The following is a 144,179-nucleotide window of genomic DNA, read 5'->3' on the forward strand; positions in this document are numbered from 1 at the left end:
ATTCAGTCCAGTCAGAAAAGCAGAAAAGGATAGACCGATAATTCCCAAGGTACTTTAGAATATATCTTGTGCAGCTAGGGGTTATAATCTTGGAAAAGAAAGTTTAGCCAGAAGGAAAAGAATATGTAGACTTCTTCATAAAGACAATCCTGCTGCAAATCTCACCTTGTCAGCCTACAGTTTCTAGGCTCATCTGCACTACTTTCAGCCCAGTTCTTACTAGTATTTAGGAGGATTTAGTATTACAGATGATATACTCTGTACTGATTTGGGGTGTTCTTTTTTTCTGACAGACTTGGCCCTTTATGGTGGCTGGAAAGCCTGAAAATGACCTTAAGGAGGTGGTGGGTACAAGTCGGCTGTGTGGCCCCACGGCATCCTGACCCTACTGATAGGCCCTGAGGATGGATGGACACCATGCACAAAGGGACATCTCATTTAACACGAATTTAAGGAGACCAAATGTACATAATCCTTTCATAAGAAAATACCCATTTATATTTAACTTGATGACCTTGTACATTTCTTGTTGTTGCCCTGAGCCTTGCTGGTCCGAGAGCTCTCAGAACATTATGGTTGTGTGTCATTTTGTACGATATGTTTATATATATATATGTAAGGAACCTTTAGAAGGGACTTTGGAAGACTTGCCTGGGGTTATCTTCAGTTTTATATAGATTTATATTACAAATTTATATATATATATATTTTTGTTGTTTTTTCGAAAAAGATAAGAAATGTCTGCAAATAAATTCTTTATATAAGAAACTCATGTTGTGATGATTTGAGTGATGTCAGATAGTAAGAAAGATAAATAAATAGTAAGATACATAAATGGATAAGAGATAGAAAGATAAATGATAGATAGATAGATAGAAGATAGATAGATAGAAAATAGGAGATAGATAATAGATAGATAGATAGATAGATAGATAGATAGATAGATAGATAGATAGATAGATAATAGATAGATAATACATAGAAAAATAGATAGATAAGAGATAGATAGATAGATAGGATATAGATAGATAGATAGATAGATAGATAGATAGATAGATAGATAGATAGATAGATAGGAAATAGAAGATAGATAATAGATAGATAGATAGATAGATAGATAGATAGATAGATAGATAGATAATAGATAGATAAAAGATAGAAAAATAGATAGATAAGAGATAGATAGGTAGATAGATAGACAGACAGATGGCAAGATAGATAAAAAGATGGATAAGAGATGATAGATAGATAGATAGATAGATAGATAGATAGATAGATAGATAGATAGATAGATCGATAGGAAATAGGCAATTTTTAGAGTTAGAATGATTCTCAATTATTATAAATAAATACTGAGAAGACCAGTAATATAAATAATAAAATACTATTATAGCTGAGAAATCATTCGCTATTCATATCGTAGCATATCCTGCACAATAACACTGCTGCTGCTGCATAGGCTAATTGTGGTTACTAATTATCTTAAGCATAATAATACTAATACTACTTATGATAATCATCATCATCATACTACTAATAATAATACTACTAGTACTACTAATACTAATCATAATCATACTACTACTAATAATAATAATCATCATCATCATACTAATAATAATAATCATACTACTACTAATAATAATAATATTTAAACGATTGCTATTAATATTGCTTTTATTAAGAAGTGTAATTAATTATTAGTAATAATTACCGCCAGGACTAATAATATTGCTAATTGTAAGTAATAGATTTCTATTAATCTGCTACTTCAACTACTACTAACCTTATTATTATTATTATTATTATTATTATTATTGAACACGTGTACTACTATTAGCAGAATACTACAAACTACTACTTTGGCCATTATTATAGTTATTACAGATCAGATTCTACCATGAATCATTCTATAAGTGACAGATGGATGAGCCATTGTATTATACTCTCTGTCGCGATATAGCCGGCAGTGCATGGCCCTCCTGTGTGCTGGAGGAGGAGGAGAGGCCACCTACAGCCGGGCCCTGGCTTATCTCTCACTATTTATTATTAGAAGGGCTCCCTGGGCTCTGGACTCTATCAGCCTAATCCGCCCTGTACAGATACTGATCTGCTGCCCTGCCCCTGGCTGCGGAGCCGAGAGGGTTAACTGGTGTGATATAAGGGGATTATTAGCGCACAGGATCAAGTGTCATGGGATGGGATCCGCTACTGGGGGGGATTCCCTTCACATGATATATATATATATATATATATATATATATATATATATATATATATATATATACAGACTTATGCTCCTCACAACCAGACCCACGGAAGCCTGGAGCTGTATGCTATATTATGGCTATTACTACACTGAAAAAAAGACGATGGTGTGCGCCATTCTAATCTGAAACTAGCGCCATTTATCAAAAAGAAGTGTGGGGAAACAACCCAGAATGGTTGCGCCAAATGTTTGCCATTGTTTGCAAAATACCTGGAAAAAGTAGAAGTGAGTCTAGTGTGTCCATGCAGGGTGCACCATGGGGATACATTAGGTGCAAACTGTGCAAATAATTTGGGTAGTCACCCTTGTAGAGTGATACTATGGAATAAATGTGTCATATTTGAATGAATATGATGTATACTTACAGAACTGTGCAGTTTTCTTCTCCTCTTTGTTGGATATGAGGTATGCCTGTTCTCCAGCCTCCTAAAGAGATTCGATTTATTGTCTACCCATTTCCTAATCCCAGACCCTGAGCACAAGAGTTGGAGCTCACATTGAAGAAGAATTGATGAGCTGTGCCTAGATAGTATTTAAAGGGGCCTACTGCATAGGGATCAGTATGGGTGTTGTTGAAAAAATGGTTAGCGATAAGAAAAAAAAATCTCTCTTTGTAACGGAACAGGCACACACAGTTTATGTGAATATATGAAAATATTAGATGATGTTCACACACAGTAAAATAGGTATAAAACTGCAGTATCTCCAGTCTTCTAGTACTTATCAGCTGCTGTTTGTCCTGCAGAAAGTAGTGTATTATTTCCAGTCTGGAGAGCAGGAGAGGTTTTCTTTGGGGATTTGCTACTGCTCTGGACAGTTGCTGACATGGACAGAGGTGGCAGCAGAGAACACTGTGTCAAATTGGAAAGAATACACCACTTCCTGCAGAGCATACAGCAACTGATAAGTACTGAAAGAGTGAAGATTTTAAATAGAAGCAAATAGCAAATCTCTGGCACTTTCTGGTACCATTTGATTTGATTTGATCATTTTTGTATATATATATATATATATATATATATATATATATATATATATATATATATATACATATATGTTTGTTTGTTTTTTTGCTGGAGTACCCCTTTAATGTAGCACATGGCACATTATTAGAGTCATAATACAGCACAGTTTATACCTATTTTACTGTCATATTTTGCTTTTATTTTACTGTGAAATGAAGTAGCTCCTATTATTCCCAGCACAGCTTCCCAGAAATCCCAGTGGCATGCAGTGTAATGCCATGAGTTCTCACAGTGTGCAGAGCTATATAGTATATATTGGAGGGGGGGGGGGGGGGTACATACCTGCTGCTTTAGCCTTCTCAGCACATCCTGTCCTTCTTCCAACACACTGGAAATGGCCACTCAGCAAACCCCTGGCTGCAGCAGTGACCCATGTCCGTGTCTACTCTGGGGTCTGTATTAGGAAGGGGCTGGAATTAGTTTTTTTAGGAATTCTACAATTATTCATAATTTCTTTTGGGGGTTTTAGGTTGTTCTCTTTCTGTTTATGGGATCTGGGAGAATGTAATAATTTATAGGTCTGCAGTTGTTTATGTGATTATATGTTTAGGGTCCTGATCCATGATTATGGGTCCAATTTATTTTCTTTAAACTCAACTGGAATCAGAAAATTACATAGATTTCTAATTTACTTCTATTTCAACTTCCAGTACTAATCGAATGCTGTATGTCCTGCAGGAGGTGGACATTATAGCACCATGTTTCCCTCATGTAACAATTGACATGTCCATTCTTCCGCGTGGAGAGAGGAGGCACACAAGCCACCTATAGACTGCCAGGATGACACGGAGGCTGGCGGGATTCCGCAGCAGAGAATTCTGTCATAGAATTCCGCCAATTTTACTCTGTGTGAACTGGCCCATAAGGACAGAAAAAAACTGGTGTGTGGATGAGGCCTTTTACTGTGTCAATGTGACAATTTGTTATGTGGAGTTAAGGTTCTGAACTAGTGGGATTGACAGGCGAAGTGCTCAGCTACATTGCCACTCCTTGCCATGATGGAAAGTGTTCAAGGGGTACTCCAGCAAACACTATTTTCTTTCAAAGCTGCTGTGTCAGAAAGTTTTATAGATTTGTATTTTACTTCTATTAAAAAAAACCTCCAGTCTTCCAGCACTTATCAGCTGCTGTATGTCCTGCACAAAGTGGTGTATTCTTTCCAGTCTGACACAGTGCTCTCTGCTGCCACCTCTGTCCATGCCAGGAACTGTCCAGAGCAGGAGAGGTTTTCTATGGGGATTTAATACTGCTCTGAACAGTTCCTGACATGGACGGAGGTGGCAGCAGAGAGCACTGTGTTAGACTGGAAAGAACATACCACTTCCTGCAGGACAGACAGCAGCTGATAGGTACTGGAAGAAGTAAATTACATATATATATGACACCAGGTGTATAGTGCAGTCATTCTGGGACAAGTAGACCTGCACTTGACCTGTGATGGCTGTTGGGCAGTGTTGGGTCTGAAGTTTAGAGATACAGAAAAAGTTTGTGGTGATGCTAGACTCATATGTGGGGGAGGCTAAAACTGTATTAGGAAAGGGATGTTTGGGATAATAGTTGGGAATTGTCTGGTGAGTACTGTGTAGTAAAAGGTTGGTTTCCCATTGATCTGTAGTGTGGCCTGGTTGGTTCAGTCCTGCAGTGTAGTGGATTGGACAGAGCATGGTGGGAGGAGTTGGTTTGGAAGGGCTCTTGGGAATGGAGCTAAGGATAGTGGTCGCCCTTCTTTTTGTGTACAGCTAGTTGTAATGTGGTATTAAAGGAGAAGTCCCACGATAATAAGAAATCACAGGAGGGGGAGTGTGGGAATATAATAAAGTATACTTACCCATCTCTGTGCCTCCACAGCTCTGCCTTACAGATCTCTGACAGCTGCAGGTCCTGCTGCTGCAAAGTCACGTACCCGACTGATCTATTGCCCGCTCAACCACCAATGACCGGGGCGGGACACCACTTTAGTTACTGACTGGCTGAGCGGATAATTGATCAGCCAGGAACGTGACGTTGCACAGAAGCAGTCAGACTGTGACGCTCCTGGATGCTGGCCGAAAATGACTTCCTGTGGCTGTCGGAGAGCGGTGAGAGCAGAACTTCAGGGGCACAGGGACAGGTAAGTATACTTTCTTTATTATATTCCAGCACCCCCCTGCCTGTGATTTTTTATTTTGTCTCCTCTAAAGGGATTATCCAGCTGTATGCCTGGGGGTGTTGCGGATTTTCTCAGCATAGATAATTAATCTCTGGGATCATCTCAAACAAATTGTGTATGCTGAGGCAATCTGCAACAAACACATCCTTCATCTCCGCATCGTGGAGGCTTGTGAGATCACTTCTCCAGAGATTCTCCTTACAATTCATAACAGTTGAATCCAGCGCCTTTGGCTCTCTGTTCAGAACCAGAGACAAGACATTAAACACACAACAAGTCTTTAGCCGCATGGAGTGAATAAAGGTTCATCGTTTGGATTACTTTGTGCTGCCTTGGAATCTCATTGAACACTGTTTAATTGTTGCTGCAGATTTCCATGTTGATAACTTTTGAACCACAAGAAATATTGCAAATCTGATTGCAGAAATTGATTTCTGAGGCAATTAGTTTTTTATGGTAGTCACGGATCTGTGGCGTCCGTTAAAAAATATGGATTCCATAGACTTCTATGGGTAATCTGTACCACAATCATAATCCGCACTAGGACATGTCCTTTTAATTTTTATGAACGGATTATGGATCAAAATTAAGACGGACTGTGTGATATAAATCAGTGCACTCTAAATTGAACCAGGATTACGGATCCGCAATTATGAACAACTTTACGCGACATGTGAATAGGGCCTAATCCTCATATTAATCAAGTTGGATCTTAACTAAATGGAGGGCTATAGCCCCACCTGCTGTAACAAAGGAGCAACATGTTGTTTTACTATTGTAAATTCCACTTTAAATATTTAAAGGACAAGTAAATATTGTAGTTTGGCAATAATTCACAGCTAGTCATTCAAGATCTGTAGTTTGTGTGCAAACAATGAGGGAAAACAATCCTACAATGGTTTCATAAATGACTATGGAGAAAAAATTCAGAGGGTAGTTCTATAATAATTATATACAGCTTATGGCTATGTTCACACTAAGTAAAAAAAGAGAGAAAAGGTGTCCGCTCAATAAAAAAAAATTACAAACATCTGTTATTACCAAATTATAATTGAAGTCGAATGAATGCATTGAAGTCAATGGAATGACGGCCGCGTGAATGTCAAATTAATGTTCATGACAGTTATTCAGACGTTATTTTTGCAAGCAATGGATGTTTCTTTTCGTTGTTCACAATAAGGTTTTTTGTTTCATCATCCTTTCACTGTTTGTGCTTCTAAATTCAATGGACCTTCACAAAAGAACCACACCCAAAAGGGCCTGAACTAGAATAATGTATCAACAGCCGTCATTGTAATGACAGGCGCTCACACTCAAAATGACGCACACTATTTGGGTAATTTTTACATATGAGGGTATAGACACTCAGTAGAATAGGTATACAAGCCACCATATTCAAATCTAATACATGTGCTACATTAAAGTCTATGGAAAAACATCTATCTGTGCACCCAATGTTAAAAAAAAAAAAATTACTTCAATTTAAAAATCTCAAGTCTTCCAGTATTTATCATCTGCTGTATGCCCTGCAGAAGTGGTGTATTCACTCCAGTCTGACACACTGCTCCTTCCTGCCCCCTCTGTGTCACAAACTGTTCAGAGCAGTAGCAAATCCCCATAGAAAGCTGCTCTGAACAGTTTCTGATATGGACAGTGGTGCCAGCAGAGAGCATTGTGTCAGACTGGAAAGAATACATCACTTCCTGCAGGACAAACAGCAGTAAGTAGAAGTAAATTACAAAACTTTCTGACACCAGTTGATTTGAAAAAAAAAAAAACATTTTCACCAGCGTTTCCCTTTATTGTAGCACATTAATAGAGTAAAAATATGGCGCTTTTATACCTATTTTACTGTTATATTTTGCTTTTAGTTTACTGTGTGTGAACATAGCCTAATTGTGGGCGTGTGAATGCCCCCTCACGCCTAAAATCCACAGCGAGAATGCAGGGCTATAGACTCCAATGGTAAGGGGTATTGTAGCATATTTGCTATCATATGCGCAGCTTGAAATCCGCTGTGAATGCTTTACGTGTGACCCTAAAGGTCATATAGTGGTCCCGACAGGGAACACCAAGATACATTAGTTAATACATAAAAGGATATAACTGTAAATGTATAAAGCTTGGGAACGTGGTTACATACTGTAGCTGCTTCTGTATAGGTGTCTCTGTGTGACTATATTATGTATAATTTATTCTGTTATCAGGTGTTTCAGGCACCAAAAGGTTCCCTGGGGTAGTCGTCACTAGATATACAGATAACTGCACCTAGATAAAGGCTCTCACATGCAGATTGCTCTGATGTACTGTCCAGCTGAGCTCATGTATCAAGCTAAGTACGATTAACCTCTTCATGACCAAATGTCATTGATGCAAAGATATCCTGGTCACACCGAAGCAGTGTTCCTCCTCATACCGCTTTTATTTTTCCACCTACACGGCTGGTTGGGGGCTCTTTTTTTTGCGCCATGATCTATGGTTTTCATTGGTGTAAATAGAAAATTTTGATCGCCTTTTTTTCCCCCTCTTTTCATTTACGTTTTATATTTCCATTTCTATAATGGGAAAGGGGGTGATTTAAATTTATAGGATGAAAAGACAACGAAACTCTCATTAAAATTATTCAATGCTTTATTTTCATGCTTTAAAAGGCTGCCACACTTCGGGCTGTTAGAAATATGTTAGAAATGGTAATATTTGTAACAGAACTGTTTCACTATGTTTGTCTATTGTCACTAACTTTGGTCGACCGATATCACATTGTCTATTGTCTTATGTTGTTGTTTAGAGCCATGATTAAGGGCTAGTCAGCCCGAAACACGTTGGAATTTTAAAGGATGAAAATAGAGCATTGAATAATTTTAATGAGAGTTTCGCTGTCTTTTCATAATACCCCTGGGTCTATGGAATAGTCGTACACGCTCTAAGAGTGGCATGCAGCCTGGGAGACACAAACACATATTATTCATAAACATGTAACATAAGTTTACGACTACACTTGATGGCGTAGTGGTCAGTCCGGGGTGGTGAGGGCAATCAAAAGTTTGCTATAGGGCCCAGCCATTTCAAGTTACACCCCAGTGGTGTCCCACTATTAAGTGCCTTATGCACCTGTTGCAAAGTTCTCACTCCAGGTTAAGTGGTGATGAAGTAGCCTGAAGTTTTACCACTAGGTGTAAGTATTTTGTATGTCTATGTGTTGTACAGCTGAGGAAGTCATGGGTTAATGTTTGATGTGTACCATGTGTAATTATTGACCAATAGGAGGTGCTGTCCACTTCTGACCAATCTTTTCTCTTCTTTCTTATGCACACACTTATCCCCACCACTCACAGGAGAGCTCACTTTAGGCCCCTGTTGGAGGAGACAATGGTGGAGGAAGTACAAAGTCAGCCTTATCCAGATTCTCAGAGAGGGAAGATGCAAAAACAACTGTTCCTGCAATAGTTGAGCCACGGCTTGGCTTATGCAAGGACCTTTGTCAGGGAAAAGCAAGAGCAGTCTAGTCTCGATACTCACATGTATAGATGCAGCTAGAGACAACCAGTTCTTTGTTTACTACTACTACTACTATGTTCAGTATGCAGTGCTAAGCACTTTAAAAGGAAAGGAGTCCAGAAACACCCTAACCCCTGCTGAGAACACATCTAAAAAGCGCAGGGCAGTATCCTGAACACAAGAGAAACTAGCCTGGATAAGACAAAGCTACTGTAAAGAAGGTCTACGTATCCTATCTCGCAGTGCAGGTAACTAGGACTTCCCTGGACACTTAGCTGAGCCCAGATAACCACGGCTGGGGCTTGTAGTACCCTGACAGGACGGGTAGCTCGCCACTGTAGGGCACAAGGTGGTCAGACACAGTCTAAACACAACTACAAGTAAACTTCTCACTATAAAGTATATATTTTCAAGTTCCGGCAGAGTACACAGCTACACTGGGTCAGCTCCTTCGACAAACTCCTCTACTCTACTCTCTAAGCACCGCTACAACTATCTCTCTTCTACTGTACTCCTCCAGACCCTTCCTTAAGCACAACAAGTTGAAGCATTAAGAGTCTATGTCAAAGGTTTATTTATTCTACAAAAGTGTATTGTTACCCTAAAGAACTTGACAGTAAAGCTGTTCTATTTTTTACATCACTGGGACTGGGTACGCACCAGCACCCATACACACAAACCGTATACCTTGGGTTATTTTTCCCCCTTCTGTGGGTGGTGGTACCGATAGTCCGAGTGGGTCAGTTGCCACTCAGGACTACCGTTACATGAGGCCAAGTGACCCACTACAACTCGGCAGGTCACTGACCATTTTGGGGACACAAACCAGCAATTTACAAAACAGGTACCAACATCATTCCTGTGTGCTGACGGTTAGCTCAACTACTGGCCGAGTACCACACCTGCTTCCCCAAGCAATGAACCTTGACTGTGGCTCTGTCTTTGGAGATAGTGTACAAAATATGATCATTTTTACATTTTGGGTGGAAATTGCCTTTAAAGTGATCCTGCAGTTTATCCAAGGGGATCATTTGGCCAGGAAGACTATAAAAGTGTTGTTTTATTGTGTAACTGATAATACATCCTATTTCACTATGTATAACCAATAATACATCCAAATTTCACTATGTGGTAAGAGTTTATAGAGAGCCGCCCTATTAAGTCATCTTATAATATTCATAGCATTCACTTCAGAACACACAACCCATTTCAGCCGTGCAGTAAGTTTTGTTTCCCAATAAATCATTGTAATCAGTATGGATTTAGCGTGTTCTGCTTACAATGTCTGTGATCGGATTGTATATATAATGTGCTACAGAAGATTAATTCATCGACATTCAACACACATATGGGTCGTGTTGACTCAAGTCTTATTAATATTGTTAAGCAAAAAGGCGATCATTGAAATGCCTAGATAATGTGAATTATTAGCTGTTGTTAGAGGATTGGTGGACAAATACCATTGAAGCCTATACATGGCACCCTTACACTATATTTATAGAAAGCGCATCACATAGCTGTCTCTTTATGTATCAGTGCAAGGGTTCTAATATAATTGGTGTAAAATCAAATAAAACCAATGTTTTTATATGGCTTTAGGACGCTACCATCCGTATTAACATCTGTGTAGTGAGTTACTGCCCAACACCTATGCTGCACTACACACAGAAGGAGTAGAAGAGTACAGGAAAAGGCTGCCAACTCCATCTCCTATATTGATGCCGTAGCTGCTGTGACCTGAGCATATTTAATAGCATTCTCAGCACACAGCATTCCTGGACTGGGCAGGAGCAGGTGCAAATACTGGGGAGCCCAAAAGTTGCTGCTGCAAGTCATGTGATGACTGGCCCAGATTTACTAATGTGCTTGGGATTCGACTGTTTTATGGTGCAGAGTGGCGTATATTTGTCTAAAACATATTTATTATGTGTCTTAGACACTGTGATCCAATGGGGCATGGCTTCATGAAGAAGTGGATACCCCACTGCACCAAAACGAGGCTCTGTTTTTTTAGGACAACATCAGTCATAAAAGTTGCATGGCTCCTATAAAGACAAGACCAAGAATCTCAAACACACAGCCTGCAGGTCACATGATGCCTCTGAGGCTGCCACCTGCTGGGGCGACTGCCTCTCTTCACTGGATCTGCATCTTCTAGACGCAAATGCAATGAAGAAGAATGGCGGCATGGCACTTTACCCTGACGTACATTGATGAGTCCCAACTCCACCTTTCTATAAATTGTGGCTGGTCAATTCCAGATTATAAAAGAGATTTATGAGTCAAGTTGGAGTGTAATAACACACATGGGGGAGATTTATCAAACTGAAGTAAAACAAAATTCTCTTAGTTGTCCCTAGCAACCAGATTCCACTTTTCATTCCTCACAGATTCTTTGAAAAATTAAAAGTGGAATCTGATTGGTTGCTAGGGGTAACTAAGACAATTCTACTTTAGACCAGTTTGATAAATCTCCCCCTAAAAGTAATAAAATGAATCACATGAGAATATGAATAGACAGATAGGGGGACATTTATCAATACTGGTGTTCAAGTACACCAGTCTAAAATAAAACCCTGCCCCCTTTTTCCCTGGCCAGATTTACGCCTCTTGGCACAGCCGGCCAGCCCTGTACCTGGCGCACACATTGCACAAGAATAAGGTGTAGATTTTTGCCCGGTTTTCACCTGTTTCCAGGCATAAACCTTCATAAATCAGGTGCAGGGGAGGCCACGTCTCTTTCCTCCCTTGTCTCGTAAAAAGGAAAAATCTTCCCCTTTTTGTGCTGTAGACCAGGGGTGCACAATGATACATCCCCCCATGGAAAAGTCTAACTAAAGAATGGCAAACAAGCTATCTCTCTTTGTAAATCTCCTTTACCAAATTAGTGGCGGGATTGTTGTGCTACTATATATGTGTGAATATAGCAGTTGTATAAATGACTTTACTGCATGTGTTAAGTATATCACAGCATCATTGAAGGCAATATAAGAACACAGATTTTTTTTATTTCTTTTCATTTGCTTCCAAAATGTAAATCTTAGCATGTATTAAATAAGTATTAAAAACTTCCTACCATTTTGCTGTTGTAGAGTCTGTGTAACCCACATAGCTGGCTGTGCTGCTGTTTCTGATCCATGGGGCCCAATTACCCAATGGAGGCCAAAACAGTATTCTTTAATTTGTGCATGGAATAGTGCAAAAGACAATCCGAACAATCCGCTCAGCAATAGCGCCTCTATGTGTGGCATCCATCGGTGATAACCATTGGATGTACAGTATATGTCAGGGACATATGCATACTGTGAGAAAACCTTAGAAGGAATGGTGCTTTATTTCCCTAGCAGCTTCTCTTATGTGCTGCAGAGTCTTAAGTCCCTATTACAAGGGGCGACTGTGAGGAGCCATCAAGCGCTCATAGCGCTTGTTTGCTCCTCTTCCTCGCTTACTGCCGCCATTACACACGGTGGCAGAGAGCGGGTGAGACCCAGAGGGGCAGCGGAGAGGTGCGGGGGGGGGGGGGGGGGGGGGGGGGGGGGGGGGGGGGCTGTCTGGGTGATCGCTAGATTGTCCAGGCAGCCCATAGCATATAGTAGCAGTCTGCTAGTCTGCTATTCTATGGAGCAAAGGCAGCAGATCGCTGCTATATGATTCGTTTGTCTTTCAAAATAGCGGATGTAACGGCCGATAATGGCTCCGTGTAATAGGGCTTTAGAGGGAACATACTCTCTATACAGTATGAACCCCTTATACTCATTTAACGTTGCAGTTTTTTTTTTTTTCTTTTTGCTCACTCTGTAACTTACAGTACAGATATATAAAATAGAAGCCATGAAAAGATTCCAAAAGAACACTGTCACCTCCGCATCAGATGTTTACAACATACAAGGACTTGCAACTATTTCATGAGAATAGACAAGCTGGTAGCCTTTGTTCCTATGTCCTCAGCAGTTGCAGTTTGTTGTTGACAGATAAGATAGGTGGAATAACATATTAGGCCATAAACTTGAAGAGTGTTTGTGAATATTGTGGAAGTTTTGAAGTGACTGCTATGTTGAACCTCAGTCTGGGAAAAGCTGGACCTATAAGAGAACATTCATTTTAGGAGGTGGGAGTATGTACAATTTTTATATCCGAATTCCTGACATCAAGGCTTTATTTTCCATTCCAACTTTCAAAGTAGCAAGAAGACATATGTAATGCCAGGAAGTAATAGAGGTCAATGTAACCCAGAAGATCTCCAGTGGGAAGTTGTCTGTACTTTTACTAACTCATTGAACAAGAAACTGCAGCCAAACTGAAGGAATTTTATATCTATTAGTATTGTTTTAATAATGTTTAATTTAAAAGAACATGTCACAAAAGAGTAAGATGTAGTGATTATGATTGAGTAGTGAGTATGATTCTTCTGAATATAAGGTCCTTGCCAAATAATATTTTCTGCTGAGACATTACCCCCCCCCCCCTTTTATATTTTATAAATTTATTGCACAACGCAGTCTGCAAGTAACTTATCCCCAGTTTGCATGCACTGTATTGCATTTTGCATGTTATGGTCTTTTTGTTTTGTATAGAGATGAGTGCAACTAGAGCAAGCATTTGATTGCTGCTGGCTGAAGAAGTTGGATGCAGCCCTAGGGAGTCATGTGAAACATGATACATGGATAAATAGGTGGAGATGGCTCTGGATTGGTAGATGGCAGTAGCAGGTGGAGACATGCTGCCTCTATAAATCCAGAGCAGTTGGCCACCTGTGCAACCTAGTGGCCAGAGGCACCATTGCAGCAGAGACCAGAAGGGGGAAGAAGGTGCTGGAAGACAAGAGGACAAGCAGTCCCAGGACCAGCCTGGCACACAGCAGAGGAGTGGACAGGAGCACAGCAGCAAGGAACAAGACTGGCTCTCGAACGGCACCACAGTAACAGTCACATGTAAGATTTGTTAGATGGGCCTTGGACATCTAAGGCATAAAGCAGCATGGTCTTGAAAGAGGTAATATGATAATAATCAGGCCATTTTCATTCAAATTATTAAAATATGAAGCTGGCCATACACATAAAATTGCTGTCAGCCACTTGTTTGGCCAACTGCTATCTCTACATGAACTCTCATACCCATGTGTGCTCTGCCTAAGTGTGAATGTGTTTGCAATGGAAAGAAGGAGAAATGCTGCTGCCAGAGAAAACCTATGTCCCTATGAACAAAATTTGAAATCCAACATGCCTGAACCTTCTATCCCCTGCCATCTGCCATCAAGGGTGAGTCAGAAGGTCCTCATACACATAAGTGGTCACCAAAATTGCCAGGCTTAGTCGACACATGTCTTATGTTTATGGTCAGCTTAAGACGTGTTCCCATGCCACTATTTCATCGTCCTGTGAGATTTTATGTTCACCTTATAAATGCTATTAGTTATAACTGGAGATGAGCGAACTGGGTTCGGGTTCGAGTCAATCCGAACCCGAACGATCGGCATTTGATTAGCGGGGGCTGCTGAACTTGGATAAAGCTCTAAGGTTGTCTGGAAAACATGGATACAGCCAATGACTATATCCATATCAATGACTTTATCCAATTTCAGCAGCCACCGCTAATCAAATGCCAAACATTCGGATCGACTCAAGCATGCTCGAGGTTCGCTCATCTCTAGTTATAACGCTAATAATAATTATAATGATAACTAATAATAATGCTCTTAGAGTAGGGGCCCTTTTACACAGAAAGGTTATCTGACAGATTATCTTCCAAAGATTTGAAGCCAAAACCAGGAACAGACTATAAATAGAGATCAGGTCATAAAGGAAAGCCTGAGATTTCTCCTCTTTTCAAATCCACTCCTGGCTTTGGCTTCAAATCTTTGGCAGATAATCTGTCAGATAATCTTTCTGTGTAAAAGGGCCCTTAGTATGTAAGTGAATGATTAGTTGTTACCTCAAAGACCAAGGTGTGAACTGAATTTAGGGAAGATATTCTCTTGTAACTGATCTCTTCCAAAATATGCTATAATGGAATTAGAAAAGGGATTACCTGAAACAGACAATGCATTTCAAGTATAAATCAAAGCAAAAATGTGATTCTAACCAGGAAATAGTTCACTCTCTCCTATATTTTACCCATTTCATATAGCACTGACATATTCCACAGAGACATTCCTCTAGTCAATTGCTGTCCCCACTGGGGTTCCGTGCAGACATTACTCTTAGTCACAGAAAAAAGACAAATCTGATCAGGTCTCATAGAACACCATTCACACTAGGTAGGGGCATGTTGCTATGGCTGAAATTGCAAACACACAAAAACACAGAAAAATGCAACAGCTCACCGCAATGGCAAGATGCAGATCCAATACAGGCATGAAAATCACTAAAAGCAGCCCCCCAACTGCTAAGAAAAAATCTCCTTAAAAATAATGAGATTTTGGCAGATAATTTGTCAGATAATCTTGGTTACCGTGTGCAAATAGTGTAAACCGCCCTACCAAAGATAAGGTGGCCTCATGCTCAGGGCAGACCTACCTGTACATTGGCCTCTCCATGAGGCCAAAGTCCGATCAGCGTTTAGACAGAACGATATATTGTTTGAAGAAATCGCTATTGCGATCGTTTTAACATCGCTTAAGCCTCACACATAGGTTGAATCGTAGAAAGACTGTTTACCCTAAGCAATCTGCACATTTTCAGTGAACGACCAACGATGATTTAAGAACTTGTTGAAAGATCAGGATGAACGATTTATTGTTTGCTGCTTGATTGTTCGCTGTGTTTACACGAGCGATTATCACTCAAATGCGATCGTTTCTGCTAAAATTCAGACGATAATCGCTCCATGTGAAACGACCATTAGGGAGGGTATGTTCACACACATTGGAGCTTCATTGTGTTAATGCAAGAAAGGATGGTTGGATGGCAATTAAACGAGTGACAAGCCCCATTGAAATCAGTAGGTGATTCAAGTATTTAACCAGGTGACCCCCACCCCCGCTTGGCAAAGCGGAGGGTACCTGGTTAATGTGAAAGTCTGGCCCCCAGAAGATTAAGTTAACCCTCTGGGAGTCAGACTGTGACTGTTGGTAGGGAGTGGGGAAAATATACTCACCGGAGCTGCCATCCATTTGTCACTATTGCCACTATTACCAATAAGTGGCAGCGACGGATCACCACTTCAGCCGCTGATTGGCTGGGCTGCGTTAGTGAAGACAGCAGGAAGATAGGTCCGGTGAGTATATTTTCCCAGCTCCACCCTACATGTGGTTTAAAGTCAGGGCCGGCGTCAGCACCTGGCATACTCGGGCAAGTGCCGGGGCCCACGGCCGCCCAAGGGGCCCCCGACACTTGCCCAAGCAGTGAGACAGACGCCCGCCGCATCACCGACCCCCAGGGGAGCGGGTGCTGCCGACCCCAAGTCCGGGGGAGGGCTGGAGGGGCTGGGGAAGGACCTGCCGTGTTTGCTGCATTGGGGAACGACCTGTGGTGACGTCATAAGGGGGCGGGGCTGAGAACGGGAGAGGCTGCATATGGATGAAGGACCTGTGATCATTGTCATGTGACATGAGGAGGCGGGGCTCACTAATACCTTCCCTCTGTATGCTGTGAGTTTTAGTCCTTCTCTTATATCTCCTTCTGTAATGGCCTCTGATCTCCCATAATAACAGGCTGTCCATGCTGGGAGTTGTAGTTCTCCTCATATCTCCTTCTGTAATGGCCTCTGATCTCCCATAATAACAGGCTGTCCATGCTGGGAGTTGTAGTTCTCCTCATATCTCCTCCTGTAATGGCCTCTGATCTCCCATAATAACAGGCTGTCCATGCTGGGAGTTGTAGTCCTCTTATATCTCCTTCTGTAATGTCCTCTAATCTCCCATAATAACAGGCTGTCCATGCTGGGAGTTGTAGTACTCCTCTTAAATCTCCTCCTGTAATGTCCTTTGATCACCCAAAATAACAGGCTGGACACGCTGGGAGTTGTAGTCCTATTATATCTCCTCCTGTAATGTCCTCTGATATCGCATAATAACAGGCTGGACATGCTGGGAGTTGTAGTCCTATTATATCTCCTCCTGTAATGTCCTCTGATATCCCATAATAACAGGCTGGACATGCTGGGAGTTGTAGTTCCCCCTGGTATACCTATGTAATGTATGTATGTAATGTCTCTTATTGTAACTCCATTCTAGCCTGCTCTATAGTGAAGGAGCTAGAATACTGACTCCAGGGGGACGACCTCTAGCATGGATGCGCTCTCACCAACAGGCACAGAGCGATGGCGTCATCACGCCTGCTGGTGGATCCACAAGGTGCACACAAGGGAGAAGAGGACCCGACCCCCGCCCGGATTAGTGAGTATGATTTATTTTTTTATTTTCTTGAGCTGAGGGAGATCAGGGGGCATTTCTATGGGGCAGAGCAGGGGGCATTTCTATGGGGCAGAGCAGGGGGCATTTCTATGGGGCAGAGAAGGGGGCATTACTATGGGGACAGAGGGCATTATTACTATATGGAAGGCACAGCATGGGGACATTATTACTATATGGGGGGCACAGCACAGGACCCACAAACCTCCTTACTTTACTGCACATGACACCAAACAGTGGAGTTACTACTGTATGGGAGTCTATGGGTGGGGAAAAGGGAAGGAAGTTGCTGGAAATGTGCGGAGCCTAAGATGTTTGTCTGACAGGTCCCGAAGAGATGAATTGTAGCTGGAAGAAATCATCATGGAGGTCTGGGCAAGATGGAGAGGAAACGGAGAGCGATCGCCTCAGATCAAAGAAGAAGACGTCACCTGTGAGTTACTGAATGTTTTTTTTCGTATTTTGTCAAACTTTATTTGGTAGGTGTGGCCCGAGGTGTGCTAGGTGTGCCCCGAGGTGTGCTATACAAAGGGGCCCGCTGAGGCTCTCTCGCCCAAGGGCCCACAAAAACCTGGAGCCGGCCCTGTTTAAAGTGTATCTGTCATAATTGTCTGATTGTATCTCCATATCCATGGACATCTGACCTTCTGGATTAGCAGCGGATCTCTCTGCTGATCCAGAAGGTCCGTTTGTGACAGGTACACTTAATTAGGGCTGTGGAAATGCATTATGCTCAGCAGCCTTTCAACAAGCTTTTGTACATGAGCACCCAAGCAGCACTCAGTACTCCCTCCAGTGTATAGTACTTTTGAGTAGCCCAATAAGCGAATACTTCCCTTGATATAGCACGCTAACTCATCTTAATTGTCAATCTTACACAGTGACCCATATCTTGCTTTCACATTCTGTACCGAATGTTCGAAACGCACTGTGTCGCAGTGGATTTCACGTTGCGAGTTTTGCACTTCATTCTCAGAGAATTTTCATTCCGCTGTGAAAATATATAGTGCCATAGCTGCTGTAGCATTAAAAATAATAGAGACCATGAGCACTTTCACTTGCTGCTGCGGGTTGCCTGCTCAGTGACTGCCCGCTCAGCCAATCAGAGGCAGAGGTCGGACAGCGCAGTGATTTGTGCTTACACATCTGTGCTTTATTATTGTTGTTTTCTGTCTGAACCCAATTTTCTTCCAGATCCTGCAGAAAAGCAGATTCCACTAAAGGGTCAGTGACTGCATCTCTTGCTGAACTGTGGTAAGAATCTTAGCATGGTAATGAACAGTGTGAAATACATCCACCCTTCCAAGCTGTAAGCAAAGAAGGAAAGGAAGCAGGATTGCAAAATTCAAGGACGCTTCTGATGGAGTCCTACAGTGATGTAATACCAGCTGCAAACCTTCTCCAAACTGGAAACAAAGTATCTGTCAGTATAATGTGTTTAGTGTCTATCAGCTGAGCTTACACTGTGACTCTGCTCTTTGCTGCCACCATCAGGACTGGACTGGAGATGCTTGGAGTTGAAACTTAATTTTTTTATTCCAAAAAAGCAAATTGTAAGCTTTTGAGAGTACCCAAATCTCTTCATCAGAGTCAAGATCCAAGGCACAACAAATAAATACTCAATCTATGTGAAATTTATTTCCCCTCTCAAGGTACGCTCTTAAAGCTTTTTTTCACCATTTTTTTCTTTCAAATCAACTGGTCCCAGAAAGTACCAGAGATTTGTAATTTACTTGTATTACAAATCTCAAGTCTTCTAGTACTTAGTAGCTTCTGTATGTCCTGCAGGAACTGGTATTCTTACCAGTCTGGACAGCAGGAGATGTTTTCTATGGGGATTCGCTACTGCTCTGGACAGTCCCTGACATGGATAAAGGTGGCTGCAGAGAGCACTGTGTCAGACTGGAGATAAAATACCACTTCCTGCAGGACATAAAGCAGCTGAGAAGTACTGGAAGACTGGAGATTTATTTTTTTTTCTTAATAAAAGTAAATTACAAATCTGGCACTTTCTGGCACCAGTTGATTTGAAAGAAAAATGTTTTTGATAAGCAACACCTTTAATCATTGCAGCCTGCACCTGGGGTTACAGAAATAAAGAGGTTATCTAGGATTAGAAAAAGCACAGAAAGTTTTTTAAAAAAACAGCACCAACCCTATCCCATTCATCTCAACAGGAACAAAAACCTTTGGACAAAAGTGGTGGAGTTTCTGGAAGCAAGTGGCCATGTTTGTCTAAGCCTGAATAACTGCGTTGAATAGACACTGCCCTTTTAATAAACTTACATACAGTGCTGGCCAAAAGTATTGGCACCCCTGCAATTCGGTCAGATAATACTTAATTTCTTCCAGAAAATGATTGCAATCACAAATGCTTTGGTAATAATATATGGAAAAACACAATAAGAATTGTCAAAAAGCCAAATTGGATATAATTCCACACCATTCACAAAAAGGGGGTGGACAAAAGTATTTTCACCCTTAGAAAAATCATGTGATGCTTCTCTAATTTGTGTAATTAACAGCACCTCTTACTTATGGTGCGTTTACACAGGCAGATTTATCTGACAGATTTTGGAAGCCAAAACCAGGAATGGATTTGAAAAAAGGAGAAATCTCAGGCTTTCCTTTATGACCCATTCCCTGTTTATGGTCTGTTCCTGGCTTTGGCTTAAAAAATCTGTCAGATAAATCTGCCTGTGTAAACGCACCATTACCCGTGCCACATAACAGGTGGTGGTAATAACTAAATCACACTTGCAGCCAGTTGAAATGGATTAAAGTTGACTCAACCTGTGTCCTTGTGTGTACCACATTGAGCATGGAGAAAAGAAAGAAGACCAAAGAACTGTCAAATTGTGAGGAAGCATGAGGAATCTCAAGGCTACAAGTCCATCTCCAAAGACCTGAATGTTCCTGTGTCTACCGTGCGGAGTGTTATCAAGAAGTTTAAAGCCCATGACACTGTGGCTAACCTCCCTAGATGTGGATGGAAAAGAAAAATTGACGAGAGATTTCAACAAAAGATTGTGCGGATGGTGGCTAAAGAACCTCGACTAACATCCAAGCAAGTTCTAGCTGCCCTGCAGTCCGAGGGTGCAACAGTGTCAACCCGTACTATCTGTCGGCGTCTGAATGATAAGGGGCTGAATGATATGGTAGGAGACCCAGGAAGACCCCAGTTCTGACCCAGAAACATAAAAAAGCCAGGCTGGAGTTTGCCAAAACTTACCTGAGAAAGACAAAAACTTTTTGGAAGAATGTTCTCTGGTCAGATGAGACAAAAGTAGAGCTTTTTGGGAAAAGCCATCAACATAGAGTTCACAGGGGAAAAAAAGAGGCCTTCAAAGAAAAGAACACAGTCCCTACAGTCAAACATGGCGGAGGTTCCCTGATGTTCTGGGGTTGCTTTGCTGCCTCTGTCACTGGACTGCTTGACCGTGTGCATGGCATTAGGAAGTCTGAAGACTACCAACAGATTTAGCAGCATAATGTAGGGCCCAGTGTGAGAAAGCTGGGTCTGCCTCAGAGGTCAGGGGTCTTCCAGCAGGACAATGACCCAAAACACACTTTAAAAAGCACTAGAAAATGCTTGAATCCAGACCTGAATCCCATAGAACACCTGTGGAGAGATCTTGAAATGGCAGTTTGGAGAAGACACCCTTCAAATCTCAGGGACCGCAAGCAATTTGCCAAAGAATGGTCTAAAATTCCAGCAGAGCATTGTAAGAAACTCATTGATGGTTACCGGAAGTGGTTGTTCGCAGTTATTTTGTCTAAAGGTTGTGCTACCAAGTATTAGGCTGAGGGTGCCAATACTTTTGTCCGGCCCATTTTTGGAGTTTTGCGTAAAATGATCAATGATTTGATTTTTTTTTTCCCATTCTCTTTTGTGTTTTTTCATTGCAAGCAAAATAAATGAAGATATTATTACCAAAGCATTTGTGATTGCAATCATTTTCTGGAAGAAATTGAGTATTATCTGACAGAATTGCAGGGGTGCCAATACTTTTGGCCAGCACTGTAGCTCAATAGTACAAGTGAATGTAAGAAACTATTAGGCTGGCTTCACTCCGCGGTTTTGCAGTCTGTTTAACGTATCCGTCTTTAACCCTTTGAGGACCAGGCCCAAAATCACACAGTGGACCGCGCAAATTTTGATCTTTGCGTTTTCGTTTTTCCCTCCTCCCCTTCTAAGAGCTCTAGCACTTTCAGTTTTCTATCTACAAGGCCATGTAATGGCTTATTTGTTACAGGAATAGTTGTACTTTGTAATGGCGTCTTTCATTTTACCATAACATGTATGATGGAATTCCAAATATACTATTTATGAAGATATAAATAGGTGAAATCGTAAAAAAGAATGCAATATGGTAACGTTTGGGGGCTTCCTGTGTCTACGTAATGTACTATATGGTAACAGCGACATGATACCACTATTCTATAGGTCAGCCTGAACACAACCATATGCAGGTTACACAGATTCTCTAATGTTATATATATTTTTTTAATGAAATCCTTTTTTTTGGCAATTATTAATAAAATGGGCCTATTGTGACGCTTATAACGGTTTTATTTTTTCACCTACGGGGCTGTATGGGGTGTCATTTTTTCCGCCATGATCTCTAGTTTTTATTAATACCATATTTGTGAAGATCGGACATTTTGATCACTTTTTATTTTTATTTTTTTATATATAATGTAACATAAAATCGGTAATCTGCGCAATTTTTCGCTCTTTTCGTGTACGCCGTTCACAATGACGCTTTTTATATTTTAATAGATCGGACAATTACGCACGCTACGGTATATTATATGTTTATTTTTATATGTTTTATTTATATAATGGGAAATGGGGTGATTTCAACTTTTATTGGGGGAGGGGTTTTGGGGTAGTGTGTAAGTGATTTCTAACTTTTTTTTTACACATTTTAAGTCCCCTTGGGGGACTTTTACATTCGTTACTTTGATTTCATACACTGATCATTGCTATGCAATAGGCATAGCATTGATCAGTGTTATTGGCGCTCTGCTCATTGAGCCTGCCTGTGCAGGCTCACTGTAGCAGATCGCCGATCGGACAGCGCAGAGGCAGGTGAGAGACCTCCGGCGGTCCGTTTTAACGATCGGGACCCCCTCAGTCGCACTTCACGCACTTCATAGCTCAGGACATACCGGTACGTCCTAGGTCGTCTAGGGGTTAAATGGTTACTTTTAATGTACACAGAAACATGGTCAGCTATTTTTTTGTTTATGCTAAAAAACATAAAAAAAACTTTTCGATCCTTTTTTTTATATTGGAAGGCAATGGAAAAACGGATTCAAATGGATTGTAAGCCCTCGTGGGCAGGGTCTTTTTTCCCCATGTACCAGTCTACCATTTACCTTCATATAATGGGGGAGATATATGAAAGGGAGTAAATATACACCTGGTGTAAACTGCCCACAGCAACCAATCACAGCTCGTCTTATATTTTACCAGAGCTGAAAGCTGAGCTGTGATTGGTTGCTGTGGGCAGTTTACACCAGGTGTATATTTACACCCTTTTATAAATCTCCCTAAATGTGTTTTGATCTTGTACCTCTATTACCTGTATAGCGCTCTGAAATCAAGGGCGCTTTATAAATAAATAATAATAATAATTGCACACAATTGCATCCTTTTTTTATTCATCCTCTTTTTTTTCCCCATAAAACGTATACGTTAACCAGCCGGGTTAACCTAGCCTTATTAAACATATTAGACATGTCAAAACTAAAAGTGGTATTACACAGCCCCATACTCATTGTAAGTTTGCGCTCATCTGCTGAATTGCCCATGCGGCAAGGACTGTATATATATATATATATATATATATATATATATATATATATATATATATATGTTAGTGATGTCCGTGCAGCCCTTGCTTTATATAGAAAATAATAAATATTATACTTGCCTCTCCAGGCTCCCCCAGTGTCCTCCTGCCTTTTCCCTGCTCACTGCAGCCACTACTGAAACATCTGAAGCTGTCTGAAGTGACAGGCCGCTCATCCAGTTACTGGCCGAGACAGGACAGCGACAGTGATTGGCTCAGCAGCCTGTCACTTCAAAGATGGCTTCATTAGCTTCAGTCACAGCTGTGGTGAGCAGGGAAAAGGCAGGAGGACACTGGGGGAGGCTGGATAGGTAAGCATAATATTTATTATTTTCCTTACACTGTCATCAGCCATCGGTCGCGCATCCCTATTACAAGCAGCTATGTGTGGTCAAGGGCTGATGATCAGCTCCTTGGCGGATCATTGTTCTGGCCGAATTTGGCATATAATCACTCCGTGTAATAGTGCCCTAACTGATTTCACCAGATTTCATTCCTGCAAACCAGAGATACAGCTAGGTGTAGTGCGTGGCACTGCAATCCCTCTCAAAATGGCAGACTATCTGACTCATTCGCTTCATAAACTACTGTATAATGAAGCCAATGAGTTGGATCTCATTGAAAGCCAGGGAGAGACGCAAGCAGCTGACATGAATTTAAAGGGGTATTCCCATCTCCACTAATATAGTTATACTTGTAGGCAGTGATGTAATTGCCCAAGGGGGATCCATGGCAGTCATCGCCACAATGATACTGATCTCGGCTCAGCGCTTGATTACTATGGGCTCCAGCAGCCCATAGTCTACTAGACCACTCCTCGCTGAACTCCCCTAAGGACGCCATAATGTACAGGCACCCATTACGGGTCCTTAAAGGGGTATTCCCCCCAAAATTATTTTTGCATTGATAGGTTGCCCACCCGTAGCTTTCCATCTTTCCAAAATAAAGTTATTAAGGATTCTGCACAGTTTTGCTGTTATCTAGGTGCCCCCACCCCCACGGATTGCATAGAATCATCAGCTCTCAGTCCACTCCGACACGCTCCCTGCTCCTGGCCCGCACCCTCCGAGACGGCATCACGTGTCCTCCTTCTCTTCAATGGACCGGGTTAGCGCTTCTAACCCGGCCAATCTGAAGTGAAGGAGGACGGCGGTGGCTGCTGTTAGAGAGGGAGACAGTGATCAATCAGGGCAGCTGTCACTGACTCCTTCTCTAACAGCACTCACCCCAGTCACCGGTACCGTGTGCCTCCCCTCCCTCGCAGCCCCAGAGCTCACCCCCTGACTGTGACCCGTCACTCGCGGCACCCGTCACCCCCCATCTCCATGTACACCATCTCACCACCCCCGTCACCCACTCACCCGCATGACCCGCGGCACCCCTCCCTCTCCCCCGTCCGTCAATTGCTCTGAGCCGCTCGCCCGCGGCGCTTCCCAGCAGCACCCCCCCCCCTCCCCCTGTCCTTCAATTGCTGAGAGCCGCGGGGCTCACTGTCCCCAGTCACTTGTGGCTGCTGGGTGCTCGCCCGCGGCGCTTACCGGCGGCACCCCCCCCGGTCCATCAATTGTTCAGAGCCGCTCACCCACGGAGCTTCCCGGCAGCCCCCCCCCCGTCCTTCAATTGCTGAGAGCCGCGGGGCTCGCACCCCCCCCCTGGTTCATCAACTGCTCAGAGCTGCTCTGTCTCACCATCTCAGCTCTGCTATGCCATCACCATCTCAGCTCTGCTACACCGTCTCATCATCTCAGCTCTGCTACACCATCTCACCATCTCAGCTCTGCTAGACCGTCTCACCATCTCAACTCTGCTACACTGTCTCACCATCTCAGCTCTGCTATGCCATCACCATCTCAGCTCTGCTATGCCATCTCACCATCTCAGCTCTGCTACACCGTCTCACCATCTCAGCTCTGCTGCACAATCTCACCATCTCAGCTCTGCTACAGTCTCACCATCTCAGCTCTGCTATGCCATCACCATCTCAGCTCCGCTACGCCGCCATCATCATCTCAGTTCCGCTACGCCATCACCATCTCAGCTCTGCTACGCCGCCATCATCATTTCAGTTCTGCTACGCCATCACCATCTCAGTTCTGCTACTTCATCATCAGACATAAGCATTGCATGATGGGAAATGTAGTTTCCTATCTTGATTATAGACCATGTTTTAGAAAAACTTATAACTCAGGAACGGCAGCAGCTAGAAAGATGGGAGACGGCTCAAAATACTCGGGGGGACTTGGTGAGTAAGAATAGCTAGGTTTGGGGGCATTACATTTTTTTTTTGCTTTTGGGGGAATACCCCTTTAAGGGTGTAGTATTGATTCAGCTGCAGGCCGTACTACACTGTGAAAGAGCTGCCTTAGGCCATGTTGTCACAGTGCAGTCCCCACATGCAGAAACCATGCCCTCTTGCATTCTCCAATGGCCACAAGGTGTTGCCAGAGGTCCTGGAAAACACACAAGGGTTTAGGGCCCTTTTACACAGAAAGATTATCTGCCAAAGATTTAAAGCCAAAGCCAGGAGTGGATTTGAAAAGAGGAGAAATCTCAGGCTTTCATGTATGACCTGATCTCTGTTTATAGTCTGTTCCTGGTTTTGGCTTCAAATCTTTGGCAGATAATCTGTCAGATAATCTTTCTGTGTAAAAGGGCCCTTAGTTCAAATGGATACTTTTGTGTGCATGTTGGAACACAGCCTTTTTTCACACACATATTCATCCAATTATCTAATGAAGAACAGAAGTGAGACCTTCACTGGTACCCCCAAAATGAATAAAGGTGTACTGGAACATTACACTAACTCTGATAACACAGAAATTAAGAAAAAGGTTATTTTTTTAAAATAATTTGCTAAAAAGAGATTGTTGAGAGGTATCATTTAATTTCGGAGGCATATTAAACATGTTCATGACACCCCTAATTTTCAACACAGTGCTCCCTGTTGCCACCTATATCTATGTTAGGAAACCCCCAGTGCAAACGTCTCCTGCTCTGGACATTTCCTGAGATGGACAAAGGTGGCAGCAGAGAGCACTGTGTAAGGGCCAGTTCACATGGAGCAAAAGTAGGGGAATTTTGTGGTGGAACTCTCTGTCACTAAAACTAGTTTCTCTATGGGAGGGCTTGCACGATGGAAGCCGAGGGAAGGTGGAATTTCGTGGCAGAGAGTGCCGCCGCAGAATTACGCCTCTTTTGCTCCGTGTGAACTGGCCCTCAGATTGTAAAGAACTACACCACTTCCTGCAGGACACACAGCAGCTGATAAGTTTATCCACTGGGAAATATTTTTCTCTACAATACCCCTTTCAGAGTGTGTCTTGCTCACTCCCAGACCCAGGAAACATTTGTCCAGGTCTGTCATAGAACAGGTCTAGCCGGAGATACAGACATGCCACACACTGCATAAAGAACAGGTATATCAAGGTGATACATATCTCAAATGTGCAAAAGTTACGAAGCACAAAGGAGAATGTTGCTGTTGTCAGTTTTTAGTTATGCTTGTGAATAAGGTGGCCATAAACCTTCAATAATTGTCAGCTATTGTTTCTGTCTTCCCCATACTCAGGAACAGTTCTCTATGGACAGGGGTAAGCCATTGCCAGACAGCTCTGGTCCTAGCTTATGTCTCTGAGAACAAAGGGGTCAGGCAGTAAATTTCCATCACACCCGACCCCTATTTCCACATATTAGTTATATATCTTGGAATAATAGGTTCTCTTTAAGTAAATCTATCACCTAACTTTAAATGTCCCTATTCCTATTAATGAAGATACACACTGCCTTTGTAGTTTGTATCTAATACTTTACCTAATGCTGTGCTGTAACATTACGCACCACCGTCTTGGCAATGTCACTACGCTCCAGCGCTGGAATGCAGTGACATCACCAAGCTGGCGGTGCTCTGCACAGTGACACAGGATTAGGTAAAGTATTAGATACAGGCTGCAAAGTCAGTGTGTATCTTTATAAATACACTAAGGACAGTACAGGAACACTTAGAACTATATAGCGGTCTTGTGCAAAATCACTGTGTATTGACAGAGCGGTGGGCAAAGGATCATGGAAGCCCTTCCTGATGCTCCACATGCCGGGAAGCTCCAGGCCCGCGCCGACCGTTTTGAAAAGATCTGAAGCAAGCCCATAAATAAAAATGGCTACAGAACGTAAATGTGGGCGCATAAAAAGTTATTAAAGGACAACTCCGGTGTTTTTCATTTTTAGCTTATTTTACACACATATATATATTTACATAACTTTGTAATGTGACAAAATAAAAGGTCTGGCCCTGATTCCCCCCCCCCCCCTTTCCGACAAAGGCCAGTCCTCCCCGAAAGTTAAAGTATACATACCCGATTACAGTCGACCCTGTCTTCTTCTCCCTGGCGCCATTTTGTGACGATGTCGTCACAGCAGGGGGCAGGCCAGGTCTTCTTCCTCCTCGGCGTCTTCTGCTAAAGTGAATGGGACATGAAAAGGCTGCTGGTGCACTTGCGCACCAGCAGCGCTTTCTTTGGCTGGACCGCATCACATGGCTGAGCTTGCTGGAAGCCATGTGATGCGCTCTAGCCAATGAAAAGGCTGCCGGCGCTTCTCACGGACCCGGAAGTTAGGGAGTTCCGAAGACACCGGCCGGAGTCACGGGCAGCGGGAGATTCAAGTACCGATCGTCAATGGCGGTATGGTGAGTATGAAGTGTGTTGCGTTTTAATATTTAGAAAAAATAAAATTATATAATTACCAATAATAAAAAAAATAAAATAAAATAAAAACCAATTGGTTCTCTTTAAAGGAGAATTCCGGCCATGTGAAAAAAAATTTCAAACTGTAGGGGCAGGGAGGAACATAACGTATGCCAACTCACCTTCTCCAGTACTGGATTGCTGCTTCAGTACTCCCGCCAAACTCCAGGTTCTCCTGCAGAGCTGATTTCACGACTTGGTTAAAGGACTGCCTGCTCAGCTAGTCAGTGACTGGAGCCGGATGCCGCTGCAGTCACTGATTGGCTGAATGTGCAATCCTTCAGCTGGGACAGGCACCCCCCCACCCCCCAACCCACCCCCCGCCTAAGTCATGATGTCATTGGAACTTGGGGGAAAACTCCTTTAGGCGGGGGTCCCAGAGCCTGTTATGCAGCACATCATTCTCCCCTGGCAGCTGTGAGATGTTATAAATGGCCAGACTTCTTTAAAGGGAATCAACACAAATGTTGGTAAGGTTCCCAGCTGCAGCTGCACAGTATAGATCTACTGTGCAGCTCCCGGAGGCTACCAGCTGCCTCTGCAGCAGTTGCTTTATATTGAGGAAAAAGAAGTTTTATTTCGGTGCACATGAGGGGTGGCAACTAATTATCTAGGGGGGAGCGTGTCAGTGTGTATTGCAGGAATGATTGACAGGTAGACAGACCCATTAGTGCCCTCTCTGTCTGTCATCCTCGCACGGGTTTCTATTACATGAATTGGTCCATATGTCTGCAGCACATCCTGAAGCTGCTGAAAATTCTCATTGCCCGCTCCTCTCCCCTCCCTTCTGAGACAGAGGTCACTTGATCTAAGTCTCTTCTGTTGCCAGGCAAGCTGTAACACCTCATCTGTAACCCCGCCCACCACTGACATCATACAGTGATCACCTGACCAAGGGTGGAAACAGCCTCTCCTAAGCAGTATACAGGAAAGGAGGCACTGTTGTTTGATCTCTAACTTTCTCTAGGGAACTTCAGAGCGGTGCCGCATGTAGCCCGGGACCGCGGCTATTAGCGGGCACGGTCCGATCGCTGTGCCCACTAATTAAGTTTTCAGACACAGCTGTGAAAGTTGACAGCTGCATCTAAAAACTGACTGCAGCCGTTCCCTGGTGTCTAGTGCAGCGGATCGCGGAGTAGCGATCCTTGCTTCTCACCTGGGCCGGGGTCTGCGCCGTAATGGCGCTGATCCCGGCTCGACACTCGATTGTTTTCGGCTGCATCAGCCGAAAGCAATCGAGTGCCGATCTCATGGATCTATGCAGTATAACTATACTGCATAGATCTCAATGAAAGATCAGTGTACTTATACCATAAGTCCCCCAGGGGGACTTCTAGTATAGGTGTAAAAAAAATAAAAAAGTGTGGTTATTAGTAAAAAGCCCTCTCCCGTAATAAAAAAAATAATAAACAAACATGTTTGGTATCGCCGCGTGTGTAATCGCCCAAAATATTAATTTGATCACATTCCTGATCTCGCACGGTAAACGGCGTAAGCGCAAAAAAATACCAAAGTGCAAAATTGAGCATTTTTGGTTGCATTAAATCCCGAAAAATTGTAATAAAAAGCGATCAAAAGGTTGCATATGCGCAAACAAGGTACTGATAGAAAGAACACATCATTCAATTTCACCACACATTTAATTTTTTCCTGGTTTCGCAGTGTACTTTATAAAAAAAAATTCATTGCAAAGTAAAATTAGTGGCACAAAAAATAAGCGCTCATGTGGGTTTCTAGGTGAAAAAATGCAAGTGCTAAGGCCTTTAAAGGAGGAAAAAACGAAAATGCAAAAATTGAAATTGGCCCGTCCTGTAAGGGTTAAAGGATATAAAAAATATACTGGTGTAAACTGCCCATAATAAGAAATGACAGCTTAGCACTAAGCTCTGGTAAACTTTATGCTTTTGGAGCATTTTCTTCTCCTATGGAATTGCTACACTTCCCCTTTAAGGAAAAGCAAAGCATTTTGGGAATTGTAGTACAGAACTAAGACTCCTAAAGCAAATGTTTGGGGGCAGACAGGAAAGCAATGCTATCTGCCCCTGAAGCAGGGTTATGTTACCACATATGCGGCTGATCGATGTCTGTAACACCTGTTCACATGAATGGATCAGTCCCAGGAAAACCTGTGGGACTTAGCCGGATTCTAACCGTTTTTATGTTATTTTTGACATCTGAGAAACCCCTAATAAGCGCAGCCTGGAGCACGGGCGTGTACGCTCAATGTATATCACTGGGACCTTGGGGCCGCCCCCTAAGTATATAACGTGAGCGGGAGTCCGCCTCTAGCGCTCAGGCCTGTCCCTCCCCGCTGTCTCCTCCCAGAGATCCCACATCCATCCCTGACACTTCTGCTTCTCCAAACAAAGAACACCCCACCGACATCTCCCCGCTAACGATCATGTGCCTGCTGAGAGCCAATCATAGGCCTCCTTTCATTCTGCCTAGGAGCGTCCGTGGGTAACATGAGGAATCCCATTGGTGGGTTCAGACAGGTTCAATGATTGGCCAAGACTAGAGCGATGGGCGGGGAAGTAGGGAAGTGACTGCCAGGGTTACCAAGTCGCCGCCACTGCTTCCGGGACACTGGTATTTACCTTTCTCATCGGTGTGCATAGCGCGCTGTACCGGCTGTGACGGTGCAGGGAGCAGGTATGTCGGTACTGGAGCCGGTGCAGAGCTGTGTGAATACGGAGCTGCATCTGTATGTCTCTGTGCGGCATTACTAGCACGGTGACCCGCTGTGATTCATTATTGTGATCAGTTATATACGGTGTCCATAGGCGGCCTGTGTGATGTGAGCGCTGCAGCTGCTCCATAGCATCCCCAGTCACCTTGTAGTGTCCCCGCAGACGGTATTGTGTGACCTACAGCACATAGCCAGGGAGGTACACTATATCCCTGTATACAGCATATACCCCCGGGAGCTACACTATATCCCTGTATACAGCATATCCCCCCCCGGGATCTACACCATATCCCTGTATACAGCACATACCCCCGGGATCTACACCATATCCCTGTATACAGCATATCCCCCCGGGATCTACACCATATCCCTGTATACAGCATATCCCCCCGGGATCTACACCATATCCCTGTATACAGCACATACCCCCGGGAGCTACACCATATCCCTGTATACAGCACATACCCCCGGGATCTACACCATATCCCTGTATACAGCACATACCCCCGGGATCTACACCATATCCCTGTATACAGCCTATCCCCCCCCGGATCTACACCATATCCCTGTATACAGCATATCCCCCCCGAGATCTACACCATATCCCTGTATACAGCACATACCCCCGGGAGCTACACCATATCCCTGTATACAGCACATACCCCCGGGATCTACACCATATCCCTGTATACAGCATATACCCCCGGGAGCTACACTATATCCCTGTATACAGCATATCCCCCCCCGGGATCTACACCATATCCCTGTATACAGCACATACCCCCGGGATCTACACCATATCCCTGTATACAGCACATACCCCCGGGATCTACACCATATCCCTGTATACAGCATATCCTCCCTGGGATCTACACCATATCCCTGTATACAGCCTATCCCCCCCCCCCCCCCCGATCTACACCATATCCCTGTATACAGCCTATCCTCCCCGGGATCTACACCATATCCCTGTATACAGCCTATCCTCCCCGGGATCTACACCATATCCCTGTATGCAGCATATCCTCCCCGGGATCTACACCATATCCCTCTATACAGCACATACCCCCGGGATCTACACCATATCACTGTATACAGCCTATCCTCCCCGGGATCTACACCATATCCCTCTATACAGCACATACCCCCGGGATCTACACCATATCCCTGTATACAGCACATACCCCCGGGATCTACACTATATCCCTGTATACAGCACATACCCCCGGGATCTACACTATATCCCTGTATACAGCACATACCCCCGGGATCTACACTATATCCCTGTATACAGCACATACCCCCGGGAGCTACACTATATCCCTGTATACAGCATATCCCCCCTGGGATCTACACCATATCCCTGTATACAGCACATACCCCCGGGAGCTACACTATATCCCTGTATACAGCATATCCCCCCCCGGGATCTACACCATATCCCTGTATACAGCACATACCCCCGGGATCTACACCATATCCCTGTATACAGCACATACCCCCGGGATCTACACTATATCCCTGTATACAGCACATACCCCCGGGATCTACACCATATCACTGTATACAGCCTATCCTCCCCGGGATCTACACCATATCCCTGTATACAGCACATACCCCCGGGATCTACACCATATCCCTGTATACAGCACATACCCCCGGGATCTACACCATATCCCTGTATACAGCACATATCCCCGGGATCTACACCATATCCCTGTATACAGCCTATCCTTCCCGGGATCTACACCATATCCCTGTATACAGCATATCCCCCCTGGGATCTACACCATATCCCTGTATACAGCATATCCCCCCTGGGATCTACACCATATCCCTGTATACAGCATATCCCCCCCGAGATCTACACCATATCCCTGTATACAGCACATACCCCCGGGAGCTACACCATATCCCTGTATACAGCACATACCCCCGGGATCTACACCATATCCCTGTATACATCATATCCTCCCCGGGATCTACACCATATCCCTGTATACAGCTTATCCTCCCCGGGATCTACACCATATCCCTGTATACAGCCTATCCTCCCCCGGATCTACACCATATCCCTGTATACAGCATATCCCCCCTGGGATCTACACCATATCCCTGTATACAGCACATACCCCCGGGAGCTACACTATATCCCGGTATACAGCATATCCTCCCCGGGATCTACACCATATCCCTGTATACAGCCTATCCTCCCCGGGATCTACACCATATCCCTGTATACAGCATATCCTCCCCGGGATCTACACTATATCCCTGTATACAGCATATCTCCCCTGGGATCTACACTATATCCCTGTATACAGCCTATCCTCCCCATGATCTACACCATAATCCCTGTATACAGCACATACCCCCGGGAGCTACACTATATCCCTGTATACAGCATATCCTCCCCGGGATCTACACCATATCCTTGTATACAGCCTATCCTCCCCCGGATCTACACCATATCCCTGTATACAGCATATCCCCCCTGGGATCTACACCATATCCCTGTATACAGCACATACCCCCGGGATCTACACCATATCCCTGTATACAGCATATCCCCCCTGGGATCTACACTATATCCCTGTATACAGCCTATCCTCCCCGGGATCTACACCATATCCCTGTATACAGCTTATCCTCCCCGGGATCTACACCATATCCCTGTATACAGCCTATCCTCCCCGGGATCTACACCATATCCCTGTATACAGCATATCTCCCCTGGGATCTACACCATATCCCTGTATACAGCACATACCCCCGGGATCTACACCATATTCCTGTATACAGCATATCCTCCCCGGGATCTACACTATATCCCTGTATACAGCCTATCCTCCCCGGGATCTACACCATATCCCTGTATACAGCACATACCCCCGGGATCTACACCATATCCCTGTATACAGCCTATCCTCCCCATGATCTACACCATATCCCTGTATACAGCTTATCCCCCCTGGGATCTACACTATATCCCTGTATACAGCCTATTCTCCCTGGGATCTACACCATATCCCTGTATACAGCACATACCCCCGGGAGCTACACTATATCCCTGTATACAGCATATCCTCCCCGGGATCTACACCATATCCCTGTATACAGCATATCCTCCCCGGGATGTACACCATATCCCTGTATACAGCATATCCTCCCCCGGATCTACACCATATCCCTGTATAGTGCATATCCTCCCCGGGATCTACACCATATCCCTGTATACACCACATCCTCCTCCGGGAACTACACTATATCCTGTATACAGCACATCCTCCCCGGGATCTACACCATATCCCTGTATACAGCATATCCCCCCTAGGATGTGCACCATATCCCTGTATACAGCATATCCCCCCCGAGATCTACACCATATCTCTTTATACAGCATATCCCCCCCGAGATCTACACCATATCTCTGTATACAGCATATCCTCCCCGGGATCTACACCATATCCCTGTATACAGCACATACCCCCGGGAGCTACACTATATCCCTGTATACAGCATATCCTCCCCGGGATCTACACCATATCCCTGTATACAGCATAACCCCCCCCGGATCTACACCATATCCCTGTATACAGCTTATCCTCCCCGGGATCTACACCATATCCCTGTATACAGCATATCCTCCCCCGGATCTACACCATTTCCCTGTATAGAGCATATCTTCCCCAGGATCTACACCATATCCCTTTATACAGCATATCCCCCCCCCCCCGGATCTACACCATATCCCTGTATACAGCTTATCCTCCCCGGGATCTACACCATATCCCTGTATACAGCATATCCTCCCCCGGATCTACACCATATCCCTGTATAGAGCATATCCTCCCCGGGATCTACACCATATCCCTGTATACACCACATCCTCCTCCGGGATCTATACCATATCCCTGTATACAGCATATCCTCCCCGGGATCTACACCATATCCCTGTATACAGCACATCCTCCCCGGGATCTACACCATATCCCTGTATAAAGCATATCCTCCCCGGGATCTACACCATATCCCTGTATACAGCACATCCTCCCCGGGATCTACACCATATCCCTGTATACAGCACATCCTCCCCGGGATCTACACCATATCCCTGTATACAGCATATCCTCCCTGGGATCTACACCATAACCCTCTATACAGTCTATCCTCCCCGGGATCTACACCATATCCCTGTATACAGCACAGCCTTCCCGGGATCTACACGATATCCCTGTATACAGTATATCCCCCCCCCCCCCCCGGGATCTACACCATATCCCTGTATACAGCCTATCCTCCCCGGGATCTACACCATATCCCTGTATACAGCATATCCCCCCCCCTCCCCCCCCCGGGATCTACACCATATACCTGTATACAGCCTATCCTCCCCGGGATCTACACCATATCCCTGTATACAGCATATCCTCCCCCGGATCTACACCATATCCCTGTATAGAGCATATCCTCCCCGGGATCTACACCATATCCCTGTATACACCACATCCTCCTCCGGGACCTATACCATATCCCTGTATACAGCATATCCTCCCCGGGATCTACACCATATCCCTGTATACAGCACATCCTCCCCCGGATCTACACCATATCCCTGTATACAGCACATCCTCCCCGGGATCTACACCATATCCCTGTATAAAGCATATCCTCCCCGGGATCTACACCATATCCCTGTATACAGCACATCCTCCCCGGGATCTACACCATATCCCTGTATACAGCACATCCTCCCCGGGATCTACACCATATCCCTGTATACAGCATATCCTCCCTGAGATCTACACCATATCCCTCTATACAGTCTATCCTCCCCGGGATCTACACCATATCCCTGTATACAGCACAGCCTTCCCGGGATCTACACCATATCCCTGTATACAGTATATCCCCCCTCCCCCCCCCCGGGATCTACACCATATCCCTGTATACAGCCTATCCTCCCCGGGATCTACACCATATCCCTGTATACAGCCTATCCTCCCCGGGATCTACACCATATCCCTGTATACAGTCTATCCTCCCTGGGATCTACACCATATCCCTGTATACAGCATATCTTCCCCAGGATCTACACCATATCCCTGTATGCAGCATATCATCCCCGGGATCTACACCATATCCCTGTATACAGCATATCTTCCCCAGGATCTACACCATATCCCTGTATGCAGCATATCATCCCCGGGAGCTACACCATATCCCTGTATACAGCATATCCACCCTGGGATCTGCACCATATCCCTGTATACAGCATATTCCCCCCTCCCCCGGGAGCTACACCATATCCCTGTATACAGCATTTCCTACCCGGGATCTACACCATATCCCTGTATACAGCATATCCTCCCTGGGATCTGCACCATATCCCTGTATACAGCATATCCCCCCCTTGAATCTACACCATATCCCTGTATACAGCACAGCCTCCCCGAGATCTACACCATATCCCCCCCCCCCGGGATCTACATCATATCCCTGTATACAGCCTATCCTCCCCAGGATCTACACCATATCCCTGTATACAGCCTATCCTCCCCGGGATCTACACCATATCCCTGTATGCAGCATATCCTCCCCGGGATCTACACATATCCCTGTATACAGCATATCCTCCCCGGGATCTACACCATATCCCTGTATACAGCATATCCTCCCCGGGAGCTACACCATATCCCTGTATACAGCATATCTCCCCCCCTCCCCGGGATCTACACCATATCCCTGTATACAGCATATTCACCCTGGGATCTGCACCATATCCCTGTATACAGCATATTCCCACCTTCCCCCGGGAGCTACACCATATCCCTGTATACGGCATATCCTCCCTTGGATCTGCACCATATCCCTGTATACAGCATATCCCCACCCCTGGAGCTACACCATATCCCTGTATACAGCATATCCCCCCCTTCCCCCCCCCCCGGGAGCCACACCATGTCCCTATATACAGTAGTGATGTCACGATACCAGAATTTTGAGTTCGATACCAATACTTGATTTTTTAGTTCGATACTCAATACCAGTTCGATACCTCGAAAAAAAATACAACCCCCCCCTTATAAGATCAGCACCCTCCTCTCCTGACATCCTCTGTGCTGTTGTGACGTCCCCTATAGATCAGCACACTCCTCTCCTGACATCCTCTGTGCTGCTGTGACCTCCCCATAGATCAGCACACTCCTCTCCTGACATCCTCTGTGCTGCTGTGACCTCCTCTATAGATCAGCACACTCCTTTCCTGACATCCTCTGTGCTGCTGTGACCTCTCATAAGATCAGCACACTCCTTCCTCTCCTGACATCCTCTGTGCTGCTGTGACCTCCCCTATAGATCACCACCCTCCTCTCCTGACATCCTCTGTGCTGCTGGGACGCTGGGACCTCCCCTATAAGATCAGACCCCTCCTCTCCTGACATCCTCTGTGCTGCTGTGACCTCCTCTATCGATCAGCACACTCCTTTCCTGACATCCTCTGTGCTGTTGTGACGTCCCCTATAGATCAGCACCCTCCTCTCCTGACATCCTCTGTGCTGCTGTGTCCTCCCCTATAAGATCAGCCCCCTCCTCTCCTGACATCCTCTGTGCTGCTGTGACCTCCTCTATAGATCAGCACACTCCTTTCCTGACATCCTCTGTGCTGTTGTGACGTCCCCTATAGATCAGCACACTCCTCTCCTGACATCCTCTGTGCTGCTGTGACCTCCCCATAGATCAGCACACTCCTCTCCTGACATCCTCTGTGCTGCTGTGACCTCCCCATAGATCAGCACCCTCCTCTCCTGACATCCTCTGTGCTGCTGTGACCTCCCCATAGATCAGCACACTCCTCTCCTGACATCCTCTGTGCTGCTGTGACCTCCCCATAGATCAGCACACTCCTCTCCTGACATCCTCTGTGCTGCTGTGACCTCCTCTATAGATCAGCACACTCCTTTCCTGACATCCTCTGTGCTGCTGTGACCTCTCATAAGATCAGCACACTCCTTCCTCTCCTGACATCCTCTGTGCTGCTGTGACCTCCCCTATAGATCACCACCCTCCTCTCCTGACATCCTCTGTGCTGCTGGGACGCTGGGACCTCCCCTATAAGATCAGACCCCTCCTCTCCTGACATCCTCTGTGCTGCTGTGACCTCCTCTATCGATCAGCACACTCCTCTCCTGACATCCTCTGTGCTGCTGTGACCTCCCCTATAAGATCAGCCCCCTCATCTCCTGACATTCTTTGTGCTGCTGTGACCTCTCCTATAAGATCAGCCCCCTCCTCTCCTGACATTCTCTGTGCTGCTGTGACGCTGTGACCTCCCCTATAAGATCAGCCCCCTCCTCTCCTGACATCCTCTGTGCTGCTGTGACCTCCCCTATAAGATCAGCCCCCTCCTCTCCTGACATCCTCTGTGCAGCAAGGGACCAAACATTGTGTTTATTGGGGACAGCATGGGGGGGGGGGCAGTAGTGGGCAGATTGACGGGGGGGATCCAGGTTGGGTGAACAGTCCAGGGTACATTTAATCCGCCACTGGGTACAGACTACAACCCCCACACTGCAGGGAGCTGGTGAAGGCTGCCAGGTCTGGACAGACAAGAGAGGGTTACTCTGCCTGGCAGGTCAGTTCCTGTCAGAGGGCAGGGGTTTAAGGGCAGGAATGTTAGGGGCACACTAGAGGGCAGGGATGTGGGGGGGGGCACACTAGAGGGCAGGGATGTGGGGGGGGGCACACCAGAGGGCAGGGATGTGGGGGGGGGGGGGCACACCAGAGGGCAGGGATGTGGGGGGCACACCAGAGGGCAGGGATGTGGGGGGCACACCAGAGGGCAGGGATGTGGGGGGGGGCACACCAGAGGGCAGGGATGTGGGGGGCACACCAGAGGGCAGGGATGTGGGGGGGGGGGTGCACACCAGAGGGCAGGGATGTGGGGGGGGCACACCAGAGGGCAGGGATGTGGGGGGGGGGCACACCAGAGGGCAGGGATGTGGGGGGGGGCACACCAGAGGGCAGGGATGTGGGGGGGGGGGCACACCAGAGGGCAGGGATGTGGGGGGGGGGGCACACTAGAGGGCAGGGATGTGGGGGGGGGGCACACTAGAGGGCAGGGATGTGGGGGGGGGCACACCAGAGGGCAGGGATGTGGGGGGGCACACCAGAGGGCAGGGATGTGGGGGGGGGGGGCACACTAGAGGGCAGGGATGTGGGGGGGGGCACACTAGAGGGCAGGGATGTGGGGGGGGGCACACCAGAGGGCAGGGATGTTTGCAATGTCTGCACACATCCCCTACTCTCACTGCGGTACCACTCAAAGCATGAGGCTTGTCAAAGCAGAGGGGAGGGGGGATTTGTAAAGGGAGTTTAAGGTGGAACAGACAACCTGAACCTCGGCCGGCAGGAAGATTAACCTTTGCTGCTGGCCAAGATTCAGGCGGTCTGTTCCACCTTAAATTAGCTCCCTTTACAAATCCCCCTCCCCTCAGCTCCGGGAAGCTCCCAGCTGTCGGACCTCCGTTCCTCCGTGCATATTCATGTGTGCACACTCAGGCCGGTCAGGAAGAGCAGCCACCGAGAGTGTGCACACATGAGTATGCATAGGAACAGCGCCGCAGATGGACGGCTGCATTCCAGGAGGTACAGGAGGCTGAGATGTGACAGGCTGCGGGTGATTAGCAGCGGGGGTCTGTTACACATAGTAGCCGACCCCCACTGCTTCTGGAGAGGCTCAGGATGGGTCAGAGGCCGCTGTCAGTTGTGACAGCGGCATCTGCACAGTTATATAGCCGGCACATGCGATCGCTGTGTGCCGGCTATAACTTCTCACTGCTGTGAGCGGAGGAAGGGGCGGGCGGAGGAGGAGGAAGTGACGCCAGGGGGCAGAGGGCAGCACACAGAGAACATGGCCGGCGCTTAGCTAGCCGCCGGCCATGTTCACTGCTCTATACTTTATATTAAGCTGCGTTATTAGGCAGCTTAATATAAAGTATCGATACCAGGAAATCCTGGTACCGAATCGTTTTTTGGCCCGAAATATCGATAGTAGTATCGATATTTCGGTGCATCGTGCATCCCTAATATACAGCAAATCCCACCAGGAGCTATACCATATCCCTGTATACAGCATATCCTCCCCGGGATCTACACCATATCCCTGTATACAGCCTATCCTCCCCGGGATCTACAGCATATCCCCCCGGGATCTACACCATATCCCTGTATACAGGATATCCCCCCCAGGAACTACATCATATCCCTGTATACAGCATATCCCCCCTGGGAGCTACACCATATCCCTATATACAGCATATCCCCCCCGGGAGCTACACCATTTCCCTCTATACAGCATATCCCCCCTGGAGCTATACCATATCCCCCCCGGGAGCTACACCATATCCCTGTATACACCATATCCTCCCCCCCGGAGCTACACCATATCCCTGTATACACCATATTTCCCTCGGAGCTACACCATATCCCTGTATACAGCATATACCCCCCCCCCCCCTCCCGGAGCTACACCATATCCCTGTATACAGCATATACCCCCCCCCCTCCCGGAGCTACACCATATCCCTGTGTACAGCATATCCTCCCTGGGACCTACACCATATCCCTGTATACAGCATATCCTCCCCGGGATTTACACCATATCCCTGTATACAGCACAGCCTCCCCGGGAGCTACACCATATCCCTGTATGCAGCATATCCTCCCCGGGAGCTATACCATATCCCTGTATGCAGCATATCCTCCCTGGGACCTACACCATATCCCTGTATACACCATATCCTCCCCGGGATCTACACCATATCCCTGTATATAGCACAGCCTCCCCGGGATCTACACCATATCCCTGTATGCAGCATATCCTCCCCGGGATCTACACCATATTCCTGTATACAGCATATTCCTCTATACCGCATATACTTCCTGGTATCTACACCATATCCCTGTATACAGCATATCCTCCCCCAGTCACCCACAGTCTGCCCCAGCTCCCCCAGTCACCCACAGTCTGCCCCAGCTCCCACAGTCTGCCCCAGCTCCCCCAGTCACCCACAGTCTGCCCCAGCTCCCACAGTCTGTCCAAGTCACCCACAGTCTGCCCCAGTTCTAATTGCGCATCCCCCCCAGTGCCCCTGCTCCAGTTGTCCACTCTACACCCCATGACTCCTGGCTATGCCCCTGCTCCTCATCTGTTCCTGTACTACTACATCCCTCATCTATACCTGTACTACTACACCCCTCATCTATACCTGTACTACTACATCCCTTATCTACTATACCTCCACTACTACACCCGACCTAGATGGAGGCACAAAGAAGATCTCCTATACTATATGGAGGCACAGAGGGGGCTTGTATACTACATGGGGGCATACAGAGAGCTCTGTTACACTGGGAAGCAATACAGTTGTTGCCTCAAACATAATTAAATATATATATATATATATATATATATATATATATATATATATATATATATATATATTAGTATCTGACGCTGCAAGGAGAAAAAGTTTCTGTTCATTTAGCAAAAAAAAATAATTGAGATGTTATTTCTTGGCCATATCACCCAGCCCTATTCCCCAGTATACAACATATCCATCCTGGTATCTGCAGCATATCTTCCCCAGTATGCAACATATCCATCCTGGTATCTGTGGCATATCCTTTCATTGCTCTGCTGGTTCCGATTGTTATCACCATAGTGCAATATATTCTCCCTGGTATATACAGGCTTAGGCTGGGTTCACACTACGCATATTTGAGGCTGTATATTTGAGGCTGTATAGCAACCAAAACCAGGAGTGGATTGAAAACACAGAAAGGATCTGTTTACATAATGCTGTAATTGAGTGGGTGGCCGCCATGTAATGGCAAATATTTGCTGTTATTTTAAAACAACGGCTGTGGTATTGAAATAATGGCAGTTATTTACCATTATATGACGGCCATCCACTCAGTTTCAACATTGTGTGAACAGATCCTTTCTGTGTTTTCAATCCACTCCTGGTTTTGGTTGCTATGAGGACCTGACAAGAGGACCAAATACTGCCTGAAATATACGTAGTGTGAACCCAGCCCCAAGGTGCATCATATCCTCCACAGTACATACATAGAACATATTCTGCCTAGTATATACAGCCTCCCATTGCATCATATCAACCCTGGTATATACAGCCTCCCAGGCAGCATATGCTTCCTGTTATATACAGCCTCCTTCTGCAGCATATCCTTCTTTGTATATACAGCCTTCTGCTTTAGCATATCCTTCCTTGTATATACAGCCTCCTTCTGTAGCATATCCTTCCTTGTATATACAGCCTCCTCATGTAGCATATCCTCCTACTGCATCATAGCTGATGCAGCATATCTTCCTCAGTATATACATTCTGCTAATGCAGCTTATCCTTCCGTGCATATACAGCTTTGTAGTGAAGCATGTCATACCCAATATATACAGCCTCCTAGTGCAGCATCTATTCCCTGGTATATACAGCCTCCTAGTGCAGCATCTATTCCCTGGTATATACAGCCTCCTAGTGCAGCATATCCTTCCTGGTATATACAGCCTCCTAGTGCAGCAACTATTCCCTGGTATATACAGCCTCCTAGTGCAGCAACTATTCCCTGGTATATACAGCCTCCTAGTGCAGCATCTATTCCCTGGTATATACAGCCTCCTAGTGCAGCATCTATTCCCTGGTATATACAGCCTCTTATGCAGCATGTCCTCTTTGGTATATAAATCCTCTTAATGCAGCATATCCTCATTGGTATATACAATACATATTGGTGTATGAATCCATCCTTGCAGATAACTTAGACCCATATTTTCTTCTCTGGGACAATATGGAATCCTCCAGCATGGCCAAGATTTCCAAGTACTTCCCCATGCCCTCTAATTTCCAAGACTTGAACCCAATGGGGCATCTGTGGGATCACCTTGATTGTCATGTTTTTTCTATGGATCCTCCCCATACACCCTCCAGCAGTTGTGCGGTGCTCTGCAGTCACTATGGCTCCAGATACCTGTGACACCTATCAGGCCCTTATTGAGTCTTGTCCAGCTCTTACACAATAAAGTAAAATTATCAATATACTTTATTAACAATTAATATAATTGTTAATAAAGTATATTGATACTTTTACATTATTGTGGTTGTGTAGTTCATACATACCTGTTTCTCTTTTCCTTATGGTTGTATCCACTGCTTGTAGCTGGTTCAGCTGTTGGTGTATGGGGATATCCCAAACAACAATATTGAAAAGGATGACAGATGACATCAGTGGAGATAGTTCTGGAAGAACGTTGCCTGCATACACATTGAATGATTATTGATTAAAATTGAAGGATATAACGTTTTTTCGCACGATATTTGTCCCATGTAATAGAGCCCTAGCTCTAAACTTGCCTCTCCTAGGCTTTTGAGTCTACAACTCTGAGTCTGTCCAGGACTTCCTTTAAAGTGTCCCTCTCATTTGTAATAGCTTTTGACAAGTTATTAATCGCAGTGAGCCTCACTGCCGAGGCCCACTAGAATCTGGAGATAAAGCCAGGGAGAGAGCACCTCAGTGAGCTCCACTCCCCAGCCGGATCTGTCTTGGATTCACTTCATAGATGGTAATGAAGCAAAAGAGTTGGAGTTGATTAACAGCCGGGGAGAGGCAGATGCTGCTGGACTCTCTCCTTGGCTGTATCTTTGGATCACAGCAGGTTTCGGCAGTAAGAACCCCTTTGAACCCCTGTGAACTTTTGACATATCTGATGGCGTTATTTCAATTGACAGCAATACTTCAAATCTGATTAAGGGTAGCTTTACATGTAATGGATCCGCAGCAGATTTTACGCTGTGAAATCTGCTGTGGATCCCTTGTCATTCATTTTGAATTAGAGGACATACTTGTCAATCCCGCTGCGAATATGTTAATGCCTCCTGCAGGCTGGAGCATACATTACCTGCTCCACGCTCCGGCTTGCTCTGGGGGTTCCGGGCTGAACGTCCCACTTAGCCAGTCAGTGCGCTGCCCCGCCGTAGCACACAGATTGGCTGAGTGGCATGTCCAGATGCCGGGAGCCCCCGAAGCAAGCTGGAGCGCGGAGCAGGTAATGTATGCTCCGGTCAGCGGGGGGTTAACGGGCGGCATTTACATACTTGCAGCGGGATGTCAATCCTACTGCAAGTATGTCTTCTCATTCAAAATGAATAACAAGGGATCCGCAGTGGATTTTGCTTAAACCTTTTTATAGGAGGCAGATAGGGTTAAAGGAGTGCACAACCGAAACAGGCAGCCACTTCCCATTCATACAGTGCAAAAATCAACTCTTATCTGTCTCCTATAAGGTCATTTTAAAAGCTGGATCCTGCCCACACCCAGAGTTGCAGGCTCAAAAGCCTAATGCAGCGTTTGCACAGAGCGATAATTCGCCCAATCGTTTAACGATTTTGAAGCAACGATTTGGGTTTTATAACGATGAGCGTTTAGAGGAATAAAATAATTAGAAAAATCATTAGATTATTTGTAAGAAAAATCGTTATTGCGATCGTTTTTAAGATCGCTTAAGCCCATCTTTCACATAGGGTGAATCTTTAAAAGACTGTTTACACAAAGCGATCTGCGAATTTTTAGCGAATGACAAACGACGAACGAGAACATGTTGAATGTTCAAAATGAACGATTTCTCTCTCTTCGCTTGATCGTTTGCTGTGTTTACATGGAACAATTATCGCTCAAATGTGATCGTTATTGCGTAAATTCGAACGATAATGGTTCCGTGTAAACACAGCATAAGAGAGGTGAGTTTAAGTCTTTTTACATGGCCTGATATGGGGCTGTGCGAGGATGAAAGGGAGTATCTGCAAGATTGGTGCTTGTTGGCATTGCCTTTAGTTTGTGTGGCCATTTAAATCTATTGCTGTTTGCTGCACATCACCTGTTTACAGAAGGAGATGTGCGGCCAAGATGCGATCAGCTGAGGATCTGGCTTTTTCCCTGTCCTCGGCTTATCTGTTACTTTCACACAGGCCAATTACTGGCCGAAGGAGCATTTCTAGCAACAATCTTTGCCGATATTCGGTCCATTTACACGGAAAGATCATCTGACAGATTATCTGCCAAAGCCAGGAACAGACTATAAACAGAGATCAGGTCATAAAGGAAAGACTGAGATTTCTCTTTTCAAATCCATTCCTGGCTTTGGCTTTCAAATCTTTGGCAGATAATCTGTCAGATAATCATTCTGTGTAAATGGCCACTTAAAGGGCCTTCCGTGTTAGGGTCCCATTCAGTCTGGGGCCACTGCCCCATAGTGGATTGGTGGGGTTACTATTTGATCAAATACTAACACTAAGGGCCTCAAGTTTACCTATACCATATCTATCGGAGTTATGCAAACATTCTCTACTTATTAAGTCTCCTGTTTTTAATGTGTGTGGGGTTCCTCTGCATCTCCTCATGGTAGATATCGGAGTAAAAGCATTGACCATGTTGCATTTTACTGTATCCAAACCTTTTTTTTTTTTTTTGTGTGCTGCTATTGGGGTTTGTGACTTGTGATTTATGATATGACTCCAGCCATGATGTATCTAAACCATTTAAAGCAGTAATTGTACACATTCGACACTTCTCTGTATATTACAGACATATGCACCCTCCCTTACTGTGTGAAATATTGTGGATACATAAACTTATCCTATGTTTCCTCCCCAGGACGTATTCTCATGGTGGGGGCAAGCTGCAAGTAATCCACCTCAATGGATGCAGAGAGTGACGTGGCATTAGATATCTTAATAACCAATGTTGTCTGTGTGTTCCGAACAAGATGCCATTTAAACCTGCGGAAGATTGCTTTAGAGGGGGCAAACGTCATATACAAGCGTGAAGTTGGTGTAAGTATGAAGCTGATGAACATTGAGCGAGATTCATCAAGCAGTCATAGCTACCAATCACAGCTCAACTCAAATGAAAGCTGAGCTGTGATTGGTTGCTGTGGGCAGCAAAGAACATGCTTACTGTAAGACTGCTTGATAAATCACCCTTTTTACTGTTTTTTTTTTCGTTTTAAACTTTGAATTGAACTGTCTGTATTGTATTGTAGAAGGTGTTGATGAAACTCCGAAAACCCAGAATAACTGCTACAATCTGGTCATCAGGAAAAATAATTTGTACCGGAGCAACCAGGTAAAATGTGTGCTTTATCAGTCCAGGATATATAGCTTTATTAAAGGGGTATTCTGGCTTTTCTTTTGTAAATCAGATATCCTCTGTTCCCCCCGATGCTTCTGACATCTTGCTGCTTCTAAGACGAGAGATCGGACCAGGGCCAGATAATCCCTAGCTAAAGCGGAACTCTGCCGCTGTGGGTGATTAGCTGAGCGGGAAGGTCCTGCTTGCAAAAGCATTGGGGGCCTGATGTAAATGTATATATATATGTGTGTGTGTGTGTGTGTTTGTGTTTAACCCTTAAAAGGTTAAATGATAACCGCCAGACATTTAAAGGAGAAATAACAGAGGAATAGACAAATAAAGATTTCTAAAAATATATGTTCGAGAATTGATATTTCCTGTGAAATACAAATATGTGCTAACATAGCTCTGAAACAAATGGCGCCTTTAACCCATTACCGACATTTGACGTTTATTTACAGAACTGCAAACATGTTATTTTGCATAAAGTACTTTGTATATGCCTTCCGGTGGTGGTCTGGCCACAGAAACTGTGTTTTTTTTTATCGCTAGCTTGTTTTGGCTGTAACCTTACTGTATATCAACCAGAGTCAGAGATTATGCTCATCCGAGACATTTGAGCCCTCGGTCAGTGGCAGCTGTGTAATCTATGCAGGTAGACATTGCTTTAATAAAGTTTTCTTACTTTATTAAAAAAATAATAATTATATTTCTTTCTATACATATGTACTTTCGACGCCCCTTTTGCTGCCACCAACGTTTGTGTTGGGAACTGTAGGGCAATGAACCCTGCAGTTCTCAATCTCCTGTGCTGTTCTAGCACTGCTGAACAACGCTATCACTATGCATAGTAGGGTTTGTATTCGGTAGCCTCTGTTACTGCGGTTACTATCACTGCTTACTGTGATAGAAGCAGATTGTGTCAGCCTTGTCACCCTGGGTACTTTATTATATTAAGAATATACAGTGCACAGAGGAAACAAACCATGCTCTGTAAAGCGTTAGCGCTTTTCAGCAGTGCTAACACAGTGCAAGGGATCGAGAACTGCAGGGCTCTAAGCCCAACACAGTCACAGACATGGGTGACAGCAGAGGGGACCTGTCATGGAAGTACATATGTATATAATTAAAAAAAAAAAGTTAAATTACAAAGTAATATTAATTTAGTAAAGAAAGGTATTAAACATAAAAATTTTATAAAATTTTATTGATTACTTGAGTAAAAAAATGCACAGAACACTATAAGCAACAAAGAATCACCTGCATTGGGTTTTCTGCGTTTTAGTGAAGAAGAAGCCAAGTTTGGTGCTAGAAGATTGGCTCGTTGCTTACAGAAGCTTGGATTTTTGGTAATGTGGTTGTCTATGAAGTTTTCTTTAAAACCTTTATAAAGAGTATAGGGTGGGGGAAAAGGGTATAACCTCAAATACAGGATACATTTTGCAGAGACTGCATAGATACTTCACAAGTTAACGTTAAATATTAGATCTCATTTCAGCTTAGACTGTTCATTACAACTTCATGATGTCCTCCATGCTGCTGCAACTGCTGAGGTTGGGCTATAGAGACATAGTTGACAGTATCCCTTTTTGTGTGTAGAGTGTATGGGACACATAGAGGCTAGGCTCCACTTATTAGCTCAAGGGCACATATTAATTAGTGACAAAGCTTGTAGAGCAGAAATTTGTTGATAAAAATCAAAGCAGAAAAACATTCAGGTGGCACATTCCTTAAAATAAAATAAAAAATCTCCCAAAAGTGTCAACGGCCTTTTAAGAAGTGCTTATGTATATGTTATCCATAATACCTTATGTATACTGGGAATAGTTTGTTTGCTTTTTACCTCACAGTGTTCATGTCTTTGCTTTTTAACAGGTAAAATTCACAGAGTTTAAAGTAGTCAATGTGCTGGCTGTGTGCACTATGCCATTTGAAATAAGACTACCAGAATTTACTAAAAATAACCGACCTCATGCCAGGCAAGTGCTTTTATTAGAGTTGTTTTAACTTGCTTGTATTCCTCCAGTTTTAATTGCTACTCAGAAAATGTTATTGTATTTGTACAGTTATGAACCTGAACTTCACCCTGCCGTTTGCTATAGAATAAAGTCTTTAAGAACAACACTTCAGATATTCTCCACCGGAAGTATTACAGTAACAGGTAATGGCTCCCTTAGTTCTAGTAAATGGAGTATAGTCCTTGCTAGTTGGCAGTGTTGAAGTGGCACTGTCACAAAAAAACAACAACAAATAAAAACCCATTTTGATAGAATCAACATGATCACAAGCAATTTTGCTATAAACGTAATTTTAATTTCAACATTTTACATATGGTCACTAGGTGTCTTCCTTCGCTGTGCATGTGTGCAGCTGCTGTGCGTCCACATGCAGTAGCAAAGAATCCTGGGGATGCTTGCATTGTATGGTCAGTTCTCCTGTTACACAGCACCAAAACCTCTGTAACCACAGTGACATAATACTGACTAAATTGTTACATTGTTACATAATGGCTATATGTATAAAATTGATTTACACATAGAAAAAAAGATAAAGAGAGTGTATTGCAAAACTGCTTGGAATCACAACCCCTGTTGACTTCTTATAAACGAAAATTGCGACAGGTACACTTTAAAGCAGTAAGAATCTTAGCCACTTTAAGAAGGACCAATTTGTGATGAGTAAATGACTGGTTCACATCATCTCTAGGACAGCATGTTTTGTTTGTGGTGGGTGTTCCAGATGTGTATTACTAAAAGTGCTTCAAGAAAGGACAGCCTAGTCCAAGGCCCATTGATGTGTGTGGAGAGCAAGCGTATTCTGCTTGCTTCAGGCCTGCAGCAGTGCTGTTTTAGCACAGATTGCTAAAGAATAGAGATGAGCACACCTCAAGCACACTAGATTTATCTAAACCCCAGCATGCGGAATTTGATTTCCGGTGGCTGAAGAAGATGGATGCAGCCCTTAAGGGCTTTTTACACAGGTTATTATCGGCCTCGAGGGTTGCTAGAAATGCTCCTTTGGTTGATGATCGGCCAGTGTAAAAATGACAGCAATCAACCAAGGACTGGAAAAACACCTGAACCTCATCTGACTGCATCTTTTGTGCTGCTTTATAGTTTATTGCTATGGGCTGCACATGTACCTGTGTAAACAGGAGATGTGCAGCCGATGGCAAAGAGAAACTGACAGCACAGATATGCATAGCCAGCTGTGTCTGACTATTGATGGGGAAAAAAGGTTGACTAGTTCCTGAATGAATGGAGCAGTGCCAGTGCTCCCATTTATTACCTGTGGGGCTTCCAAACATTTTATGAGCTCTGAGGCATTTCTCTGAAAATTTTTTACATTTAGCTCAAATTGACTTGTTTTCCCAAGGAATCCAGGGGTATATGCACCCTAATATTTATTATACCATTTCTCTCTAACTACTGCAATACCCCATATATGACAATAAACTACCTTTAGGGCACACAGTCAGGCCCAGAAGGAAAAGTTCACTCGCATCACAGGACATGGTATTCTGAGTGCCCCCGTGTGGGTGAAGCTGTTTTCAAATTTGTTATTATGAGATATCCCTATTAAAAAAGAAAAACAAAAAGAAACCTTTTTTTGTGTTGCCAAATTCTGATGGGAATAGCTTTTTAAACTTTTTGGAAGATGGGGTTGTGTAGGCGATTGTATGAACTGTAGTTTTTTTTTTTGGGGGGGGGGGGGCATAAGATTTTTTTTTTTTTTTTTTTTTAGATTTTACAACTTTTTTTGGGGGGGGGGGGCAGGCAAGATGAAAATAGTAATTCTGTCATATTTTTTATTGTGTTCACTGTGCGGTGCACATGATATTTTGTATTTATTCTGCACATCATTACGACTGTGATAATTTTTTTGTTATGCCTTACTAATTTTGCACAATAAAATAAAGTATATTCATCCATATTTTGAAAGTTATAGCATTTTTTGGGCTGAAGTAGTTGTGTAGGTTAAGATGGGATCGGGTCATTCACAGTAAGTAACGCCACAGCTCACCCACTTCCCATCGCTGCACACTCGCCTCCAAATAGGTCACAGAGCCTTCCCAATTCTTGCAGTGAAGTAGCTTGTGTCCATGTAGTTGTTGTAAAGTGTAGCACTAAAGGGGGAATGTGTCATCTGCACAATTTTTTTTTAGCAGGTGGTACTTCTATGCAAAGTTTGACTACTGTTATGCAAAAATAATCATTAGACGCAAATTTTGTGCCCAAAACAGATGGGCTAAAAAAAAAAAAACTGTTAGGGTAGCAGTGGAGTACTACTACTCAATTATTTGCACAAAAATTGGACATGATAGGTAGCTAATGTGACACCACACCCCCTACTGACGCAAAAACTGAGAAATGGTGAACATAAACTAAAGAAATCTAGCCAGAAAGAGAGCCCCAACAAATAGATACACATTTGCCCCTAAAGGTTGTTAAAGGGGTTGTTATATAACATAATAGTTTAACTACCTAATGACATATAATATACAGGTATGTCATGGCCACCTGGTCCTTAAAGTGATACTGTAACCCCCCCAAATTCTCTCTTCATTTCATTAGTGGTCAGTGTCACCCGGCTGGGAAGAAGGCCTACTGCCATAAAGCCCCACCTAGGTGACACTGTCCACTGAAGGAATTAAGTGATTTCAGAGCAGGAAGAAGACACAGACAAGCTTTATACAGTTAATGTCAAATGAGCAGCATCTAAGATTGTGGCTGGTGTGAAGAACCACACATAGAGTAAGGGAGGGGGGGGGAATGACGACGATATCGCTCTTGAAAGCTCCATTAAGTAGCTGTACGCCATAGTGCTGCAGTTGGTTGACGATATGAGCCCAGGAGCAAATGGTGTGTACCGGCTATTAGCAGATGGAAATAAGTGATCCTAACACTGCTCTTTGCTGCCACCTCTGTTTGTGACAGGAACTGTCCAGAGCAGCCCCACTCTCCATAGAAATCCTCTCTTGCTCTGAACAGTTCCTGGAACGGACAGAGGTGGCAGCAAAGAGCACTGTCAGACTGGAAAGAATACACCACTTCCTGCGGGACATACATCAGCTGATAAGTACTGGAAGACTGGAGATTTTTAAATAGAAGTAAATTACAAATGTGTATAACTGTCTGTCACCAGTTGATTTGAAAAGAAAAAATATTCAATGGAGTACCCCTTTAAAAAGAGTGAAAGTGTGTTTTGATGTGTGTATTTTTAATTAAAAAAATGTTTTTACTTGTTTTCTTTTTTTTTTTCCCTTTTAGGTCCAGATGTAAAGTCTGTTGCTACCGCAGTAGAGCAGATTTACCCTTGTGTATTTGAAAGCCGGAAAGCAATTTTGTAAATAACCACTTCTGCATTGAGATTTTATGATCGCGCACCTTTTTTTAAGAAGAAGAAGAAAAAAAAAAGAATAAATCTGTAACTTGATCAAACAAACAGGACCAACAAAGGGACAAGTGTTTTTATCTCGTCGTTGATCACAGTGTTGAGACTCTGCATCCAGAGATGTTTCGTGTGTTTTTTAAGGAAAGGACTGTTTACAAGACTTGGACCTGCTGCTTTGAAACAACTGTGCTATTTATTTGTGACGTAATTCCCATGTACTCTTACAGAGAGCTGTAATGATGTGCACTAACGCAAACCCTCTGTTTGAGCTTGTGGTTTATTTATAGACTCTTATTTTGCTTTTTTTTTTTTTTTTTTTTTTTTAATATGGGCACCAAAGAAACTGTTAAAGTTTTCTTCTCACTCATTGAATGTGTTTTATAAATGTTCTGTTGTCATAGCACAAATGTTTTCTTTCCTTTTGTCATGTAAATATTTTTTAATAAAAAGAATTGATTAACAGTTTTGTACTATTGTCAGACAAATGAGCAGACCGACTGATGTTTATATTTAGATTTAGGGTGTTTCAACCCCTTCGCGTCAGCCATACGGCTATATATGTACCTACTGGCAATGCCCTGTGCATTAGGAATGTGCATAGACGTCAAACTGCTTTATTGAAGGTTGGCAATACAGTAACAGAAAAACAACAGCGGTATAAAGGAATACAAAGTACAATTAAGTGAATACAAAGCAACTGGTTCCTAAGGCAAACCTGAGATTGTAATTTGAGTTGAGTAGCTTTGAAAATATCAGTGTACTAAAGGGGTAGTGCGGCGCTAAACACTTATTCACAAAATAACACACATTACAAAGTTATACAACTTTTTAATGTGTGTTATGTATGTGAATGGCCCCCTTCCCCGTGTTTCCCACCCATAAACGCTAGACCCGGAAGTGTGGTGCATTATACTTACCACATTCGTGTCGAACCGCTCCAGCCGCCGCTCATGCCGGCCCCGCTCTGCCGCGTCATCAGCTGCTCAGCCGCGATTAGCTGAGCACAGTTATGCTCAGCCAATTGCGCCTGAGCAGCTGATGACGCGGCAGAGGGGGGCCGGCATGAGGAGCGGCTGGGTCGACACAATTGCGGTAAGTATAATGCACCACACTTCCGGGTCTAGCGTGGATGGGGGGAAAACACAGGGAAGGGGGCCATTCACATACATAACACACATTACAAAGTTGTATAACTTTGTTATGTGTGTTATTTTGTGAATTAAAGTTTAGCGCCGGACAACCCCTTTAAAGACATACAATCTGAGGGGTGAGAGTCCCCTATGGACTATATAGGGTGTGGAGTTTAACGCCACTATGAAGGAATTTGGGATTAAAGGGGTAGTGCGGAGTTTAACATTTATTCACTAAATAACACATTACAAAGTTGTACAACTTTGTAATGTGTGTTATTTAAGTGAATAGCCCCGTTCCCGTGTTCCCCCCACCCCGGAAGTGTGGTGCATTATACTCACTGACGATTGGCTGAGCATAACTGTGCTCAGCCAATCGTGGCTGAGCAGTTGATGATGCGGCAGCGGGAGGCTGGTATGAGGGATGGCTGGAGCTGTTCGGCCAGCCTCCTGAAGATGACGTCGTCGACCCAAGATGGCAGCCGGGGTCGACAGCAATTGAGTAAGTATAATGCACCACACTTCCGGGGTGGGGGGGAACACGGGGAAGGGGGCCATTCACCTAAATAACACACATTACAAAGTTGTATAACTTTGTAATGTGTGTTATTTAGTGAATAAATGTTAAACGCCGCACTACCCCTTTAAGAGCATAAATGTAGCTGTAATGCAGTAATGAAGGAACGGCTGTGTAATCCCAGCCAGGTTAATCCTGGCAGCCGTAAGCACATGTTGTAAAAGTTTATGCTGCTTGAAATTGGTGGAGGGGAACATTTCCCCCAAATGAGGAGTTGTTTAGGTAGGGTCAGTGAGGAGAATATGGTCTATATAGATTAAAGTGACACTGTCACCCCCTTTGTGCATTCTGATATCTCTACAGAGGTGTAAAGGGTAAATTTAGCGTTTTTCATACCTTATTTTATATCATACGTCATGGTGCTTGTTCAAGGTGGTGCTTGATGGACGTGTCTTTTTTCAACCGTATTAACTATGTAAGTAAAAAGTGTCCTTATATTACCCGCCGATTGTATTAAGTGGGCGTGGTCTCGCGGCATTAGCGCCACTTAGCCTTGCCCACAACGGTATCGTTTGACCCGCCCCCTTGACGCCCATTGGTTGGCCGACGTAAAGGGGGTGGGGTCTAGACCTTTCGGACAGCCTGTTCCAATGGCCGGCGAGGGGGCGGGGCCAACTGTGGCGTTATGGGAGGGGCTAAGTGGCGCTAATGCCACGAGGCCCCCGCCCACTTAACACAATCTGCAGTTTATAAAAGATCACTTTTTACTTGAACAAGCACTTTGACGTATGATATAAAATAAGGTATGAAAAACGCTAAATTTACCCTTTACACCTGTGTAGAGAAGTCATAATGCAAAAGGGGGTGACAGTGTCACTTTAAGTTTGCAACCACAAGACATGTCCACTAAGTATATAAGGTAGAGCCAATATCCTGACATCCGCAGAAGCAAGTGGAGGGGTACAGGAGTGTAAAGCAAATCTGCAAGACCTCTTCTGCCCCCTTCGCCTTTATTTCTTCCCCCTGGCTGTATTTCATCTATTCATGTGTTTGAGCGATCGGAAGTGACGCAGGGGCACTGAGGAGAGGCATTGCAGGACTAGGCCACCCATTATTGACCCTGCTGTTCATGAATAAAAGAACAGTTTTCACCCCAACCAAAGCACCAGGCGGATTTTAAGTCACACGGCCAGGAAGGATTTGCGGTCAGCAATCGAACGATACCAGTGGTTTGGGGGGTTTGAGTACAGATGTATGTAATGGAACATAATAAACCATCTGTAGAATCTTGACTGAGGATTCCATCAGAGTTACCTCGCAGCTTCCTTTGGTGAACTGTTTGCAGCAGTACGACCAGGTGCTCAGAAGAAAGTGTAATGGTTAGGTTGGTTTAGTATTTTTCCCATATAGGAAAGTTCCTTGGGGAGGGAAATTAAACACAGAGTAGACTCCTAAAATTATAAGGGGCCAGTTCACACGGAGTAAAACTGGCGGAATTCACTGGTGGAAGGGCTCACGCCTCTCCACTCGGAAGAATTGACATGTCAATTCTTCCGCAAGGGGAGAGGAGGTGCAAGCCCTCCTATAGACTGCCAGTATGACACGGTGGCTGGTGGAATTTCGCCAGTTCTACTCTGTGTGAACTGGCCCTTACTCTACAGGTTGGATCAGAATAACAGATGTGATTGAATGAGGAGAAGGAAGTGCTTGTCAAGAAGGAGACGAGTAAATGGTAGCTAAGCCTATAGAGTTCGAAAGGAGGTATAGGATACTTCAGAAGGAATCTGTTGGGAATAAGGTGGAAAATTGCATGAAATTCTTGAGGCTAGTACAGTGATTTTCTATCCACCACACAGATGGAGAAGCCTGGAGAAAACATGCAATGGTGAAATAGCTCCACTGTCGGGGATGGGTTGAGCTGTAGTTTATATTGTAGGTGTTGTGTTCTCCAGAGAAGTAAAGAGTAGCGTGTTAGAGGGGATCTGGTTTTTAGGTTGGAGGGAGAGAGGACCAGTGGTCCATAGTTCTGTACATAAAGCTCCACTCCGCTCTCCCATCAAACCATAAGTAATTCCCATAATGGGAATAGAAAATATGCTGTCTAGGTAACATGTACTCATACCTCTTCTTAAAGGGGTACTTTGTCAAAAATCTCCTTTTATATGATCGTGTATCAGAAAGTTATACAGATTTATAATTTACTTCTATTTAAAAGTCTCAAGTCTTCCCAAACTTATCATCTGCTGTTTGTCCTGCAGGAGGTGATGTATTCTTTTCAGTCTGACACAGTGCTCTCTGCTGCCACCTCTGTCCATGTCAGGGACTATCAAGAGCAGGAGATTTGCTACTGGTGTGGACCGTTCCTGACATGGTCAGATGTGGCAGCAGAGAGCGCTGTCAGTCTGGAAAGAATACACCACTTCCTGCAGGACATACAGCAGCTGATAAGTATGGGAACACTTGAGATTTTTAAATAGAAGTAAACTACAAATCTGTATAACTTTCTGAAACCAGTTGACTTGAAAGAAAAACATTTTTGTGGGAGTAACCCTTTAACCCCTTCAGAATAAATTTTCATTTTTCCATTTTCATTTTTCCTCTTCACATATACAGAGCCATAACGCTGTGATTTTTCCATTTACAGAGACATATAGGGGTTGATCTTTGTATTACCGACTGTACTTTGTAATGGCACCCTAAATTTTGCCATGAAGTATACTGCAAAAACAACAACAAAAATTTGTAAAATAAAAAGAAACTGTAATTTAACAAATTTGGAGTGATTTGTTTTTACCTCTTTCACCAGGCATTAAAACACATAGGGGGAGATTAGATTTATCAAACTGGTGTAAAGTAGCATTGTCTTAGTTGCGCCTAGCAACCAATCAGATTCCACTTTTCATTCCTCACACATTCTTTCAAAAATGAAAGGTGGAATCTGATTGGTTGCTAGGGGCAACTAAGACAATTCTACTTTACACCAGTTTGATAAATCTGCCCCATATAGTGTACCTATTATTACTTCGGAACTGTGGCAGGATACATTGAAAAAATCCTGCAGGTACAGGTGGCTCTTATGACGTGAGCAGGGTACGGAACTCCCAGATGCGCCGTTGACTGCATTGTAATACACTTACAATGCAATCTATGGCACCTAGGGTATTTCCATCCTTTGCACACAAGAGCAGAGGACAGCGCACCTGCAGGATTTGCTTAGCGTATCCTGCTGTAGTCCTGTAGTGATAGGTACACTTTAAAGTAATCCTTAGGTCAGGACTAGTGTTGAGCTAACTTGTAATAATGTTCGGGTTCTGCCAAACCCGAAAGCTTAGCATTAATACAGCAAGCAAACATGGATACAGCCTATTGTATGTTTTTCTGGCAACCCTAGGGCTGCATCCAGCTTTTCCAGCCCCTGCAAGTCAAATGCCGAGTGTTCGACAACTTTTCTCTTTTTTGCATAGTTATATTCTGACTAGAGATGAGTGAACCTGGAGCATGCTCGAGTCCATCCGAACCCGAACGTTCAGCATTTGATTAGCGGTGGCTGCTGAAGTTGGATAAAGCTCTAAGGCTATGTGGAAATCATGGATATAGTCATTGGCTGCATTCATGTTTGCCAGACAACCTTAGAGCTTTATCCAAGTTTTGCAGCCCCCGCTAATCAAATACAGAACGTTTGGGTTCGGATGGACTCGTACCCGAACCCGGTTCGCTCATCTCTAATTCTGACCACTATAATCTTTTTATTTTTATGTCTACAGGACTGTTTTTTAGCACCAAATGTTTTTTTTCATCTTTACCGCTTTGGTGTACGGTACATAGGACTTATAGATTACTTTTTACTCAATTTTATCTGAGATGTCATATAACTTAAAACGGTTTAGTTTTTTTCTTTTGATTAAAAAAAATTTCATTTTATTTTTTATTTTTTTTTACGTCCTTCACCGAGCGGCATCAATAACATTATATTTCAAAGTTTAGCTTAGCATGTTATGTATAGAGAAAACAACTAAAATCTTTCCAGACTCCCTAATGAATATTCAATGCATGCATTAAAGAGGCAATGTCGGGAAGTTGTTTTGAAAACGAATAAAAAGGGGTTGTGATTGCAAGCAGTTTTGCAATATGCTCTTCTATGTTTTCTATGTTGAGATCAATGTTATACATATAGGTGTCTATCTTCACTGCGCATGTGTACAACTGCTGCGTGTCCACATTAAAGGGGTTATCCAGCACTACAAAAACATGGACACTTTTCCCCCTCTCTTGTCTCCAGATTGGGTGGGGTTTCAAACTCAGTTCCATTGAAGTAAATGGAGCTTAATTGCAAACCACACCTGAACTGGAGACAACAGTAGGGGGAAAAGTGGCCATGTTTTTGTAGCGTTGGATAACCCCTTTAACCCTTTGAGGACCAAGCCCAAAATGACCCAGTGGACCGCGCAAATTTAGATTTTTGTGTTTTTGTTTTTTCCTCCTCCCCTTCTAAGAGCTTTCATTTTACCATAACATGTATGATGGAACCTCAAAATTATTATTTATGCAATATTATAACTTTTGGCAGGTTCCTGTGTCTACGTAATGCACTATATGGTAAAAGCGACATAATACCATTATTCTATAGTCAGTCCGAACACAACCACATGCAGGTTTACACGGATTCTCTAATGTTATATATATATATATATATATATATATATAATGAAATCCTTTTTTTTGGCAATTAATTATTAATAAAATGGGCCTATTGTGACGCTTATAACGTTTTTATTTTTTCATCTACAGGGGGGGGGGGTAATGGGGAGTCATTTTTTCCGCCATGATCTCTAGTTTTTATTAATACCATATTTGTGAAGATCGGACGTTTTGATCACTTTATATTGCTAACTTTTATATATAATGTAAAAAATCCTGGCACTTTTTCCCTCTTTTCGTGTACACCGTCTCCCTTCACGATGCCGCTTGTTATATTTTAAGAGATCAAACATTTACGTACGCTACGGTATATTATATGTTTGTTTATTTATTTATTTTATGTTTTATTTATATAATGGGAAAGGGGGTGATTTAAACTTTTATTGGGGGAGGGGCTTTGGGGTAGTGTAATAATGATTTTAACTTTTTTTTTCTAACACATTTTAAGTCCCCCTGGGGGACTTTTACATACAAAACTTTGCTTTCATACACTGATCATTGCTATGCCATAGGCATAGCATTGATCAGTGTGATAGGCGATCTGCTCATTGAGCCTGCTTCCGCAGGCTCAGTGAGCAGATCGCCGAACGGACCACATGGAGGCAGTTGAGAGACCACCGGCAGTCCGTTACAACGATCGGGTCCCGATCGGTAAGTGACAAGGGACTCCCCCTGTCACTTACACTTAAACGCTGCAGTTGCAGCCTGTCATTAACGGTAAGGGCCGGGCTGCTCACTGCAGCTGGCCCCCACCTCCTATGAAGCGTGCTCAGCTCTGGAGTGTGCTTCATAGCAAAGGACGTACCGGTACACCCAGGGTCGTCTGGGCACAGACTTACACCGTAGCGGTACGCACTTGGCCGTCTAGGGGTTAAAGGGATTGTCCAGCAAAATAAAATTTCTTTCAAATCAACTGGTTTCAAAAAGTTATATCGATTTGTAATTTACTTCTATTTAAAAATCTTAAGTCTTCCCATACTTATCAGCTGCTATATATCCTGCAGGAAGTGTTGTTTTATTTACACTCAGAAACAGTGCTCTCTGCTGACACCTCTGTCAATGTCAGGAACTGTCCAGAGCAGTAGCAAATCCCCATAGAAAACCTCTACTACTCTGCAAAGTTCCTGTCTCGGCCAGAGATGTCAGCATAGAGCACTGTGTCTGAATGTAAATAAAACACCACTTCCTGCAGAACATATAGAAAATCCTAGGCGGTGCTTACATTGTATGGTCAGCTCTCCTGTCACACCAAATCTTCTGTAACTACACACTGACATGATACTGATTTGTTGCATAACAAGCAGCATTGTCTCCTAGTAAATCCCCCCCCCCTCCCCCCAGTGTTCTTTTGATTCTCTGTCATAATGCCCACCTACCTTATCTGGAGCTGGCGAGAAAAGAGAATTTAGGCTGGGCATGCCCACACAGGAAATCAGTTGAATTCCTACAGCTGGCCCACCAATGGGACAGCACGGCTAATTAGAATATGGGCAGTCTGAAGAGTCAGCTTACTAGGCCGCAACCAAGAACACAGCATGCATGTATATATAAATATTAAGGTTGGCCAGCCTCCACCACCCATATTATAATCTTTTGCAGCATGCACCTGGCACAAGCAGCGTGGTGATAAAACCTTGGTCAGTCATCCATGTACATGGACGTGGTACACTCAAGCAGGGCCGCTTTAACCAGAGGGCACATGGTGCAAGTGCACCGGGCCCACTGGTTAAAGGGGCCCACCCTGAGCAGGGCCGGCCTTTGCTCTGTGCGACCATTGCGGTCGCACAGGGCTCCGGCCACCAGCCTACCAGGAGGGCGCCATCGGGATGGGTAAGTTACCCATCCATGGCGCCCTCCGCAGGCCCCCCCCCTGCGGCGCTCTGTATTGTAGCTATGAGCGCTCAAACGAGCGCTCATAGGTACAGACGGCAGCAGCGGCACTGACAGGTCGGGAGCCATTGGCTCCCTCCCTGTCAGTCATCCTTGTGGCCGCAAGAGGTCACAAGAGGCCGCTTTCCAGCAGTGGTATCGGCGCTGAGTGACGTCACTCAGCGCCAGCATCGTGAGAGGGGAGGGCGGCCTCTTGTGACCGCAGGTAAAGTACTTCCTGCGGCCATAAGAGTGAGGTGAAGAAGAGAAACGCGCGGACCCAGGTGAGTATAAAGTGTTTTTTTGTTTTTTTTTACTTTATGGGAGGGGTAAGCACAAAGGGGGGCTATATAACGGGGGCAGCACACAGGGGGGCCTATATACTACTGAGGGGGGATGGGGTGCACAGGGGGGTATATATAATTGGGGGGGCACACAGGAGGTATATTTAAATTGGGGGAGCGCACAGTGACAAGGGGGATTATATAAAAGGGGATGCACAGGGGGGTATATATAACTGGGGCACACAGGGTATATATATATCTGGGGGCACACAGGGGGTATATATATATCTGGGGGCACACAGGGGGTATATATATAACTGGGGGCACACAGGGGGTGTATATATATAACTGGGGGCACACAGGGGGTGTATATATATAACGGGGCACACAGGGGGTGTATATATATAACTGGGGGGTGCACAGGGGGATTATATAAATTGGTATATATAACTTGGGGAGCACACAGGGGGGTATATATAACTTGAGGGGCACACAGGGGGTATATATTTATATATTACTGGGGGCACACGGGATATATATATATAACTGGGGGGTGCACAGGGGTATTATATAAAAGGGGTATATATAACTTGGGGAGCACACAGGGGGTATATATATATAACTGGGGGCACACAGGGGGTATATATATATAACTGGGGGCACACAGGGGGTATATATATATAACTTGGGGGGCACACAGGGGGTATACATATAACTGGGGCCACACAGGATATATATGACGGGGGTGCACAGGGGGATTATATAAAAGGGGGGTTCACAGGGGGCTATATAGGGGCGCACAGGGGATATTAATACTAGTGGGGGGTGCACAGGGGGACTATATACTACTTGGGGGAGCACAGGGGATATATATATATACTACTGTGGGGTGCACAGGGGGACTATATTCTACTTGGGGAGCACAGGGGATATATATACTACTGTGGGGTGCACAGGGGGACTATATACTACTTGGGGGAGCACAGGGGATATATATACTACTGGGGGGGTGCACGGGGGGGTATATATACTACTGGGGCATGCACAGTGGCAGGTATATATAACTGGGGGAGCACAGAGGGGGCTATATACTAATGGGAGCAGCACCTAGTGGTCTATAGTAGTAGGGGCAGCACACAAGAGGTCTATATACTACTGGGGGCAGCACCTAGTAGTCTATATATTACTGGGGGCAGTGCACAAGGGGTCTATATACTACTGGGGGATGCACAGAGGGGGCTATATACTACTGGGGGCAGCACACAGGGGGTCTATATACTACTGGGGGTAGCACACAGCTCTATATACTACTGGGGGCAGAACACAGCTCTATATACTACTGGGGGAAGCACACAGTTTTCTATACTACTGGGGGCAGCACACAGCTTTCTATACTACTGGGGGCAGCATATGGGTCTATACTAACATTGGGGCTGCACAGAGGAGCCTATACTATATAGGGACCTTACTACTATATTGGGGCACAGAGCATACCTAATTATTAAGTGGGAGTGCAGAGGGGTGTAACTACTAAATAGGGGCACAGAGGGGTGTAACTATTATATACGGGCACAGAGGGGTGTAACTACTATATAGGGGCACAGAGGGGGGTGACTACTGTATAGGGGTACAGGGGACCTTACTACTGTATGTGTTGGAGCCTAAAATGTTTCTCTGGCAGATTCTGAAGAGAAGATTCACAGCCGGGGGAAGACTTAAAGGTGGCCCAGGCTGGATGGAGTGAAAGAAAAGGTGAAAGACTCTGATCAGAGAAGACGCCCCCTGTGAGTAAATGGATGTAACTGTTATAGGGTCTGTAGTGATAGTGGTCATGGTGTGGCGGTATTATGTAATGGTATCATTGGTGATATCTTTATAAGGTAACTACCGTATGTATTGGGGCGCTTAATACAGTGTGGGGGCATTTTCAGGGCATTATACTGTGTGTGGAGCTCCAATTCTGATAATGCTGGGTTGGGGGGGGGGGGCAATCTTGAGGGCTGTGCACTGGGCCCACCAATGTATTAAAACGGCCGTGCACTCAAGTGGGGTGGCAGCCAGGATGTCGACGGTTATGGGGAAGACATTGGCCGATTGGGAAAGAGCCAAGACGGCTGCACGGATTTACGAAAAGTTAAAAAATGGGTCTGGACCAAGGTCTGGCCTTGGCCAGAAGTTGCTGAGGCAGTGGAAAAAATTGAGTGTTACTCAGGGCCTCTTCTGTCGGACTATATTTAAAGTCAGAGTTGCAGTAGCAGCAGCAGATTGTTATTCCCATGTCATTGGGACCGGAGGCTGCTCGAGAAGCCCACGAGAGGGGCGCCCACTTTGGGAGCGACAAAATGTACAAATGGCTCCAATGGTTAGTGTATTGCCCCAACTTGGGAGAGATGGTGAACAAGGCATGTCTCAAGTTTTGACCCAGTGGACTGAGTAAGAGTACCAAACAACGAGCTCCTGTGGATCTGCTGGACGCACCAACTAGAAGTGCCAATGCATGGGCGCAAGAACACCGCAGTCAGCTTAGAGAGGTGCACAAGGTTGTGGGGGAAACGTCTGAGAAAAGTGGTGCACCCCAACCCAAGACCTGTGCAAAAGAATGTGTATGCTGCTGGCGACAGAGTGATGATCAGGGCCAAAAGGTCATCTGGGAAATTAGATGGACGGTGGGAGGCAGCCCTGTATACAGTGAGGAGGAGGGTAGACCCTGCCATCTTAGTCTATGAGGTTGAGCCGATAATGACTGGGGGACCCTCACGGAACTTGCACTGTAACATGTTGAGACGCTGTAATTATGAGGAGCCTGTGGCCATGGGAGAGGTGCCTACCCCTTCCCAGAATATGGACAAACCCTACTAGATAAAGAATGGTGGGTTGCCCCTGTCCAAGCCCCAACAGAGATTCCAGCTGTGGCAAGTTTGCCACCTAGAGAGGAAGTTGTACAGTCAGCAGCTCCTTCCCCAGTGAATCTGCCTGATGCCCCCGAGTCTGTAACTCTGTGTAGGACAACCAGGCCCAATGCTGGTATACCCCCTCAGCGCTATGCACAAGATGAGTTTGTATGGGAAAGGTTGGCAAGGACACCAACCTCTAGTGGGGTGGCATGTGAGATGGTGAAACAACCAGAGATGTAACTGTATATAATAATATGTATGACATATGGTTTACCTGACATTATGTGTTTTGCCATAAGGTGTCGCTGTTTTGCAGCACACAGCCTGTGTTGTTACGGCTGTGCTGTTGCCAAGGGAGACAAACCTGGCAGTTGGAAGATGTGACCTGAGAGAAGCAGGAGCAGATGAGGGAAGTCTGAGCAGCCATTTTGATGACACAGCTGGCTATATAGAAGGCTGAGAGACCTGATGCCATCCACATGAAGTATCCTTCTTCCAGGACCCCATAACTGCTGTGGAGAGCAGCTATACTGGTCTGTGACTGGGGCCCTTCGAGAGATAGGCTGAGACAGCATAGGAGCTGTGTAAAATCCAGTTGTGAAGAGAGACGACCTCCATCTTTGTTGCAGGACTTTGGCAAGAAGGACCCCCTCACTCAGTAACTGGATCAGCCATCTATCTAAAAGAGACCTGGGTCAGTAGAGTGCATGCTAAACTGTCTAGGACAGGTATTGGGCCTGTAGATAGTTTAGTCAGGGATATTGTCTGTGACAGGCCACATTATATTGTGTATAAGAAATATCCTAGCATACTTGGCCATTTGTCTTTTTATATTGTTATTTGTGGTTTAATAACAGTGTAAATAGTTTATAAAATTGTAAGCTGCTGGGCTACACGGCAAATGCCCATGAGACGCACCCATACATAATTGTTCATGATTATTTAGGGGTTTAATGGGTACATGGTGGCTGGCCTATCCGAACCCGCTGGTAGGTTAATTTAGTATGTTTGTATTTATACATCTTATTTCTGGGGGCATGCTGTGTAGCACAGGAGTCTCGGGTTAGGCTTGTTGTATATAATTTTGGGATAATTGAGTTGACCTTTAATATCTTAGCATGTTTCAGTAAAGTACAGTTTTGTTTAACCTGGTGTTGGAGTCGATTTCCTCGTTCGTAACTTTGCTGTATCCTGGGGAGCCCACCCCGGTACACGGCGTACAACTGGAGGGACCCATACAATCTAAACGCTCTCTACAACCAACCAACAGCCTGTTCAGTAAAACGTAAATGACCCCACTTAGTAAAGCTATATCTCATACAATCCTATAATAAAGTGCATACTCAAACAGTAAACAGCTAGCAGCATGAAAAGGGTGTTAAATAACATATGAAAACCAAATGCAAGAAGTGAAAAAGTGCTATTTCAAGGCTGTATGGATATCACCATGTGGGGTTTCTCCCGGCTGTATGTGGCCCAGAGCTCCCCCTACTGCGCGGGGGAATTAATGGGGAAACTACTGTGTGGAGAAAACCATTTTATGGGGCAGTAGGGGGGTACTATTAAAGGAGTTAGTTCTGCATGGGCTAAATCATTTTTGGCACTTTGGATGGGGAGCTTGTGTATGGGAGGGTAGGAGGTGTTATAAAAGTGAAGTATCTAATGTGAACTATAGATAATATGAGGGATCAAGTTCTGTGGAAAGCGCAAGGCCCATAGTACAGTTAATTCACTGCTGGTGTCCAAATCACTGTTTTATGTACCTCCTGTTACTCTGGCTGCTTTCTACCATAGGGGATTCAGCATACAAGGCCGCAACCAAGAAAGAAGCATGCACGCGTCAATAAATATCAAGGTTGGCCCCTGTCTTTTTCAGATTTTTATTTTTTATTTTGGCCGACTGTCTATTTGAGTTTGATAGTCTGGATGATCTGTTGATTATGTATGAGCACCCACAGTGGACACTCTGACAGGCAATGAGAACCACCAGGGGGCACCATAACAAGTACAGCATATAACAGCAATATCTAAAAAATTTGGGAGCAATAACAATTGTTCACCTTCGCCACTCTCTCTCTGCTTGAGGTTTTCTGTAACTATATAGTTTTCTTAAACAATATGTTGTTTCATCTTTGACGGTAAAAGATAGCACTACATACAATAGCAGAGGTTGCATGTGTGGACATGTCGTGGCGTGTTTGAGCAGTGGCAGCGTATGGATGTGATTCATTGATTTTGTCCCTGTCTCAAGCAAATTAGTGATAGCTTTAAAAGTCAGAAAAATTGTGACAAGCAACATGCTATGCATCAGGCCAGTTTGATGAGCAAATAAAAGCAATATAATAATGACATTGCTGGCATTGCTTTTATTTGCTCATTAAACCAATATTTAAGGTGTGAAGGTAGGGTTTCATAGTGATATGGCACATAGCCATACTTGCCAACTTGAGAAGGAACATGAGGGAGATTCTTAAGAAGGAAAGAAAAAGAGTCAAGAGCAGTCAAATTTTTTCTTGCACCCCACCTATATATTTACGGTAGGCCCCCGACCTAAAGAGTATGTACCACTCTGCTCCATGCACTGCACTGAAAACCAGTGTATGGAGCCTCAGTGATATATATCTCCCATCAAACACTTTACCAATATATAATAGATTAACCCCTGTATAGGTCTCCCTATAGTAGATGGCCCCCCCATGCAGCCCCCCCTTAGAAGATGGCTCAATGTGTAGTTCCCTTTTAGTATATAGCCCCCTCTGTAGTTTGCCTATAGTAGATAGCTTCCTGTGTAGTCTCCATATAGTAGATGGCAACCTGTGTTGGTCCCCCATAGTAGATAGCCCCCTTTGTAGTTCCCCCTTTATTAGATAGCCCCCCCTGTGTAATCCTCCTATCGTGGAATTCCAATATTACCCCCATACAGTGACCATATACTGGTAGAAACTAGTACTATATAGGTGATATGCAGACCATAAAAATGATTACAGTACAGGTACATTGGGTGACTCACAGGTAATGCTCTTTTGCAATTGTTCACTTTCTTTTCTTCTCCATTCAGTCCAGACCACTATGTATTATTTTAGCCATGACTGATCTCTGTAGATTCTGTATTTTTTGTAGAATCTGTCTGACAAATAGTCCTCACAGTAGAAAGGTGGGTTCTCTCAGAAGGTAGACAGGTCCCCCAGGTAGATAGTTTTCCCATTTTGTGGGTCCCCCCAAATACTTAGGGTCCCCTTCACATGTCAGGAAAATCGATTCGGATTCCTTATCAGGAAATCCAAATATATTTCCTGACGCATATGGACACAGATAATGATGGATTCCTGAAGCTTCTTGAAAAGCTTCCTGATAAGTGTTTTCTGACCATAAAAACTGCCATAGATTTGCAAAGGGGGCCTTAGTAGGTGTCCTCTGTAATTAGCAAGGTCCTCCCAGTAGGTAGGTAGTTTCCTGCAGAAAGTAGTTGTCAGGTAGGTAGGCCCATCCTTCCAACCAAACTCCTGAACCACTCCTGACCTCTTGTGCGCCACAGGCATACAGCAGCCTTTGGTATAAAAATGTGACAGGGTGAGGAGATATTGGCTCATTACTCTGTCACCTCTTGCAACTGGATCTGCATTCTACTAGTAGGTTGACCATTGCGATAAAATATAGCAAAATATAAACTATTTTAAAACTTTATTTTTATCTGAAAAATCCAACATTTATTTTGCAGTGATAAAAGATACCACACTTTAATATGAATTAAATGCAAAAAACCCTGGAATCAATAGGTAATCTCCACTTACTATAAAACCGTCATTATTCTAGCAGCATTTTGTAGATAAGAGATTTAGAAAAAATATATGGATCATTGTGCAATCATGTAACAATCTCATTGGAATTGATTTTACAGAATGGACATTACTTAGCCACTGCTGTTGCCAATGAAGAGTATAGTGCTAATGCTTTATGGTTGTTCTGAAATATTTCATTTTGTCTTTCACAATGACCTATATACCAAGTGATAACAAATACTATCATTTAAAAATGTGGAGTTCATTATGTTATCGTCATGTCTAACTGTACGTTGGATATAAAAAGCAAATATTGAAGATTCTTCAGGGAGAAACCAGAGCAACCTAAGCTGTGTTCTGAGAAAGTTCCATTGGCACCAACTTCTGTCTACTTCTACTCCTGGAGCAGAATGAACGGCACACATAACTCCTGAAAAATAATTGGAAAGACAAAGACAATATTAGATTCATTGGGTGTAGATTGGAGTTTACAAATGGCTTTGACATATCAGAGAGACATGTCAAAACTTTTGATTGGTCTGGGTTTGAACACTCAATTCTCTAATTCCAACCACCTCTATAAAGCTAGGGAGGCCTTTCTAGGTATATCTATGCATGCCATAAGTGATACTGCAGACCTTACTAAAGCAATTTATGTAACTTCTGCACTGCATGCAATTTATTTTCCAAGCATTTGCTGGGCACTAGAGATGAGCGAATTTGCCCAAAGTTTGGGTACGTGCAAACCCAAATGGTCGGCATTTGAATTCTGCTGCCTAGAGAAGGTAAATGCAGCTGGAGGACTGACTGGAAAACATGGATACAGCCATAGTTTGTTTTCCAGGCAGTCCTCGGACTGCATACACCCTCTCCCATCTAGACTTAACTAACATCTCTGATGCCTCCTGTGTCATCTACTATCCCCTGCAAAGAGATGTCAATCTAGCCTATAAGGGGTGTAATTATTTTAGGGGACCTGGAATATGTTAGAAGAGGAGAGGTGGAGGATCAGTAAGGTGAGAAGGCACCCTTTGCTGTCTCTTATGTTTAAGGTCAAATTTATGAAGAAATACAGAAAATTCTAAAGGCTTTACAAACTTTCAAGCACCACTGAACATTAAGGCTTGGTTCACACTACGTATATTTCAGTCAGTATTGTGGTCCTCATATTGCAACCAAAACCAGGAGTGGATTGAAAACACATAAAGGCTTTGTCCACACAATGTTGAAATTGAGTGGATGGCCGCCATATAACAGTAAATAACTGCCATTATTTCAATACAACAGCCGTTGTTTTAAAATACCAGCAAATATTTGCCATTAAATGACGGCCATCCACTCAATTTCAACATTGTGTGAACAGATCCTTTCTGTGTTTTTAATCCACTCCTGATTTTGGTTGCAATATGAGGACCACAATACTGACTGAAATATACGTAGTGTGAACCCAGCCTAAAGGAGAAGGGGAGGATACGGCAACATAATAAAGAAAGTATACTTACCCGTCCACGTGCCGCTCTATACTTACCCGTCAGCCACTGAATGATGTTCTTGGGCAGCAGCTGGGAATGTTATTTACCAGCAATACTCGCTCAGCCAGTCAGTGACTGCAGCGGATTCCCACCCCAGTCACTGATTGGCTTATCAGGCAGTCAAACAGCCAGGTACATGACATTGCAGCTGGAGGAGCTGCAGCTGGCGGGCGGCTTTCACGAATCAGCGCTGCTGGGGCACGCGGATGGGTGAGTATGCTTTCTTGTGTTCCCGCATCCTCCTGCCTGCCTGAGTTATACAGTTTAAAGAGTATCCCAGGAATAACAGTCACCACAAAGTGATTAGTTTACATTGTCTTTAAACAAGCATTAGTGATTTATTGAGAATACAACTTGTATTTCCACATGGCAGTGACCTCGCTGGTTGTTGTAAAGCTACCTGAGTATGACAATAATTGAATAAGAGTGATTCATTACTGTGGGGAGTCTACAAGTCATTGCCAATTTTTTGCATGGTTAGCTAATAGGTGAAAACAACTACACATAGTATTCAACTGTGGAGGCATGCAAATTGCTGCTTATGTCACCCTAATCCAATTCCTTATGGATCAGAAGAGCTAACATTTACAACACATTTGTTGATATTGTTCAGTGGTTATAATTTATAAGGTAGAAAAATCTGATTATAAAATGACTGCCATTAGTGTTACCAGCTTAAAGGGTACGCCTGCAAAAAAAAAAAGAAAAATTCTTTCAGATCAACTAGTGTCAGAAAGTTATAAAAAAAATATTTACCTCTATTATAAAAATCTCAAGTCTTCCAGTACTTATCAGCTGCTGTATGTCCTGAAGTGGTGTATTCTTTCCAGTCTGACACAGTGCTCTCTGCTGCCACCTCTGTCCGTGACAGGAATTGCCCAGAGCAGTAGAGGTTTTCTATGGGGATTTGCTACTGCTCTGGACAGTTCCTAACATGGTCAGAGGTGACAGCAGAGAGCACTGTGTCAGACTGGAAAGAATACACGACTTCCTGCAGACATACAGCAGCTGGTAAGTACTGGAAGACACAAGATTTTTAAAGTAGATGTAAATTACAAATCTGTATAACTTTCTGACACTAGTTGATTTGAAAAACCTTTTTCTTTCCACCCGACTTCCCCTTCAAAGGAGCTGTCTAGGAAAAATTCACACTTAGCCTTGCCGCCAGAGCTCTAAGGGACATGTCAGTAATGTAAACTTACCTGTCCCGCTCCCCCACCGACGCTGGTTCCCAGGCTGCCTGCTCTGCCATGCTGTCATTTGCTTCCCATAGGAAATGACAGGTCAGCATAGACTTTATACTTAACAGACATTTCCGGTGGGAGCTGCACTTCATCAGATGTTTTCAAAACGCTGACAGCGGTGCAGAGTGTACCGCTCAGGAACTGACAGCGGCTAGGGAGCGGTACAGGTAAGTATACATTACTGTCATGTCCTTTGCACTACCTGCAGCCTGGATAATTATGATTTTTTTTCCCAGAAAAACCGTTTAATATGGCTTGCCTACATTGTCCTCCTGCCCCTCATGGCCTCTATAGCAGCCACATGCTGTACCTCTATGTTATGGTTGCCTTATATTAGGTTATAGCATCACTATGATTACACCTCAAGGCCATGTTCACATGGAGTAAGACACCAGCCTTCTGTGACCTGGCCGGTTCACAGAATGGCTGGTGTCAGAGAAGATCATCCCATCATCACTGCAGTACTGGCTGGATCATCGTCATTTCTTCTGAATTCGGATGCGGGCGCATGCATCCAAATTCACCACCCTATACAGTGGTTCCATAGACCAAAATTCTATGGAAAACTGATAATTGGTTCTTAATCCCCCACAATGTCTTTCTTTTCCAAAATGAGAAAAAAATAAAGATTTAAAGGAAAATAAGCAGATAACTAATATGGATAAAGTGAATCCTTATGGTGCGTTTACACAGGCAGATTTATCTGACAGATTTTTTAAGCCAAAGCCAGGCACAGACCATAAACAGGGAATGGGTCATAAAGGAAAAACTGAGATTTCTTCTCTTTTCAAATCCATTCCTGGCTTTGGCTTCCAAAATCTGTCAGATAAATCTGTCTGTGTAAACGCACCATTACATACAACAGTCAGAAAGAGCGACTGGAAACTGTAAATTACTTTCTAAGTAGAAGATCGGAGCATTTTCACAGTCCTGTACAGAACACTAAGGGCCCTATTACACCAACAGATATCTAACCAATTTATCTGACAGATTTTTGAAGCCAAAACCAGGAACAGACTATAAACAAAGAACAAGTCATAAAGGAAATACTTGGAGCCAACCAGTGCAGGCATTTCAGTAATACTGGGGATTTACCAGTAAAATGGCCAGTTTTGTTGCTTGATTAATCATCCTGACTGTCCATAGCATTGTATGTTGAGTCTGGTCTCAAGTAACGGTGGTCCAGACAACAAACGGTGGTTTGTTGAAAATATTGTATCCTGAGGCCATTGTAAGTTGAGAGATCACTGTACTGTATAGCAGAGTCACTGCAAAGATCATATCCTTACTAAATGGAGGACAAACAAATTTACCTGTTTGCTAATTCCATTGAAATCTCCTCCAGTGGTCTTCCCTTGGTATTCGGCACAAACATTACAACAAACAGCAGAGACACCACGCTCATTGCGGCATAACTAAAAATCATCCATGGAAGGCCAAGAGTGTCTGTTTACAGAAAAAATAAAAAAAATGAGTGTACTGCCAGATCTGGAATTGTGTCTATAGTTAACATTAGAAAGAAATCTTATTTCTATGTAACCCACCTACTTGATTTGAAAGAATTTTTTTACCGCTGGATAACCCCTTTAATCATTAGAAAAAGTTGAATTTTATCTGTTTAATTCTTTTGTTCTGGCAGGAATCTGGCAGTGGCTTACTATACCTCTCTACATACATATGTTTATATGCAGGGGCGTAGCTAGAAATGGCTGGGCCCCATAGCAAACTTTTTATTGGGCCCCCCCCCCCGACTGACCACTAAACGGTCAAGTGAAGTCATAACTACATAACTGCTAGCTCTGGTCAGGAGTGCTTGCAGTTAAAGGGACATTTGCAAAACCCAAGAGACCAGCAGGGCCACCCGGTATTGCAAATGATGACGGCTCAGGGGGCCCAGTGTATTGCAGGAGCAGGCCATGGGGCCCCCTGATGCGGCGGGCCCCATAGCAGCCGCTATGGCTGCTGTAGTGGTAGTTACGCCCCTGTTTATATGTATGATGGTATAATAAAGAGATATGTTGTGATATTGGCCAATATTGACCCCAATCGTATGACGTTTTTGCCTTCTCATATAACTACACATTGAGAGGAATCTGTCATATACCTGGAAGTCTGCAGCATGTCTTACTGTATAAGCATACAGTGTAATACAATGTGTACACTAAGGCCATTTTTGCACCGTTACATCATCTGCACTTTCTAGGAGAAGTAGTCTTCCTCCTCCCGAGCTCCCTGTGCTATAGATGACAGCCACCTGACGCACAATGACGTTGCCAATACTGATGTTGTCATTGCAGGTATCTTGCCAATAACTGCCACATGTAAATGCATAGACTGTTATCAGTATTTTTTCAGGGTTATACAATTTGCATTCTACCAGCAGATTCTGTTGTTTGGTCTTGTTAGCACAGATAACACTGTATGCCTTTGGGTGTGTACTAGATGGTAGCACCAACCTTTCATTCTAACAGATGTGAAAGCATTATTAAGCAACGACCATTAGAATTATACAATAAAAAAAGTGTGTACAGTATGTGCCTCTCCGTATATCCAGTGTGGGGAATGGGGGCTGGGACTCAGGTAAGACCGGTATACAGGTATGAAAGTTATTATGTGTCATCTTGTCCTAACAGCATTTAACAGTGTCAGCTGTTTGGAACGTTAAAGGGGTAATCCAGCGCTACAAAAACATGGCCACTTTTTCCCCTCTCTTGTCTCCAGATTGGGTGGGGTTTGGGACTCAGTTCCATTGAAGTAAATGGAGCTTAATTGCAAACCACACCTGAACTGGAGACAAGAGAGGGGGAAAAGTGGCCATGTTTTTGTAGCGCTGGATAACCCTTTGAATTGCAGCTGACAGAGTTCCTTTTAAATAAGTGCTAAACTGACTTTACCAGTTTAAAAGGGAACTCTGGTTAAAAAGATTTAATCCTGTTCAGTCCTCACCTATAATCTAAGCTTGTGTTTATTAGGTTTCTATTACATAAATTGGTCTGTTTGTCTGCAGCATATTCTGAAGCTGCTGAAAATCCTCACTGCCTCCTCCACTCTGTCTCCACTTCTCTGTCCCCCACCTCCATTCTGAGACAGAGGTCACATGATTTCTGTCTCTTCTGTTACCAGGCAAGCTGTAACACCTCATCTATAAACAACAGCCTCTCCTGAGTAGTATAGAGGAAAGGAGACACTGTTGTTTCATCTCTCTCTAATTTATCTATATCTATCTATATTTATGTAGATGAATAGATAGATACTGTGTAGTTTCCCAGGCCATGATGTAAAACTGGGATCATTTGTAAAAGTTTAAATCTGGGGCTAGGAGCAGTGTAGACAAGTGGAAAAGGTGTCAACCAATTGGTGGGGGATCGATGAGTGTGCACCTATATGCTTTTTGTACGTTTTATTTTTAATGGGATCGCTGGAGCTCCACTTCAACTTTTTGCAGCTATTCTCATTCAAAAAGTCAGAATGTCATTATTGTTGGGTCAGTTTTTTCTATTATTTTACTACACCTACAAGTAAATGATTTGTAGAAATATCACATTGATTTATTAGGTTAATGATGTTGTACTGCTATTTCTTTTTAATACTACTGTAGTTGTTAAAGGAACGGAGTGCAATATCTTATGTGATAGTTTAATGAAGCAAGCATAAAAAATTGTAAAGGTCGTCCTCACCAGTCAAGGTAAGAAACGTCAACGAAATGAGAAGATTCATGCCCCAGTTCATGCTACTTGTTATTGCGAAGGCCCGACCTTTTATCCCAGCAGGAAAGATTTCACTCTGCACTAGCCAAGCCACTGGAACAAGAAATGCTTGAATGTTCACTCATTGACTAATCATGAAATTTGTGAGAAAGAAAAAAAACAAAACATAAAATAGACATCAATAAATCTGGAGACTCCATTGGAAGCCAGCGGTAGACATAACATATTGTATTTGTACCTTGCCCTTTTTTTTATTTTATTTATACAGTAAAAAAAGAGTACATGTCTCAATTTTTTTAAAGAAATGAACAGGGGTTGTGATTTATATATATATAAAAAATTATGTTTAAATCATCATTATACATATGGCCAAACTGTGGTCCATGTTCCCTCAATGCCAATATCTGGTCTTTTCTCTGTTCAGAAAAAAACACAGGAAATTCCAGTCCTTTGTGGGCTCACATAAAAAAGACAACTTCATTATGTAGGTTGTATATCAACTGAGGGCAATTATCTTAGGCTAATTACAGTAGCGGATCATAATAGGCCCGTTTTGGGCAGTAGCCCGGGGCCCTGAGCTCCTGGGGGGCCCATGGCCATCCAAAAAGGCTTATACTTTCAGTAGTGTATTGTCTCCTGGCTACAATTCTGCCATGATTTTCAAAAAATCACTGCTTTTTTACAGCACTTCTGCTCAAATCAGGGCATCATGACATTATCTATTCTGTACAATGAACACCACGCTAATGTTGCCATAGTTACAATGGGATTGGGGGGTCCAGACTTGGTGAACAGCCCGGGGCCTATGGTAAAGTTAATCCGCCCATGGCTAATTATATTATTAACTTTTACTAATTATATTATCAGCTATGCAGCTTACCAGGAGACAACGGTTTTTGTAATCTAACAATTCAGTCAGTATAATGTCACTGTGTGGTTACAGAGGTTTTGGTGCTGTGTGACAGGAGAGTTGACCATGCAATGCGAGCACCCCCAGCATTCTCTACTACTGAACATGGACATGAAGCAGCTGTACACATGTATAGTGAAGGGAGACACCTAGTGGCCATATGTAAAACATAGATTTAAAGGGAACCAATCACACTAAAATTGGCCATAAAGCTAAGGAAACGTGCTACCAGATCAGCCAGCACGCTTCTTAAATATCCCCCTGTACCCTCCGTCCCCTGTACATACAGCCCACAAATTTAGTTTAACAGTCTCTCGCGCTCTATGCAAATTACCATCTAAGTAGTCACAGTGGGCGGGTGGCTGGTCATGTAGTCACGGTGGGCGGGTGGCTTCTTCGAATAGTCACTGTCCTGGGCCGGCTCCGGGGTTGTTATCATGCCCCTCTGGGCGTGTGTGGAAAGCGCCGCATGGTGACGTCATTAGGGGGGCCAGCATTGCACGTCGGCCTGGCCGACGTCTTTACTAGGCTGCGCATGCGCAGTACAGTGGGTGAAGCTGCTGTTGTACTACGCCGCGCAGGCGCAGTACAGCAGCGTCTTCTCCGGCTGCACTGCGCATTAGTAAAGACGGCGGTGTGGCCAACGTGCAATGCCGGCCCCCCCTAATTACGTCACCATGTGGCGCTTTCCACACACGCCCAGAGGGGCGTGATTACAGCGCCGGAGCCGGCCTAGGACAGTGACTACTTGAAGAAGCCACCCGCCCACCGTGACTTCATGACCAGCCACCCGCCCACCGTGACTACTTAGATGGTCATTTGCATAGAGCGCGAGAGACTGTTAAACTAAATTTGCGGGCTGTATGTACAGAGGACGGAGGGTACAGGGGGATGTTTAGGAAGCTTTCCTTAGCTTTATGGCCAATTTTTGTGTGATTGGTTCCCTTTAAGCATTGAAAACTTAAAAAATAAAAAGAGTATATTGCAAAACTGTTTGCGATCAATCACATCCCCTGTTGATTTCATTACAAAAAATTGTGACAGTGCCTCTCTAATATTTAATTTTGTAACAGCAATATTGCAAAATAATTAATGTTCCTCTCTTGCCATTTGTTCCCATTTATTTTCTCCAATAGTACCATGATCATTTTCTGAGCAGTTCCTAACCAGGGCTGGGAACCATAAAATACTCCAATGCAATAATTTCTCACAGTTTAAAACAGACCTTTCTGTTATTTGCATATACAACTAAACATGTAGCAAGTTAGGGTATTTAAACATGATTCCTGTCATGACTTTGTTTTTGTTTTGTTTTTTGTCTTTTTCATTTTCCTGAGATGCAAATTATTCTCAAGAACCCAGGGGATGTTCTCCTAGCCACAAGAGCCTAGCTAAGTATGCCTACCTAGCCTCTCCAAAACACTGCCTGGACTGTACTTACATGGGCTTTTGCAGTCAGGAGAATGCCTCCTGGGCTTGTGCACGTATTGTGCCAATTAATATAAAACCTTGGAGCTTGGCACAATGAAAAGACTAAAACAAAGGTATGCCTGGAATCATGTTTTAATGCCCTGTCCTGCCATGAGCTTAGGGTCCTATCAAAGTGATTTTTTGTTTTCGACGATTAACAATAAACAATCGCAAACGAGCGCATTTGGGAATGACCTGAAATCGTTCACCATAACACACAGAACGACAGTCGTTAGTTATGATCATAATCATGAATGTTACTACCATTACTACGGAAAGATTATTGGTTAAATTTGAATGATATAACTTTTGCACAATAATTGTCCTGTATAATAGGGCCCCTAATTGTGTATGCAAATAATTCCCGCCAGGCTCACTTTAACTTCAGCTTGCAGTATACAGGGCAACACCTGAACTTTAGTTACATAGGAGGAGGCAATGTTTTATTACACATGGCTTCCAAGAGCTATTGGGCTCGATAATGTTTCTCTAAACTTTACCAGGTCTTGGATTAACATGCGTTTCTGTAGGCCTTTGGTCACCTACTACCACTGGTCTCACTTTGTAACTTGCCAAAGGTGGTTTCATAGACCATACATTGACCTAGCAGTAACTTCCAAAATTGAGCACCATTTGCTGGCTTCTCTCATCAACAACCCTTGGGCCTACCGACTCCCAGGATTACTCCTCGGGGCCTCTTGATCTCTTATTCAGGCTCACCAACAGTCTTATGGAAACCTGGACCATGCAGCACTTTTATCATTTCCCAGCATTGTGGAGCAATCTTCAGTGCCACAATATTTACTACTACTTCAGCATTTGGCTTTGCATGAGCCCATTCTCGTTGATATACTTGTTGGGCCTAAAAAGTGGTATGCCTACATTTTTATGTTTCTTTTTTTTTAAGGAGAGGTTCTGTAGCTGAAATGCATGTATACATTTGGAACATACCTATTTCTATTTCTTGGTAACCCTTAGAATTATCTGCTGTTACAAATCTCTGATAAAGTCTTTTTTTTTTTTAAGCACAAAGTATGGAAAGATATAATGGTTTATTTGTCAGGAATCCATTTACTTGTCAAAGAATCAATGTAAATGATTGGATAACGTTATAAGCATTTTGCTGCACTTTTTTTTACATTTATACAGTCCACACCCTGCCACCTCTGCCCATATTCAGAGCAGTAGTAAATCCCCATAGAAATGCTCTCCTATTCGCTCATCACTGGCTGCAGATAATTCTGTTTATATTATGCTTTATTTTCATTTTAAGAGGAAGCTATTTTGCTTTGTATAGATCAGAGATTGGTATAAGACTATATTACAACATATAATCTATTTAGACTTAACAAAATAATTAAGATGGTTTATTTGCCAACACAATTGTTGTAATCGTAACTCCTAACACCTTCTATCCCTCTATCTTTTTTATAAATATGCAGATATACATTTGATTCTCCAGGGTTTCATAGAAATACTCCCCCCTGTAAGAATAGTTTTTATATATAATATGGTAAGCCAAATCGATACTTTCAATCTGAAATTCCTACGGCGCGCCAACCCATGTACCCAATAGTATGTCTTGACTAGTCAAGACTTAGTGATTTTGTCACACTTAGTCCCCTTGGCGTACCTTGTACGCTTTTTTTTGTTTCTTTTTCTCCCTTTTAACCTTTTCTGTTTAATCCTTTCCCTTTCTTTTTCTTTTAGTTTTTTTAAACATTTTCCGGTGTGCAGCTGTTTTAAACCTGCATTGGTGCCCCAGGATCACTTCAACATAATAAAAAATGGTGGTTTTTGTATTTAGATAACTAGCAATTGTATGGATAATATTTTATACACAGTTAGATTGCATATTATACTTTATTCGTTAACTTTACTGACTTGATCTGATATTTTGCGTTTTTATATTAGTCAGATTTGGAGCCGATCTTGGTGATTTTCCTTTTATATTGCTGTCCTCAGCTATAGCACATTATATGTGGAGGTACCCCGACGACGCCAATATAGAATAAGGAGTAGGAGTGTAATTTGAAGATGATTTGATTAAGAAAATATTTTAGAGGGTGTACTCTTCTATAATTGTTTTTGATACTTTTGGAAACAACTGCACATACCCTCCTTTACTTAACCTATTTAACCCCTTTCCTTCCTTTACCTTATATCTTATGTTTATAACACAACTTGTTACATTTATACTTTTATAAGCGACTAATAATTACTTTATACAAGTTGTTAAAAAATTCTTTCTTTAATAAAAATATAATTTGCAAGAAATGCTCTCCTGCTCTGTCCAGTACCTGACATGGACAGAGGTGGCAGCAGAGAACACTGCATCAGACTGGAAAGAATACACCACCTTCTGCAGGATATACACATCAACTGATAGGTACTTTAGGTTATTTAGTATCTAAAGACCACTTAGTGTTGCGTGAATGGGGTGTTGCACCAGGTAATCACATATTATACTACTGAGACTTCCTTTTAGAACTATTGCATGGGTCACTACAGTGATAGGGGTTACTTTGGATACCTAAGTGAAATATCACTGAACAAAGAAATGTTAAATAGGATAAAGCAGCATAGTTATTTGCAATTATAATACTGACTAAAGTAGAGAAAAACACTTACTTGGTCCTAAGCCTATGGAAAATGCTGCTACATAAGAGAGAAGGCTGGCCAAGTACAACCATTTCATAAATATTGGAACATCTTCTTCTTCTTGAGTCATCTGTGTTACTTTAGAAGAGCTCGGAGCCATCAAAGTAGTCGAATATCCCAGATTTATCTCCTTTCTGGAAACATTCAGCAAAGGTGATAACTGCTGGAACTCTTTCCATAGGGATTCATTACTTTTGGATACTGTCACTGGTTTATAAAGGTAGGAGTCCTCCAATGACTGATTGAGTTGAGAATTGATTTTACAAATACTATTAAAATTAACATCCATGTTGAGACTTATTATTCCCATTGTGACCAACGATACGGCCATGACAGCTGACCCAATACAGAGAAAAGTTTTGCTTCCTACCCGATCTACAAAGAATGTTGCAGGGATCGTGCTGACCACTTTAACAATCCCAATTCCTGTAGAGGCAAGGCTAGCGGCTTCATCGCTTTCATAGCCAACGGACTTTAACACCGTAGAGGCGTAAAACAAGATATTGGGTTGGCCAGTAATTTGCACAAAGAAACTTAGTGCTAAACCTATTAACAGACGAACTCTCATGTTGTCCCTTGAACAAAATAAGTCCCAAAAGGCATATTGGTATTCAGCTTTAATAGAAGACCTGATGGCTGTGAGTTCTTCATTGGTTTTTGAAGTTGCCCTTAATCTTTGGAGAACTTCACCCGCAGCCTCATCATTTCCCTTCATGATCAGAAAACGAGGACTTGGTGGAAGAAAATACATAGCAATGGCTTGTAAAGCAGCTAAAGGAATAATGAGTCCGAACATATACTGCCAGCCATTGGCAACTGTTGCAAAGACATAGTTGGAAATGTAGGCCAGTAGAATGCCGACCACAATCATCAGTTCATTTAGAGACACCAGCATTCCTCTCTTATGCTGAGGTGCAATCTCTGCAATGTAGACACAGGTGGCAATAGCGGATAAAGATATAGAAATACCAATAAGAATGCGACCTGCAATGAGACTTTCATAAGAAGCAAAGGCGATCAATAACAGATTGGCAAGAACAAGTAAACAAGAGGTAACCATGATTGCAATTCTCCTTCCATAGTAGTCTATTAGAAATCCTCCAACAAGTGAGGCAAAAAGTGCTCCGATCAGTAGTGCGCTCACTACTATTTCCTGCTGTTGACATGTAAGTTGTAATAGGGTGTGTAGCTGAAGAAGAGCTCCTGAAATAATTCCCAGTTCATAGCCCACAAGTAGTCCGCTTATGGCCGCTATTACTGATGACAAAATGATAAAAAATCCACATCCTAAAAAAAAAGAAAAAACATTATAAACTTATGCAAAACTTTGCAATAATAACATAAAATGTATAATTATATCAATAACTAGTATGTCAGGAGGTGGAATTTTACAGCTGTATTCTCATTGCACAGTATATCTACAAGAGAACCTCAAACGTGGATGGAATAAAGAGACAGACCCCCCCAAGACTGTCTCTGCCTACTTGCCAGCTTGACCCTGTGCGGTTGGCGACAACTGGGCGACAGTCCCACACTGGGTAAGTGAAACACAGAATGAGACAAGACAGACAAACATGCACTGTTATTGCTGGTAACCCGGTCTCTGACCTGCTGGACATGTCTGGAGCTGCCCTCATATTTCAAGGTTATTCAAGGTCTTTTCGGCCTTTACGACTATATCTAGTTTTAGTTATCTGATATGTGCCTGATAATCTTTAGCTCAGTGAATTTTCTTTATGATGTTTTCACCTGTTCAACCAATGTATACATTGATCCTGCTCTGGATATTTGAATCTGTTTTGCTATTTCTTACTCATGATATTTCTACGATAAAATTGAAAAATGGGCGCTGCAACGCCAAGACGGTTTCCACTGTATTGCCGGAGTGCTAATAAAAAAATATATATATATATATATATATATAAAAAAAAAAAGACAGACAAACATAATAAGGAATAAATGGTCAGGCATATACAGGTCAGGCTGGAGATAGCAGAACAGTACAAAAACAGCAGGCAAAAACAGAGGCAAGAACAGGCAAACAGGACAGGCAAAGAGGTCAGAATTCCAAGCAATCCAATACAAAACAACAGCTCTAGCTATAAAAGACTATTGCAAGCAAGATCCCAGGGCAAAAGTGGACTTCTAATGAGTTGCCAGAGTTCCGGTCCAGGGTGTGATTGGACCAGCCCTCTGACATCCAGAGCACACAGTACACAGTCTGACAGGGAAGGGCGATAAGTGGAGTAGGCAAATAACTGTCCATCACTACTCTACATCTACAGCCTAGCTAGAGCTAGCAGAAGAAACCAGACAGGTGTGGTGGAACCGCAAGCAAGTACTAGAATATGACAAAGTTCCGACTGGTAGAAAACATTCACACTGAATCACGGCCAAAAGCGCTATCTTGGATGTAATTTACAGGCAGATGACTGCACTGAGGTCTGGACAGGCATGGACATCACTTTACAATTAATTTTGTATTTCAGTTCCTTACTGTTTTCCAGATGTCTTCTTGCTGTTAGTGAATGAAACCTCGCATACCCTCAGAGACTGCTTGGGAAAGGAGAAGTAACATTTCTCATTGCGCCACAATTTTATGGCAAAAAAATACCTTTATGCAATGTATAAAAGTAAAACTACTGCAGAACATGAGTACAGCGGCACTCACCACTCATGCAATAGTTATACTTGAATGGACCCACAGCTGCATCACATTTGCATTTTGTTCACTGTTAACACTTTGTTTTGGTTCTCACAAAAAAAAAACATATAATATGGTGGCCAAGTATTCTCCTTTGGAGAGCACAATTTCAGACCAATTTGGTGAAGCGGGAAAAACTATGCTCTTTATTTTCTCACATAACAGTGGCGCAGAAAGCTTCATGGTTACAGATCTTGCATAAGGAACAGAAATATTGTGGTTGCAATCAACTACTACTATGACTTTTCTCAGTTTTTGTTCACTTTGGGTAATATAAAATTGCTTGAAAGTTGAACAGGATTGTTATAGACTAAAGAGTAGAGACGAGCGAGCCTTAAGCACACTTGGGTTTGTCCTAGAAAACATGGCCTATGGCTGTATCAGTGGTGGACATACCGCATGTGCAGACAGTTCGGCTGCACAGAGGCCCAGAAAGGGAGAGGAGCCCACCGCTCGCTCATGTCAATTCTTTGGGTGAGACATCCTATTGAATCAATGGTACAGGTGGAAATTCCACACTAATTCCATAGTGTGAACGGACCCTTAAAGGGGTTTTCCAGCAAAAATCTTTTTCTTTCAAGTCAACTGGTGTCCGAAAGTAATATAGATTTGTAATTTACTTCTATTTAAAAATCTCAAGTCTTCCCATACTTATCAGGCGCTGTATGTCCTGCAAGAAATGTTGTTTTATTTACACAGTGCTCTGCTGACATCTCTGTCCGAGACAGGAACTGTCCAGAGCAGTAGCAAATCCCCATAGAAAACCTCTCCTGCTCAGGATAGTTCCTGTCTCGGCCAGAGATGTCAGCAGAGAGCTGTGTGTCTGAATGTAAATAAAAAAACATTTTCTGCATGATATATAGTAGGTTTTAAGTATGGGAAGACTTGAGATTTTTAAATAGAAGTAAATTACAAATCTAAATAACTTACTGACACCAGTTGATGTATCCATGCTGTAAGTTTCCACATCCAACAGCAGTGTATACTTCGTGCGCTGCAGCTGTGATCCAGCATCCTCTTCTCAGAATAATTGACAGTCGGAGAAGACGGGACCTGAAGACACAGAATTGGGATCCCATAGAGTTTTATTGGTGTGTCTATGCAGCAATTGTGGTCTGCACTAGGACCTGTGCTTTTTTCAAGTGGGGGAGGATCATGGATCATGGCCCTGTAGACACCTACAGATGTGTGAATGGAACCATTGAAATACAGTTCTGTAAGCAGTTGCAGATCCGCAATTGTGGACAGGATTGTGGATGTGTGAATAGGGTAAATCCCCCTCCCAACAGATTTAATACATATACTGGTCATGTTAAGTCTGATTTTATTTACAGTACTGACTGAGTTCCAACACACTGGCATCAAAATGCAGTGTCCCAGAGCGGGTGTCCACCGCTCTCTGCAGCAGCATGTGTAGGTCGGTACCAGTAGCGGATTATAATAGGTCCGTTTCGGGCGGTATCTCGGGGCCCTGAGCTTCTGGGGGGCCCATGGCCACCCAAAAAGACTGATACTTTAAGTGGTGTGTTGTCTCCTGGCTACAGTTATGCCATGATTTGCAATAAATCGCTGCTTTTCTACAGCAATTTTGGGATCATGATATTATCAATCCACAAGCACAATTCAGAGATCATGATATTATCAATCCTGTACTATGAACACCAGGCTAGTGCTGCCATAGTTACAGTGGGTTGTGGGGGCCCAGGCTTGGTGAACAGCCCGGGGCCTATGGTAAAGTTAATCCGCCCCTGGTCGGTACTGTGTGTTTCTGTGCTCTGAGCTAAACAATGTGATTTGCACTTACAAGACCAGATGTCACTGTATTGTATAACTGATATAGCGCAGCTGAAGGAGAAACTGTTATACGGTTAACTGTAAAACTGTATTGCCTCATGTATTCTCTCATGTTGTAGCCTCTATATAATGATTTGCTGTGCACCAATCCCTGAGCTAGGTACCTCAGAGAGACTACAAGTGAGAGAACCTACCGAGGAGATTCTTCCAGGGCCTGGCCTGGTGACCAGGACCCATCTGTGGGTTGTTACATTAAATCAAAATTTGCATGCATCACCTTATCCTATTCAGCACACCTGACATCTTAGCCATTTATGGCTAGTGCACTTCGGGGTGAGGCTGTGGTAGAGAAACTTGGGACAACCTTATCCAAGCTGGGCGGCGAGTCTACTCATCCTGAAGTACATCCCAGGATTTAGTCAGTGGCTAGGTAAGCGCAGATAGCTAAAAACTCCACTGCAAGCTGCTAGGATTTCTAAGGGGTCACCCGAATGACTAGCTCTCCCACTAGGTGGATGGCCATTCCCATGGAAGTAGATTCTCTCACAAATTCTCCCGGGTATGAACGGGTTTTGACATGTCTCTATGACATGTCAAAAGTCTTTACAAATGACAGTGACACTTTAACAATTCTCATTGATGAAAACCTCACAATACAGATAGATATGTACAGGAAAACTACTCAACTAACAACCTGAGCCACTGAGGAGTGGGTTACCCATAGGAAAGTTTGGTCAAAATCTGTCTGGCTACCACCACAAGCCCTCAAAAAAGCCTTCAATAGAGCCATACATTCGAACCGTAAAATCCTTTCAGAGGATTCCAGTGCATCTCAACAAACCTCAGAGAAAAAAAATCAGATGCATTGGCACCTATGATGCAAATGCCCAATCTATGACGGCATTTTATGAAGACATTTAAAAATCTTATTAGGTGATAATGATCTGAGAGGAGTGGCTGGCCTCCCAGCCTCACCTATAGGACAGGTAGAAATCTCTGTGACATTTTAGTGCAGGCAGTGCAGGGAGACATGGCTACGATCTGGGGTAGTAGGTTCTCACCCATATGGTAGATGACAATTTTGTAAAAACTTACCCACCACCAAAGAATTTATTGATCCAGTGTCTTTGAAGACTTACCCAATACAGTTTATTAAATGTAGATCAAGGGGAGTAGTCTATGCAGCTAAGTGTGACTGCCCAGAGATCTATGTGGGCAAAACGATGGAGGAACTGCCGAGAAAAAGGATTTCCAAACATCTGAATGACCGAGGATACACCCATCTGGAGACACATACGTGCTTTCCATGACGGGACGTGTAAAGCTCTTACTCTTTGAGACATCACTCAACCCAAACTGGGACCTAGAAAAGGCAACCTGGATAACCTTTTACTGCATGAAGAGGCAAGGTAGATTCACAGGCTATCAAACATAAGCCCGCAGGGCTTAAATGAAGACTTTTTATTTATGGCCTTTTTGTCATATCTACACTGAGTATTGTTTTTGTTGAATATTATCTTTGGTATTCTCTACGTTTGCTCCTTATACATTTGTTATTTGGGCTGGAGGCCACATTTTAATATTTATATTTCCTTACAGGATTTTTGATGTTGGTGCTGTGGTTATGCACAAAGGTATTTTGTATCTCGAGGCCAAAGTAGTGGATCCCACATGTTATAATACCACTAGTAATGGAAGTGTGGGGATCAGCTCTTAGAACACAGAGTTTTATGTGTGGGTCCTGGCAGCGATTTTGCTGAATTTACAGAGGTCATTCTTCTCCATCAAACATGTTTATCTGTGCTTTGGATTCCAGGCATAGATGTTATGCACTGTTTTCATAGTGCCGTGATACTCACATGCTTAATATGCCTTCCAGGACAATATAAGTAATTTTGCTTCTGTTTGTAATTATGTAAGTCATGTAGTGTTCTAAATCCTAGTTATAATACATATGGTCTAGGTCCTTAATGGGATACTTACCTCCTCATCGAGTGCTATTTAGCGCCTGTATATATAGCATAAGGTGCATTTTTATGTACTAACATAATCTTTACCAAGCTCTGGTGACAGATATATCATATATACTTGTAGTGGGATATTTACATGTGTTATCTGTGTCATTTAGTCATATTCTATATTAGGCGGGTACGATACTGGTTGCTATTTGGCTATTTCTATTCAAGTCATAATTTTTGCTCTTGTTTGTGACAAGAAAGTATAGGGCGGATGTCATTGAATTAGCAAACACTGTACCTGACTTTGGTGACATCGCATATGTCCTTAGCGGGATACTACCTCTGTTATCAGTGCCATTCTGCATTAGATGGGCATTTCTCCACTGGCCATGCGTTGTGCCAATGACTGTGTTGTGAGTCTAAGGCTCATGACACGCGAATTGCAATTGTATCTACAGACATGTGTAGTGGCAACTAATTCTTTTGGGCATGCACATGTAATTTCCCGTCATACGCTTCCTATGATACGTTCTACATGTTAATGTTTTTCTATGGGGCTTGGTTGATTGGACACGGACAAACCTGGAAGAGTTTGCTGAATGGCTAACCATAGGTAGGAATTGACACGGGCGGCACAGGATATGGCGTTCTGTCCAATAGGATCGTTTGTTTACATCTTTCGTCATACAGAGCCACCTACCTATAAAAGTATAAGACATAGGACATCTAAGACCTGGCATCTGACATGGCATTGGCTTATTGATGTATTACTTGGCACATTAATATAGCATTTGCACATTGGTTAATTGAATTGCTGACCTTATTTAATCAAAGACAGAGCATATAAGAAGGAGCAAATGCGAAGCCGCAATGTCATAATCCCTCCCCCTGATGATGCTCTTGTTTGAGTGAAACTAGTTCAGGGGCTATGTGGTTTATGTTTTAAACAACATCCTTCTGCCATTAACTACTGTAGCTAATCTATCAATACTAGTCAGTAGAATGCAGCTACATTGACTAGTTTACTGTGCCAACATGGCGGATATGAAATCACTTAGTAGTCTGGGCTAGTGTCTAGAGGGTGTTTTATCAATTTCGACTATTATTTCAACGAAGCTAAATAAAAGAGTCAAGCTTTTGCTTTACAATAATTATATCAGTTGTTAAATAATAATAAATAATAAAAAATAATAATAAATAATAATAAATAATACAATTTTTGTTAAATAAATATTTTCAAATAATTATATGTTCCTTTTGTTTGCTAAAAATTAAAAATTTTTATGTTGGGCTTAAAGGGAGTTTTCTGATTTATTACTACTTTTCACCTATCCTCAGAATGAGATTGCAGGTCTTTCCTCTTGGCTCTCTAGATCAGCGACTCGGCTCCTTTGTTTTGAATGGGGTTGCAGGTTTTCTATGTAGCAGTCGGAGAGAGACGAGTCCCTGAACAACCCATCTCATGGATCCAGTCCCTGTAGCATTTATATGAAGTTTCAGTATCTTTCTGTGGTTTCCTCTCACACTTGAAATCATACTGATAAGTTACCAAAAATTCTCTTCGTACAAAACTAGCTCTAATGTGTGTGTCTGAGATAGAGAAGTTAGTTTGTGAGTCCTACAGGAAACAAGGATTGCTGTGAAATATGACATGTTCTGTACAGCACTGTGGTATATGTTGGTGCTCAATAAACAATGGCAAACAAAACGTAATAAATGTTGTGGCGCATTTATTGAAATGTGCACCTGGTGTACTCTATGAAAAGGATTTTAGCCTTTTTCTCCTGATCTATGGCAGAGCTGTAAGCCCCCCTCACTTGATGAGGGCAGTAAGGCAGGGTAGGGGGCGACAAGGCGGGGAGGAAATGTGTTCTCCTCCTGCGCAAACCTAATTTATCATTGGTTACACCAGGCATAAACCATGCAGAAATCTTACATCTACCAGATTTCTGTGCAGCTCCGCCACAAGCACAGGTGTCGCTGGCTTTACTAAGAGGCATGCGCCTCTTAGTATATCAGGAAGGGTAAATGGGGGCAAAACTTTATTTAAGACCAGCGTATGAGTACTTATGCTTCTTAAGCTCTTTTTTGTGTGCAGGTTGGAAAAACTTCAAAGAGGTCAAAGTGGCCAAAGCTGTTTTTTCTCCTTGTCTTGGTGTCCCTTCCTCATCTATGTGAGCCATATTTTTCATATAGTTTTTTTTTTCATTACAACTTTCAAAGAGCAATAATTTTTTTCCCTATTCGTATAGCCAAATGGCTCCCCTTGGGGGTACACATCATAATGTTTGTTGTTAGCCCTGCCCTTGAGCCTTAATAAAGCATCCAACAAAAGGATTTGGTGAGTGACATCACTTTGTCTCCTTTGGTGAAAATTATATTGTTTTTTTTAAAGGGAAAGTGCACTGTTTATCCTGATACTGCTCTCCTGTGCAAGCTAACCTGTGCCTGTTTTTTGTATTGTTCCGTCTATCCTGTTGCCGACACCAATTGTTGACCTGAACCTTTGCCTCCTGCCCTAACCATCTACTTGTATAATATTACTCCTCTATCGGATCCCTGGGTACCATTTTGATTCTTCAGTATACAACCCAGCCTGCAGACTATATTAGCCTGCCTGACCACCTGGTGCCACACATCATTATACAAAGAAAACAACATTTTTTTTTTAATGAAGTCAATTACAAATATAGACACACATAAAATGCAACAGCTCACTGCTAATGGCAAGACATAAACACAATACAGATATAAAAATCACTAAAAGCAGCCCCCCAACTGCCAAAGAAGAGCCTCCATAAAAATAATGAGGCTCTTGGCATACCATTTGCAAATAGTGTGTACCAGTGGCTGCCTCTACTTGGTGGGTGCACTCCACCTATCTCAACCTGGGAGGTATTTTAGACAGTATTAGTATTAGTACAGGCTTATTATTAGCCCAGGAGAGGTAAGGTGGTAAGAGGTAAGAGGTGAGATGCTACACACTATTTACATATGGTATGTTAAGATCCTCGTTATTTTTATGAAGATTTTTTAGCAGTTGGGGGGCTGCTTTTAGCGATTCTCATATCTGTATTGGGTTTTTGTCTTGCCATTAGCAGTGAGCTGTTGCATTTTTTGTCTTTTGCGTGTGTCTGTATTTGTATCAATGTGCCCCCGCCCAGTGTGAGTAGTGTTGTAAGAGAGCTGAAAAAGGTTTTATGTCTGAATTACAAATATGTCAGATATTGATGGCTGTGTATAACTATGCAATGTTGCTTTTAATAACCGCGCCGATTTAAAGAATAAAAAAAAAGCCTATCAGGTAATAAATTCAGTATGCCTGGTATTTGTTTAGTCCGTACAAAGGTAAACCCACCATATACATCAGGCTATAGACTGATGGCTGACATGTATTTGTTTCATATAGTGAACCTAACCTACCTTAAAGGGGTTCTCCAGCCCTCTAAAATGTTTTATATATTGCTGTCCTTACATACAACATAATAAACAAAACATGCTATTCTCACCTTACCATACTCTCCTACAACATTTTCGTGCCCCCTATTTTCGAACCTCCCATCAAGGTGGGAGCCAAAGGGTCTATTATTGTTGGTAATTCTGGTGGTGCTGCCCAACCCAGTAAGTGGAGCTTAACTATAACACCAGACAATAGAGGATAACAATGCTGTTTTTGCTTAGGATATATAAATAGAACTTTAGACTCAGATACTAAGTACATACTTAGGTTTAGGGCTATATGGTACAAAATATTCAGTATGTCTCTGTGTTAAATCATTTATGCACGAAGCCTCAGTTTAGCTGATCTTACTGTCTCACAATATGTCAGCAGGTTTCCTTTGATTGATTTGAAGTCATTAGTCCCCTTGTTTTTTCATGCCGCTGATTTTTCAATACTCAGTAGATGGACGTTATTAGCACGTATGCCTCCAGATAATAAACGTCCTTGGCAATTTGGCCATGTTTACAGAGCTAAATCTTACAATATACTTGCATAATGTTTCTTATGTTTAAAGAGTTGAAAAGTGTAAAGGGCAAAAAAAAAAAAAAAAAATCCAAAATATCTGACAGTAAAACTGCTGCCACCGTGAGAACCTGAATGACATACTGATAAAATTCTTTCAGGAGCTATTACTGATATCTGTTGCTGACTTTCTGTGTGATAAAGCCAAAACGATATTATGGTAAAATTAAGTACTAAATAAATTAGTCATAGTTTTAGTCAGGGGCATAACTACTTCTTTAGCAGCCACAGCAGCTGCTACAGGGCCTGACTTGCTCCTGCAACACAATAGGCCCTCTGAGCCGTCATTATTTGCAGCACCTGGTGACCAAATGGGCCTCCTGAGTTCTGCAAATATCTGTTAAGTGCAGGCATTCCAGCCGAGCACTTGCAGTTAAAAGTAGTGCTGTGATGACAGAGCAAGGAGCCATTAGCTCCCTGCACTCCCAATCAGTCTTGCAGGACGCACAAGGGGCCACTCCTGCCCTCCCTTAGTCATACAGTGCATGAGTGAGTATGGATTTTTTTCCTCTGGTAGGAATGCCTACATAGGGGGTGTTTTTCCTCCCGAAGGGAGAGGGCTACCATGGTGGACTCTATCTCTTGGGGGTGGATACTGTAAAAGAAGCCTTCCATGGGGACACTATCTCCTGGAGGGGGAATACTAGGGGACAGTGGCGTAGCTATAGCAGTCGCGGCTACGACCCAGCCCGCCAGCGAGGGGGGCCCTTTGCCACTTGCCCCCCAACTCGAGAAGTACCCCCCTAGCGACATGCGGGTAGCGGTACGGCGGAAGGGGGTATGAAACCCTCAGGCACCTCAAGGGAGCGCAGCGGCGTGCTGTGCCGATACGGCGCCCCGCCCCCTGCGCCGGACTGCTTTCCTTGAGGCATCCGAGGGTCCCCCACCTCACCAGCGCCATACCGCTACCTGCGCAGCACTTGCCCTCCGCCCGCCTACCTGAGGGACCCCCTCTATCCCTGAACACAGTGCCAGAGGCCGGGGGCCACAAGCTGCCATCCCTGGACGCGGCCACGACCTCAGCTGCGATTGGCTGAGCATAACTGTGCTCAGCCAATCGCGGCTGAGCACAGTTATGACGCGGCAGAGGGGGTCCGGCATGAGGGACGGCAGGAGCGGGTCGGCCGGCCTCCCGAAGATGACATCTTTGATGGGGTCGGTCGACACGTATCAGGTATGTATACTGCACTACACTTCCGGGTATACGGGCGGGGGGCGGGGAACAGGGGAAGGGGGCCATTCACATACATAACATACATTACAAGGCTGGGTTCACACTACGTATATTTCAGTCAGTATTGTGGTCCTCATATTGCAACCAAAACCAGGAGTGGATTAAAAACACAGAAAGGATCTGTTCACACAAGGGGAGATTTATCAAAGGGTGTAAAATTTAGACTGGTGTAAACTGGACACAGCAACCAATCACAGCTCAGCCTCTATCTCTGGTGAAAGAAAAGAGGAGCTGTGATTGGTTGCTGTGGGCAGTTTGCACCAGTCTAAATTTTACATCCTTTGATAAATCTACCCCACAATGTTGAAATTGAGTGGATGGCCGCGATATAACAGTAAATAACGGCCATTATTTCAATATAACAGCCGTTGTTTTAAAATAACAGCAAATATTTGCCATTAAATGGCGGCCATCCACGCAATTTCAACATTGTGTGAACAGATCCTTTCTGTGTTTTTAATCCACTCCTGATTTTGGTTGCAATATGAGGACCACAATACTGACTGAAATATACGTAGTGTTAACCCAGCCCAAAGTTGTATAACTTTTGTAATGTGTGTTATTTTGTAAATAATTTCTTAGCGCTGCACTACTCCTTAAGGGTGCCTTCACACCTAGCGACTCGCAGAGTAAATTACGCTGCGAGTCTGTCAGGTCCTTGCAGATCACTTTCACTACGTACACGCAGCGGTCTGAACGACCGCTGCGTGTATGTAATTCTGCCGGCCCCTTAACCTCTTCAGCTCCTGCCCGGCTCCCGCTCTCACTCTGCTGTATACATTACCTCTCCTTGCTCCACGGGTCCCGGCGTACTGCTCTCCCGCCCGGCCAATCAGTGGCTGCGGCAGGGCAACACACTGATTGGCCGGGCAGAAGAGATTGGCTGCGAGTCGCTAGGTGTGAAGGCACCCTTAAAGTGTTTTTTTGTTTGTTTGTTTTTCATAATTCCATAATGTTTTCCTCAGATTTGAGAGATTCCATATTTTTTTCCCTTGGTCTAAACAATTAAACGTTACTGGCTACCACATTTTTATTTCATGATTTCTGTTAGTGTTTCTTAAAGCCAGAAAGTTCCCATTGGACATGACTTTAGTTTTGTGTCATATCTCTGATCTGCTTCTTTTCAACAACATTAAACAACTGAATGAACATCCTCCGAGGCTGGTGATTCCATAATTTTTGCCAGGGGGTTGTACATACTGGGAGGGTGGTTACTTACAGGGGGAGGACAAACTAGTTATGGCCCTTGTTTTAATTGTGCAATTTGTGAGCACATAAACAGTAATTAATGCTAATCCACCTTTTTTTAGGTTTCAATATATAAAATATCCATGACCCTCATTAAAAATTGCCTTGTCCTTGAATAGTAACATTGAGAGGGTCTTGCTTACCCTCAAGATCTCCTCATTTCACCTGCTGATCTCCATGCTGTTTTCCGTCAGAGGGGGAGTGTAAAAGCTCAACCACTGAAACATGATAAGGCCTTAATAAATGCTGTTAAGTTCCCGGGGGGGGGGGGGGGGGGGTAGAGTTGACTAGGACATAGCCACTGGTCCCTACCTATCTGAAAGATCTGCCCCAGAGGGGAAAGCACTTCAATGACAAAATGGTAGATGCTTAAAGTAGAACGATACCTGTTTAAATCTCCCTCAATCTTTTTGCTGTGATGCTGGAGCTTCTCACTGGCTGTTCGGCTGCAACATCAGCAGCGTTGCTGCAACAGAGTAGAGGTGGCTGCTGCTGGAGCGTAGATGGGTAGGTCTATGACAGTACCCCCATCTTTTAGGAGGGGCCATTGGACCCTGGGCTTGTCTGGATGAGACTCATGAAATTTTCTAATTAAAGAATCTGGCTTGAGCAGCAACTAATGAACTTTCCTCAGGACCTTAGCCCTTCCAATGCCCCACGTACTGCTTGGGGTCAAATCAGCCACCACCCACATAGGATTAAGAAGGGAAGCCAACAGAATACTCATAGATTTAGTGAACTCTAGATAAATGAAATTGGTGGCAGATCCAGAATTTACAAAGGTGACCCTTTGGCCTTCTCGATAACCACCTAAGTATTAAAGTTTTTTAGCTGAGGACTTTTGGATCAATTACAGACCCCCCTTCCCCCATGTGTATATGCCCAGTTATTTGTTCTGTTCCATATTACGGTTCTGTTTAGCCTCCTAGTATAAAGCTTCTACAAACTCCCTGAAGAGATTACATCAGAACTCTAACATCTTCCAGGATTGGCCTTTATTGAGAGCCAGTAAGTAGAAACATGATAATCTAGCATTCCCTAAGAAAGCTAAAGAATTTGTTGTCCCAGTATATAATTTTCTCTTTAATGCATCATTCCACCTTTTTCAAAATTATTAACTCAAAATACTTATTTTTTTCTCAGCTGGATTGAATGAATTATTGTAATGCGATTTACTTCATCCAACTGCATCACATTAATCCAATATGTCCAGCGAGTCCTATAAGATATAAAATTCTTAGTACTTTATTAAATTCATTTTAAAAATTAGTCCATAACATCTTGATCAGCCCAGCAGCTTTTCCAATGTTTCAAACTCTGAGAACTCATTCCATGAGAAAGAGCACCTAGAGTGCTTGAAACATGTTGGAAAAGCTGCTAGGCTGATCCAGATGTTACAGACCAATTCTTAAAGTAAATCTAAAAAAGGAGTAAGGGTTTTTTTTTAGCTGAAAGTTAATGTACCATTTCCTGGTCGGCAACGGCGCGGGGATCCTGGTGGCTCGGTCCTTTTTTCCTGGGCTGGGAGTGAGCGCTTACAGGACAATAGATAAACAACTTATAGGAGAAGGTTTGGTAGGTAAGGTTAGTGACATAGGAGAAGGTTTGGTAGGTAAGCTTAGTGACATAGGAGAAGATTTGGTTGGTAAGGTTAGTGAAATAGGAGAAGATTTGGTAGGTAAGGTTAGTGTTATAGGAGAAGGTTTGGTAATAAGGTTAATAACATAGGAGAAGGTTTGGTAGGTAAGGTTAGTAACATAGGAGAAGGTTTGGTAGGTAAGGTTAGTGACACAAGAGAAGGTTTGTTAGGTAAGGTTAGTGGCATAGGAGAAGGTTTGGTAGGTAAGGTTAGTGATATAGGAGAAGGTTTGGTAGGTAAGGTTACTGGCATAGGAGAAGGTCTGGTAGATATGGTTAGATACATAAGAGAAGGTTTGGTAGGTAAGGATAGTGACATAGGAGAAGGTTTGGTAGGTAAGGATAGTGACATAGGAGAAGGTTTGGTAGGTAAGGATAGTGATATAGGAGAAGGTTTGGTAGGTAAGGATAGTGACATACAAGAAGGTTTGGTAAGTAAGGATAATGATACAGGAGAATGTTTGGTAGGTAAGGATAGTGACATAGAACAAGGTTTGGTAGGTAAGGATAGTGACATAGAACAAGGTTTGGTAGGTAAGGTTAGTGACATAGGAGAAGGTTTGGTAGGTAAGGTAAGGTAAGATGTTTGTTTGCGGATGACACAAAAACATGCAAAAGGGTTGATATAATTTAGCTTTGCTAGATAAGTGGTCAAAGCAATCAAAACTGCAGTTCAATGTTTACAAATGGGACAATGGAATGCTCGGAGTATCATATTGGCAGTTCTTTGATAGCAAAGACTTTAGAAGAGAAGGATTTAGGGGTAGTGATTCCCAACAGCCTTAAAATGAGTGACCAGTGCAGCCCAATGGTAGGAAAAGCTAATTGTATGCTGTGCTGTATAGCTAGAGGTATAACCAGTAGAAAGAGGGAGATTTTGACCCTGCTGTATAGAGCTCTAGTGACACCACATCTGGAATACTGTGTCCAGTTCTGGAGACCTCACCTAAAAAAATATTCATAAAATAGAACGGGTCCAGAGACAGGCTACAAAAATGGTGGAGGGTGTGATGCCTAAAACATATCAGGAAAGACTCAAGGATCTAAATCTGTATAGTCTAGAGGGAAGAAGGGAAAGGGGAGACATGATTGAAACCTTTAAATCTGTAAAAGGCTAAATAAGTTTCAAGAGGGAAGTGTATATAATAAAAAAAAAAAAAAAACCTCAGAGAAAATATTTATTGAAAGAGTAGTAGGTTCTTAGTACAAACTTCCAGCAGATGTGGTTTATAAATCTACAACATCTGAATTTAAACATGCCAGGGATAAATGGATACTGCATCAATCCTAGGGCAGACTAGATGGACCATAGGCAGTGGTGTAGCTACCAGGGTCGCAGCAGTCGCCGCTGCGACCCGGCCCGCCATGAGGGGGGGCCCGCAAGGCCCCCCCCTCGCCACTGCACTCTCTTGTGACCGCAAGCATTGTTTTGCTTGCGGTCACAAGAGTCCTGCTCTTACCGTCCGCGGCTGATGTGCGGCTGCCGGGGGTATCATGTCCTATCCCCGGCAGCGCGCGCATCAGTGAACTCCCTGTGTCGTCTCGGGCCCTGACTTCCTGTGCCGGAAGTCCCATCCCCGGCGTACGGGGAGCTCTCTGATGAGTGCACTGCCGGGGATAGGACGGGATACCCCCGGCAGCCGCACATCAGCCACGGACAGCAAGAGCAGGAGGCGAGAGGTTAAATGGGGGGAGCGGATGGCAGGTGAGTTTTTTTTTTTTTATCTGCTGTGTGAGGGGAAGAGGGGGCCATCTATAAGAATGGAGGAGAGGGGGGCCATCTATAATAAGGGGGGAAAGGGGGGCCATCTATAATAAGGGGGGCCATCTATAATAAGGGGGGAAAGGGGGGCCATCTATCAGAAGGGGGGAGAGGGGGGCATCTATCAGAAGGGGGGAGAGGGGGGCCATCTATAATAAGGGGAGAGAGGGGGGCCATCCATCAGAAGGGGGAGAGGGGGGCCATCTATAAGAAGAGGGGAGGGAGGGCCATCTATAAGAAGGGGGGAGAGGGGGGGCCATCTATCAGAAGGGGGAGAGGGGGGCCATCTATCAGAAGGGGGGAGAGGGAAGCCATCTATAAGAAGGGGGAGAGGGGGGCCATCTATAAGAAGGGGGGAGAGGGGGCCATCTATCAGAAGGGGGAGATCTATCAGAAGGGGGGAGAGGGGGGCCATCTATAAGAAGGGGGGAGAGGGGGGCCATCTATCAGAAAGGGGGAGAGGGGGGCCATCTATCAGAAGGGGGGAGAGGGGGCCATCTATAATAAGGGGGGAAAGGGGGGCCAATCTATAAGAAGGGGGAGAGGGGGGTCGCCTATAATTGGGGGGAGAGGGGGCCATCTATAAGAAAGGGGGAGAGGGGGCCATCTATAAGGGAGGGGGCAATAGATGGGTGAGAGGGGGCCATCTATAAGGGAGGGGTGAGAGGGGGCCATCTATTAGGGGGTATAAGTAAGGGGGGCATCTATAAGAGAGGGGGGAGAGGGGCCCATCTATAAGGGGGTATAAGTAAGGGGGGCATCTATAAGGGAGGGGGAGAGGGGGCCATCTATAAGGGGATATAAGGAAGGGGGGCATCTATAATGGAGGGGGGAGAGGGGGCCATCTATAAGGGTGGTGGGGGAAGAGGGGGCCATCTATAAGGGGGTATAAGTAAGGGAGGGCATCTATAAGGGGGCATAAGTAAAGGGGGGAGAGTGGGCCATCTATAAGGGGACTACATAGGGGGAGTGGGGGCCTATAAGGAGGCTACATAGAGGGGGGCTTATACTATAAGGGGGAATCACATAGTGTCAGCCTACCCACTAAATGAGGGCATAAAGGGGCCAATACAGATGTGCAGTTTGTAGATGAGAATGGTGCCAGAGTGAGGAGCCTAATATTTCTGTCTGGCAGATTCGTGGATGGATTCGTGGCTTGGATAAGTTCTCATAATGGCCCAGGAGAGTTGGAGAAGAAAATGAAAACAACTCTGATCAGAGAAGATGTCCCCTGTGAGTCACTTATAACTGCACTGTAATGTTTATAGTGTATAAAACCTGTGTAGAGCTGTATGACTGTATGAGGTGATAGTAATCTGTGTACAGTGGATTAGTCAGTAGCAGCGGTGGTGTTAGTGAGTATGTGGTGGTATTAGTCAGTAGCAGCAGTGGTGTAAGTATGTGGTGGTGTTATTTAGTAGCGGCGACGGTGTTAGTGAGTATGTGGTGGTATTAGTCAGTAGCAGCGGTGGTATTAGTCAGTAATGTGGTGGTGTTAGTCAGTATGTGGTGGTATTAGTCAGTAGCAGCAGTGGTATTAGTCAGTATGTGGTGGTAATATTTGTTACTTTTATCTGGTAGTGTGTTTTATTGGTCTCAGTATGGATTTGGTCAGTAACAGTATGGTGGTGATGGTAGTGGTTGTGGTGTGGCGCTAATATATCCTTCCTATATACTGGTAATATTGGTCGCAGTATACAGGATTTGGTCAGTAACAGTGTGGCGATATTTTCTCTTCCTATGTGCTGGTGTTATTGGTAATATCTGTCTTGGTGTGTATTAGGGATGGTCCGAACCTGCCGAGGTTCGGGTTCGTATGAACCCGAACGCTCGGCAGCAGATTCCCGCTGTCTGCCCGCTCCGTGGAGCAGGCGGATACAGCGGGAGGAACGCCTGGAAAACTGGGATACAGCCTATGGCTATGGCTGTATCCCAGTTCTCCAGGCGGTCCACCCGCTGGATCCACCCGCTCCACGGAGCGGGCAGACAGCGGGAATCATTACCGAGGGTTCGGGTTTGTACGAACCCGAACCGAACTCGGTTCGGACCATCCCTAGTGTGTATATATATATATATATATATATATATATATGTATATATATATACCAATAGCATCACTTGGTCATAAAAGGAGGGGGGGGGGGCCCAAGTTGACCTCCTGCACCAGGGCCCAGGAGACATTAGCTACGCCCCTGACCATGGGGTCTCTTTCTGCTGTCAATCTTCTATGTTTCTAAAACATTCTGTAATATTGCCTGAAATGATCAGTTTATGTAAGTTCTGAATGAATATTCACAATGTCATAATGTCATTATAGCAATTATCATAACTATGCAAATAAATAAATAAATAAATAAATAGTAACACCAGCATATAAAAAGCACTCCTGAGAATAGTGCTCCGGTGTGAATACTGCCATTAAAAAATGAGAGAAATAAAAGTTTCCAAAACAAACATTAATGGAAATTGCAGAATGCAAGCAATCAGTATTTCCATTGTTACTCAGGATGTTATTACCTGTTTGTCTAGGGATTGGTTGGTGCCTGCCAACTGCGACGCTCTGCTGCTGTAGTATGAGGTCCTCTGTGGTGCTTTCTGGAAGCATTTTACCGGTGTATGGGATTTTTTTCCCCAGGTTGCATGTATCTCTATGGGAAAGATGCTCCCCCCTTCCCGGCAGCAGCAGCAGACTGTGAGTTTACCTTGCCCGGCATGGCTTCATAGGGGCTGCAGGTTTTAAAGTGCTGGTGCGAACAACTTTGTTTCTATTTCAAAATACTTTGCCCTTCAGTGACATAGACTGCAACTATTCTTAGCAACCTATCATAGGCTGCGGGAGGGGCCTCGTGTGGCAGCATATTGTTCTGTGCCTGACACAACAACAGCCTGAAACATGGAGCGCTTCTGTCCCCTTCATTTGCATTCTTCTTGTGATTAATGTATCCGGGAGGACTTCATTACAGGATTTAAGGCTTATTTAATATCAAAACCTGATACTTGACTCTTTCAGGAATTTCACACTCAAGTTGTCTGATCGTACATTGAAAAAGAAAAACTTTTGAGGGGGTTTATACCATTTGATAGCTTTTTTCTCTCAAAGACACACAAAGTCCTCTGTCAGCTTCCCCTCCCCCAGCCTCTCTAAAAACGTCACCAATAAAAAAAAAAAACGACCAAAATCCACAATCCAGCCCTGGTTCTCATCCGCCATCTTTCCCTCTCTTCTACCAGGATCCCTTTTCTTGTACCAGACGTGAGATCATAAAAGCATGAGAATCTGACCTTGGTTGAACTTGATGGACATGTGTCTTTTTTCAACCATACTATAAAAGTTTGTAAAATTTACGGCTTATTACCACTTTCCGTAAAACACGGAACCTATGGAGGGGTAAACCCTGCCTGGCATGATGTATCGGTAAGATGCCGGGAGTAGGGAGAGTGCTTGACTCTTTGTGGCACTGAAATGAAACAGCCATAAGAGATTCAAACACTCTCCCCGCTCCCAGCATCCTATGTATACATCACTGCAGGGCTTACCCCTCCGTAGGTTCCATGTTTTACGGATCGTGGGAATGTTTTTTTATGGAATGAAGGAATAAGCCCTTATTATGGTGGAGAACTGACCTCTACATTATTGGAATTAGAATGTGTTGTTATGCAGCTTTAGGCTATGCTCACGCAACATATTTTTAGGTTAATATAATCATTATTTACAGTTGTTATTAGAAAATAACGGCCATTATTTCACCCAAAATGACATTGTGGGAATATAGCCCAAGGCTCCGTAAAGATATTAGGCATCTTTCCTGGCAGCAATCATTTTAGCGCCAAATGAACATTATTTGCGGCCCTCATTGCCGATAGATTGATGTCACTGGGCGCTGAAATGATGTCAGGAAAGATGGAAGGACACCATTTTTGCATAGTGGGATTTTAGCTTAGAAGTTCCTGGATTTGAAGACTTCTAAGGTAATGTAGTCTAGAAAAGCAACAGCTGAGGGTTAACCTAATAATTATGTATAAATATTTATGGGGTAAAAACATTCTGTCATGGAGTTGAACTGTCACATATAGTGGCTTAAAGGGGAACTCCATCGGAAAATTTTTTTTTACAAATCATCTGGAACAAGAATGTTATGTAGATTTGTAAATTAATTTCAAAATCTCTACTCTTCAAGTACTTATCAGCTGCTGTATGTCCTGTGGAAAGTGGTGTATTCTTTGTTGTCTGACAAAGTGCTCTCTGCTGCCACCTCTGTCCATGTCAGGAACTGTCCACAGCAGTAAACATTTTCTGGGGGATTTGCTACTGCTTTGGACAGTTCCTGTCATAGACAGAGGTTGCAGCAAAGAGTGTTGTGTCAGACTAGAAAGAAAACACCACTTCGTGCAGGGCATTTGCCACATACCAGGGTAGCTTGTGCAGTGTTGTGGCAGCTCTATGGGTTTAGAGTGACTTGGGCACTTGACACAGTAGCCTGGAGTGGCGTTGGAACTAAGCCCCAGACAAACTGGCACTGCCCCCAAAGTTTGGGTAAGCCAAGTGTAATCTGGTGTGTTGGTGCGGGTGCAGGAAGAATAGACCAGGGTCTAATGGCTAAAACAGAATAACTTCCATTTACTTAAAATCTTCAGTGCAATACAATAAGAATACTTTTGGAATTCAGGTGCAGGCAAGAGGTAGTTGTATAGACTTGGTAGGTAAAAGCAAAGTGAAGTAGAGGAGTGTCTTGAGGGCCCTGTCCAATGTAGCTGTGTACTCTGCCGGGATAGCGTAGTAGAGTAGAAGAAGAAGAGAAGATACTCATACTCATGTATATAGATCCCTTTTTGATCTGACCGCCTTATGTCCTATAGTGTCGGGATACGGGTCCTGCTAGGATAGTATGAGGTCCCAGGTCCCTGCACTGGGTTGAGCAGACTTCCCAGGGTTTCCCAGTATAGCCATGCATTACAGTAGGATACGTAGGCTTGAACTGCAGCTTTGTCCTACTGGGGTCAGTACCTAGCTCAGGTATGCTGCTCTATGTTGTGTAGAGAGTATCCCTGGTGTGGACAAAGTGATCTTCAGAGGATGTCCTTCCTCCTGAGGGGTCTAGCACTGCATACTAGCAGTGTTTACTTGCATAAGAAATAAAGTTAAGTCTCTTTTTTGGCTCCATAACGTTTGTTGTATGCAAATTACGTTTGTAATTAGCATAACACTTGTGCGTTTTGTCACCCAAAATGCCCAAAAATGACATTGTGGAAACATATAGTTGTTTTTTTACATGTTAAAGATAAATAAATTGTGTTTCCACCTACTAGTGCCCCCTCCCATGGTGTAATACAACTGCACAGTGGGAAGTTTTTAGTCTAGCTAGTCAAAGCTGCTTACAGTTCTCTGCATACAGACATTCTCTGAATTGTTCTAAAATTAAAAGTTGTCGAGTATTTAACTTTCCTATGGCACCAATAACTGTACAGACGACAGTATCACATAGTGCTACAGATAGAAATTTTATAGCTGGCTCCAAGTAAAGCTAAATATGACCGAGATTTTGAGTGAAAGTAAACAATGTGTGAACAGATGAAAAAAAAAAAAAACCTGTTCAAAAGCAGGAGGAAAACAGTGTGCATGTTCATTATTTGGACAGTCAGGTTCAATTACAGCTGTTATTCTACACTGTGTGTGCACTGCCGGCCAATTTCCCAAATTGATTTCAGGAGAGCACATTATTATGTAAAAAAAATGCCATATTTTTACCATAAAAATGGTCGTATTTTATCTTTTACATATCCTAAGGCTATGTTCACACAGTGTATTGTTGCCCAATAAAACAATGTCTCAAAACAATGGACTGTATTGAACTCTATGGGAACAGTGGCCGGTTTTCACAGACCATATTGAACAACAGCCTTTGTTCGGTATGACCACAGAAATAATTGGCATGTCAATTATGTATTTCAGGCCACTAGAGTGTGGCCATTTACACAATGTATGGCAGTTCTGACGGCCATACATTGCATAGAGTTCTATAGTGATTTGGATTGCAGGCACACCCAAATGTGCCTGCAATCTAAATAAAATAAAATGATGTTCCTGCGACTGATATGGCAGTATTGGCCGCAGAAACATGTAAAACAGCAGCCGTTGTTTTTACTAAATGTGAACATAGCCTAAAGGTAATTTAGTCAAGACAGATTAGCTTTTATGACATCATAAATTTGAACGAGTTTAAAGGGAACCTGTCACCCCAGCTGCTGGGTTGAAGCCCGCCCGACCCCCCGGTTGAGCCCCTTATACATACGCCAGTCATTCTCTATGGGCGTCAGACTCATCTCTGGTGAGAGGGCACACGGCTTCCGACGGGGATCTCTCAGCGGCGGGACAGGGTCGGGGACTAGGACTTCCAGGAAGGGGCTCTACTTGGGGGTCAGATGGGCTTCACCCCGGCAGCCGGGGTAACAGGCTTCCTTTAATAGGAGCTTTTACCATTACTGCTCTGGTCACTTCTGGTCATGCTCACAATGACATAATTACATGAGAAATTCAAAATAGATTATACTGAAATCTTTGAGTGGTGTGGATCTGACTACACAGAATGGGTGCTGATTGGTCTCTACTGAATACATGCACTGAATGGCAACCCAGTCCAATGCCAGCCCCAGGGCAAGTGCCGCTGGGTGCTGATGCTGGAGAATCTGGTAAATTTGGTGAATTTAAATTAGAACACTATCAAACTGATGCTCTAAAAGGGCCTTTTCTAAGGAATGATTTTGTAACTCCAATTTCATAAAAATGAATAAATTCAACCCTGAAAATGAAAATTAAAAAATGATTCAGAATAGACATGTCTATTCATGTCTTATTAGCATGGACATAACTGCAGGCACTGCAACCACAAATAATAGGTGTAGGTATGCTGGCACAGGAACAGCACTAGGTTACACAACTCTTCATCTGTGAGTGAGCGAGATGGCCTAGGGAAAGTTATGAATACTGAATGGTGGAAAGTAAACAAGTGAGAACAACTTCTTTTAACAGCTATTTATGAACATTGTCTTGTCTTAAAGGGGTACTCCGGCGGGGGGGGGGCACTTTTATGATGGGACCGGGGAGGGGGTGGCTGAGGAAAAAGACGTCCACTCACCTCCCCGGTTCCAGCGGCGGGTCCCGCATCGCGGTGCTCCGGTCCCCGGTTCCCGGCCGCTTCCTGGTGTCTGACGCCGCCCGAGACGCTACGTCTCAGGTCCGCTCAGCCATTCAGTGAAGGAGGCGGGATCTGAGCGGACTTGACATGGATCCCGATGACATCGAGCCACGATGCGGGACCCGCCCCTGGAACCAGGGAGGTGAGTGGACGTCTTTTTCCTCAGCCACCCCCGCCCCGGTCCCATCAAAAAAGTGCCCCCCCCCCCGCCGGAGTACCCCTTTAAGTTTAAGCATTTCATGTCAATATAACCAACATGCCACTATACAGTGGTAGATTCTAGTATAATAGAGCCTGTACTCATTAGTTATATTCAGGGACTCACGTGTATTGTCTTCCCTGATTGGAGTCGTACTCTTTCCATTTTCTTCTCCATCTGACAGACTGCTATGACGATTTTTCCCGTCACTTTACTTTACTTAGTATGGTAATAATACACTTACTAATAAAGGCGCTAACTTTGCCCCCCCACACACACACATACACACACTCACTAACAATTCTTCTACTGTGATCCGATTCACAAATAATGCCTTTATAGTACCCCAATGATAATGCCCCCCCTGTACCCTTGTGTAATGTCCTCACAGCACCCCCATACAATATAAATGCCCCTTGTACTCTTATGCAGTAATAATACAGAGTGCCCCTTACATAAATATTACCACCTCATGTGTGATGCAGTCACGGCCGCGGCGGCATCTCGTGCTCCGGGCCGCCGCCGCCGCGACCTCTCTCTGCTCCATGCAGCCGTCGGGGTCCATGTGCAGGGACCTGGCACTGCTACCTGTTCGGCCCCGCCTCCTAGGGCACGCGCGCGCCGGCTGTCTCAGATTTAAAGGGCCAGTTCCCCCCTAATTGGAAGTTGCACTAATCACTCCCTATAAATCCCAGCATGCCCTGTCCCTCGTGTTGGAGCCTCTGCATGCTTCCCATAGCGTTTGGCCCAGCTCCCTGTTGTTCCTGACCTCAGTCCTTGTTCCCAGTTCCTGTCCACTGTCCCGGTCCCTAGCTCCTGTCCGCTGCTTAACCCGTTGTTTCCTGAGTACTATCTGCCACCTGCGGTTACGCCTACAGACCTCTGCCTGCACTATCTTCTGCCTACTGTTCCTGCCACACCTCGCCTGCTGTCACTAGCAACCAAGCCAGGGGTAGCGACCTGGGTCTGCTGCAGCAAGTCCATCCCGCCTTGCGGCGGGCTCTGGTGAAAACCAGCAGCCCCTTAGACTCCGCTCCCTGGTGAGGTTAGTGCCATCGCTAGTGACGGTTCAGTGGATCCACGACTCCAGGCGTTACAGATGCGCTCCTGTGAGGCTCGACCGGTCACTTGCCAGATGGTACACTGTCGTGACGCCAGTGCCAGGTGGGCACACAGGTATAGAGGCACACCTGCTTTTATTTTAGAGTGGCAAGCTATACCCTTTGCTCTGTGGTCAGTGACCTGCCAGGTTGTTAGAGGGTCCCTTTGGTACTTATCCAGGTGGTCCGGATTGGAGTTGTGACCCACCCAAACTATCGGTACCGCCACCCACAGAAAGGGGAGATGACCCAAGGATGTGGTATCTATTGTGTAACTGCCAGTTAGCATAAATAGATTTTCTTTACTGAGAGAATACTTTCTACAATAGCTGATAGCAGACTGTAGACTTGAAAATACAAAAGCTGTACTAAGGACCTTTAGAGTAGTAGAGCTAAGAGTAGTTATGAGGAGTTTGTACTGAGAGTGCTGAGAGTCCCGAGTTGTAAAGAGAAGTTGGTACTGCAGGTTCAGAGTAGTAGAGAGGAGTAGGTTGTGAGGGTCCCAACCCAAGTAGTAATGTGCTCTGCCGGAACTTTAGAAGAAAAAGTAGTAGAATACTGAAGACTTGAAAATAGAAGTTTACTTGTGCCCGTGTTTCGACCTCTGTCACTATACCACCTTTTGCCCCCCAGTGTCGGGTGACCTGTCCTATGAGGGTAACACAAGCCCCAGACCTCGTAACCTGGGTTGAGCAGAGTGGCTGAGATTTCCTGGTTACACCCGTGCTGTAAGATAGAGTACGTAGGCTTCTAGCAACTTTGCTCTATCTGGATCAGTTCCTTTTGTTATCAGGATACTGTCCAGCACTTTTAGACTTGTTCTCGGCGTGGGTTGGGGTTTCCCTGACTTGTCCTCTCCCTTGAGTAGCTTAACACTGCATAGTGTGTAGAAGTGCTGCTTTCAAGAAACTGGTGTCTGCGTCTCCCATGCTCATCTTTTCACTACCACATCTCAGACTACACTACTGACTAACTAGGTGTATGTGTTTCCTCTCCCCATGTGACAACTTCCTAGGTGTAATATCCCCTGTGAGTGGTGGAGAAGAATGCATAGAAAGAAAGGAGCTTAGAGATAGGTAGAGAAAAAGCGAAGGTCCTTATTGGTGTACAGATTACAACAAACAGTAACCCTTTAGTTACCTGCAGCTGTGCAAAACATAAGTACAGTTATATACAATAGCGACATCTTGTGGCAAAACTTAGGTACTACATCATTACCACAGTTACTTGAAGTACAGACTTTTGCGAGGAGTGTAAGATACTAGTAATACCCGTGGTGGGACCCGTGGGACCCTGTACAGCAAAAATAAAGCTTCCTAAGCCCTCATAAAGTAATCATACCCCATTCTGAAATAATTCCCCCTGTACCTCCATAAAGTAATAATGTCCCTTGTGCCCTCATGTAGTAATAATGTCACCTGTGATTCCATACAGTATTAGGCTATGTTCACACTACGTAAAACTACGGCTGTTGTTGCCGATGGCAACAACGGCCGTAGTTTATGTGCAGCGGGACACAGCCTATTAAGCTATGGGATCCTGGCCGGAGCGTACACACATCTTATACGCTCCGGCCAGGATCCCATACGGGGCCGCAAAAAACTGATATGTCAGTTTTCTGCAGCCGGAATTCAGTGAATTCCGGCCGCAGAAAGACCTGTCAGTTCACACAGTGAAGCGAGCGGCTCCGGCCGCTCACTTCACTGTGCGCTATGGGAAGCTCTGATGTGGGCGCGCTGATGCGCCTACATCAGTGCTCCGCGTCCGGAAAGATCAAGGAACGGCCGGTCTCATACGTTGTGTGAACATAGACTTAATATTAGATACACAGATAGGTCCCTTGTGGGTATTGCATGGAACTGTTTTTACAGAGACTCTGAAGTTGTGTTCTTGTGTCTACTCGCTTGCCATTCTTGCGTAATGTAATGAGCAACGGCTGTGGATCAACTGTGCTACCGAACCAATTTGTCTTTGGGTCATGCCCATGAGGGTTGTCTAAGTGCATTCTAGTGCATTCTCATCCTGCTCCAGGATGTGGCAAATGGATTTCTGCTGCTTGATAATATCAGATGGTTCCGCTGAGTCCCAGTATGGATAACTTCTGGCCCAATGGAACACATGGTACCAGGTGTTCAGGTAGAAAGCATGGTCTGCAAAGTGGAACGTACACTGGAGAATTAAGATGGTAGCCAAGGATGATGCACATGTGGTGTCCCACCACGGGCGTTGCTATTGGTTACACCCCTCGCAAAAGCCTGTACTTATTGTAAGTAAAGTAGTGATAAAGTTTCGACACTAGCTGTCGCTATTATAGGTATGTGTACTCATTAGTTGCACAGCTTAAGTATGGAAAGGGCTATTGTTTATTTGTGTGTCACATGGATCTGTGAACCTATACGAGTATCTTCTTCTTCTGTCCTCATCTCTTACTTTGCTTCTTCTTTATGCACTCTTCACCCACTCACAGCGCACTTTCGATATGCTGGAGATAGGAAGTTACATGGGTAAAGGAAGTGTGAAGGTCTTTTGTGTTGGACCTTGTAGGGGAAGGACATAAGCTATAACGCTACCTACAGTGGTCCCTTTGGGCCCTGGCCCGCTGCCAGGTCCCCAGCAGTAGTTTTAGTTAGGCTCCTGTGTGGTGAGGAAGTAAAACAGGACGCATCCAACAGCTTCTCCTCAAGTAACCGTATCAATTAAAATGATATATCTGCCTAAATTTATTTACTTATTCCATGCGTCTCCTTCTTTCCCAAGTCGCGCCTTCTTTGGGCGCGTTGAGAGAATGTTGAGATCATTTTATTGGCAGGGGAAACCCCCGCGAATTAAGCTAGCTGCACTGCAGGCGTCCAAGCGTCAGGGTGGGTTGGCTGCTCCTAATATCCGAAATTATTTTCCTGCCTCCCAGCTTGTATATGCAAATTGGTGGTTGGACCTGGATCTGAGGAATCCCGCGGTGAATATGGCAGGGGCGCTGATGGGTTCTTACGAAGGGCTCACAAATGCCCTCTATCGCTATACTCCCTCCTCCTCGTATGTAACCCCAATTCTGACCGTGGCAAGGGTATGGTCTGTGGCCCACAGGATGAAGCCTAATGATAAATTCTCCCCTAGAATGCCCTTGTGGCTTAATCCACATTTGCCGCACCTGCTGTCGCTTCCCGGCTCGGTCCTGTGGGGCAAACACGGTGTGAAATTCCTGTCGCACCTGCTCTCTGAGTCACATGTGTTTTTATCATTTGACCAGATGAAGTCTGCCTATGGTGTACCGCAGTCGGCCTTCTTCCACTATCTTCAACTGCGACATGCGGTTAAGTCGCAATTCAACTCCCTCAGGCTTCCCTTGGCCTTCTCTGAGCCGGAGCTCCTCCTGGGCGCTACAGACCTGCCTAAGCCATTGACACGGGCCTATCAACTGCTGCAATCAGAGGGTTCCTCACCCTTTGCCAGAGGCCTTGAGCTGTGGGTGCAGGACATACCGACCCTGACGGCTGCTCGCTGGAGGAAAGTGGAGGCCACTTTCTATCCCACAGTCGTGAGTTCTAGAGATGTGCTCATATAGTTTCGGTTTCTGCTCAGATTATACTATACCCCTGAGCGGCTATACAAGATGGGTGTTATGACATCAGCTGTTTGCTTCCGATGCCAGGGGGCAGTGGGGACATTTTTGCATGCACTCTGGGATTGCCCGAGGGTTATGCCCTTCTGGAGGGAAGTTATGGCCTTTATGGCTGACCATTTTGAATTTCCACATATCTGCTCTCCAGAGGTTTGTTTGCTGGGTCTCATCAATGAGGTGACACACAGCAAATACTATAGACTATTTATTCGCTTCCTTCTGTTTTGTGCCCGCAAAGTCATTATAATGGAATGGAAGAGCCCAGATGTTCCTTCCTTGACTAGGTGGATACGATTAGTAAACACGTATGTTCCACTGTACAAAGCTTTGTATGAGAGCAGGAAGTGTCCACAAAAGTTTAAAAAAATATGGATCCACTGGATATCTCTGGAAGAGACTAATGTAAGGCCCACTTAAGGCTCTGTTGCTATGTCGGGTCCTTTCATGAGGGTCTCACGGGGCGGGGAGGAAGTGCCTTGTATGAATGGTTCTGTGTGTGTGAGTGGATGATCTGTTTGTCCTCAGTTAGTTGTTCGTTTTCTAACTGTTACTTGCCTTCTTCTCCTGGGTTTGTCGGTGTCTGTACTGCTGTTCTGAAAATTGATAAATAAAAGTTTAAAAAAAAAAAAAAGTAACCGTATCAAGCACTATGCAGTGTTAGACCCTTCCAGGAGAGGACATGTCAGAAATTATTTCAACCCACGCCGTGGACTAGGGGAGTCACAGTGCAGTACAGTATCCACTCAAGCCAGAGAAAGCTAGGAACTGATCCGGATAGAGCAAAGTTGCTGTAAGTCTAGGAACTCTATCTCGCAGCACGGTTGTCAGCAGGGAACCCTCAGCATTCCGCTCATCCCAGGTAACAAGGTCTGGGGCTTGTGTCACCCTCTAGGACGGGTCCCCTGACACTGGTAGGGCAAGAGGTGGTGCGAAGACCCAAAGGTCAAAACACGGGCACAAGTATTCTCTCTTTCTTCTTAAGTATTCCTCCACCTCATCCTCCAACATCCCAGCAGAGCACATTACTACTTGGGTTGGGAGTCTCACAAAATCCTCCTCTCAGCTTTCCTGATCCTTCTACGTATGTCTCAACACTCAACCCAGTCAGCACAACTGTACTCCTCGCTATACTCCTATTACAGATCTGGATTGTGTACTATCAACTGTATTATCAAGCGTATTGTCCAGTGTTCAGTATCCTGTCAAGGCACAGTTTTATGTTCTGCTGCACACAAGTACTTCCAGAGTAAACAAGAGATTATTTATGGTAAAGAGACTCTGTGGTTCTTCGCCCTGCACCAACACAGTATATACACACTCCTTGGGACATATCCCCTTTCTGTGGGTGGCAGTACCAATAGTCCAGGTGAGTCACTACTTGACTGCAGACCACCGTGACATTAGTTCAAGGGACCCCTCAGCAGCCCGGCAGGTCACTGACCACAGGGGAACAAGGTGAATCCAGCCCTTTAAAATAAAAGCAGGTGTACCAGCATAGGTGTGCCCAACCGGCACTGGCGTCACAACACAACACCCTAGGGTGCGGATACATATTGGCCAACCACCACAGAAGTGGCGTCAAACTTCACCATCTAGCGTGTGACCGACCGTACCTCCGCCATAGCACTGTGGGGGCTCACCACACAGAGATGTAGTCATATACAGGCAGATGGTACAGGTTCAGATTAGCACAATGTTGCAATGAACATAAGGAGTCAACAATGCCCAGGCAACAGTGAATTGTCAGAGTTCTCTTATATAGATGTAGGTAAGCTGAGAGGAAGTAGAGGAAGAATTAAGTATTTGTACATTGGCCTTTTTAAATTCACAAGCATGTGCGCACAGTAGCCTGCAGTGGGGGTAAGTACCAGTAGGACAGTGGGAGCCACCGATTGACATTCCATTTATCATTTCATCTGCAAATAGTAAAAAACAAACATTCAAACTACTAAAACAAGAAGGTTGTGAGAAAGCCTTAAAAAGTTAGAGACAGCAGATTAAATTGTGTAAAAAACAAATAAAAGAAGTAAAAATGATTGACGCAGAAACTAAGAAGAATCACAAACTATTCTTTACCTATATAAATAATAAGAAATGTTGGCACCCTCCAAAATAATGTGGTTGTAATAGTGGAGGGGATGAGAAAAAGGCCAATCTACTAAATACCTTTTTCTTTACAATATTTACAAAGGAAAATTATAGGCCAGATGCTGCTGCCTGGCATTGATCACTTAAGTTTATTGTCCAGAAAAGTCCTTTCAGTAGCAGTTTTAGGCTATGTTGCTACAATGTCTGGCCAACTTTTTTGACAGTTTCACAGCAGTTATTTGCCTAAAACGCCTGGGTTTTGGTGCCAAAAAGCGCCCCCCCCCCCACCCCAACAAAAAAAAAAAAAAAAATGATGTGGGAACATAGCCTTACCCAGTGTTTTACTATTTAGACCATAACTGTACATTAAATTCCACGGCCCAAGTGCCTAAAATTGTATTTATTTATATTAAATGGGAACTGATAGCTACAAAAGACATCTAAACCTGCCTACAGGGCCACATAGCTATGTAAGCAGTTAGACTATCCATATCTTCATTGTAGTTGTCAAAAGCTGCAATGACTTGAAAATGCAGTGTCATAAAGATTTGTCAAGTGCACTCAAGTACCCTGGCTATGTCTGTACCACATTTCATATCAGCTGGACACACAGAGAAACATGTAGAATATAGTAGGATGGTGAGTGGTCACATGTGTAGTGTCCCACCATGGGTGTTATTAGTTTATACACCCCTCGAAAAAGCCTGTACTACAAGTTAGCATGGTTATGAAGTGATACTTAAGTTTTACCACTAGATGTCACTATTATATGTATATGCACTTGTATATTGCACAGCTGTAGTGAACAAGGGGTTATTGTTTGTTTATGATCTGCACACCAATAAGAGCTCTCTTCTCTTCTTCACCTATCTCTATTCTCCTTATTCTCTTCACACTTTCTTTCCCACCACTTACAGGGGACATTCACCTCCTGTAGGAAGTTGTCATATGGGGAGAATAAGTGCATGCCCACAGTGAGTTTTTCCCAAGTCTTGGTGGAGAGAGGACGCAAGACAAGACGATCCCTGCTGTCGTCAAGCTGGTACCTGGCTTTGCCAGTACCCCCCTCCAGTCATTGTCCAGTGTAGTCTAGTCAGGAGTGTGGTAGTGGACGGACGCACATGGGAGACGGAGAGACTTTTCTTTAAGACGCTAGCTTTGGTCCAACTATGCAGTGCTAAGCTACTTGAGAGATGACAAGTCAGAGATCACCTCAACCCACACAGTGAACGTCTCTAAGTGCAGGACAGTATCCTGAAACAAGAAGAACTGCTCCAGAGGCTCTTAGCGCAGATTCTGTTCTGTCACGTCTGCAGTCTATGATCAACTATTGTAGCTATTTATGATAACAGGACTCAGTGATTATTGTTCCTGCACCTACACAGTCACTTCTCCATTCTTGGGTCATCTCCCCTTTCTGTGGGTGGTGGTACCAATAGTCCGGGTGGGTCACAGCTCCACTCCGGACCACCGTGATAAGTACCCAAGGGAACCCCTCGCAGCCCGGCAGGTCACCGACCACAGGGGAAAGGATATAGCCAGCCACCTTAAAATAAAGCAGGTGTGCCTCCATACCTGTGTGCCCCACTGACACTGGCGTCATGACAATCTACTACCTGGCTACGTTATATCTCAACCAACCACCACCATAGTGGCGTCACTCAGCACCATCTGGCAAGTGACTGGTCGTCCACACGTGGGCCCACACATGATTTACAGTACTGGACTGTCCATTTTACTAACTGGAAGTGTTCTTAAGTTGTAAGGGTGCCAAGTTGAAAGAAAGCAGTTTGGAGGCTAGTGAATGCACACAAAATTTGTGCATGTTGATGTATGCCTGAATACAGCCTTAAAAAAAAAAAACATGATGTCAGGCGGTTTGAAAAATTTCACAGCCTGCAGGGGCAGGGGAGAACAAAATAAACAATCAACACTTACCTCTTCTGCCCGTGAAGCGCTGCATCACAGGCTCCGGCCAGCGTGCTCAGCCAATCAGTCACTGCAGCGGTGTCCCTCCCCGATCACTAGCTAAGTGGCCAGTCCATGAACCGGGTTGTAGCATCGGCTGGGCGGGGTTCCCTGAGTACGGCGAGGGTCCCGGAGTGGCAATCCAGTGTTGCAGCAGCACAGGGAGAGGTGAGATGTGAGATGTGATTGTCTGTTATGTTACCCCCTGCACCTGTTAGAAGAAACTTTTTTCAAATCACTAGACTTAGTTAGAAACTAGCTTGAGTGGCAGTTTCAATATCTGCTATAACCTCTTTTATCATGCCATTGTGTAAACGCTGAACATCACACATGGAGAAGCAAATATTGTCCCCTTCAGTAATTGTTATGAGTTTATTGTTTGCTGTATATGTAATCAGGCATAACGAAAATTGCAAGTAGCAACATGTTATAAAGGAAAAGCCTCTTTATAGCGTTATCTTTCATCCTGGAAAAACTCCCTGTGCTCCTCAAATGTGTGGATAGATGAGAACACAGATTCCATGAGGGTATTTCTTATATTTCAGATCATGTTCATTCCCCTGCAAACAGTCTAAGCCAAGGGAGGATTAACTTTACCATAGGCCCTGGGCTGTTCATCAAGCCTATCCCCCCGTAACTATAGTGTTCATAGTACGGGATAGATAATGTCATATTTATGTACCTGTAAAGTTTGATGAATAATGACATCAAAACTCCTGCCCCCGACTCCTGCCCCCACTCCAGACTGGTCACCCTGTATCCCCCTGCTCTCACCACAGACTGGTCACCCTGTATCCTCCTGCCCCCACCCCAGACTGGTCACCCTGCCCCCTTCTCTTCACTGCTCTGTTCATTTTCCACATACCTGTAGCTTTATTCACAGTAAAAAAGCAACAATTTTTAGCAAATCATGACAGAACTATAGCGAGGAGACAATACACCACTGACTGTATAAGTCTTTTTGGGCAGCCATGCCCCCCCTCCAGGAGCTCATGGCTCACGGACCTATTATAATCCACTACTCTCACGGACCTATTATAATCCACTACTGGTCCAAGCTCTGTATGCTAATTCCATGTAATCTGCCTACTTGGCTGCTGTTGTGTTTATCAATATTTATGTCCCAAGATGACCCATCCTACATAACATTAGAGCGTAATGGTATTATAGGATTTCCTCTGAAATCACAGGCATGCATTGAGCATTTAATTCTTGCACCTATACAATGACTTCTTTGACTACTGATCCATATGTATTTACATGGTCTTTGCTGCTCAAATGACTCTTGGCGAAATAAACAGCATCCTTCAGCTATTATTACCTAACATAATACATTTCTATTTCTATGATATATTTTCATCCACATTTCTGTTTTGACCGTCTGTCTAGCACCGAGTGGGAAATGAAGTGGTGTCCAGCAACAGCTGAACTTGTGAAACATTTCATCCCCTGGCCACTAGGGATAAGTGTATAATAGCTGGTGGTGGTGTACATACGAGCAGATATTCCACCAGGGCCACTTCTGCCATGAGGCGTAATGAGTATCCCCCCCCCCAGGCTGCAGATTCTGCAGTCCTGGAGAGGGCAGCATAATCTTCCCCCTTGCTGTCATTTTAGTTATGTTAAACATAATTAAAATGACAGCAGCCATGGCCCCTAACAGTCTCTGGCCTTGACGGCCTCTCACCCGCATCTCCACGTACTGCCGCCACCGCTCACTGGTGTCCACTCCCCACGTACTGCTAGGCCGTGTCTGCAAGCGTTAAGTTACCTTGCAGTCTTCCTGTGCATGCACCATGGCCATCCACTACGGTGCTACGCTCTCCACCCGCCTCCACCCCCAGTAGCCAGGAAGACTACGGATTCCTGGGGAACAGGGGACCGGCCTGTGCTCTGATAAGTATAAACATCCGGGGGGATGGGCGGGGCTGTCAGCTATCTTGTGGAGCGGGGAGGGTGTAGCATTTAGTCTAATTTTAATTATTTAATTATTAAGGAGTCTCTTAGCAGGTGGAGGCTACCTGCAGTGGGGTGTATACAGTTTAGGGGGCTAACTGCAAAGGGGGGGGATGTTTTTACTATGGGAGGCCTTACTGCAGAGGGGGGAAGTAGACAGTATGGGGAAATGACTACAAAGGGGGGAAGCAGGTATGCAGTATGGGGGAACAACTACAGGGGGGGGAGGTTTACAGTATGGGGGAACAACTACAGAGGAGGAAGGGAGGTATACACTATGGGGAGACAACTACAGAGGGGGGAGTTATACAGCATGGGGGAACAACTCCAGAAGAGGGAGGTATACAGTATGGGGGAATGTATACAGTGGGAAAACACCTACAGATGGGGGAGGTTTGCAGTATGGGGGAACAACTGCAGAGGGGGGATGTATACAGAGGGGGAACAACTACAGAGGGGGAGGAAGTATACAGTATGGGGGAAGAATTACAGAGGTGTGGTGTCCCACCATGGATGTTGCTATTGGTTACACCCTTTGTAAAAGCCTGTACTTTTGTCAGTGTGAGTGGTGATGTAGTAGTGCCAAAGTTTCACCACAAGATGTCGCTATTCCAAGTATATGTATTCAGTTATTGCACAGCTGTAGTATTAAAGGGGTTATTGTTTGTTTATATGTCACATGGATCTGTAAGTCAATGAGAGTACACTCTTCTTCTATCCTTTCATTTCTCTCTTTACTTCTCACTTATGCACTCCTCACCCACTCACAGCGCACCTTACAGGGGCTGTAGATAGAAAGTCACATGGGTAGAGGAAGTGTAATGTTTTTTGTCGCTAGACTCTCTAGAGACAGGATGCAACCTACGGTTTATCTCAAGTAACTCCACTCAACACTATGCAGTGTTAAACCTTCACTACAGAGGACAAGTCAGAGATCATCTAAACCCACGCCGCAGACAAGGAGAGACACAGTGATGGACAGCATCCATAAAGAAAGTAAAGAAACTGATCTGGATAGATAGATGATTCTCCTTTGTATCTCTCAGCTCGCAACCCAGTCAGCACGACTGTACCACCCTCTATACTCTCACTACAGATCTGGATCCTAAGCTATCAAGTGTCTTATCAAGTGATAAAAAATATTCTATCAATGCAAAGCTGTAAGATCTGCTGCATACAAGTATTTTTGGAGTAAACTAGATTCTATTTATGATAAAGAGACTCTGTGGTTCCTTGTCAAGCACCAACACAGTACACACACACTCCTTGGGTCATCTCCTCTTTCTGTGGGTGGCAGTGCCAATAGTCAGGGTGGGTCACTATTCCACTTTAGACCACCGTGATAAGTACCCAAGGGACCCCGCAACAACCCGGCAGGACACTGTCCACAGGGGAACAAGGTATAACCGGCCCTTTAAAAAAAAAGCAGGCGTGCCACTATACCTGTGTGCCCAACCAGCACTGGCATCACAACATAACATTACTGGTAACATTACTGTGCCTGGCTATATCTCAGGCAACCACCATAGACCTGGCGGCACACTTCACCATCTGGCAAGTGACCGGCCGTACCTCCACACCGCGGGTCACCACAGAGGGTGTGGGGGGGGGAGTATACAGTAGAACAACCCCAGAGGGTGTTACTTTCACACTCCTTACTTATCCTTTTCTGTTGGCTGGGGGGGGGGGACCACTTCAGGTTCTCGCCACAGACAGCGGAAAGCCTAGAATTGGCCCAGTATTTCACTGCTATTTAACGTGTGTAGGTCAGTAGTATTGTGTGTATATGCTCTGGATTGTAGGCCTTAATTTGCACTCCCACCACTAGGTGCCACTATGTTCTATGCACTTTATGTAGCACAGCTGTAGTAAGCTAGACAAAAGGGTTCCTTGTTTCCTTGATTGACTGTGTGTTTTATCCTATCATATGTGATGATTTGTAAGCTGACTGAGAGCAATCCATGTTGAGGGTGCCTCATACAGGGCCCTTCTCTATCCCCTATGCTATCAGAGGCCTTATTTTGTATGACAAGGTGTGTTTCCTTCAATCCTATAGCTCCCTGAGCAATATATATATATATATATATATATATATATATATATATATATATATATATATACATATATATATATATATATATATATATATTGTAGGGATCTTCCCGGGGGATGGTGTGTTTGGACACAGTTCACAGCAGACTTGGACTTGTAAAACAACAGCTTGGCGTTTATTTTCAGCATAAACAGTCCGTAACAGAAATATAGCAACACTGTGCTTTAAGAACAAAACAAAAAGGTCTTGCCCGTCTGGGCGCTAACTAACAACGCAGGTTACCTCTCTGGCACTTCAGTGGTCAGTTTTGCGGGGTGTGAACAGGCCCCAGCAGCTGCTGTCTTCCCAGCTCTCACCAAACAGCATGCAAGCTGTTCACTCCTGGCTGAGAGAGAGAGACCTGTACACTGAGCACAGCTTTTGCCTTCTCAGGCTGATTGGGATCAGAGCTCACCTGATCCCAAAACCCACACTGGATCGAGGGGGAGGGAATGGCAAGTCCCACTACCAAAACCTACCTGCCATTCCATGTAAGTCCAGGCCCGGCAATAATAAATAATAGCTCAGCAGCATAACACTGCTGAGCACAGATGCCTCCTGGACTCACCATCTCACACTGTGTATCAACCTGGGTGAGATGTACATCCCCTCGAGCACTTTACCAGTGACATGTCCACATATCCCCCCCCTCTTCTTCAGACCGGAGGGCTGAGCGTATTGTCCCCACAGACAGTGTACCCTTGATAGGGCGTCAGCATTTGCCTGTAATTTCCCTGGCCGGTGTTCCACAGTGAAATTAAAGTTTTGTAGGGACAGAAACCACCTAGTCACCCTTGCATTCTTCTCCTTGTTTATTTTCATCCATGTTAGGGGGGCATGGTCTGTCACTAACTTAAACCTCCTGCCTAGTAGGTAGTACCTCAGGGATTCTAGGGCCCACTTCACTGCCAGACATTCTCGCTCAACTATGGCGTAGTTTTTCTCGGCCGGGGATAGTTTCCTGCTTAAGTACATCACCGGGTGCTCCTCGCCATTCACGACCTGTGAGAGGACGGCACCTAACCCTGTGTTAGAGGCGTCTGTCTGTACCAAAAACTCTCGCCTAAAGTCAGGGGTAACTAGCACAGGCTGTTGGCACAGGGCAGACTTGAGGCTTTGAAAAGCCTTCTCGGCCTCTGGAGTCCATGTCACCATTGCGGACTTCGCACCCTTTGTCAGGTCAGTTAGTGGGGCTGCAACTGAGGCAAAATTTGGCACAAACCTACGGTAATAGCCCGTAATACCCAGGAAAGCTCTGACCTGTTTCTTTGTGAGGGGTTGAGGCCAATTCTGTATTGCCTCAATTTTATTTAGTTGTGGTTTCACTAACCCCCTCCCAATAATGTAGCCCAAGTATTTGGCCTCCTCTAAGGCTAGTGCACACTTCTCTGCATTGATGGTTAACCCCGCATCACTTATGGCATCTAACACCGCCTGGACCTTACAGAGGTGACTTTCCCAATCCGTGCTAAAAATAACCACATCATCGAGGTAGGCAGCGGAGTAATCACGATGTGGTCGCAGAATCAAGTCCATCAACCTCTGAAAAGTGGCAGGGGCTCCATGTAACCCGAATGGCATCACTACATATTGGAAGAGCCCATCAGGGGTGGAGAATGCAGTCTTCTCTCTAGCCTTAGGAGTGAGTGGGATCTGCCAGTAGCCCTTAGTGAGATCGAGGGTAGTTATGTACCTGGCATTACCCATCCTTTCTATCAACTCATCTACCCTGGGCATGGGGTAGGCATCGAACTTGGAGATCTCATTTAACTTTCTAAAATCATTACAGAACCTCCAAGTTCCATTGGGCTTTGGGATTAACACAATCGGGCTGGACCACTCGCTCTGGGACACCTCAATGACTCCTAGGTCAAGCATACGTTTTACCTCGGATGATACCGCCTCCCTCCGGGCTTCTGGTATCCTATAGGGCTTAAGGTTTACTCTGCTTCTAGGCTCAGTTTCAATATGATGACTAATGAGATGCGTACGCCCTGGTAGGTCAGAAAACTTGTTTTTATTTTTCTGCAGGAACTCCTTAGCTTCCTGCTTCTGGGATACTGATAGGGTGTCACCAATCCTGACCGGAGGGATTGGTGGTGACAGATGACCAACAGGCTTTGTCGCCACCAAGGATTCCCTGTCTTTCCAGGGCTTGATCAAGTTTATGTGATAAACTTGGAAAGGCTTCCTTCTACCTGGTTGGTGTACCTTGTAGTTGACCTCACTGATCTTCTCTACAATTTCATAGGGACCCTGCCACTTGGCTAAGAATTTGCTTTCTACCGTGGGAACAAGTATGAGTACCCGGTCACCTGGGCTAAATGTCCTGATTCTTGCAGAACGATTGTAAATTCTGCTTTGGCCCTCTTGCGCCCTCTGGAGGTGTTCCCTTACTAGGGGCATTACAGTGGCTATACGGTCCTGCATTTGTGCTACATGCTCTATAACACTCTTGTATGGGGTGGACTCACTTTCCCATGTCTCTTTCGCTATATCCAATAAACCCCTAGGGTGACGACCATAGACTAATTCGAAGGGAGAGAACCCTGTGGACGCTTGGGGTACTTCCCTAATAGAAAACATCAGATAAGGTAGTAAGTGATCCCAATCACGACCATCCTTTTCCACCACTTTTTTTAACATATGTTTCAGGGTTTTATTAAACCTCTCCACTAACCCGTCTGTCTGTGGGTGATATACAGAGGTACGTAGGTGTGAGATTTTAAACAGTTTGCATAGCTCTTTCATCACCTTTGACACAAATGGTGTACCTTGGTCAGTCAAGATTTCCTTGGGGATCCCCACCCTGGAAAACATATAAAACAATTCCCGTGCAATTGTTTTAGAGGTAGTGTTTCTTAGGGGTACAGCCTCAGGATAGCGGGTCGCGTAGTCCAACACCACTAGAATGTACTGGTGTCCCCTAGCCGACTTTACAATGGGACCCACCAAGTCCATTGCGATCCGGTCAAAAGGTACCTCTATGATGGGGAGTGGGACCAAAGGACTGCGAAAATGCGACACTGGAGCGCTAAGCTGACATGTGGGGCACGACTCACAGTATTTTTTTATGTCAGCATAAATCGCAGGCCAATAAAACCTCTGGAGGACTCTCTCCTGTGTTTTATCTGTCCCCAAGTGTCCCCCAAGGACATGATTATGGGCCATGTCGAGTACCTGACGCCGGTACGACTTAGGCACCAGAAGCTGTTCCACCACCTCATCATTAATTTTAGTGACTCTGTAGTAGAGATCATTAGTCATAGAAAAATGTGGAAATTTTTTCTCAGCTTCTGGTTCCTGAGGTACCCCATTCATAACAGTGACCTGCTCTCTCGCATTTTTGAGAGTGGGGTCCTGTAATTGTGCAGTACCAAAATTATCCCTAGACACCTCTAAGTCTGGAACATTTTGCACAGTGGGAGGAGCCTCTTCCTCACCAGCCAGGACCTGCAAAGGAAAAGCATCATATTCCTCCTGTACATTTTTATCATTTACCGTGGGTAATGCAATAGGCTTAGGGGTCTCCTCACTCCTTTCAGGGGATTGTTGTTTTCCCCATAGAGCCCAGAACAAAGGAAAATCACGCCCCAATATAACATTATGCATAAGGTTTTTAACCACACCCACTTCATATTGTACAGCACCTAGTTCAGTCCCGACATTAGCCCGTACTATAGGGTAAACCTTTGTATCGCCATGTATGCATACCACACTCATATGTCTTGCTGGCACAAAGTCCCCAGTCACCAGGCTGGCATGCACCAGGGTGACAAGGCTTCCTGAGTCCAGCAACGCCTTAACAGGAAAGTCATTTACAGTAATGTTGCAGACTTGTGGTTCAGTCTCTAGTCCAGTGACTGCAACAAAAGACGGCTCCGCAAATAGCGACTGACGCCGGCTAGCGTCACACTCCATGGGCTCAGAGGTAAGAGGGCAATGGGCAGACATATGTCCCGTCTCGTGGCATCTCCAGCACTGGATAGGGCCTGGTCTCCTTGGCAGGGAGTCCTTTTTAGGGCCACTTAGCCACCGGGGTCCCCCACCAGTCTTTTGCCCCTGAGACACCTCCTGAGCGCTCTTCCCTCTATCAGCACCCCTCCACACTCCCCCAATAGATGGAAGTCTCTTACCAGATGATGGCACAGATCTGGCACTCCGGGGAGGTGACGGTGCTGCAGGAACATCACGGAGGTAGTCCTCGGTCGCCTGGAACCTCTCCACAAGGCTGACGAGTTCGTCGGCACTCCTAGGGTCGCCTTGTCCCACCCAGCGTTGTAGATCAGCAGGAAGGGCACGGAGGTAGCGATCCATCACGACCCTCTCTAGGATCTGGGCAGGAGTAGAGGTGTCTGGCTCCAACCATTTTCTTGCCAGATGAATCAGGTCGTACATCTGGGACCTCGCTGACTTGTCCAGACTGTAGCTCCAGTTGCGGACCCTCCGGGCACGGACAGCAGCAGTAACTCCTAGTCGGGCGAGTATCTCTGCTTTTAGCCGAGGATAGTCCTTGACCTCTTGCTCACTGAGGTCATAATAGGCCTTTTGAGGTTCGCCTGTTAAATAGGGAGCAATGACCTCTGCCCACTCAGTGGAGGGTAACTTTTCTCGCTCAGCCACACGCTCAAAGACAGTTAAGTAGGCCTCAACATCGTCATCAGCAGTCATCTTTTGCAGCGCACGCTGCACAGTTCTTCTTACAGACAAAGTCTCTGGCGCGGCTGCTGCCACCAGCTGGGGATTAGCACCTGCAGACGCCTCTTGCTTTGCTATCAGGTGCTCAATAAGTCTCTGTTGTTGAGCCATTGCTTGCTGATGTGCAGCCATTGTCTGTTCATGGCGCAGGTTAGCGTCTGTTAGAGCTTGTTGTTGCTGCATATTAGCCTGCTCATGGCGAAGGTTAGCGGCCTCCTGATCCTGTTTAGCGGCTACCTGAGCCTGTTGTTGTGCGGCCAATGCCTGTTGCTGTTGCAGACTCACTTGCATTAACTGCTTCATCATCTCCTCCATGTTGCTTGTCTGTTTTTGGAGTGAAGCAGCAGCCTTCACCCAGGACATACGCAGCTGTAGCCAAGTTGATGCACACCGTTGCCCCTAGCAACCGTTTTGCCCGCTCCGCAGCACCAATTGTAGGGATCTTCCCGGGGGATGGTGTGTTTGGACACAGTTCACAGCAGACTTGGACTTGTAAAACAACAGCTTGGCGTTTATTTTCAGCATAAACAGTCCGTAACAGAAATATAGCAACACTGTGCTTTAAGAACAAAACAAAAAGGTCTTGCCCGTCTGGGCGCTAACTAACAACGCAGGTTACCTCTCTGGCACTTCAGTGGTCAGTTTTGCGGGGTGTGAACAGGCCCCAGCAGCTGCTGTCTTCCCAGCTCTCACCAAACAGCATGCAAGCTGTTCACTCCTGGCTGAGAGAGAGAGACCTGTACACTGAGCACAGCTTTTGCCTTCTCAGGCTGATTGGGATCAGAGCTCACCTGATCCCAAAACCCACACTGGATCGAGGGGGAGGGAATGGCAAGTCCCACTACCAAAACCTACCTGCCATTCCATGTAAGTCCAGGCCCGGCAATAATAAATAATAGCTCAGCAGCATAACACTGCTGAGCACAGATGCCTCCTGGACTCACCATCTCACACTGTGTATCAACCTGGGTGAGATGTACATCCCCTCGAGCACTTTACCAGTGACATGTCCACAATATATATATATACAGTGGGGGGGAGCACATGGGGAGTAGTTCAGAAGTAGTGGTGCTGTAGTGAAATACAAGAGTATTGGTTTTCCTGTTTTTTCAAGCCAAGCCATGCTGGGCTAGTGTAACTCCAATGACACTAAAAGAGATGGTGGAGAACTTTAGTTACGCTGGGCAACTATCTTCTCTTCTCATCCTGATATGTAGACAGGATTCAAGACAGTAGCTAGGTGAGTGCAACTGCAGTTAAAAACTCTGCTTCAAAGTGTTAGGTCTCCTTAGGGGACTCCCTGATGGCTAGCTTTACCCACCAGGTGGGGCCCTCCCATTTAAAGAGATTGAAGGCGCCGATTCCGTAGTGTAAACGGGGCCTTAGTTGCACACAGAGGTCTTAAACTGGCAGTTTCTATTCCACTTGTTAAAAAGTACCTCTGTCAGGTGTTTCTGTATGTATTTTGATGCTGAGAACTGAAGGCTGCACTACCCACTTTAATGCCACAAGGTGTCACTAGAGCCTATATGATGTCTTGTATTTACTATGCACAGCTAAAGGAAAAGGGTTAACGTTAGAGATGAGCGAACCTCGAGCATGCTTGAGTTCATCCAAACCCGTTCGTTCGGCATTTGATTAGCGGTGTAAGAACGGTGACAAAAGAAAAACTGTGTGTGAACCAGGGGTGTTGCTAGGGTAGTAAAACATCCGGGGCACAGGCCCTGTGTGTTACATTTGTTCAGTAAGAAGCCAATGTGTTTTATGTCTGAAGTGTTATTTTTATTGTTACCTCCATCTTTTTCATCACTTTTTATTCAAATTTTTATGTATGAAAACGGACTCTGTAATATTTACCCCAAGACATATATAGGGTATGTAACAGCCTGTCAGGGCCTATAGATATGGCTGGGGGCTGCTCTGTAACCCCTCCACATATAGCCATTGTCTCCTGGTATTAACCCCCCCAGGTAGCCATTGTTTCTTTGTAGTAAGCCCCCCTGGGAAGACCTCCCATGTAGATGCTGTCTCCTAGTAGGACACTTGTAAAGTTCTCAGGGAATGCTGGGAGTTGTAGTTGCTAAGAGGAAAAACTTTTAAAATATGGCAGTAACATAACAAGGGGAAGTGATGGATGTGTAGAGGATCCTGGTGGCTGCAATCTGTGGGTTACAACCATCAGCCCTGAAGATCCAGCAATCAATTCTTCTACAGTGCCTGCAGTTATCAGAGAATGGTTTCTATGTACTACAACTCCCAGCATATCCTGAGGACTGCAGATTGTCAGTTAATCCTGGGAATTGAACTGTTTGCGGCTGTTCTAGTTGGAGGATTCTAGGCAGGTGTATCTAAAAGCTTGTGGGCCCTGGTGCAAAAGACCCCTAAACACACAGGTTGCAAAATTATAACTTTAATTATGAACTGCCAGAGTATGATGAGGGGTGTAGTTCTGAAACCTACAGAGCCACTCAATGCAAAACTACAAGTAGCATCATAAACTGTCTACAGGAAGTAAACAGATGCTGACAGTACACAACCTTATACATCTGAAACCCTTTTTGATACATATACAGTACCTATACAGTATGAACTCCAATGCCAACAATTTTGGATGTGTGCTGAAGGTTGCAGATTAGGAGCTTCTGATAACCTTAGGAGAGACCTGGTCAGACTGTTACTAGGACTCTGTGACCCCTTCTCCATTTCTCTGCCCGGACTCTACTTGTCTGCTGCACCAGGGACACATAACTTATAATAAAGAAATATGACTGATCTAGTAGTTCATGGAAGGACCCTGATATGAGAGCAGGACAGCAGAGCAGCTGCTACAGGTCACTACAGCTCCCTGCACACAGTAAATGCTCAGCAGCAGCAGCTCTGATGAGAGGCAGAGATTACACTGGCCTGCTCAGGAACTTCACTTCATGCTGAGGGTAAGGAGCAGATACCTCGAAAATGCTGAGCTCTGCAGGCAGGGAGGAGTATGATGTAGCAGAATAGAGACAGATGTTGGATGATCTTCTAGTGAGCAAGTCCTACAGGTACTGTGTGGGCCTGGGAGCTTATACCCTCCCCCCTCCCTGCCTTGTACCGGCACACACTGACTCTGACTGGGCCCCAGTAGCAGAGTGTACTCAGAGTCAGTGAGATCACTCACTGCCGACCTGTAGTAGGTGCTGGGGGACAAAACATTCGGGGCAGCAGGCATTTTATGTGGGGCACGAACCCCGGATAAAACTGCCTAGCGACGCCACTGGTGTGAACAACTAATAAAAAACGTCCACTGTTTGCAAAAGACGTCCAAAAATAATGATTATATTCGTTATTTTGAAGTCTGCGATAAAGACGTCCGTTATTAAAAACACTGTGTGCACTGGATGTCTGTCTTTCCATTGACTACAATGCATTGCCATTGCAGTCAGTTAAATCACGGCAATAGCGGACGTTTTGTTTTAATCAAATATCAAAATTGTCCGCCTCCTGTCCTTAATGATTTTTTTTTTAGTTCCCAGCGGACTTCTCCTTTAAGGCAGCATAAACCTAGTAATGCACTGCTACTTTGGGAGGTCTTGAGGGGTCTGTTACACCCAGTTGCACAGGCCTGGGGCTCGTACTATTCAACCTGGCACTCTCTGATCTGGTCGGGCATAAGGCAGTCTTCTATATTGCTACTAACCATGAGTACAGGGAATTCTGAACAAAAGGACTACTCTAAACTAATCCCAGCACATTGCTACATTAGACAAGCCCCCACCTCCCTACCCCCAAGACAGTCCCTATACCTTGTTCTAGATCAAGCTATAGTTTTCCTTAAGGCTGGGTTCACACTGTGTTTTTTAATACAAAAAAACTGAAGCTTTTGTGTGCATCCATTTTGATCCGTTTTTCCATTGACTTTCATTCTAAATAAAAAAAATGATCAAAAAGGATGCACACAAATGCATCAGTTTTTTTTGCAACCTTTCAGCCTTAAGGAAAAATGTAGCTTGACCTAGAACAAGGTATAGGGACCGTCTTTGTTGTGGGGACTGGAGTTGTCTAATGTAGCAATGTGCAGGGATTTGTGTTGAGAGTAGTACTTAGTGTTCAGAAGAGTTACCGTACTCATGGTTAGTAGCAATATAAAAGACCGCCTTATGCCCGACTAGATCAGAGAGTACCATTATTAAAGAAAAAAAAAAAAAAGGATCAAAACGGAACTGTTTTTTTTAACATGCACAAAAACGTAGTGCCCATTAAAAAAAAGGATGTTTTGATCCGTTGTTTTTAATAATGGAAGTAAAAGGAAAAAGGGATCAAAATGGATTCACACAAATCCATTCGTTTTTTGGAAGAAAAAAAAAAAACGGATAGCAAAAACGCATTTTGAACCCAGCCTTACTTAAAGGGGTAGTGCGGCGGTAAAAAATTACTCACAGACTAACACACATTACAAAGTTATACAACTTTGTAATGTATGTTATGTCTGTGAATGGCCCCCTTCCCAGTGTCCCACCACCCCCACCCGTGCACCCGGAAGAGTGGTGCGCTATACTCACCTGTCACGTGCCAACACCCGTCTCCGATCTTCAGCGAGTGACGTCTTCCTCGGGCGGACGGCGAACAGCTCCGACTGTCCCGAATGCCGGCCGCCCTCTGCAGCATCATCCGATGCTCAGCCGCGATTGGCTGAGCATAACTGTGCTCAGCCAATCGCGGCTGAGCAGCTGATGACACGGCCGCGTCTACAGCCGCTCAGCTGCAACTGGCTGAGCATAACTGTGCTCAGCCAATCGCGGCTGAGCACAGTTGTGACGCGGCGGAGGGGGGACAGGCGGCAGCGACTCGGCCGTCCGTCCGAAGATGACGTTTGGCACAAGATGGCGGACGGCCCTCGACACGGATCAGGTAATGTATAATGCACCACACTTCCGGGTACACGGGTGGGGGTGGTGGGACACGGGGAACGGGGCAATTCACAGACATAACATACATTACAAAGTTGTATAACTTTGTAATGTGTGTTATTCTGTGAATAATTTTTTGAGCGCCACACTACCCCTTTAACTATATTTTACTCAAGTCAAGCTGCACCTCTTCTGCTTACTACTTCCCTAAGTCACTACCTCAAGCAGTACTGTTGTCGTGTACAGGAGTTGGGGATTTCCCTAAGGTTGGGCAGAGAATGGACCCTATATTGTATTGATATAGATTTGTTAACCCTTAGGCGATCCTGAACGTACCCGTACGTCCAGGGCCGCCTCCCCGCGTTGAGAGCGGGGCCGTGCTCTGAACCGCCACGGTCCCGGGTGCTGCTCGTAGCCCGGGACCGCGGGTATTAGCAGGCATGGTCCGATCGTCGTACCCGCTAATACAGTAATCGGATGCAGCTGTCAAAGTTAACAGCTGCATCCGATTACTGAATGCAGCCGTTCCCTGGTGTCTAGTGGGGAGTATCGCTCCTCCGGGATGTTGTCGTAATGGCGCTGATCCCGGCTCGGCACTCAATTGCTTCCGGCTGCAGCAGCCGGAAGCAATCAATGTGCCTATCTCATCGATCTGTGCTGCATATCTATGCAGCACAGATCTCAATGAGAGATCAGTGCACTTATACTAGAAGTCCCCAATGGGGAATAACTCTAACCCCAGGGGGGCTTCTAGTATAAGTGTAAAAGTAAAAATAAAAGTCTTGTTATTAGTAAAAAGACCCCTCCCCTAATAAAAGTCAGAATCACCCCCCTTTTCCCATGTTATAAATAAAAATAAATAAATAAATAAACAAACATGTTTGGTATGGCCGTGTGCGTAATCACCCAAACTATTAATTTATCCCATTCCCGATCTTGCACGGTAAATGGCGTAAGCGCCCAAAAATCCCAAAGTGCAAAATTGCGCATTTTTGGTTGCATCAAACCAAGAAAAATTGTAATAAAAAGCGATCAAAAAGTCGCATATGTGCAATCAAGGTACCGATAGAAAGAACACATCATGACGCAAAAAATGACACCTCACACAGCCCCATAGACCAAAGGATAAAAGCGTTATAAGCCTGGGAATGAAGCGACTTTAAGGAACATATTTATGTTAACAATGGTTTGAATTTTTTACGGGCCATCAGATACAATGAAAGTTATACATGTTACATATCGTCGTAATCGTAACAACTTGAGGAACATATATAACAAGTCTGTTTTACCCCAGGGCAAACAGCGTAAAAACGAAAAAACCCCAAATAAAAGAAATGCGTTTTTTTTTTCAATTTCACCACACTTTGAATTTTTTTCTGGTTTCGCAGTGTACTTTATGAAAAAACTCAACCTGTCATTGCAAAGCACAATTAGTGGTGCAAAAAATAAGGGCTTATGTGGGTTTCTAGGTGAAAAAATGCAAGTGCTATGGCCTTTTAAGCACAAGGAGGGAAAAACGACCCTTGAGAAAGTCTCGGGATAGAGACGGAACACGTGGGATTTCCAGACCCCGACATGGACTCCCTCCTATGGTGATATCTGCTCTTATGTTATATTTATGTGCATTTTTTTCCATTTTCCTGAGTTACCCTAGGTTTTGTGTCCATCTCAGATCTAGATTGAGATACAGTTGTGCACAATCATATTCATTGATTATCTTCTTGTATTATTTGCATATCATTTGTATCCATAGGAGGGGGACTACACTTGTACCAGTCGGGGTGCTTTGGCACCGTGGCCATTTTGCCCTGTCCAATGAAGTTTTTTCTGTTTTAAAATGTTTTTAGATGTTTGTCTTGCACTTGTAGCTTTTTGATATACTAATAAAGATATATTGCATTCATTTATGAGAGATATAGTTATTTATCATCTTGGATGTGCCACCCATATTTATATGACATACTTTTCCTCTTTTCTTGATTTGGTTGGCTTTTTTATGTCATTTTGGGTTGAGCATCTTTTACTTACTATCTTTGCATAGAGGAGGGAAAAACGAAAAAGCTAAAATTTAAATTGGCCGGGTCCTCTAAGGGTTAATATATGGGTTGTTCTTTATTGTATCATAGAAAGGAGCTGTGCTACAGGTGGGTCATTATGGCTATTTATCTACACACCACACTCAGGGAGTTACCATAGCAACACCAACTGCCTCCTTAGGCCCCGTTCCCACTGAGCAAAGGTAGCGGAATTCCGCGACGGAATTGTCCGCCACGGAATGCCGTTAGGCTCCCGCTCATAATGGGAGTCTATGGGAGGCGCGCGCTCCTGCTCTGTACACGCTAAAGAAGGAACATGTTGATTCTTCAGCGCGTACAGAGCAGGAGCGCGCGCCTCCCATAGACTCCCATTATGAGCGGAAGGCTAACGGCATTCCGCGGCAGACAATTCCGTCACGGAATTCCGCTACCTTTGCTCAGTGGGAACGGGGCCTTACTGTACTACACTAGCTAGGAGAAAGGTCCAGAAAGAAGGTGGAGCTAGTCTAATGAGCTCCCCTCAAGAGGCCACAGGAAGTTAGTGAGTTAGTGAGTGCAGCTGTGGTAGGAGCATTATCTTCTGATGGGACTACAGCCTGTGAGGAGATTTACTGGAGTCAGCCCTTGTAAAGGCTTCAACTAATGGAGATAGTGTGACAGATCGGCACTCGTTTACAGGTATTATCTTGCCCCCGTCGGCCTGTGTAATACAACCCTTACTCAAGCCATACCCAAGCTCACTGCTGATTGCCCTGTGTAAGAGGGGTGTTACACAGTGTATAGGTGCAGCCATCAACAGATTGTATACCACAGCCTTCAAAAAACTAGTGTGACCACCAGTATATTTTCTGATTTCTGTATTTCTTACTGAGAGCATATCCAAGCTCACTGCTAATTGCCCTGTGTAAGTGCTGCTATACACCATTTAGCAGCACTTACACACTCTATACGACTACCTCCAAAAGTAGTCTGAGTAATATATTTTCTTGGCTTGCTGTGATGTGTAGTGCAGCTATCTCAGTCTTGACTGTGCAGTGTCCATAAAATGGTGAAGCCCAGGGGTAAGGGTCGAGGACGAGGGCATGGGTGTTGGGTTCCAAGTGATGCAGGGGGCAGAGGCCATGATTCTGGGCAGGGTGACACAGCAGCAACCGTTGAGGAGGGAGCAGTTACACACCACAGACATTCCCTCCCTAGCTTCTTCTGGCAACTTACGGGGTCTCAGGGTACACCACTATTGAAACCGCAGCAGTGTGAACAGGTGCTGACATAGATAGCGGATAATGTGTCCAGTAACTTATCCACCACCCAGTCTTCCACGCAGTCCACCCATGCTAGCCAAGGGAGTGGAACCCTTGCTCCAAAAGCTCAGCCTCCTTCCCCACAGCCTGTGACCACCAGTATATTTTCTGATTTCTGTATTTCTTACTCAAGGCAAGGGCATCTCCAAGCTCACTACTGATTGCCCTGTGTAAGGATATGTCACACAGTGTATAGGTGCAGCCACCAACCACCAAGCGCAGCGTTCAACTGTCCTTACAACAGACCTTTGAACAGAAGCGCAAATATACTGCAACTCACCCACATGCACAAGCCCTAAATGTGCACATAGGCAAACTGTTAAGCCTGGAGATGCTGCCCTATCGCTGGTAGAGACAGAGGCTTTTAGTCAGCTTGTCAGGCACTGGCACAGTTCAAAGGAACAGAGTGAATATGGTGGATCCTAATTTAGCTTCCTTGTCTTCTTCATTTTTTGACAACACTGATTACTGGGTGTTCACCCTCCTTACTTATGATCTGACACCACTAGCGCCAGAGGATGTAGTTCTGTGGGTCAAAAAGTGGGGGAGAAGAGGGGTGGAGCAGGAAGCTTTTCAATGGGCAGGGGAACACTCTCCAAGGCCTTTGACAGTTTTATGGCACCCCAGCAAGACTATGTCACCTATCCCCAGTCTAGACAGTGTAGGGGGTAGGCCTTCAGAAAGATAGTGCGGGAGTATCTTGCTGACCATATCAACGCGTACAATCTGTGGGTAACTGCAGCTATATAGTATATGCCACCTTCTTACACAGGGCAATTAGCAGTGAGCTTGGATGTGACTGCAGTCATAAATGAAGAAATAAGAAAAAATACTGGTCGCACTAGTTTCTGTAGGTTGTCGTATACAATCTGTGGGTAGCTGCAGCTATATAGTATATGCCACCATCTTTCAAAGGGCAATTAGCAGTGAGCTTGGATGTGACTCACCACTTCTCCCCACCGCTGATTTGATTTTGAGTTTGACTTAGAGGTGCTGGGCTGCCCTGCCCTAGCGTGTTGTCAGAACGGGTCTTCAGTGCAGCTGGTGGCATCATCACTAATAAGCGCACTTGCCTGTCAACTGACAGTGATGACAGGCTGACGTTTATTAATTTTCTTATTTCTTTATTTCTTATTGCAGCCATATCTAAGCTCACTGCTAATTACCCTGTGTAATTAGCAGTGAGCTTGGGTGCGTGTGATAACGGGCGGAACCTGGTGGCGGCTCTGCAACTTGGCAGCCTCACACATGTACCATGCCTGGCCCACGTCTTCAACCTAGTGTTGCTGCGGTTTCTTAAAAGCTACCCCAATTTGGCTGACTTGCTCACCAAAGTGCACCGTCAAGTCATATTCAAACTCAAAACAGTGGCGGGGAGAAGTGGTGAATCACATGATGCAGGGAATGTTACCCCAACTGCTTCAGTCAAATTCAAAGTCAAATTCAAACTCAAAACAGATGTGGGGAGAAATGTTGAGTCACATGGTGCAGGGAATGTTACCCCAACTGCTACAGTCAAATTCAAAGTCAAATTCAAACTCAAAACAGCGGTGGGGGAGAAATGGTGAGTCACATGGTGCAGGGAATGTTACCCCAACTGCTACAGTCAAATTCAAAGTCAAATTCAAACTCAAAACAGCGGTGGGGGGAGAAGTGGTGAGTCACATGATGCAGGGAATGTTACCCCAACTGCTACAGTCAAAGTCAAATTCAAACTCAAATCAGCGGTGGGGAAAAGTGGTGAGTCACGTGATGCAGGGAATGTTACCCCAACTGCTACAGTCAAATTCAAAGTCAGGCACTGGCACAGTTCAAAGTAACAGAAAGTGAATATGGTGGATCCTAATGTACCTGTTAGCAACTTACCTGACCGCGCTCCAGCGATGTCTGCCCCGGCTGGAGCGCAGCGCCGTCGCTCCGCCGGCCGGGGCCGAGTGACGTCACGGAGACCTGACGGCGTCCCTAGCGACCGGAGACGCCGTGGGGTCACGTGACTGGCTGTCGGCCGGCCGAGACACAGCTGAGTGGCATTGCGCTCAGGGTGAGTGGCTTTCAGTTCAGCCACTCTGCATGCAGCGATGCAGCTGCTGTGTTTTGCTCATTAGGAGTCCGGACCAATTAGCTCTGGTCCAGGACCCTCCCTCTGGTATATAGTTCAGAGCCAGCCAGCAGTACATCGCTGGCTATTAGATCAGTTCTTAGATCAGTTCTAGTCCCAGCTCTCCCTGTCCTTTTCCTGTTATCCCCGTCCTGATTCCTTTTGCTTGACTACTCGTGTTTTGACCTTTGCCTGGACTTAGACTATTCCTTGTTTTCCTGATTCTGGTTCACTTACGCAGCGTAGGGAACGTCTTCGTGGTTGTCCGCGACCGCCTAGGGTCGATTGAGGCAAGCAGGCAGGTGACAGTGGGTGGGTTCAGACCTAGGGCTCACTGTCTTGTCGTGTCCGTATCACCTGATTCCTGACAGAATAGCCAGCCTAATACTGCCACTAGCCTTATGGATAACAGGACCGCCATGACTAACATTGTGGAACAGATGCAGAGACTTAATACTATGGTCCAGGAGCTGGCGGTTAGGGTCCAAGACCAGGAGACGGCACCCCGACAGCTTACCGTGACCTCCCCAGTACCCCCGGAACCACCTGTTCAACTCCCGGACAAATTTTTTGGAGACAGGAAGAAGTTCCGTGCCTTTAGGGAGGGGTGCAAATTGTTTTTTAGATTGCGCCCCCGATCCTCAGGAGATGAGACCCAGCGGGTGGGCATTGTTATGTCCCTTCTCCAGGGTCCTCCTCAGGAGTGGGCCTTTTCCCTACCTTCTCACTCGCCTGAGTTGCTGACTACTGACCATTTTTTCGCTGCGCTGGGGTTATTATATGACGATCCTGACAGTGCCTCTAACGCAGAACGTCAGTTAACAAGCCTGAGACAGGGCCGTCGTCCAGTGGAAGAGTACTGCTCTGAGTTCAGACAGTGGAGTGGTCTTTCCACATGGAATGACTCTGCGCTCCGGTACCAGTTTCGTGTGGGTCGTTGCGACCGCTTGAAGGATATGTTGGTAGCGTACCCCACTCCTGAATCACTGGAGGATAGTATGACCTTGGCCATCCGGGTTGACCGCAGACTGAGGGACCGACAGAAGGAAAAGAGTACCCCCGATCATTCCAGGTCCTCGAGCCCCCACCTTCCCATCCCGTTTTTTCATCACCCGTAGAACCTATGCAGGTAGACGTCACTGATGCTAAGGTCAGGCGAGCTCATCGGATGCAAAACCATCTGTGTTTCTACTGTGGAAAGACCGGTCATCAACTTCGACAATGCCCTTCCAGACCAAGATCCTCGCCGGAAAACTCCAGCGCCTGAGAGATTATCGAGGGGATCTCTCAGGCGCACAGGTACCCTTTAAAAATAAGTTGTTATTACCTATCTGCTTGTCCGTGGGAAATAAAACTATAAATGGATATGCCCAGATAGATTCTGGATCTTCTGCTAATTTTATTAACTCCACGTTCTTTTCCAGTCTAGAGGTATGTCCCATTCTGCTTCAGCGTCCTGTAAATGTCACAGGAGCTTATTCTGCGCCGTTTGTGCAAGGTGAAGTACGTTATATCACCCCCTGTCTAGAAGTCAAGGTGGGCTCAATTCATGTTGAAAAACTTGATTTTCTTCTCATGCACAATTTGTCATCTGACGTGATATTGGGATTGCCTTGGTTGGAGACACACAACCCTGTGTTTGATTGGTCCAGCAGAGAACTTGTAAGATGGGGTTTAGCATGTGGGTCTCACTGTGTTACTGTTTCTTTGGCGGAATGTTCTCCAGATAAGGAGGAGATTCCAGAATTTTTGTGTGATTTTGCCGATGTCTTTGATGAAAGGGCTGTGGAGGGTCTCCCGCCTCACCGACCATATGATTGTTCTATTGATTTAATTCCCGGTGTTAAATACCCTCGAGGGCGAATTTTTAACCTGTCCTGTCCTGAGAGAGAGGCCATGCGGGAATATATTAAGGACAGCTTACGTAAAGGTCACATACGGCCCTCCTCTTCCCCTATGGGGGCCGGATTCTTTTTTGTTGGTAAAAAGGATGGCGGTCTCCGGCCCTGTATTGATTACAGGGAACTAAACAAAATCACTGTAAAAGATCAGCATCCATTGCCATTGATACCAGATCTTTTTAATCAGATAAGTGGAGCTAAGTGGTTTTCTAAAATTGACCTCCGGGGAGCATATAATTTAATTCGTATCAAGCAAGGAGACGAATGGAAAACCGCATTTAATACCCCAGAGGGCCACTTTGAGTACCTGGTCATGCCCTTTGGGCTGTGTAATGCTCCAGCAGTATTCCAGAGGTTTGTGAATGATGTTTTTCGTGAATATCTAGGACGTTTTTTGGTCGTATATCTGGATGATATTTTAATCTTTTCCCCTGATTGGGATTCGCATGTTAGACACGTACGTACAGTGATGGAGCTTTTGAGACAACACAGTCTATGCGCCAAATTATCTAAGTGTCATTTTTGTATCCAAGAGATTTCCTTTTTAGGTTACAATATTACCCCCCAACTCTTTTAGTATGGACCCTATAAAAGTAGCGGCCATCGAAAAATGGCAAAGACCCAACAATCTCAAGGCTCTTCAAAGGTTCCTGGGCTTTGCCAACTACTACAGGAAATTCATTAAGGGGTTCTCTCTCATTGCTAAACCCCTCACTGACCTGACTAGAAAGGGGGCGGATCTAGTACATTGGTCTCCCGAAGCCATGGGAGCATTTGACACCCTTAGACGGTGTTTTTCGAAAGCTCCAGTACTGGTTCACCCAGATTTTGAGCGTCCATTTGTGGTAGAGGTGGACGCATCCGAGGTGGGGATTGGAGCAGTATTGTCTCAAGGGTCGAGTACCCTGACCAATCTTCGACCTGTTGCGTTCTTCTCGAAAAAATTTTCTCCAGCGGAGCGCAACTATGATATTGGCAATAGAGAGCTATTGGCCATCAAGATGGCCTTTGATGAGTGGCGGCATTTTTTAGAAGGCGCTAAACATAAGGTTACTGTACTGACTGACCACAAAAACTTGGTCTACCTCGATACAGCTAAGCGTCTCTCTCCACGTCAGGCTAGATGGGCTCTATTTTTTACTAGGTTTTATTTTGAGATTACTTACCGACCTGGTTCTCGTAATGTCAGGGCTGACGCTCTCTCCCGCAGCTTTAGCCCGGGAGATATCCCCGAGAATCAGGTCGATACGATCCTAAAACCCGGTGTGGTGGTGTCAGTGTTACAACCAGATCTGGTGACCCTTATCGCAGAGGCCCAAGATGTGGCCCCACGTAACACGCCCGAGTCTCTCCTGTTTGTGCCGTTGAACCTTCGCCTCCGTGTGTTGGAGGAAACTCATAGCTCTGTTTTAGCGGGTCATCCAGGTATCGCGGGCACTAAATATTTGCTCTTACACTTCTGGTGGCCATCCTGGGCCCGAGATGTCAAGGCATTTGTTGAGGCCTGCGAAATCTGTGCTCGGTCCAAGGTTCCTCGTAGGCCACCGGAGGGACTGCTTCATCCCCTGCCGACCCCTACGAGACCTTGGACGCACTTGTCTATGGATTTTATCACTGATTTACCTGTATCTAACGGGAAGACGGTCATTTGGGTGGTGGTGGATCGTTTTTCCAAGATGTGCCATCTTATTCCGCTGCGCAAACTCCCCAATGCTCGCCTACTAGCTACCTTGTTCATTAACCATATCCTACGATTGCATGGGGTTCCGGAAGACATTGTCTCAGATAGAGGTGTCCAATTTGTTGCTGGTTTCTGGAGAGAATTTTGTGGTAAACTAGGTATCTCATTGTCCTTCTCTTCTGCGTTCCATCCCCAGACCAATGGGCAAACAGAACGAGTCAACCAGTCATTAGAACAGTTCTTAAGGTGTTTTGTATCTGATACACAGGACAAGTGGCGCGACTTCATTTCTCTCGCCGAATTTGCGATCAATAATCACGAACAACGTTCCATTAAGATGTCGCCGTTCTTCTGCAATTATGGCTTTAACCCCAGATACTCCTCGGTTCACTCCGCCGACTCTCTAAATCCTTCAGCTGAAGCCATATTCTCTAAACTGTGCACAGTTTGGGCCCAAGCTCATCAGAACTTGGTCAAAGCCCAAAACTCCTACAAAAAAATTTCTAACAAAAGACGCATATCTGGCCACCATTATACAGTAGGTGATAAGGTCTGGCTAGCTACTAAGAATCTTAAATTGAGGGTACAGTCAGGGAAGCTGGCCCCTAAATACATTGGGCCATACACTATTACTGAGGTTATAAATCCCGTCACGTTCAGACTCAAACTTCCTACGGCGTTGAAAATTCATTCTGTATTCCATAAAGCATTGTTGAAAAAATATATTCCACCTGTCTCTCCATCACCTCCTCCTGCTCCGATCGTCATTCAGGGGGAATTGGAATATGAGGTGGAGAGAATTCTGGACTCCCGCTGGGTTCAAGGGTCATTACAGTATTTGGTCCACTGGAGGGGTTACGGACCAGAAGAGCGTACCTGGGTGGTGACCAGGGACATGCATGCCCCTCATCTAGTCAGACGATACCATACTCGGAACCCGTCTAAACCTGGTCCATGTAATAAGGGTCCTGAGGCCCCTCCTGAAGGGGGGGGTAATGTCAGCAACTTACCTGACCACTCTCCAGCGATGTCTGCCCCGGCTGGAGCGCAGCGCCGTCGCTCCGCCGGCCGGGGCCGGGTGACGTCACGGAGACCCGACGGCGTCCCTAGCGACCGGAGACGCCGTGGGGTCACGTGACTGGCTGTCGGCCGGCCGAGACACAGCTGAGTGGCATTGCGCTCAGGGTGAGTGGCTTTCAGTTCAGCCACTCTGCATGCAGCGATGCAGCTGCTGTGTTTTGCTCATTAGGAGTCCGGACCAATTAGCTCTGGTCCAGGACCCTCCCTCTGGTATATAGTTCAGAGCGAGCCAGCAGTACATCGCTGGCTATTAGATCAGTTCTTAGATCAGTTCTAGTCCCAGCTCTCCCTGTCCTTTTCCTGTTATCCCCATCCTGATTCCTTTTGCTTGACTACTCGTGTTTTGACCTTTGCCTGGACTTAGACTATTCCTTGTTTTCCTGATTCTGTACCTTGTTGCTAGTGTGGTTTGACCCGGATCGTTCATTACTCTCTATTGTGTTTGTCTGTCTGTATTGTTCTGTGTGTTCACTTACGCAGCGTAGGGAACGTCTTCGTGGTTGTCCGCGACCGCCTAGGGTCGATTGAGGCAAGCAGGCAGGTGACAGTGGGTGGGTTCAGACCTAGGGCTCACTGTCTTGTCGTGTCCGTATCACCTGATTCCTGACAGAACCATCCTTGTCATCTTACAGGTGTCCTCTGCCGTCCTTTCACCAGTACCTTCTACCTTCCTTGGATGTTGTAGTCGTTTTGAAGGCAGGATTGACCACGCCTTTCACCAGTACCTTCTACCTTCCTTGAATGTTGTAGCCGTTTTGAAGGCAGGATTAACCAGGCCTTTCGCTAGTAGCTTCTACCTTCCTTGGATGTTGTAGCCTTGAAGGCAGGATTGACCAGGTCTTTTTAATAGACAGGCTACCGCACTTGCCCTCTCTTAGATACTCTTTAAAGGATTAAAACTGTATTCGTTCAAATAGCGGGGCCTCTTATTCTTCGTCCCTACCTCCAATGATATGACTCTCACGCACAACTTCATGAGGGTGTGAGGCTAAATCTAGCCATAATCCGGCTATTTTTACTGGATAATTGTATTGTCCATCTTGGTCTGGGTCAGTGGTGTCAGGCAAAGTTTTTGGATTGTATTTGTTGTGATGCCAGTGTTAGTCCAGCACACAGGTGTGATGTAGATCAGGGCCGTTTTAATACATTGGTGGGCCCAGTGCACAGCCCTCAAGAGTGGCCCCCCCCCCCTTCCCTTTTGGCACATTGTACAATGTACTGAATTTGCCCCCACACTGTATCAAGAGCCCCAATACATACAGTAGTTACCTTATAACACTATTTCCACCATACAGTGATTACATATTACATAAAAACTGCACTAAACAAAACAGAAAGATATCACCAATGATACCATTACATAATGCCGCCACATCATGACCCCTAACACTACAACCCTATAACAGAGTGCAGTTACATCCAGTGACTCCCCGGGGGCGTCTTCTCCGATCAGAGTCTGTCACCTTTTCTTTTTCTCTCCATCCAGCCTGGGCCACCTTGAAGTCTTCTCCTGGCTGTGAATCTTCTCTCCAGAATCTGCCAGAGAAATATTTTAGGCTCCAACACATACAGTAGTTAGGTCCCTTGTACCCCTATACAGTAGTTACACCCCTCTGTACCCCTACATAGTTATACCCCTCTGTGCCTCCATAGTTTTAAGGTGTCCCTGTAGTATAAAGACCCTCATGTGCTCCTCCAGTTATATACAGCCCTCCTGTGCGTTCCCCCATTAGTATATAGCCCCCCTGTGCTCTCCCCCAATAGTATATAGCCCCCCATGTGCTCTCCCCAATAGTATATAGCCCCCCTGTGCTCTCCAATAGTATATAGCCCCCCTGTGCTCTCCCACAATAGTATATAGCCCCCCTGTGCTCTCCCCCCAATAGTATATAGCCCCCCTGTGCTCTCCCCAATAGTATATAGCCCCCCTGTGCTCTCCCCAATAGTATATAGCCCCCCTGTGCTCTCCCCAATAGTATATAGCCCCCCTGTGCTCTCCCCCAATAGTATATAGCCCCCCATGTGCTCTCCCCAATAGTATATAGCCCCCCGGTGCTCTCCAATAGTATATAGCCCCCCTGTGCTCTCCCACAATAGTATATAGCCCCCCTGTGCTCTCCCCCCAATAGTATATAGCCCCCCTGTGCTCTCCCCAATAGTATATAGCCCCCCTGTGCTCTCCCCAATAGTATATAGCCCCCCTGTGCTCTCCCCAATAGTATATAGCCCCACTGTGCTTTCCCCCATAGTATATAGACCCCTGTGCTCCCCAATAGTATATAGCCCCCTGTGCTCCACAATAGTATATAGCTCCCCTGTGCTCCCCAATAGTATATAGCTCCCCTGTGCTCCCCCATAGTATATAGCCCCCTGTGCTCCCCCATAGTATATAGCCCCCTGTGCTCCCCCATAGTATATAGCCCCCTGTGCTCCCCCATAGTATATAGCCCCCTGTGCTCCCCAATAGTATATAGCCCCCTGTGCTCCACAATAGTATATAGCTCCCCTGTGCTCCTCAATAGTATATAGCTCCCCTGTGCTCCCCCATAGTATATAGCCCCCTGTGCTCCCCCATAGTATATAGCCCCCTGTGCTCCCCCATAGTATATAGCCCCCTGTGCTCCCCCATAGTATATAGCCCCCTGTGCTCCCAATAGTATATAGCTCCCCTGTGCTCCCCAATAGTATATAGCTCCCCTGTGCTCCCCAATAGTATATAGCTCCCCTGTGCTCCCCTATAGTATATAGCTCCCCTGTGCTCCCCCATACTATATAGCTCCCCTGTGCTCCCCCATAGTATAAAGCCCCCTGTGCTCCCCCATAGTATATAGCCCCTGTGCTCCCCTATAGTATATAGCCCCTCTGTGCTCCCCCAAAGTATATGGCTCCCCTGTGCTCCCCCATAGTATAAACCCCCTGTGCTCCCCCATAGTATATAGCCCATGTGCTCCCCCATAGTACATAGCTCCCCTGTGCTCCCCCATAGTATATAGCTCCACTGTGCTCCCCCATAGTATATAGCTCCCCTGTGCTGCCCCATAGTATATAGCCGCCCCCCATAGTACATAGCTCCCCTGTGCTCCCCCATAGTATATAGCCCCCCCATAGTACATAGGTCCCCTGTGCTCCCCAATAGTATATAACCCCCCATAGTATATAGCTCCCCTGTGCTGCCCCATAGTATATAGCTCCCCTGTGCTCCCCCATAGTATATAGCCGCCCCCCCATAGTACATAGCTTCCCTGTGCTCCCCCATAGTATATAGCCGCCCCCCCATAGTACATAGCTCCCCTGTGCTCCCCAATAGTATATAACCCCCCATAGTATATAGCTTCCCTGTGCTCCCCAATAGTATATAGCCGCCCCCCATAGTATATAGCTCCCCTGTGCTCCCCCATAGTATATAGCCCCCTGTGCTCCCCCATAGTATATAGCCCCCTGTGCTCCCCCATAGTATATAGCTCCCCTGTGCTCCCCCATAGTATATAGCTCCCCTGTGCTCCCCCATAGTATATAGCCGCCCCTCCCATAGTATATAGCTCCCCTGTGCTCCCCCATAGTATATAGCTGCCCCCCCCATAGTATATAGCCCCCTGTGCTCCCCCATAGTATATAGCCCCCTGTGTTCCCCAATAGTATATAGCTTCCTGTGCTCCCCCATAGTATATGCACTCCCCCTCCCATATAACATTGAAAAAAACAAACACTTTTACTCACCTAGGTCCACGTGTTCCTCTTCTCTTCCCTCCTGTGGCCGCACTTCCTGCGGTCACAAGAGGCTGCACTCCCCTTACCCTCGCGCCGACGCTCTAGTGACGTCGGGCGCTAGAGGGAGAGTGCGGCCTCTTGTGACCGCAGGAAGTGCGGCCACAAAAGTGACTGACAGGGAGGGAGCCAATGGCTCTCTCTCTGTCAGTATCGCTGCTGCTGAAGCGCTGAAGCGCCGCAGCAGCAGCGGACGGGGGGGCGGGGGCAGCGGCGGACGGGGGGGCCCTGCAGGGGGCGCCATGGAGGGGTAAGTAGATTACCCATCCATGGTGCTCCCCACTGACAGGCTGGTGGCCAGAGCCCTGTGCGACCGCACTGGTCGCACATAGCAACGGCCGGCCTGCTCGGGGGGGCCCCTTTAACCAGTGGGCCCGGTGCACGTGCACCATGTGCCCTCTGGTTAAAGCGGCCCTGATGTAGATACCTACTTTGTTTTGTATGGCTTGCTGTATTCTCTAAATGGTCAGTAACCTTCCGGGTTGTTGGTCCCTTGGGCTCTTATCACGGCAACCTGGAGTGGCAACTGTCCCTTCCGGATTTTCAGTACCGCCGCCCGTAGAAGGGGGAAAAATAACAAAAGGTATGCAGTAGTGTGTGTATAGGTGCTGGTGCAGACAGAGGTAGACAGACTCCTGTGTGTTAATACAAAAATATAACAACCTTACTGTAAGGCTTTTGCAGGTAACAGTACACATTTCACAGATAATAGCAATCTTTAACACACACTTGAGTGCTTGAGGTAGGTGCTTGAGAGGCATAGAAGAAGTTGAAGTAATACTTGATAAGAAGTAGAGAGTAGAGGAGAGGAGTTTGCCAGGGGAGCTCCAACCCAATGTACTCTGCCGGAACCTTGGTTGATATCTTTAGTAGTTAAGTGATACTCGTACTTATATTTAGACTGTGTCTGACCGCCTTCTGCCCCCTGGTTTCATAGACCCCATCCTAGAAGCATAGCACAAGCCCCAGGCGTGGTTATCTGGGTGTAGCTAGATGTCCGAGGGTTCCCAGTTACCTGCACTGCGCAGTAGGATACGTAGACCTTTACTGTACTACTAGATTTGTCCTACTAAGATCAGCTCCTATCTCTTCATGAGTCTGTCCAGCAGTTTTTAGACAAGTTCCTGGCTTTGGTGACTATTCTCCCTTGCTGGAGCTTAGCACTGCATAGTTTAAGTGGTAGTTGCTTTGAAAGAACTGTTGGTCTCTTGTTGCATCTGCTGACTCTGGTAGCTAGACTCAACTGACTTGTGTACCTGACAGGGGTCCTGGCCTAAGCCAGGCCCTGGCTTAGCTTCTGCAGGAACAGTTTGCTCTTTGTGTCCTCTCTCACTGAGAATCTAAGTAGAACTAAACTGCACTTCCTCCACTAGTCAACTCTTCCTACAGGGGACTTTTGTGTACCTGTCTGTGAGTGGTGGGGATGAGTATGTGGAGAAGAAAGGCAGAAGAGCATAGTAGAAAAGAGCACCTCCTAGTGGTGAACACATAACACATGGTACATATAAACATTAACCCTTTGCTTCCTTCAGCTGTGCATAGAAAGACATAGAGGGACCTAGTAAGGAAACTGTAAAATACCTCATCCACTATCCAAAACTTTTTGACAGGTGCATAAGAGAAGAAAAAACAGTGGTGGGACACCACATTAATAAGCCTCCTCTGAACTCCCCTAGCCGACCCAGGGACATGTATGCCCTAGGTCGTCAATGGGAGTTCAGAGGGGGCTTGTGTCACGACCCTGCTCTGAACTTCAGTGTTCCCAGCTGCTTTCAGCAGCCGAGGACCGCAGCAGTTAGCGGGCAATGCGATCGGACCTAATAAGCCATTTTAATGCAACAGTTATAGCTGAGAGCTGCATTTTAATGGCTGTTTTCTCCCATGCGTGGTGGACTAGTGGCGGGATTTGATCATGGAGGTGCAGTCCCTGCTTCTTGCTGGGCTGGCACCCTGCGCCGTAATGGCGCTGATCCCGGTTTAGCAATCTATTGTTTTGGGCTGCAGCAGGCCAGAGCAATAGATCATAGATCTCATTGATCTATGAAGTACATATGTACTGCATAGATCTCAATGAGAGATCGATGTAGTTATGCTACAAGTCCCCCAGGCGGACTTCTAGTTAGTTTGTAAAAAAATATATAGGTTTTTTTTTTTAATTCATAAAAATCCCCTCCCCTAATAAAAGTCTAAATTACCCCCCTTTTCTCATTTAAAAAATAAAAATAAATAAATAAACATATTTGGTATTGCTGCGTGCATAATCGCCCGAACTATTAAATTATCACATTAAGGATCTCGTACTGTAAACGTCGTAAGCCCAAAAAATGCCAAACCACAAAATCTAGAGAAATTGTAATAAAAAGCGATCAAAAAGTCGCATATACGGATCATGGCACAAATAAAAGTGTTATAAGGATGGGAATAGAGCAATTATAAGAACATTTAGGGGGTGATTTATCAAAGTGTATAAAATTAAGACTGGTGTAAACTGCCCACAGCAACCAATCACAGCTCAGCTTTCAGCTCTGGTAAAAAAAAGAGGAGCTGTGATTGGTTGCTGTGAGCAGTTTGCACCAGTCTAAATTTTACACCCTTTGATAAATCTGGGCCTTAGTTTTTTTTTTTTAAATTAATTAAAAGCAGTCAAATAAAATGAAAGTTATACAAGTTACATATTGTTGTAATCCAACTTAAGAAACATATACAATATGTCATTTTTAACATAGGGCAAACGGCGTAAACACAAAATCGTCCGAAATAAAAAAAAATGCAGATTTTTTTTTTATTTTACCATGCAATTTTTTTTTTTATCTACAGACCCTTATGAGCCCTTATTTTGTGTGTCACTAATTGTACTTTCCAATGATAGACTTAATTTTTCCATAAAATATGCTGAAATATGCTGAAAGGGAGGTCATAGAATGGCCCTGCAGCCCCAATGTCACAGGACCAAACCCCAAGGGTCCCCCCAACCCCAGCAGGGGCTGCCAGCGGAGAAAGCTGCCTCCAAGCAACACAAGTGTGAACATGGTCTCACTACTCACCATTGCTCCTGCACGTAGAATGGGAAAACTAAGAGGTACTTGCTATGTGTGCACAGGTGCTTCCTGCTAATTGGGGTCACATGGGTCTTACCAGGAGGAGTGCTAGCACTCAGAAAAGGGAGACAAGTAAAATACGGACATGGAGAGAAGGACAGGATGTTGGTATATAAGCAATGGTGAGTAGTAAGACCATGTTCACACTTGTGTTGCTTGGTGGCAGCTTTCACCGCTGGCAGTGCCTGCTAGGGTTGGGGGGGGCCTTGGAGTTTGGTCCTGTGACATTGGGGCTGCAGGTCCATTCTATGACCTCCCTTCCCTGCTTGCGCTCACTTTGCGGAGTTTGCAGTTACTGACCGACACGATGTTGATTTAGTGTAGGGACTCCAGAGTGCCTGCACGTGGTACATGAAGCAATATGGTTTGATCAAATTATATACCAACATCCTGGCGTTGGTTTTTAAGTGTAGCCGAGAGGCATTAGTGTCAGCCATAGGTGAGGTGCAGCGGCTCCTTTCTCTCCATGTCCTGACATGTTATCTATGTTTTTCACTGCGCCTCTGCGGGATACGTGCGGCTACGGCGCTCTACTGCGCATGCACTGCAACGCTGAGGATAGAAGGAACATAAACAGCGAGCAGGGAGCGTGGTGGATGAAGACTGACATAGGAGACGGGACAGGAACATGGGGAGGCGGATTACAAACACATTGGAGGCGGGCCACGCAGAAGCGCGTCGCCAACACTGGGCATGCACAACGCGCAGCGTGACCCGCAACAAGGGGGTGCTGACCTCTCACGTCACGGAAACGGCGCAAGAAAACAACTTCAGTAGTAAGGGTGGACAAAGGGCGGAACGTGAGGAGGGGGGGACGCAGACCGGGACCACAGAGGTGGCGCTTCACCTGGGCACGAAGGCTCTCGGCCCCGCCTCTTAGACACAACATCTCCACAAGTAAACTTCTTTTTTCACCCGAACGAAAACTCTACCAGCGTCCACAAACATACTAGAAGAATGGACTTCACATGAGCTACAAGTAGGTATAAGTAGTTGGGAAGGGAGGAAAGTGGGTACAGAGTCGCTTTAAACGATTATTGGCCTGTGTAATAGGCCCAGTAAACGAGCGCCGATCTAGCAGATTGCCGCTCGTTTAGAGGTATTATCGGGCCCCCATCGGCCCGTGTAATATCACCCTCACTGTCCAAGCCCCCAGGCCCTGGGTCATACCACCCCACTAGACATCATATTAATTTTTGGAAATTTTGCTTCACAGTAATAGATCAATGTATAAAATGTGGCCATGTGGTCCACGTTTTTTTGTCCTATATTATGATGCTTACTGGGAATCTGTTGCCCATGCTGCTGTTTGCTGAAAATATCACATTGTGTCACTGATGTTTTATTCTGATGGATATCACACACTATGGCGAGTAAATTCTTTTTTTTTTTTTGTTGTCTGGATGCATTGCACAATTTTCTGGAAGGAAATATTACTTTGCTGAAAGAGTAGTAGATGCTTGGAACAAACTTCCAGCAGATGTGGTTCGTAAATCTAGAATAACTGATTGTAAACCTGCCTGGGATAAAAATATAGCTATCCTAAGATAAGAAAGGAAATAGTAATAAGGTGGGCTAGATGGACCAGGGGGTTCTTTTTCTGCCGACAATCTTCTATGTTTTTATTATTCTGTTAAATATATCACCCAAGCACTGATGGATAGCTCGAATAAGAGGAATGCTGGTTTGGAAATTCTTCAAATAAATGATATTTCTGTAACATTAGAAATAAAATCCATTTAAAATTACCATGAATTGATTACCTTCATCTTAATAATTTGCTTATATGCAGAACACTTTACTGGAGTTTGTAAGTTATTAATGAAACACAATAACAACTAGATGGGATGTGTTATCTAAGTTTCACCACTAGATGGTGCCATGCACACATGATGTACACAATTCAAAAGACTTTGGTGTTTGCCTTCCTGAGCTATCTCTACTATAAAGTGCCTATATTAGGACATACGTACTACTAGGGCTTCATCCAACAGAACAAGGTGATGCTTGAGCCTATTCTAAAAAAAGTCTCCTAAAGACAATTTCGATTTTTGCACTTCTGTTTTTTTCCTCCTTGTACTTAAAAGGCCATAGCAGTTGCATTTTTTCACCTAGAACCCCGCATGAGACCTTATTTTTCACTAATTGTTCTTTGCAATGACAGGCTGAATTTTTTCATAAAAAACACTGCAAAACCAGAAAAAAATAAATGTGTGGTGAAAACCCCCCCAGCATTTTATTTGAGGGTATTTGTTTTTACGCCGTTTGCCCTGTGGTAAAACTGACTTGTTATACATGTTCCTCAAGTTGTTATGATTACAACGATGTGTAACATGTATAACTTTTCTTTTATCTGATGGCCTGTAAAAAATTAAAACCATTGTTACCATAAATATGTTCCTTAAAATCGCTCCATTCCCAGGCTTATAGCGCTTTTATCCTTTGGTCTATGGGGCTGTGTGAGGTGTCATTTTTTGCAGCATGATGTGTTCTTTCTGGGATTTTTTTGTGCTTACGCCGCTTACCGTGCAAGATCAGGAATGAAATAAATTAATAATTTGGGCGATTACGCACGCAGCTAAACCAAACATGTTTATTTGTTTATTTATTTATTTTTATTTATAACATGGGAAAAGGGGGGTGATTTGAACTTTTATTAGGGGAGGTTTTTTTTTTTATCATTAATGACACTTTATTTATTTATTTCATATACTAGAAGCCCCCCTGGGGCACACTGCACACTGATCTCCCATTGAGAGATGACCTCAGCCAGCAGAGGATGTGTGGATCGCTCCTCTAGACCACTAGACCACCCCACTAGACCCCAAGTATGAGGGACAGCAAGCAATCAGATCAACTTTGATTAGTGGGCACGGCGATCGGATCGTGTCCGCTAATAGCAGCAGTCCCGAGCTACATGCGGCACCCAGGACTGTGGCGGTTCAGAGCGGGGTCGCCGCGCGGCCCCCCTCTGAAGTCCCCGAGGCGACCACAGGGCGTAAATATACGACCTGTGTCATTAAGGGGTTAAAGCAGTTACAAGGTTTATTTTTTGAGGGTGCTGTTTTTTGTTCTCTACACAAGGGGGTTTATAATGGTTATTCAAATTTTACCATTAAGTATATTGTAGACTAAGAGACAATTTAAGGCTTTGTTTGTTTGTTTTTACAAATTATTTTAGG

The 144,179-nt window shown here is 44.7% G+C and overlaps 3 protein-coding genes across 3 annotated transcripts in view; 2 read left to right on the forward strand and 1 right to left on the reverse strand.

Moving 5' to 3' along the window:
* TCF21 (transcription factor 21) overlaps positions 1-768 on the forward strand; it is a 2,568-nt gene extending 1,800 nt beyond the window's left edge. Inside the window, exon 2 of the mRNA XM_069973722.1 lies at positions 294-768. Coding sequence (XP_069829823.1) covers positions 294-383 — 90 coding nt within the window. The 3' untranslated portion in view covers positions 384-768. The remainder of the gene's footprint in view (positions 1-293) is intronic.
* Positions 769-30,421: 29,653 nt separating this feature from the next.
* TBPL1 (TATA-box binding protein like 1) lies at positions 30,422-51,643 on the forward strand. Its single transcript, XM_069974976.1, has 7 exons — positions 30,422-30,546; positions 45,311-45,489; positions 45,699-45,781; positions 47,073-47,136; positions 47,663-47,766; positions 47,854-47,948; positions 51,058-51,643. Exons 2-7 carry the CDS (start codon positions 45,355-45,357, stop codon positions 51,135-51,137), a joined length of 561 nt encoding a protein of 186 aa, XP_069831077.1. The 5' UTR covers positions 30,422-30,546; positions 45,311-45,354; the 3' UTR covers positions 51,138-51,643.
* Positions 51,644-66,239: 14,596 nt separating this feature from the next.
* SLC2A12 (solute carrier family 2 member 12) lies at positions 66,240-97,013 on the reverse strand. The gene is made up of 5 exons (XM_069974977.1): positions 96,756-97,013; positions 77,847-79,163; positions 72,806-72,928; positions 70,442-70,574; positions 66,240-66,782 (listed from the first exon to the last, which is right to left on the reverse strand). Exons 1-5 carry the CDS (start codon positions 96,841-96,843, stop codon positions 66,698-66,700), a joined length of 1,746 nt encoding a protein of 581 aa, XP_069831078.1. The 5' UTR covers positions 96,844-97,013; the 3' UTR covers positions 66,240-66,697.
* Positions 97,014-144,179: the final 47,166 nt, after the last annotated feature.

Source organism: Dendropsophus ebraccatus, chromosome 6, assembly GCF_027789765.1.
Source record: "Dendropsophus ebraccatus isolate aDenEbr1 chromosome 6, aDenEbr1.pat, whole genome shotgun sequence".
Classification (NCBI taxonomy): Eukaryota; Metazoa; Chordata; class Amphibia; order Anura; family Hylidae; genus Dendropsophus; species Dendropsophus ebraccatus.

What these genes read in the sequence shown, in the direction of transcription:
- TBPL1 (XM_069974976.1), top strand. Translation starts at nt 45,355, where the DNA reads ATGGATGCAGAGAGTGACGTGGCATTAGATATCTTAATAACCAATGTT. An exon ending in AATAACCGACCTCATGCCAG is followed by an intron (nt 47,767 to 47,853) that starts GCAAGTGCTTTT and finishes GTATTTGTACAG; the next exon opens with TTATGAACCTGAACTTCACC. An exon ending in CGGAAGTATTACAGTAACAG is followed by an intron (nt 47,949 to 51,057) that starts GTAATGGCTCCC and finishes TTTCCCTTTTAG; the next exon opens with GTCCAGATGTAAAGTCTGTT.
- SLC2A12 (XM_069974977.1), bottom strand. Translation starts at nt 96,843, where the DNA reads ATGCTTCCAGAAAGCACCACAGAGGACCTCATACTACAGCAGCAGAGC. An exon ending in TTCCATAGGCTTAGGACCAA is followed by an intron (nt 72,929 to 77,846) that starts GTAAGTGTTTTT and finishes TTCTTGTTCCAG; the next exon opens with TGGCTTGGCTAGTGCAGAGT. An exon ending in GACGTTTCTTACCTTGACTG is followed by an intron (nt 70,575 to 72,805) that starts GTGAGGACGACC and finishes TTCTGTAAACAG; the next exon opens with ACACTCTTGGCCTTCCATGG.